Source organism: Scophthalmus maximus, chromosome 17 (genome assembly GCF_022379125.1).
Source record: "Scophthalmus maximus strain ysfricsl-2021 chromosome 17, ASM2237912v1, whole genome shotgun sequence".
NCBI lineage: Eukaryota > Metazoa > Chordata > Actinopteri > Pleuronectiformes > Scophthalmidae > Scophthalmus > Scophthalmus maximus.
The window spans coordinates 14,113,192-14,251,829 of record NC_061531.1 but is presented as its reverse complement, the minus strand read 5'-3'; the positions used below and the strand labels follow the sequence as shown (position 1 = coordinate 14,251,829).

General features: G+C 44.3%; 12 protein-coding genes and 1 long non-coding RNA gene across 23 annotated transcripts in view; 5 read left to right on the top strand and 8 right to left on the bottom strand.

The window, feature by feature from the left end:
* The window catches only part of tyk2 (tyrosine kinase 2), a 9,045-nt gene extending 7,240 nt beyond the window's left edge, over positions 1–1,805 (bottom strand). For all 3 annotated transcript variants that reach the window (XM_047328076.1, XM_035616485.2, XM_047328077.1), the window contains exons 1-6: positions 1,647–1,805; positions 887–1,084; positions 623–746; positions 400–532; positions 150–313; positions 1–15 (exon numbers count right to left, since the gene is read on the bottom strand). The exon at positions 1–15 is cut by the window's left edge and continues 364 nt beyond it. In XM_047328076.1, the coding sequence (XP_047184032.1) occupies positions 1–15; positions 150–313; positions 400–532; positions 623–746; positions 887–1,064 (614 nt within the window). In that variant the 5' untranslated portion in view covers positions 1,065–1,084; positions 1,647–1,805. The remainder of the gene's footprint in view (positions 16–149; positions 314–399; positions 533–622; positions 747–886; positions 1,085–1,646) is intronic.
* A 1,550-nt stretch (positions 1,806–3,355) lies between these two features.
* Positions 3,356–6,846, bottom strand: LOC118289050 (hsp90 co-chaperone Cdc37). Its single transcript, XM_035615709.2, has 8 exons — positions 6,470–6,846; positions 5,954–6,235; positions 5,703–5,808; positions 5,494–5,609; positions 5,239–5,361; positions 4,583–4,765; positions 4,416–4,487; positions 3,356–4,297 (listed from the first exon to the last, which is right to left on the bottom strand). The coding sequence occupies exons 1-8, from the start codon at positions 6,575–6,577 to the stop codon at positions 4,154–4,156; spliced, it is 1,134 nt and encodes a 377-aa protein (XP_035471602.1). The 5' UTR covers positions 6,578–6,846; the 3' UTR covers positions 3,356–4,153.
* A 1,584-nt stretch (positions 6,847–8,430) lies between these two features.
* cmc4 (C-x(9)-C motif containing 4 homolog (S. cerevisiae)) lies at positions 8,431–9,414 on the bottom strand. 2 transcript variants are annotated; one of them, XM_035614617.2, is made up of 3 exons: positions 8,946–9,414; positions 8,809–8,868; positions 8,431–8,725 (listed from the first exon to the last, which is right to left on the bottom strand). In XM_035614617.2, exons 2-3 carry the CDS (start codon positions 8,864–8,866, stop codon positions 8,583–8,585), a joined length of 201 nt encoding a protein of 66 aa, XP_035470510.1. In that variant the 5' UTR covers positions 8,867–8,868; positions 8,946–9,414; the 3' UTR covers positions 8,431–8,582. The 2 variants fall into 2 exon arrangements, with proteins under 2 accessions (XP_035470510.1, XP_035470511.1); XM_035614618.2 differs by having other exon boundaries at positions 8,809–9,414.
* A 531-nt stretch (positions 9,415–9,945) lies between these two features.
* On the bottom strand, positions 9,946–28,356 carry icam3 (intercellular adhesion molecule 3). Its single transcript, XM_047328178.1, has 22 exons — positions 28,173–28,356; positions 26,932–27,198; positions 26,529–26,855; positions 26,119–26,340; positions 25,584–25,811; positions 25,223–25,486; positions 22,986–23,258; positions 22,725–22,889; positions 21,816–22,034; positions 21,396–21,638; positions 20,497–20,698; positions 18,587–18,609; positions 17,795–17,986; positions 16,872–17,147; positions 16,457–16,783; positions 16,082–16,345; positions 15,615–15,770; positions 12,067–12,288; positions 10,970–11,236; positions 10,536–10,868; positions 10,194–10,448; positions 9,946–10,104 (listed from the first exon to the last, which is right to left on the bottom strand). Exons 1-22 carry the CDS (start codon positions 28,309–28,311, stop codon positions 10,097–10,099), a joined length of 4,872 nt encoding a protein of 1,623 aa, XP_047184134.1. The 5' UTR covers positions 28,312–28,356; the 3' UTR covers positions 9,946–10,096.
* Positions 28,357–30,463: 2,107 nt separating this feature from the next.
* Positions 30,464–33,227, bottom strand: LOC118288821. The gene is made up of 3 exons (XR_004785928.2): positions 32,970–33,227; positions 32,251–32,557; positions 30,464–31,001 (listed from the first exon to the last, which is right to left on the bottom strand). It is a non-coding gene; the product is annotated as an uncharacterized LOC118288821 (long non-coding RNA).
* An 11,397-nt stretch (positions 33,228–44,624) lies between these two features.
* Positions 44,625–67,575, top strand: s1pr2 (sphingosine-1-phosphate receptor 2). Of its 3 annotated transcripts, none has more exons than XM_035615330.2 (2): positions 44,625–44,734; positions 64,335–67,575. In XM_035615330.2, the coding sequence occupies exon 2, from the start codon at positions 64,463–64,465 to the stop codon at positions 65,576–65,578; it is 1,116 nt and encodes a 371-aa protein (XP_035471223.1). In that variant the 5' UTR covers positions 44,625–44,734; positions 64,335–64,462; the 3' UTR covers positions 65,579–67,575. The 3 variants fall into 3 exon arrangements, with proteins under 3 accessions (XP_035471223.1, XP_035471220.1, XP_035471221.1); XM_035615327.2 differs by lacking the exon at positions 44,625–44,734 and adding an exon at positions 50,683–50,948; XM_035615328.2 differs by lacking the exon at positions 44,625–44,734 and adding an exon at positions 59,266–59,596.
* A 2,965-nt stretch (positions 67,576–70,540) lies between these two features.
* On the top strand, positions 70,541–82,413 carry dnmt1 (DNA (cytosine-5-)-methyltransferase 1). The gene is made up of 34 exons (XM_035614594.2): positions 70,541–70,816; positions 71,349–71,385; positions 72,150–72,257; positions 72,355–72,598; positions 72,695–72,767; positions 72,883–72,973; positions 73,063–73,103; positions 73,187–73,238; positions 73,323–73,406; positions 73,495–73,604; positions 73,727–73,845; positions 73,948–74,040; positions 74,127–74,278; positions 74,476–74,663; positions 75,932–76,112; positions 76,208–76,305; positions 76,475–76,619; positions 76,736–76,851; positions 76,933–77,134; positions 77,220–77,353; positions 77,456–77,635; positions 77,734–77,958; positions 78,056–78,248; positions 78,510–78,600; positions 78,692–78,832; positions 78,939–79,221; positions 79,309–79,450; positions 80,006–80,172; positions 80,275–80,452; positions 80,576–80,771; positions 80,875–81,038; positions 81,271–81,387; positions 81,956–82,049; positions 82,138–82,413. Exons 1-34 carry the CDS (start codon positions 70,770–70,772, stop codon positions 82,167–82,169), a joined length of 4,518 nt encoding a protein of 1,505 aa, XP_035470487.2. The 5' UTR covers positions 70,541–70,769; the 3' UTR covers positions 82,170–82,413.
* Positions 82,414–83,674: 1,261 nt separating this feature from the next.
* Positions 83,675–87,036, bottom strand: eif3g (eukaryotic translation initiation factor 3, subunit G). 4 transcript variants are annotated; one of them, XM_035614600.2, is made up of 10 exons: positions 86,906–87,036; positions 86,770–86,816; positions 86,026–86,117; positions 85,191–85,250; positions 84,980–85,084; positions 84,704–84,899; positions 84,461–84,571; positions 84,216–84,352; positions 83,870–83,976; positions 83,675–83,784 (listed from the first exon to the last, which is right to left on the bottom strand). In XM_035614600.2, exons 1-10 carry the CDS (start codon positions 86,926–86,928, stop codon positions 83,769–83,771), a joined length of 894 nt encoding a protein of 297 aa, XP_035470493.1. In that variant the 5' UTR covers positions 86,929–87,036; the 3' UTR covers positions 83,675–83,768. The 4 variants fall into 4 exon arrangements, with proteins under 4 accessions (XP_035470493.1, XP_035470491.1, XP_035470494.1 ...); XM_035614598.2 differs by having other exon boundaries at positions 84,455–84,571; positions 86,906–87,034; XM_035614601.2 differs by having other exon boundaries at positions 84,461–84,568; positions 86,906–87,032.
* Positions 87,037–87,710: 674 nt separating this feature from the next.
* Positions 87,711–90,762, bottom strand: p2ry11 (purinergic receptor P2Y11). The gene is made up of 3 exons (XM_035614597.2): positions 90,594–90,762; positions 89,085–89,122; positions 87,711–88,881 (listed from the first exon to the last, which is right to left on the bottom strand). The coding sequence occupies exon 3, from the start codon at positions 88,845–88,847 to the stop codon at positions 87,909–87,911; it is 939 nt and encodes a 312-aa protein (XP_035470490.2). The 5' UTR covers positions 88,848–88,881; positions 89,085–89,122; positions 90,594–90,762; the 3' UTR covers positions 87,711–87,908.
* Positions 90,763–91,330: 568 nt separating this feature from the next.
* Positions 91,331–95,480, bottom strand: ppan (peter pan homolog). Its single transcript, XM_035614595.2, has 12 exons — positions 95,275–95,480; positions 94,781–94,951; positions 94,422–94,523; positions 94,257–94,307; positions 93,885–94,055; positions 93,605–93,681; positions 93,046–93,153; positions 92,820–92,943; positions 92,661–92,739; positions 92,336–92,465; positions 92,086–92,243; positions 91,331–92,001 (listed from the first exon to the last, which is right to left on the bottom strand). Exons 1-12 carry the CDS (start codon positions 95,287–95,289, stop codon positions 91,589–91,591), a joined length of 1,599 nt encoding a protein of 532 aa, XP_035470488.1. The 5' UTR covers positions 95,290–95,480; the 3' UTR covers positions 91,331–91,588.
* A 662-nt stretch (positions 95,481–96,142) lies between these two features.
* On the top strand, positions 96,143–100,706 carry angptl6 (angiopoietin-like 6). Its single transcript, XM_047328388.1, has 7 exons — positions 96,143–96,476; positions 97,101–97,597; positions 97,715–97,855; positions 97,948–98,155; positions 99,095–99,288; positions 99,903–100,173; positions 100,269–100,706. The coding sequence occupies exons 2-7, from the start codon at positions 97,127–97,129 to the stop codon at positions 100,451–100,453; spliced, it is 1,470 nt and encodes a 489-aa protein (XP_047184344.1). The 5' UTR covers positions 96,143–96,476; positions 97,101–97,126; the 3' UTR covers positions 100,454–100,706.
* A 162-nt stretch (positions 100,707–100,868) lies between these two features.
* On the top strand, positions 100,869–105,439 carry icam5 (intercellular adhesion molecule 5). Its single transcript, XM_035615103.2, has 10 exons — positions 100,869–101,111; positions 101,738–102,013; positions 102,117–102,440; positions 102,518–102,829; positions 102,943–103,197; positions 103,476–103,802; positions 103,885–104,121; positions 104,251–104,475; positions 104,570–104,833; positions 104,979–105,439. The coding sequence occupies exons 1-10, from the start codon at positions 101,060–101,062 to the stop codon at positions 105,170–105,172; spliced, it is 2,466 nt and encodes an 821-aa protein (XP_035470996.2). The 5' UTR covers positions 100,869–101,059; the 3' UTR covers positions 105,173–105,439.
* Positions 105,440–105,941: 502 nt separating this feature from the next.
* Positions 105,942–120,800, top strand: trip10a (thyroid hormone receptor interactor 10a). 3 transcript variants are annotated; one of them, XM_035615104.2, is made up of 15 exons: positions 105,942–106,260; positions 111,007–111,122; positions 111,677–111,733; positions 112,180–112,327; positions 113,018–113,080; positions 113,504–113,608; positions 113,860–113,988; positions 114,453–114,599; positions 114,718–114,906; positions 117,032–117,196; positions 118,117–118,226; positions 118,496–118,628; positions 118,767–118,855; positions 118,953–119,086; positions 119,216–120,800. In XM_035615104.2, the coding sequence occupies exons 1-15, from the start codon at positions 106,237–106,239 to the stop codon at positions 119,365–119,367; spliced, it is 1,761 nt and encodes a 586-aa protein (XP_035470997.2). In that variant the 5' UTR covers positions 105,942–106,236; the 3' UTR covers positions 119,368–120,800. The 3 variants fall into 3 exon arrangements, with proteins under 3 accessions (XP_035470997.2, XP_035470998.2, XP_035470999.2); XM_035615105.2 differs by lacking the exon at positions 117,032–117,196 and adding an exon at positions 117,494–117,517 and having other exon boundaries at positions 105,943–106,260; XM_035615106.2 differs by lacking the exon at positions 117,032–117,196 and having other exon boundaries at positions 105,944–106,260.
* Positions 120,801–138,638: the final 17,838 nt, after the last annotated feature.

Below are 138,638 nucleotides of genomic sequence, written 5' to 3'. Positions count from 1 at the left end.
ATGCAGTGTATGAAGCTGGGAAAGAAAAGGAAAAAGATAAGTTGATCTTACCTGGATCTAGTGATTGAATTATAATAGAAGATCATTTAGTGAACCAGCAGAGAAACAAAACAGGCCACATAAAACGAGACAAATAAATAGAAATGTACCTGACTTTCTCCGCCATCTCTTGTAAAGTGCAGCCTGTTTGTATCGCCTGGTGTGAGAGGTGAAGCACGGCCATCCCCAAGCTCTCATTTTTGAAGCGACTTAGCTCATCCTCTGACTGAATGTCTTCCATCTGCACCACTTCATTCACAAATTCATATTTAGCCTTTCGGAGGAACGGGAGGCAAAAAGTTTAGGTGCTGTAATCATTTTCATCACCACAAATACAGTATGTGCATACAACTAACAAACCTGAGCGAATAAATACTCCAAGGAGGTCATATCAAGCAGAGGGGAACTCCCCTGATCTGTCCCGGATCGGAGACGATAGCGAGATACAGTCGGCTCCTTCTCATTTAGTCCGTGCCAATTGTGAAAGTAAAATCTAGATACAAGGAGACCAGACAGCCGCTGTGAGTAGGCCCAGTATTTTCCATCTTCCCTGCTAACACAGTGTTACACAAACACGACTTACCTCATACAGTAGTGAAGTACGAGGCCCGAGTTCTCATCTGCACTGAAAACATGGTTTGGACTGTACCAGCAGCGTAATAGTGGATTGTACAGGGCGAACAACACATGGCACAGAGGTGCAATCCCTTAGGAGCAAACACAAGAGAGTAAACAGATTTGCCAAAGGCAGAAAAAAAAGATGCCAGAGGAACAGAGACGCATTTAGAAACGGCCTTTCATTTCATCAGTGTGTGGGTGCATTCGGTCAAGGTTTGTCCGCCCTCACCCACAGCCTCCGCTGCCAAGATGCACAGCTCCTCTGACGTGACCTCGCCTCCCGTGTGGGATAAGTATCTCTCCCCTTCTCTAGTCCAGAGGAGGAAAACGTGGACGCCTTGACCCTGGGTAGGGTCATCGTGACATGCCCCTGGCTTTGAACGCTTGGACCACCACTTTCTGGACATGGTGGGGAAGAGCGAAGTCACTGAGAGAGAGAGAGAGACACACACCCACCCACACACACACACACACACACACATACGGCAACATTGGTGTCAAAACAATAGGCTATTTGACTGTATGATGTAGTAATCAGCTGTTGTACTTGCTGGAATCACGTGCGTAAACACAAAAACTCAATTTTAAAAAGCAACACCTTGCGACTTATTTTCTGTAATAACATATTCAGTATTAATAATTATAACAATTATTAATAATTATTAATTAATATTAATAATTATTATTATATTAATAATAATCATTGTTATTATTAATATAATAATGCGACATTAGGTAATAATCATCAGCTCGTCAAAAGGCCTTCCGTCGCACTTATTATATACAATAAATACTATTCTACAACACCGCAAAAAACAACAACTCCAGTATTTTTTGAATAGAAATATATAAATGAGGAAATAACACGCACGCGCACTGACTGCGTCACCGAATGGCTCAGAAAAACTTGTTTCCTCATATTTTGACGTTATATCCGCAACAAAACCTCACCAACGTGTCTGTCACAAGCGAGTCTCTACACAACTCACCCGCGATCCTTTTGTCAGCCGGAATCCTGTCTCGGTGAAATAAACCCGTCAGCCGTCAAGACTCATAATCTCATCGTTTCGTGCGTCTTCTTCCGCCGTCGATACTCACTCTCTCTCTCTCCCCCTCCCTCCCTCTCTCGGGTTCTGACTTACTGCTGCTTCCGGAAACCGACGAGGCCCCGCCCCGCCCCGCCACGCCCCCTCCTCCTCTTCCTCCTCCTCCAGGCGAGGAGCGCGCGCACAGTCACGTGCGACGGAGCACAGCTTTCAAAATAAAAGAATACAAGTGATGACATTTGTTTTTAAAAGAGGATATTGTCAAGATTTTGTTTTTTTGTTTTCCGAGTGATGAGTAAAGCCATATCAGCTTTTAAATTTTACGACACCAATGTGATCCACAGTAAGTGACTACTGGGGGCTCGATCTTGTCCTTGTATTTCAGACAAAGCAAACCGGAAATAGTGGGATTCTCTGAGGACCCAGTACTTTCAAAAGACTGGCCGGCAGCAGTGGATTCTGACCCGGCTACAGTTTTTAGAGCCCCACACTTGAAAGAGGGAGTCCACTGTCAGGGCAAGTGGACTTTTAATTTGTCGAGTCAAAAGGGGAAACAAACTTTTCCTGACTTCTACTAGAGTATTGTTTACTTTTAAGATTGTATGGCACTACACACCACTCATTCTGATTAATTTTTTGTTGTGTTTTTTAGGAACCATCAGAGGCCTGATTCCAATTCACCTTCAGATGGCACCTGCAGTGAGAGCTGTGCCCCCTCCTCAGCAGAGGAGAGCCAACGCCCACCACTCCCCTCGCGGGGTCCACCGTCTGTACCGATGAGTCCACCATCTGTGCAGCACAGTCAGAAACAGCACCTATCACAGAGGAGACTTTGCTGAGAACCTCCAGCCAGTCTACCCCGAGGACGAAGCGTTGCAGGATTACGATGATTGAGGAGTCCTGTAGTGAGGAGTCAACAAAGTTAATGGGTACCATTGGTCAACTTTGGAAAGGTTGGCTTTCCAGGATGAGCGGGATGATCCCATCTCTGCCTACTGCAAAGTGTTTGAGCACAGACTGCGGCAGTTGCAGCACCTCCAACACAAGGTGGACAACACCTTCTACAAGTATATTCTGCTGCACCAGAGTAGTTTGCTCAGCTGTAACATTCATGTGAAAAAAAAGTATGTTTTGATGCCCTTTTTAATGTTTAATATGTTGAATATTATTTATTTTATTACGGTTTAATGCTCTTGTTAATGTTGGTTGATGCCTTTTAAGAATTATTCTGCACCTTTGATCATAAAACACATTGTTTTTGATAAAAAAGGTTCTTGCAATAGCACTTTTTTGGCAAAAGTGAACACCAGACAAGATGGTGGACTGCAAAACAGTTTGTTACTTTTGAACTTCACATATACTCTGTTTTATCTGCGCCCAATTCAACAAACTTGTAGAAACATCCCTCCATGTAAAGCAATCTAATTCAATACCACCACTACTTTACCAACACTGTCTAAAAAGTATAATATTAGTTGTTTTTTGCACGCCTGTAGTTCTGAGCTGAATTATGGCATATTTATCTATTTACCTTCTGTCAAAGTCTAGCAGATGGATTATTTTCTTAGATTCTCACATTTTTCATCCATTAACTGATGATTTGAAAAGCGGGTAAACCATATGGTCCTCAGACACAACCACAACACAACATATTGAATAGCTGGATACAAATCAACATTTAGTTATGCAAGTTGTAGAAAATGTTACAATTAGGCAAATGACCATCGCACTAGCCCGAAAGTCAAACAAAAAAATCAAATTTGGAAATGACAGAGAAAAAAAAAGGGAAAAGAAATGATATGCACAACCTGGGGCCTGTACTAAAAAGCAAGTCCAGGATATCTTTGGTCATCTGGCTTCACATTGGGACCTGGATCAACTTACCAGGTTAGTTATTTACTGGTTCAGGCAACGCTGGGTGAACTTTTGTGGATAGTTTTTCTACTGAAAGATATCAGATGGTTAAGATTTTAGTTCTCATATTCTGTAAGTGATAAAATAACTAAAACATTTAAGCCTTGAAGTCACCTCACTAACCACAAATCCTGCTTTGTAGTACAGGCCCCTGAAAATGCAAATAATGTTTTTTCCAACCATACACCAACACCATTGAAGCAGATAGGCATGTGTGCACATATGCACCCACATAAAATCAACAGGCATTTACAGATAAATGCAGGAATAATGCAGGAATATAACTTTAGTGATGTCCAAACAAATAAAAAGACCTAAACAACAAGCAGCAGTTTATTTTCCAAGCAGGAGTTACTGATGCAAGTATTTGTGCAGTTTATTGAACGCTAATCCCTTAAAACTGAGCTAAACATTTTTTGAGAAGTCAATTTCGTCAATGGTTCCTCAATTGGCAAACTAGTCATACACATAGTGGAGTTGCAATACAGTGGGTAAGAACATTAACACAAGCAGCAAAATCATGGGATGAACATTGGTCATTCCTTCTTAGCTTCTTCCTGCTCCTGTTTCACCTCCTCATAGGTGGCATCTTCCTCCTTTTCATCCCCATCCCCGTCTGTCTTGGAATTGGGGACCCAGAGCCCAGAGTCTATGCACCTCTTCATGTGAGCCTTCGCCTCCTAAATCGTGTGAAATCATCACATTTGTAAATTGACCAAGATGGGAGAAAAATATCTTCAAGTGAATCTAATGATAATTTAAAAAAAACAACTGTAGGCAGAAAACAAAGAAACTTACGGTTGGATCCATTTTGCTGATAACTTCTTGTAACAACTGGATGTCCTTGCCGTCAAAGCATTTCTGCATCTCCTGCAATTGAGAACGTACCGCGTGAGGCGTTTTACACCAACAAGGACGAAAAAAGGAGAAAAGAAAAAAAGTTTCTTGAAAACAGAAAAACTTACTTCTGGCAGGGACTCATACACTTCAACAGGATCTAACCCTCCTGGTCCAATGCGCTTCTGTCGCTCCTCTTCCTCGTACTCCTTCATGGCCTTCTCTATGCGGATCTTAGCCCTGCCGCGAACTCGCTCCTTAAAAGACTCCAGCTCATCGTTGAAAGCCTCCTGGTACTGCTGATCAGCCGTCTGTGAGTTGACACGTACACACAATTAGTATTTGCATGTATTATGATGTCTCTAACACTGGAACGATCCCCAAGAACCTTTGGAGGAACTCTGGTATTTTACTTTCCACTTTGCTTGTTCCTGATATAAGAAGTACCTGCTGCTGTGTTTTTACATTCTTACTACTGAGACAGGAGAGGGAGGGAGAGAGAGAATTGAACAGTGAAAGGAAGTTGAGGGACACAGGGTCTTTCAGTCTACACGTCTCATTTTCTTTCATTCATAATGGCCCACTAAAAAATAATTAGAGTCACAAAAAGATGACTTATTTACTCTATGAAAATTGCATCTCAAACATCATTTAAATAATAAACTTCACAGTTGAGTCACTGAGTCTAGCTCCTCTGGTTCCATTGTTCCTGTAATGTTTTGGTCTATAAGGGAGCTACACGTTATTCGATTAGATCGTGTAGCATCCAAACACCTTTAATCACCTTGATCTTGGCGAAAAATTGACGAAAGCACCCGCGGGGATCCACCTTGAGGCTTTTCGCCAACTCGAGAATGAACTGCATGACGATGGTCTGATGAGCCACTTGCTCCATCAATGCATGTTTCTACAAAAGGAGGGAACATTTTTTGAGCAATAATGTACACACTTAAGAAAATACCATCCATGTGTCCCGTGAGTTCATAAAACTCTTAAAAAACAACAGTGGGGAAAAAGGGAAGCATTTTTTTGTGTTTACCTCCTCGACTTCAAGGTCAATGCACATGATGACCAGGTAGTTGGCCGTCTCTTCACATACTAGATGAGGGTTGTCGGAGAGATACTTCTGGCTGTCATCCCAACGTCGCATCATGCCTGTAGTAAAGACAGCGGCGGCGGTGGGCCATCATTACTACATAATTACCACAATATGCAGTTAATGAAAATGAAAAAATGAAAAGTCCCTACCAAAATGTTTGATCTGCTTTTCATTTTTCTCCACAAAGGTTTTGTGCTTCTGCTCTTTCTCTTCTTCGGTCTCCTCGTTGGAGTCGGGTTTGACATTGACGACGCTCTGTGGATGGCAGACAATAATCACTGTGACGGATCGGGACAGATCATGTCTCCTAATACCTTTAGTATCCTCACATAAAAGTCAACTCACTAGCAACCGAAGTTCCCTTCCGAAGCCCACAGGCCCCCCGACAACTTCCCCTCACCTTGCTGAAACCCTCCTTGCTGAGCGTGTCCACGTTCCATGGCATCTTCTTCTCCTCCCGGTTGTGTTCGTCCCTCTTCTTCTCCCACTCGCGTTCCTCCTTCTTCAGCTTCTTCTCCTCGGCCAGCGCTTTGCTCAGCTCCGCTTTGGCGTCGTCCGTGGCGGAAATGTTCAGGTCCTGCACTTTCTTCTGTGCCTCCGACAGCTTGCGCCGACTGTCGGCGAGCGCCTTGTTCAAGTCTTCGGTTTTCTTCTCGAATTCCTCCATCCGCTCCACCCGCGCCTAGAGATCGTCATCGGGTCAGACACAACCAACAAAGGGACAAGATGATTACGTCCGCCATTGGCTTTTAACTATGGTACACACCCACCTTCTAGATCACACTGTCTGAAAAAGTGGGACATTTTCTAGGCTATTAACTCCTGACGAGTGAGAAGCGGAAACCAGCTAGCACCTCACAGCTAACAGTGTACGTGCAGCAACTTCCCCACAAGTAAAAGACCAGGCGCGGTGTACCTGGTGTCTCCATCTGAAGAGGCTGGGTGTGTCGATGTTTGGGTGGGTGTCATCCTCGTCGTCCGACACCTCAATGTGGTCCCACACACTGTAGTCGATCCTGGACATGATGCCAGCGAGAGCCTCACACACACTGAGTTAGCTCCTTCGGGTATGACTCGGCTAAGTTCGTGGCTACACCAAACTCACCCGGGATGTTTTCAAATCAAAAATACATACGACAAACGAAGGCTGCTGCTCTTTTTCAAAGGCGTGTAGTTGCGTTCAGCGCGGCGACGGACTGCGTGTAGCCAACACTTACGCAGATGAAAGCTGCCGAGCGAGTGACTGCTACACACTTCTAGAAAGACTCGGCCGCTGCTGACTTCCGGCTACGTCAGCGCGTCACTCCGCCACCGGTGTACGTCATCACGTATACAGCTTCCTTTGTTTATACCTTTATAACTTCTGGCAAACGTTTTTTTGTGCAAATTCAGTAATGAAATAATAAAATAAAATGAAATAAACTGTTGTTTTTTTTAATTAAAAATCATGAAAAGACAATTTGTGTTTGAATAAATGCATATATATTATATTTGTTATCGTTTATTTTTCTTCTTAAGTTGAGGGAGGCCAACCACTAACCACTTTACACCTCCTGTTTGCACTGCACTGTTTGCACCATTACATGTTGCACATCTTGTATATATATTTCAAAATATTGAAGTATTCTTATTTTATGCATATATTTTTCTTTTAGTTGTGTATATATTCTGGTTTCTCTTCCTTGTTTGGTTTTGTTTTTATATTGCTGCTAGTGTCTCAGAAAGCTACCACTCTATATTTCGTTGTTCACTTACAAGGACAATAAAGCCTCTTATGTCTTAAGGTCCCTTGTTTAAGCCTATGGTTTCTTGACCTTCCCGGACACAATCTTATGTTTTCATCATCTGTATTTTAATGCAGTCATGTGTGTGCAAATTAAAAATTAAAATTAAAAATAATCTTGTTAATTATTCAATATCTATTCCAATACTCTACCTTGTGTATATATAGTAATCTGTTTATCATCCATATTTATTCAAGCACCGTTGCCTCTTTCACAATTGCACTAGTGCCTTCCTTACAACTTAATTGCTCTCCTATTTTTATACATACATATTTATTTATACATATTTTTATATATGTATATTCTTTTTATATATGTTTGTATCTGTACATAGTAGCTAAATGTTTATGTTCATCTCATTCATTTAGGTTGTCCTTGTTTTTAGTTGTCGTACGTTTCTTCTGGGTGAATAAACCGGAGTCAAATCCCTTGTATGTTCACACATGCTTGGCCAAATAAGCTGATTCCAATTGAGAATTCGGATTCTAAAACTCATAACATATGTATTCCTCTGCAATATCTTTGTGTAACAAACCCCTGACTCCTCTGTTGTTGTTGTTGTTGTACTTTGTATACTGTCCGTGTATACTATGTTGTTGTTCCCTCTCTAATAACAAATTGAAAAAATAAAATCAATTAATTTAAAAATAAAAAAATCATACTTAAAGTTAACTCTCACACTAACAAGTTTCAATAAAACCTGCACATTATAACCGTATTACAGGAGTCCATTAGATTGCATTGGTTTTAGGTGTTCCTATTAAACTCAGTTCTGTCAAGCAAAATTAGATCTCTAGAGATTCAAAAAACAAACAAACATGGTGGTTGTTGACAAGTGTCCTTCATTCTTGATAACAGAAAAAGCTGTAGAAAGAAAGTCCGATGTCTCTTTAATAAATACATATACTATACAACAGACAGCTTATATCATATTATCCAGCTTTATGCGGCGACTGTGCATGAAGGACATGACATTATAACAAATGTAAATCAACACATAGGTTCATTAAGCAGTGGGTGTTCCGAGCTCCAGTGTCCAGTCATGTGCCTTTAATTCTGCAATGACGACATGTCAAAACCAATAATGCCCCCCCCCCCCCCCCCCCCCCTCATGTTCTTCCACATTATGCAACAAACAACTTTGTTGCCACAGTTGCAGTGTAGACGGAAGTTACTCAGTCGGTACAACACTGATACAGTGATATTACATTTTTATATTTTTAGTATACATATCGTCGAGGCTGCCTATGTTTGACCTCTCTTGTCATCCGTAGGTTTGGAGTCCTTGAACCCGGAGCAGCAGATGGAGTTTCCAGCAGCCTGCGTCTCGCAGCAGCGGAGCATCTCCCTGATCACAGCCTCACACATGCTCTCCACATATTTGTTAGCTGCAGGAGGAGAGAGAGAGGCCGTTAGCTGAAGAGTAAAGTCAGGATGTGTTTGACAACATACCATGGAATTAGTGTTGTACCTTGTAAACACGTTTGAATCGCACACGCTTGTTTTTGACACGGATCTTTCAGCGGCATGACTGGAGAAGAAACAGACGATGACAATTTACAAAAGTGTTGTAAACAAACACATATCAGGGTAAAGACTCACCCTCACCTCTGTCGGCTCAAGGAATTTAGTTTTAATTAGTTAGGGGTGAACACTCTTTAAGCTAATGTTAGCCTCTAGCAGCACTTCCTTCTTTGAGGCAACGTTTTAATCAGGTGACACGCCAATAGCCAATAGAAACTGATCTCTTAACAAGGTGCAACAGCGACACTTGGTGGTTAAGATAAGACAAGTCACCCGACCTGGTTCACTTCTGAACAAAAAAACAGCTGAAACCTTAGTTAATGTACACACTGTGTGTTATTTTAATGACGAATTTATGCAATTTCTTAATATAATTGTTCATACTTACATCTGTTGCATATTGAGTTGTGTAATATTAGTTAGGAGTTAAGCTTATTGCATGACTATTTCAACGTTAAATGGAAAGTATGTCATGGTATATCATATATTTGGATTACTGTGGGAAATTATTGGAAAGGCAACAGTTGCTTTTGAACATGGGCTGTTGGATGTCCTATTTCATACAGAAATTGTTAGTGGTAGTTTTCTTTGGTTATATGGAAATATTTTTTATTATAACCCCCCCAGCAGTAAGATACTAATACAAATAGTAGTGCTGCTAATAACATAGTATAATTGATGAAATATTGATAACAATGTGAATAACAACGTTTTTCATTTATATTTTATTCATAAAGATAAGCAAATTAAGAAACAGTTCATATTTACAGTAATGGCCTGCTGATCTTTAACGTTCGGGAATTAAAGTTGCAGTATTACATTTACAGCCTACATTAACAATAATGTAGTCATCATTGTTATATTATGTGGAGCTAATCTTTAGCTACAGTTACAAGATAACTATATTGATAGGAAAATATGTCTAGCAAAAATATAAATTAGCTACAGGATATCATGTAGGAAGCGTTAACAGTGGACTACGTTCTAAAAAATCTACCACAAAGAATAAACTCATGTTAAAATGCTTACAAATTAAATGGCAGTTACAAGATACAATATATCCAGGTCTTTTTCTTTATGAGATCTAATGATAGCAAGATCTTCATAAATATCTGTTGAGTTATAAACGCATTGTCGTATTCTGTCTCCAAAGCAGCAAAAGCAAAATCCCAGCTGCTGAATTCTCCTCACGTGTCCCAATGTTGTCGCCCAATCCCATCTCAAGATCACTTGTTTCAAACACCTGAGTAAAAAACAAAAGAAAACGCAGGTTAGGATGCAGGACGGTGGAGACAACTTTGCTTATATATGCTCCTCAGAGTTGCCGTCTACCTTTGGTCTTGGCCTTGACGATGAACTGCTTGCTCTTCTTCTCCAGCGCATTGGAGGCAGTGCAGGTGTAGGTCCCTGGGAGCAGCGAGGAAGAGGTAAGAACTGCTTCATTCTCCATCGTCTCCTGCGTCGGATGGGGGGACTGCCAGCTGTACACAGGAGTGGGATTTCCTGCGGCCCTGCAGTTCAAGGAGATTTCTGCACCCACAGTGAGGTCCACAACTTCGGGTTCAGGACTGAGGAACGTTGGGGGAACTATGGATGAGATCATAGGGATTAGGTCTGCCAGCACTCACATAAGAAAACTTTTTTTTAGGAGAGGGGATCAGCTTCATGACTCACAGTAGACGGACGCATTGAGGGGCTCTGAGGCCACAGTAGGAGGTGGTTGTGGTCCCTCTGGTCCGAGCTCCAGCTCCGCGACACACCTGTACTGCGCTCCATTCTCGGCTTTGGTCGGCGTGACGAGGAGGATAGAGGACACTTGGACAGGCGATGAGGATGTGAGGTCAGAGAAGGAGTGGTTGTAAACCTCGGTCTTCTCTCTGTACCACCTCAGGGTGAGATACTGGACAGGAGCGATATTTTGCACCTCACAGAGGAGCTGGTACTCTTTTCCTTCCACCATGGGGCCAGTGTGGTTCACGGGCCGGATGGAGACACTGTCCGGGGTTTCTAAATGAATGACACACATGGGTTCAGGTCAATCCCAAAAAAGAGGTTCATGCGAGCCACCCAATTTCTACACTGTGCATCAAAGCAAGAGCTTGACTCACTGTAGAGGACAAGGTTGAGTTTCTCCTCACACTGTCTGGGAGCTGTGAAGAACACCCCGTAGCAGATGGGCTCCTCTATCCAGTCGATGAGGCTGTCCACCTTCCACTGGACAGACAGGTCCTGCTGAGTGTGCGAGGCGCTGATGGCCGACTCCCAGCCCAGGACACGCACCGGGCGAGCGGCCTCACAGCTGACCGACACCGGCTCCCCGAAGCCCACCACGACCCTGGAGGGCTTCAGGATGAGCGAGCAGCCTTCACCGGACACTGACACATCCAGGAGCAGCAGCAAACAAGCGTCATTATAGCCTCCGACTCCCCAATGTGTTTGTATTGACTGTGACTAACAGGCTGCATTATGCAACTCAGTTATATAGGGCTGCAACTAACGATTCTTCTCATAATCGATTGATTTGTCGATTATTTTCTCGATAAATCGATTCGTTGCTTGGTCCATAAAATGGTGAAAAATGTCAATCCAAAACTCCAAGACGATGTTTTCTTTTTTTCCACACACCAAATATATTCAGTTTACTGTCACAGAGGAGCAAAGACAATATTCACATTTTAGAAGCTGAAATAAGTGAATTTTTACTTTTTTTTCATAAAAACTACTTGAATCGATTATCAAAATAGTAAGCGCTTAATTGAGTAATCGATTACTAATGGATTAATTGTTGCAGCTCTACTGTTATAACACTTGAGAAGCCCAATTATTTAACCAACAACAGAAGACTGTACAAGGCATGCACATTTAAAAAATATATTTTTATTTTTTCCGAACTGTTAATCCGTCATAATTAGTTGCGGGATATGGTGAAGCCACCGAAACACACACACGGAAAAAACATAGACACAAAGACGTGTTTACACATCGTGCAAATTATGCGAGGAATGTTCTACATAAAAGAAACAATGCTTTAGCTTTGTGTTGCACCTATAGTCGTTATCACATTCATATTTTCACCAACTAGTTCCTTCTTTGCCTTTTCGTTCATTACAACAACTTTATTTTTTGCAGCAAACGATCATCTATACGGCCTGAGCCAAACAAGTGAGGGAGAATAGAAAAAAACATCTCGGCCGCAACCTCTTACCTGAGGAAAACATGCAAAGCGTCAGAATCCATCTGCGAAAGTCGTTTGCCATGTTACTTTTTTCCTGCACAAGAGCCGTCGAATTAAAAGGAAGCGAGCGAGAAGGAAAAATTCCAACTTGAACAAGCCTGGCAACTCTGCAGGGGAGCGATGTTTGAACAAAAGGGCCCCGGTCATCCCAGCTGACTTTGTGGGTGGGGGGCAAAAAGGGAAAGAGGGAAATTTAACAGGTGGCAGTGGCCTCTGAAAAAGAAAAAAAGGAAAAAAAGAAGAAGAAAAAAAAACCCCCCACAGCACAGTGATCTTATAAGTATTTCAGCACCAAAGTATAGACCCCACAATTACTACAGCATCTGTTGCAGTAGGGACGATTCAGACAGTAACACCCACATAAGATTAACACCTATTTTCCATTTTCAATATCTGGAATATTACAGTCTAACCAGAGCAAAATGTGGAAGACAAAAGGTAATAGTTGTCCCATTTGAAGAATAATACATCTCTCAACATCTTTACTATGTAAAGTACCTTAAGATAATGTATGCTGTGATTTGGCGCCATACAAATAAAATTGAATTGGACACAACAATTGGGATGCATTACATTTATGTTATGATCAAGCTGAAGTCATAAAACTACCTCTGAAGCCCAAACTTTGTTTTTCCTCTAAAATCTCTGACCCATGAAAAATCTTCTTGAGGTGTAACTCACATAAATCTAAGTTACACTGGACCATTGACCAAATCTTTTCATATTCCTCCCTAATACTCTTAGGTGTGGATTGGGCCTGAGCATGTCTCCTTGTCGTCACACCGTGACCGTCCGCGGAGAAGAGAGTCTGTTTTCAGTTTTGTACGCCTGCACGTCTCCTGTTGCCTCTGAGCCCCGGTGCCTTGTGAAATCCCAGCGGGCAGAGGACAGCGGTGTTGTGCAGCATGTTGCCTGTAAGACTCACACTGTGACCAGAATGCTGCACTGGATATCAGCTGTGACCGCAACTGCAGTGCGAGCGAGCGAGCAAAGTAATCGGATGCTTTTTGGTGTATTTCTGGGCGAGCACAGCTGGGAATTTTGGACGCACAGATTACAGTACACGCTTGTTTCACTTTGCATACGCTGTCGCTTCCTCCTCGGGCTCAACAGAAATGTGGCTTATGATAGAACTGAAAAAAAGAAAAAGAAAACTCCATGACAAATTGAGCCATATCCAGTGCCAGGTTGTTATAGCAACGCAGTGCATACACAAACAGTGCTTTCTGGCAAAAAAAAAAAATAACAACCTTTAGTGTGGAACGACAGCAGCTGAACATAAAGAACGTGGTTTCACAAAAACAAAATTGGTTCATATGGGGCAGCCAAAAGGCAGGATAACAAATGGTCTCCTTTACATTCACTTTGTTCAGTGCTAATTAGTATGGCAGTCTCAGCGCTGTATAATGTAAGCCAGTTTGAATGAGAGAGGGGGGGATTGACAAAAGGTGGCAGGGAACCATAATAGTCATGAAAGACACTGGTTTGACTTTGCCTCAATCAGTATTCTGCCAAAGGATGTCACGAACAGAGCAGTCGGCTTTATTTAGCATCTGATGTACAAGCACACGTAACGTGTAAAAAAAACTCTTACTTTCCCCCTTTTCAACAGATTCAGCCGTGACAATAATGAGCTTCACGAATGAAAATCACTTTTTAGTTAGAACAGTAGTTTTTACTGGTAAAACTGTAGGATTTAGTGGCTCATATTCGGGGTCATTTCAATAAAAAGCATTACATGAAATTGTAGGCACAACACAGAAAATGGCATGGTCAGTCTCCTCAGTGCAAAAAACGATATACTGTATATTTCAATATTCTAGCGCTTTACCATTGTGTGTGTGTGTGTGTGTGTGTGTGTAAAAAAATAAAATCATATGGTAAAAAATTTTACAGAACACAAAAGTAGCACAACTTGTTCTCATCATATACACCAAAAATGAATAAAATAATCATGATAAGAAAAAGTGTTATTCAAAGCACCATCAAGCAGCTACTGTAGCTGTAGTGTAGGTTATGTTAAGTATGAAGTAAAAAAATTATATTAAAAAAAGGAGAAACAAAATGTACCTGAGTTCATAAAAACATCCATTTGTACTAATGATCTTAGTCTTACGTGCAAAGAATCAACTTTTTGAACCCTTGGGACAGATTTTACAACAATGTGGGTACAGAATATACATCTCATATATAATCTTCTTTCGGATTTGTTTACGTCTCCACCATACAATCCATAATCTATACCAAAACAAAGTGTCTTACACATGTCAAAATTTCATCAACGCCTGGTCGCCAAAGCGCTGGACTCGACTTTAGCATGAAGAGCTTTTCTGCGCTGGAAACAACTTCCTGCAGCTGATGGACACAAGAGGAGTTAGAGCGGCTCGGACTGAGGCTGCATCCACATTACTAGGTTTTAAAACGCATCAATGTTGCCGCGCTTACGCCATGCCGTCCACACACACTCCCGAGTTTCAGTTCCCCTGAAACAGAACGCTGCTCGCTCCGATTTTATTTTGAAAACTCCGGGACTGCGTTGGAGTGTGGACGGGCGAAGAAACGTTTTGGAAACGATGACGCGGTCATCCAGCATTTGCTTCCCGATTGGTTCGTACCGGTCATGATTCGACTTCCAGTGAACAAGGCTAAAAGTTTTATTGTTGTATTTATCGTAGTATTTCCTCTAAGGAAGCATCTCAGTAGACAATCTGCTTCCTGTTTGCACCGGCACGCGCATGCCCAGCGTAACGCGAATGGTCACGTGATACATACGTTTTCAGCTGCGTTAGTGTGGACGGGGATTAAAACGCAGAGTTTATAAATCGAAAACGTAGTAGTTGTGGATGTAGTCTGAACCATACAGTAAAATGTGCAGGCCATGAAACCAAAACAACGGTCTAAAAGAAGCTAGAGTTGGGGCGTTTGATTTGATTCTGTCAGTGTGTTCACATGCGCCCAGGTCAACAGGTTAAAGTCAGACTTTTACTTTTTCGGACAGGAGTGGGAGGGTGGAGGGGAAGATGATCGGATGTGCCGATGATGATGCCCACTGAAGTTAGAACGAAACTGAAACTAGAATTCCAAATTTCCATTGTGGAAAATGTGTCTCACTGTCTGCTGTTAGAAAGAAACTCAGGACGTAACATCGTCTAGAAGAGGTATGGTCATGGTTCATTGGAGGAGAAATCTTACAGATTACCGCCCAGGTTACCTCAGTGCATGCGAACTCACCGATTGACGATCTCCGTACCCGCTTTTCTTGAGTGCGTGATAAAGTAATCTTTGTTAATGCAACCATATTGATTAGGGGAGCTTTGAAAACAGCTGATTAGGTTTTCTTGAATCTACGGCGGCAGTGCAATAGCAGAAGTCCACCAACAGAACATGCAGAAGAGACCATGCCCCAAGCACTTTAAGATACATGTCACTGACCTGTTCACATACACATTAGAAAGTACAGTCATGGTTGAAAAGCCATGCAAAATTTCATTCAAAAAAATTAATACAAAGTCGGCTTCATACAGGTCCAGATGAGGTAGGTTGTCCTCTGAGGTAGTTGCCTTTGTTGGGTGAAAATGTGCCTTCGGGTGACACAAAAAACATACCAGCAAGGAGGAAGGCGACTCCCAGGAACGCAATCACTCCAACTATGGCCGCAAAGGTCGATCGATCCCCTGTAGGAGATGGAAGTTGTTGTTGTTGTTGTTGTTTTTTTTCAATTACTTTCTGTCTCGGCTCATGTGTTCTGACTTTCTGGACTCGCGACCGGAGAGCTGCTGTGTTTGTGATAAACCACACATCCCAAAATGAAAACTAAGACAAAGAAAACAGCTAGTAAAATCCCAGCCGTGGTTCCCGGGCGGCTACCTGATGGAGAACAACAGCATGGAGAAATTATAGAACAATTTCTTGAACCGCAAGACAAATACTGGAGGGAGAAAAAAACCAAAGTGAGAAATGTCATGACTTAGTAACACTATCTTACTTGGTGCCTCGACGACAGTGAAATATTTGGTGGTGTTGCCCTGGGTGTTGGACGCTGTGCAGGTGTAGGTCCCTGGTAACTGAAGCAACCGGGTCAAGATGAGTTGATTCTCACTTTCCTGCTTGACCATCTGTTGTACGGGTTGTGGGCAACGCCAGCTGTACGCCGGCATAGGGTTTCCCGTCGCGTTGCAATTCAAAATCACTTCACCATCGGCGGGAACTTTCAGCGTCTCATTTTCAAGCTCGTCGAAGGTCGGCGGGTCTGAGGACGTGCACATGAGATTAAAGACACGTGAAAATGCACTCAGAGAGAGAGGCGAAGCTCGGCAAATATTGGTTTACGGTTTCTTCGGAGACGGTGTTAAGAACTCACACAGCACAATCACTTCATGGGACTTCGATTGCATCGGGGGAAGCTGGGGTCCCGCTGGCAAAAAGTTGAGCATTGCCTCACACCAGATCCGAGTCCCACTGTCATCTCTGTGGGCGGTCAGCTCACGAACAGATGACACGTTGAGCGGTGACACGCTGGAAACGTTAAATTCGTCAACGGAGAATATCTCATCTCCTTTGTGCCACTGGACGACGAGGTGTCTCGCTGGCGCAACCTCCGCAACGGCACACTGCACGCGATACTTTTGGCCCTCCACCATTGGGCCCGTTGGACTCGGCTGAGGCATCGACACACTGTCGGGTGTTTCTGTGTCACACAAAAAAAAAGTTAAAACCCAAGATCAGCGGCACTAAATGATTAAAAACGACAAGTGACAACGTGAAGAGCTACTTACTATAGACGGTGACTGGCAGGCGTTCTGTGCACTGTTGCCCGTCTGAGAGAGTGACGTAGCACTGTGCATTGATGCTCCAGAGTGCAATAGAGTCCACGTCCAAGGGGAGAGAGGAGACGCCGTTCATAAACCCCGTGCCGCCTTCCGGAGACTCCCAGCCCATTCCCTCGATGTGGTCGGACGATGAGCTGCAGTTGACGGAGAAGGGGTCCCCGTATTCCACCACAACCTTCGGGGGGCTCAGCTCAATTTGACAGCGGGCGCTCACGGGTGATCCTGCGAGCACACGGAATGAATGGGTTATAGGCCACACTGCCAAAACGGTGAAAGAGTACAGACCAGTGTTTTCCACAGCTCCACATAGCTCCGACTGTATTCTGGCCATGTTGTGCAACAGGGGCTACAGTACTTGACTTCAGGTCAAATGAGACGTTCACAGACAGGAAGATAAAACAGACCTTTTAGGTTTTACGCAATAAAACAGCATCCGAACTAACAATAAGGAGGTGCTCTGTCTTTCTTGTACTTCAAACACAAACACACATGACATCTGGAACTTGGAAAAAAACCACCCCGTGTCTGCGGTGACAGCAACAACCGAGCTGCATATGAGATTATATATTCTGGTCACTACAACTCCCTTTCTCTTGTGCCGCTGCTCTTTTACAAACGCGGGATTTGGGATAAATGAATCAGTTACTAAGTTAAAGTCAAACTTAAGTTAGTTGAAGTAAGTAGATGATCTGCAAGTTGCTCAAACGTTATTAAAGCAAAGTCTACGGGGGGGGGGACGAAAGAAATGCGACCATCAGATAAACGAGCAGAGGGACATTGGACAATGGGCGTAGGCCGAAGCGTCGCCGACGCTGTAACGTTCACTGTCCGGACTTGTCACGTTATAGATACAATAAACACTAACTCACCTGTACTCGCTATCAAGCCGCCGAGCACGAAGAGCCACATCATTGTTTCCTCGTCCGTGTGAAAACCACCAGCGATCAAATTAAATATATATATATATATATATTTTTCAAAAAGGACCGCGAGTTGAGGAGGACACTTGTTTTCCAGATCCGTGTCGCTCCCGGTTTCACTTTCACCTGGTGACTCGGATCACATCAGAAAGTCCCGACTGTAAAAACAAAAAAACAAAAAAAGTCTCGTGCTGCAGTTAGGTGCTCCTCGTAAATTCCTGTTTTCGCTCTGGGTCGCTCTGTCGCGTCGCAAGCGAACAGCTCCTGGGCCGTTTCGTGGATGGGGTGGTGGACTTGAACAAGGGTGACTCAAAAACATAGATAATAATTATCTTAGCTTAGTTTAGTTTAACTTAGCATAGAATTAAACTAAACCAGTTTAAGATGGTGGGGGGGGGGGGGGGGGACTCGTAGTCAGAGACAACTGGAAGTGAATCGTCTCGTCTTGTCATTCTTCAAACGTCTTCACTGCCTGGTAAAAACAGATCGGACAGTGATGTTAATGACACAGACTAAGACTGTACATTTCAACACATTCCCCATTCCGGGAAAAAAAAAGTCACTACAGTGACAGTCAAGCTGAAAAACACAAATCAAATCAGCCCCCACGTTGTTTTGAGTTGCGTGTATATACTAAGCATTACGGTAACCGCGCGTAAAAACGTATTTCGGAATAAAAGAGGCGTAATCGTTAATGTATTTGTGTGTTTCTTCTTGGGCGTGTTTCTTCTCCCTTCACACCTGCTATTTCGGTTTGGTCTAAACTGAAAAGTCGGACGGTCAGAGCAGACAGCGCCCTTTACGTGTTTTTTAAGTTGTCCTTTGTCATCTAAATCCAGAAAAGTTAAAAAGTTTGAGTTGTGCTTTATGTAAAAAAATCCTCATCCCCAACCCCCCCCCCCCCCCCCCCCCCCCCCCCCCCCCCCTCCAACAATGGCTGTTCCCCAATCCTCACTTAATTAAAAAAATATTTTGGAGGGAAAGTTGACTTAACCATGACGCTCATGCAACGTTCAAATCAAACTGTTTGTCATCTGGGAACACAGGAATTGCAGTATGAAGCAGCATTCATGTTGCAACAATTGTTTTCAAATGGGGAGCGGGTCACAGGGGAGAAGGAAGTCAAGGGTCAGCATCTTCGGAAAGTGAGGTCTGTTTCCTGTAAGGTAAAAAAAACAACCACAGTGAAGATCTGCAGAATAATGAATATGTTGATATTAGATGTTTATGTTTGTTATCCTTTATCTAATGTCTGTGCTCTGATATTATTGGGCAGCTTCTGATTATAACATTGATGATAATATTATTATTTCAAGACAAGTCTTACTGGTTACTGTCAAATATAGCTTTGCTCGTTACAGCAACCATTACAATATTATATAACAAAGCAATTTGTCTGAAAAGGCACATTTTAATAATAAAATACAGTTTTAACACAAGTCACAAATATTTACAGCAGTATTCACAAATGACATCTCGCAACATACAAATTTCCAAGTCCCCTTTCTTCAATACTTCTTTTTTCCAACTTTACTGTCTCTCATAAATAAATATAAAGGTTTTTGCATTTACATAAAAAATATCCGGAATATACAGTTCAGATAGGCATTAGGCCAAAAGTGCCCACAGTCATTTCATACAAAAGCACAAGTGTGGAAACAAGACAATTTCTCCCTTGGGGCCGGAGCCTGACACGGATTGGCACATCTCCGGGTCAGGCACAGGCACAGGCACGGGGACGGGGACGGGGACGGGGATGGGGACGGGGACGGGCACTACAAACAGAACAGAGAAGTGCAGAGTGAAGGGGCAATGGGCTCAATGATATGCAAACAATGTCTACACATTCAGGAAACCTGGTCTAACATTCACACCTCCAGTATCACACCTTCAGAGGGGCCGACAGTACAGCAGTGCACTTCCTGTCGCAGTCTCTATACACAGAGATCTGAGCTTAATTGTTTACCGGAGCAGAATTCTTTTTAGGATTAGCAAAATCAAGGTAAATGAAAACATTCATAATCATATTAGGCTTAATTTGTACATGTGAAAAACATTAAAAACCAGACGGGGGTCTGTGAAAAATCACAGCCAAATGTTTCTCAGCCCCTTGGCTCCTCCAGTTATTCCTTTCCAGTTAAAAACAGGTAAAAATCCAGTGGTAAAATCAGAAAATGTACATCTCAAGCCGAGGTTGCTCTTTTGCTAATTAGACAATTTCATGAAGGGCGAGATGTTGATTGAATGAATGCAGTAAACAAACGTGAGGATAACAGTGTGTGAAGTTTTGGGGTTATCGAAAAAGACTTTCAGTTCAGTTCAGTCAAGTCCACTCCAATCCAGTCCAGTCCAGTCCAATCCAGTCCAGTCCAGTCCAGTCCAGTCCAGTCCGGTCCGGTCCAGTCCAGTCTAATCCAGTCCAGTCCAGTCCAGTCCAGTCAAGTCAAGTCCAGTCCAGTCCAGTCCAGTCAAATCCAGTCCAGTCCAATCCAGTCCAGTCCAGTCCAGTTCACTCCAGTCCAGTGTGAGGCTGCTGGCTGAGTGTTATTCAGGCTTATAGACACTGTCGATAGATTGTGGTGGCAGAGAGATGCAGCTCATTCAAGAGTGGTCGGCTATTCCCGTCTGTGTCGGGCAACAGACAACACCGCTAAGACAGTTTAGTCATCGGAAACTGCATGTCCCAGCCGTTGTGAGCCACGTTGCCCGTGTGGTTGTTGGGTTTGGGGTTCTTAAGGCTGTAGCGGCGCATCCTGGTGTTCTTGTAGTAAATTGAGTAAATGAAGAGGAAGACGATGGAGATGGCAACGACCGTGACTGCAACAAATCCAGCTATGAGGGGCAGGTAGTCCTCTGCAACAAAAGCAATCAAATAAGCGACGTGTTAATGTTTAAAAAATTCTAATATAATCTTCTCTCTATTTCTGACGAGCAACAATTAACAAGAGAATCCCCCCCCCCCCCCCCTTCATTTCCAGTTGCGCTACTTCTTGCATGCATGTTCACAGATCAAAATTATGAACATAGAAAAAGAGTCAAAAATTTTAACAGAACTTGTGTAACCATCGCAAACAAATCAAACGCTGCCATTTTGAAATACATTTCTATGTCTGGATGGAATCCTTTCTGACTGGCTTTTGATATGCATATCAAAGATGTATTATTATTTTTTATAAATTTATGCTGTCCAGAGCACAATTATATCTACTGGTTATAGCTCAGGAGTGACCATTTTCATTGAAAAGTTGCACTGGTGCTACTTAAAGTAATTTATTAATTTGTGCTACATGACGTTTTTTAAATTAGTCACAGTAAAAATTGTGTGTGTGTGTGTGGGGGGGGGGGGGGCGGGCTACTAAATAATAATTTTCAGATGTTTAATTTATGTAGAGGGGAGAAGAGTTGAATATATTTTAATTGGCCTTCAACCCTCTTCCACTAATCTAGTTTCCCTACTGGGACACTTTAAACAGTACTTCCAGGAATAAGATAGAAGAGGTGCACATCTTATTCTAAAAAAAAAGTGCAGAATGAGAGTTTTAATTGTTACCCTTTAAAATCACTTCGACCACGTAAAAGACGGAGTCCACTTCGTTGGTTGCAGTGCAGTTGTAGATGCCCGCCTCAGACACGGTGAGCGTGTCTTCGGACACCCGGGGCAATTTGTCTGGGCTGTAGAGCCACTGGATCTTCGGAGGCGGCTGACCGTCGGCTTCACAGGTCAGCTCCTCCGGATAACCTCGGAACACCGGGATCCTCTTTGGAAGCTTTTTGCTGTTGATGGCGGGCTTATCTGAGGAGACCAATGAGGGATTACGGTATGTTTTTACAGAAGTGAAATGAAGTGCGAATGTGTTAGTTGGGTGAAGAGTCACTAATTGAGTTGGTGTGCTGACGTTGATAGAACGTCCTTCATCACCCCTCATCTTATCCCAGGACTGCGGAGCAGCAAATGTAAACGTGAACTCACAGTGGACGGTGACGTTGAAGGGGCCGGACATCACGTTCGGAGGGGGCTGCGGTCCCTCGGCTCCCAGGTCCATCTGGGCCACGCAACTGAACTCGGCTCCGCTGTGCGTCCTGTTCAGAGGGATGCTGATGGTGGACGACACATTGAGCGGAGATCTGATCTCACCGATGTCGCAGTTGGTGCCGTTCTCAGGCAGACAGCCGGTCACTCGCAGTGGGCCTGATGGACAAATGAACATTAAAAGTAAGAAAAAAAGGTAGACGGCGTTTCATTCTTGCTGCCTTGTGTTTTGCATCTGTGCTACATCACCATAAAGTGTCCCCTGACGGTTGCTCAGTTGGTTGCGGTTTGCAAATTTACCACCAGATGCCGCCCGGAAAATTACAAAAAGTACACACTGGGGCTTTAAAGGAACGTGTGTGCCAAGCCTTTTATGCAACACACTAATTTTAAATCAAGGTGCAGCGCATTTCTTGTCCTCTCTGAGTGCCGATGAGGTAAAACAAAGTGCGAAAACACTAATGCAAATCAGAGAAACCTTGGTGACGTGTCACGTCAGACTGGTGACAAACACATTATCATTTCCATAAACTTCTCCAACAACACACAGTACAAGTGCAAATGCTTTTTAAATGAATCATACTGGTTGTTTACTGAGCAACATCTGCTTAATAAGGGGAAATGAAACATAACATGAGGAATAAGTTGACATTTCAGTCAGCCATTTAAAATAATCCTCAGCTTCTCATCTCATGAGTCTGTGTGGTGTCTTGCAGCCGTTACGTCTGCGTCGCTGTTTTTATTTCAGCGTATCATCTGCTTCATCCGCTTTTGAAATGCACCGGTTGACTTTTTTTTCTTGACCTCACAGCGACGGCAAAGAGTAAGTGTAAACAGAGATACCCCCACCTCCGATAAGATGTTCCAGGGTGTCATTTCCTTGATACCACCGCACGACGAGGTTCTGCGCAGGGGCAACACTGATAATGTCACACCGCAGCTGGAGCACACTGCCCTCCACCAATTGGCTCACAGCGTCATGGACAGGACGGATAAGGATGTTGTCTGGTGTTTCTACAGTGGTCATGGAAAAACCCCAAAAAACAGGATTAAATCGGGATTCAAAGTTGATGACGAGGAAAGGGCCATGAATAAATTATGAGTACATACTGTAGAGGGTGAAGTCTAAAGATTTGTTGCACTCTCCCATTCCCCAAAATGTCGCCGTGCAAACGGGCCTCGCGTCCCAGTCTTCACGGGTGTCAGCGCTCCAGCTTTCATTGAAAGTCACGAAGCCCCGCACATCCCACCCGTGTGTTTTTTCTTTGACGTTCCCGGCGGCGGCGGCGGACGTCAGTCTGCAGGCTGCATTCTGGCTCGGCCCGCGGTAGCGGAGCACCATCCGGTCCGGGGTTATTTCGATAGGGCATTCTTGCTTGGCACCTGGAGCGATGGGAGGGGGGGGGATAAAATGTTATTCCAAGTCCAAGTCTGTACACCCATCCATTCTCTTAACACAACATTTCCACGGCCAGTACTGTGGTTCAATAGGGTTGAAAGGGCCACAGATCTGTAAAACAAAAGAAGGCAGATTGAGCTCAGGAAGGATATACCCCTCCCTTAGGAAACTGCACTTTGCTGCCCAGCATTCTTTGTCCTGGACATTTTGCATCACACAACTCCTTCCCAACAATCAAACACACAACCAGTAGCCTCTATGCTATTTTTTTCAGAACTCAAGTATAATCGAGAGAGAGATGGTCAGGATGTGAGGGGGGTTTCAGATTAGATTAGACTCCCTGTGCAAACACAGAAGACACACTGTAATCCACCAAATAGGGAACGCGTATTTATAAGTTTGTTCCACATTCAGAGCACATATACAACATGAATATGACTCATTACATTGTGATTTGGGAGTTACAGCTCCTATGCAGCCTGGACACATGAACAAGGCCAACAACAACAAACAACAACGACAACAACAACAACAACAACAACAACAACAACACTTTTTGTTATACATCTATTAAAGTCCCCATCGAAATCCGAAACCGACGGTCTGTAACTCTTCCAGCTTCCCCACTCACTCGTGTCGATCCCGTGCGAGAGCGACAGCAGCGCCAGGACGAGCGAGAGACGCAGGCGACGAGAGTTGAAATCCTTCATTGGAATAAAGGCTCAAGAGGATTCACCCCCCTCGACAGCTTCCCGTCGTCTTCGTCGTCTTCTTCTTCTTCGTCTTCTTCTTCTTCTTCTTCCTCGTCTTCTTCTTCTTCTTCTTCTTCTCGGCTCCTCGGCCACTTGTTGACTTGTTGGGAACAATGGGGGCTAAGCTAAAAAAAAAAAAAAGTTATGGCTTCTCTCGCTGCACGGACTCAGCGTGTTGCTCTGCTGCCCACCGCCGGCTCCGCATCACCGGGGAGGGACCTGGGGAGGAGCCCCCCCCCACCCCGGCTCGCACACGCGCACGCGCACACACACCATTTGTAACTGTAAAAGTATCTAGATATGCAAAGTTAGCAACAATGTAAAAATTTGGCCCCAGGACACTTATTTGTAATAAAAATATAAACCCAACAGACTGATAGATACATTTGACAAGAGTTTAAGTATATTTTTGGGGCATAAGGTTGTAATATTGTAATATTTCCTTTTGCTTTTTAAAAAATATTCTGCTATCCACTTTGCTGCTGTGACACCCAACTGTTCCCAGTTGGGGTCACATATAAAGGATTATCTGATTTTATCTTATTACAGAAATAACATTTTAGTAATTTAATAGGAAAAAAAAAAAGATGTTTCGAAGATTTTTTTTTTTTACTGGAAATTCCCTCCTCCACAAAAGAGTCGCTTGTAGGATCACACATTGCACACACGAAATCCTCAAGTGCTTTTTTCAGTCATAAAGTCTGAACGACATGAATGGCTCCACGAAATTCCACAGCAATCCATCCAACGGTTGTTGAGATGTTGTACTGGAGGTCTGACAGAAATATTATGCTATGGTATTATACTATACATACGGATCCACAGCACCGTGATTATCTTTCTAATGCAGAGCTGCGACAGTTAATCAAATTAATCGATTAGTTATCGATGACTAAATTGATCTACAACCGTTTTGATATGATTTATCGGTTTGTCAAGTAGTTTTTATGGGAAAAAAATCGATATTCTCCGATTTCAGCTTCTTAAATGTGAATATTTTCTGGTTTTTCAGTCGACTAAATGTTTTTTGGTACGTGGACAAAACAAAACATCATCTTGGTGGTTTGGGAAAACACGATTTTCACCATTTTATGGACCAAACAACTAATCGATTAAACAAGAAAACAATCGACAGATTAATCGATTGTGAAAATAATCAGCCCGTCGCTTTAATGCAAAAGATGCATTGGCCTTACCTTTTACGGTGACCCTGGCCGTTTTGTGGACACCTCCCACATGATTGGAGGCGTGACACCTGTAGGAGCCCATGTTGTCCGCAGTAGCGTTGTGGATGAGCAGCCTGGTCACTCCGTCTTCATTTTCCTCTGCCACATTGGCCGTCTGGTAATACTCCCAGAAATATGTTGGTCGCGGTTTGCCCCCGGAGGAGCACTTCAGCAACACAGAGGAACCAACCTCGACCTCAGAGTCTTCCAGCTCAACTATCGGTGACGGTGCGTCTGCGGACAATTTGATCCAATACGGGGTCAGAGAGAAAGCACAGAATGACCAATGCTGAACATAAGTATTTAAGATTTTTGTATCTATAAAACTTACATAGGACATCAAACTCCACCGTCACGTTGACACTGGACACGTTGTTCGAAGCTGTGACCACGTACTCCCCCGCATCACCTCTGTCCGGGTTCTTTGGAAGGTCCACCTCCTCACCGTCTTTGTACCACGTCGTCTCGGGTTTGGGAAAACCCTCGACAGTGCAGGTCAGGTTGTTGGGTGTGTTCTCCAGCGCCGTGTACCAGCTTGGACAACTCAGCTCTGGTCCATCTGAAAGCAAAAATTAATTCCCCCACTGATAAATTATGATACTTTCTACTTGTAAATGTATCTGACAGTTATAGTTACTTTCTGAAGATGTTGCATGCAAAAGACGTACGTGTGATATTATCATACATCACTGAGTATCTAGCACCCTAATTGTAGCTATAGGCCCATGATTTACTAGTGCAAAAGTATAAACTCTAGTAGGAGTTATGACCAAAACGAAAAAGAGTCTTTACAACAAAAGTTACACTCAAGCTGAATTGAACTTTTGATTATATAGTAGTAGAACTGCCATAAACGTGGCACTCACACATCACAAAAACCTGGAGTTTCCGTTTGACCGAGGAAGCGCCTTCAGCTTCGACGACGTACTGCCCTGTGTCGTTCCGGCTCAGGGGGATGCTCGGGTCTATCCGCCGTCCATCTTTCATCCATTTGACCGAGGGGGTGGGATTTCCTTCCACCAGATAATGACTCTTCAAAGTTCCCCCTTCCAGCAAGTTAAGGGCTACGCTTTTTATGTCTGGCCCATCTATACAGAAGCAAAAAAAAAAATCATCTTTATACTATTTCACGTTAGAGAAAATCGTGGCTTGGGAACTGACTGGAATATTGGTGTTTTAGAAATGCGTGGTGCTTATTATAGTCAAGTGAGAATCAATCAATTCATTGTTTGGTCTGTGGAGCATCAAATACCAGTTAGAAACACAAAATACTTACAGTGAACTGTGACACTATGCTCTGCCGACGACACATTGAGTCGCGGCCCCTCTGGCCCCAGGTCCATTTGTGCCTCGCACCTGAACGTGGCTCCGTTGTCTCGTCTGGTTGGTGTCAAGCTGTAGACCGACGGCTGGTCCGTGGGTTTCTTACTGCCATTGTCAAAAGTGTCTCTACTGATCGGTGAATCTCCTTTGTACCACGTGACGGTGAGATGTTGCACAGGTGCGACGTTGTGGACGAGACACGTGATGTTGTACTCGTGGCCTTCTCTCATCACACCGTCGGGGCCGCTGCTGGAGCCGATGCTGATGTTCTCCGGGAACGCTGGTGGAGGAAGTGGAAGTTACGAGACAAGGTCACAGTAGCGGCCCATCCTTGTGCTGCGTAAAGCGAGACTTACTGTAAAGGACGACTTTGGGTTTCCTGGAGCACTGTTCATTTGGCATGTTTAGGAAGCAAGAGGGGGAGATGGGCCAGTCCGTTAGATTCTCCACAGTCCAAGTCAAATGTTGGACATTGTACTCCAGGCTGCGGCCGCCCTGCGTGGCCTCCCAGCCCATTCCGCCGTGCTGGATCTCCGACGTGCTGCAGTTCACCGACACCGGGTCTCCATATCGCACCACAACACTGGGGGGGCTCAACTCAATGGGACAGGAGGCGTGCACACCTACAGCGTGGCAGTGCAGGTACACGTGTGTTATATTTGCATACTTGAAACATTTCACTGTTTCCTAGTCAGCGCTAGTTATCAAATCAAAGAGGTTGAGAAATTCTGTCTTTAATCAAACTATTTTAACTCATTTTTAAAAATATTTTTTCAATTTTTTCAATCAATATTATTTCCCTTACTTACTATAATGCCCGTCTTACTCAAGGGTCAGTGAATTGACAGCATTTTGTCTACACAATATTTTCTATTCACAGGAAATATCTATGTTATTTTTTTTCTAAAGGGAAACAAGTTGTTCTTCCAGTGTCAGTTGAGATAACAACAGCCAAATCACCCAAAAGTCTCTCTGTCTAATTCAGTAAGAAATACGGTAAAGTGTTCCATGATCTCATATGGTCAGTTACTTTCACTGATGTCTTGCACTACCAACGCTCACACGATGCCAAAGCAAAGCTGGTCAACTGTGACCGCCTGCTGGCAAAAATAACAACATCCACTGTAGTTTAAAGAGCTGCTACGAGACTGGTCACTTTATCTGTGCTGTCCAATTTGGTACTTTCCCCCAATTATATAAAAACTAGCTTTTAGAGAATCCCCACGATGAGATAATTACACACAACCTTTCTTAGGAGACCAGTTTGCTCTGGATCTCTCTCTCTCTCTCTCTCTCTCGACATATGATACTACTCCCTTCTGGTTAAAACTAAGTTCTGTTCCTTTGGCATCCAACAAACCTATTGTTGTTCATGCTGATAATCTCACGCTTCTTGCATCGAGGACGAAGAAGAAGAAGAATATAAAGACAATACATATATATGTAAATATATATATATATGCGATTTTATATTTATGCCCTTTTATCAATTGCCCAGTTAATCCTTAACATATGTCCCCTGGGGGAGGGGGGATGAATGAGAGGAACACATGCATCAGGACAATGTTCATTCCGACAGAAAGCAGATCAAGCCTACCTGTCGCAGTGAGAACGAGCCCCACGAGAAGTCGGACGAAGGGTCTACTCTCACTCATTTGACTGGAACAATGTCTCCTCTGTCGTTTGTTCCAGCTCCGCTCGGCTCCTCTCCTCCTCTGGTAGCCGATGACGCGCATCAAGAGGAGAGAGAGGGAGATATACTGTCCAAGCAACACACTGACACCTATGCTCTCTCTCTCTCTCTCTCTCTCTCTCTCCCTCTCACACACACACACTCCCACATGGTGGTTGGTGTGTGGGGCACATTCATGAGTCAGGCGCTGTTACACATAGCCTGGCAGTTACAGTGTTAATACACAGAGATACTGTAGATTGGTTTGAGATTGAAACCACCATGTAAGGGCTACATCATCACGTTGAGCCACTTTACACTTTCTCAATTACATAAAGTCTTTTTAAATATGTCTTTCTTTTTTTTTGTGTAATGACCACATGGATGTGAGGAAAAAGCTATGACTATAAGCCATCATTCATTAATGGTTTTCAACTGATCTATTTCACGACTGCGTTTACATATATTACTTATAATGTCACGTTACTCACTAACAAACCTAGTAATCAAACAAATATTGTGACATTGCCAATCAGACCAATATATCTGAGACATATTACACTGTATGGAATGGTTCTGAAATGTAAGGAAACAGAACACGTTTTATGGCTCAGCTGAAGCATAATGTGAATCTTAACTATGAAAGATTCAATTCACGATTCAAGTCCATTTTACTGCAAAAGTACGTACGCACTTCAAATCTAAATGTACATTTGTTGAAACAGATATTTACACAAAGCAATGCTTCTTTTAAAAGAGATGACAGTGACAGTATCGAGTTCCTTTTCTCAAACTGACTGAACTGTTTGCTGTGCTAGAAGGCTCCAATGTGCCCACACTTTAAGGTCACCAGGGAATAGATTCACTCCCACACACACACACGCACATTTCGAGATAGATTGTGTGTTTTCAGCTCCACCAGGTCCGTGCTTGCATATTTTAGACAGAATATTCGTGGAAATCAGTTTTTCTATCACTTCTGGGTCATTGGTATAGTTTTATTGTAAAATAAACATGTTGGCTCATTGCCTGAGAACATTCCTGTGTCAACAAAGCACTCTGACTCTCAGGAAGACGCCTGTTTAAACCCTGGAATTTCCACTCTACACAGCAGCCTGTCACATCCTGCTTTTGGTTTCAGATTTCACAAGTACAGGATATGCATGATTTTAATGAAAGGAAAAAGGGTTATTTGAAATCGGGATGCATTTACCCTGAAACACTGATGCGATGGATGCAGGAATATGAACGACGAGTCGCTTCAGGGGGGAGAATTTGAGCGGTACGCGTCTCCAGCGATGAATAACACATCTGGAGGCCGAAACACTGACACCACTTTCACACCAAAATTACCCGTGTAGACCCGGGGTTTTTAAACGCAGGTCGGCCCGCCACCCGGGTGTGACGTTCACATCAATGCCGATCGGAGGTGAGTCCAATGATTACCTGGGTCTATTCTAGAGTCATTTGACCCGCGGCTGAATGCCGATTAAACGTTTTCACACTGCAGAAAACGCCGTGTGTCAGCGGGTTTGATCAGGTTTTTTGGCCAGTGTTAAGGGGGCTTGAGTTTGCAGGAAGGCAGAGATAGTGCTGGGACATCCCCCCCCTGTGCTCCTGTGACCCAGAGAAACGGTGAAGAGGAACAGAATGAGGGTTTTGTTGCTGAGAGAATAAACAGCTGCACACAGCAAGTTGCCTTTAATCCAGCCGGGGTCAGAGGTTATTTGAACAGTCCATCAGGTGGGAGCAGAAGGAGGAGATAGAAGACGACGCGGAACAAGGGAGGCCCTGAAATACAAACAGGGGGCTTTGGTTAGGAAAACAAGCATTGAGATTCCAGTCATGTTGCTGAAACACTCCCTATTCAAAAAAAAAAATAAAAATAACAGAGGGGAGTACACAAGCGCCACTCTCCATTCTCAAGCCAAGAGGTTTTTTAAACAGTGTCAGCGTTTCACAGTAACAAAGAAAATTAAAATTATACAAAGCGCCGTTCGAACTGAACTGAAACCACACGTGTGTGGCGACACTTCCCGCTGACGACCTCCGAGAGCCTCGTCAGCCGCCTCCAAAGCATTTCCTGATCACTTGGATTCAACGTGCTCAGGTGATTAGACGAGTAAAGATACTGTGAGTGTGGTGATAATGTGACAGTGTTGTAGTCACTTTTAAGTTTTTACTTTGTTTATACAGAAGAGTCGCCAACACAGAGGAATCTCAAAGACAATGGACACGACTCCATTCACCTTTAATAAACATGTCTCCGTCCTCTTAAATAAAAAGATTCATTAATCTTGCCGCAGTAGACAGTTACAGTTAGAAAAATCCCCTTGACAAGAAAGAGGAAATAAAACCACAAAATGATGAGAAACTGAGCGAATGTCATTGAACTGATTCTTGGTAAACAGCGCTGGCTGCTCACGAGGATGTTCCACGGACACGACAGGATACACAGACGCCTGTTGACATGAATGAGCTAACTGGACAAATAATCTCAGGGACTCAAGGTGCCAAGGAACATCGACACTTTAAACCGTTTCCTTTAGGAAACGACTGTGGATGTAGGACAGTTGCAAAAGACGAGGGTTGAACATTCGGCCCTATGTAATGGAATGAGCCCAGACCCGGTACAGTCCAGTGACTCATGACTCGTCAGGGACGCTGATAGAGTGACCTTGTACTGTCAAGGGGGGGGGGGGGAAACCCCACATCAGCTGTGGTGTCCAGATGCTGTTTCTCACCCACTGCGTCCTGAAACAGAGAGGGCATTTAATGTTCAACCAGTAGAATGATATAAGAGACGTTCACTTTGAGACAATATGAGTGTTTTCCGTTTTCTGTGATGTGATCATGAAAAAATGCATGGGTCGAAACAGAGATCCCTCTGTGCCCACAGACTCTTCCAGGCTCTGCTGGCATTTGAAGCCATTTTCTTTATCGCGAGAAACGATCCCCACTGGCCGGCCAGACAATTCGGCCCCTAGTTTGATGTAACCAGCTCCGAGAAGTGCAAGATGAGTCCGACAGCTCATCTTCAGCTTGCTGCGAAAGAGGATCTCTTGCTCAGCAGATTAAGACAATTCACTTTCCCGACTTTGGCAGAAGTTCTTAAGAATTTCAGAGTAAAACCAGATCCAGCATGCTGTTACGCAAAGGAATCCATTTGTCTTCATATCCTAATGTAGTCGGACTTTGGTTTCAACACACTTTCCTTCATTTCTGTGCGGACCCCGCACTGCACAGCCTCCCCTCCGAGAGTCAACACTCTGCATACCACAATGTTGAGAGAGAAGATGAATTCCCCTGCCAAGGACTGCATTCTTCCCTCGATCATTAAACTCAGCACAGTTCATTTTTGGAACGCATGTTTGCTTTTGCAAAGGGGACTGCAAACATCGACGGTATCTCTGTTCCTCCTTTGATAGGATTCCAGAACATTTGCAAACTTCCGGACGCTCCCTTGTGTGAACCTTTTGTGTGGGAGCATGTAATGATTTCATTACTGCAGTAAAAAACACAACCTCACTTATTTGTGGTCAAATGTACTTACAATCTATAGTAGCGATGTGCAAAATTTGTACATGAGCAAATATTTCCTCTGCCAGGGTAGACCAGGTACACCCTTTCACAGGTCACCAGCCCATCACAGCCATTGTACAGAGAGAAAACAATATTAATACAAATATACTTTACCATGCCAGTGGCTCTGTGAGGCTGCACAGACGCCAAAACACTGAAAATCGATCGACGATTACCATGTTCACCATCCCAGTTTAGTCTGTTACTATCTCAAGTACAGTTGACACAGACCTGTGAGTCATTTGTTTTATAAGTATTCAATCATAGTTTTGGACAAAATTGCACATTTTTGACCGGGTGATAATGGTCTATAGAAAGTCAAGGGGTCAGAACAACAATTCCAAGAATGTTTGAAACGAAATTTGTTCCACTCCATCCAGTAAATGTTTATGTACTTCACGTGATGAGTGAGTATTCTGACCTGGCGACTGTACAGGAAGTCAAGGTGTAATTCCAGGATTTGTCCTCTATAGGCACCGTGCATGACAGTGCCAAATATTACCCTCCAGTGCAGGGTTGGAGGGTGTCCAGCCTCCAATGGGCCCTGTGAGACAAATTCAATAAATTAATCAACCAACCAACCAATCAATCAATCAATCAGGAGAAGCAGTTTCGCCATCACAATAGAGGGATGAGTGTCATAGGTGTTCAGCTATTCAGCGTGGGCCTCGAAGGATGTTATAAAGATTTGCCAGGAAGAAGGTTTCTCCTGCTCCAGAGCATGGTACCTGAAGGAACCAGATAACAGACAGGAAATATATGATTTACTTTGGACAATTGGAAGGGGTCCACAAATAAACAGGACGAGTGTTAAAAATCAGAGCGAGAGGCAGGAGTCGTGCCAAAGACTTTCACAGAATGGAAAACTCATTTCCCCGATCCCATCTGTTCTGCTTACTGGAACCCCTGTGCAATTCTCCCACCAGATTAAAAATCCAGGTCCCTTCGCTTTCGGTTTCTGACTGCACTGCATCAGTTTACTTGAAATGATCCACTAATTCAACTTCTTCTTCACCTTTTCTCACTGACAAATACATCCTGTGTATGTGTTAAGTAGATTTTGATCTGTGCCTTCCATTGTAAAGTTAGCACGAAAGTTGCTGGCCCGAATCCCTCTCTGTCTGTTATAATTCACCCCACCTTTTCCCGTCCACTGCTCCCAGTAACCCCCGTCTTCTTTTAAATGCAACGGCTCTCTTCAGTTGGAAATGAAGTCCTGCTGGCCATTGAGAGGCGCCTTTCACAGTAATTGCATTGTTTTGTCATGTTGTTTCATACGGGGAGGCTCACTCCTGCAGAGCTGCGTCGTCGCCAAGAACAATCTCCCCCGGCCCCTTTGCTCGCCTGTCTACCAAAAACAATTACATCCAGCCAGAAATTCCCAGTTGTTGGGGGAGGATGAATAGCCCCCTGAAGTCTTTACAAAACAGGACACATTTTTGATGTGCCAGAGAAGTGACTCATTTTATTTTGGAAATCAGTATTTTTTTTAACTTCTTTTTTAAAGGACACCCCCATGCCTGGTTTAGGGGTCTGCATGGTGGGTGGGGGGGGGACAAAGACCTCAGACAGAAGCTCATTTAGTGTCTTTTAACTAATTGTTTGTTTTAACTGTCGAAGAAAACAAAAAAGAGACAAGAAATATATAACCAATAAGCGTTCTTTCGAACTTGCAACTTGTTTTATCCTGGGAGAAAAAACGGGGTTTAGGAGGGGCGTGTTCCGAGTGGAGAGGTGAGAGATGATGTCATGCATTCTGAGAGTAATAAACTGCAAATGTTTTTTCCAGTTGAATGAGAAGACACTCCTACATCATCTGGGTCAGACGTCCCCCCCAAACTGTTTGCAGGAAATCCTCCAAACTAGCAACTGCTCACGAGGTCAAATGCATCTGCATCACGTGTGAATGTTTTATCTTCTGGCTCTTTCAGGAGAATCTTTTTGTCCTGTTGTATCTTAAGCTGCAGGAGCCACGGCCTGGCAGTCACAAAGGAAGTCATTGATCTCTGGCTCCCCCGCGTGTCGACTTCAACAAAGTGATCCTTCATAAAATCACCGCCCACCATTTCAAATGTGGGCACATCTGAAATGTACAATAACACATAGTGACAATTAATAAAGGGATCACACGATAATGCCCATAATCGTTTGATGTATCAATACTTGTAGTTTTCTTTTAAGGACTGAACACGGAGGCTGCACCCCATCATGGTCAGTCACCACTAGATAGCAGCATAGTGTCAAATCATCAATTTCATCTCCTCTGGCTGTGCAAAGATTTGTTGGGCGGACAAGTTTCTTTTTTTTCTTTTGGTAGAGCTGGAGGTGGGGGCTTCTGCAAACAGTCGGATATCATATGGATATGGGAAACCTCAGCAGTGGCAACCACAGCGACCACATACGCTCACTCTGAGGCCATAACAAAGCCTGTGGGAAAACCCAATTAGAAAAGGTCAAAGTCAACTGTTTGGAAATGTGGAATTCCCTGTTACTCATATTTAATTTGAATCAATCAATGCATGAGGCGGGGTTGAAGAGAGAAGCTCACCGAGGCTCACAGGCCCAAGCTTGTCCTTTTCACCGCGATCATAAGGAGAAGGCGCATAAAAACACTGTTGACACGTAAACGGCAGATGTTGCAAGTCAACCTTCTGGCATACGTTTGGCAGGAAATGTGATTCAAAGGCTGATTGTGTGATGCATCACGTACGGCAGCCCCGTGAACTCTGGTAACATTTTAGTTTGGTTTGGTCTGACTTTTTGTGGTCGTGTTGTATAGATACAGGGACAGATAAATAGTTTTTTTTCCCCCCTTTAGTAACTTCACGAGTTTGTCATTAAATTTTATCACCTTGTAGAATATAGTGGTGGGTGAACGTCACATTTGAAACGTCGTATTTTAGTGTTTCAGAAGAGGCTTTTATGATTTCATTGAGAATGTTTGGCATGCCATAACACAAGTAATGTTACAGCTTTTAGAAAAAATGAATGTGAAAGATTCTTTCGAGCCCAACGAGGCACCTGTGAGACTTTCAAGGCGCCTCTCTTTCAAACGTGCACGCGCCATCGTCCTCCATTATGTGGCGAGCGGCTGGGGCTCGGCCAGCGGTGGAGCTGTTACAGAGATTATTGGTTTTTAATGTAGGCAGATAAACCACAAAACTGACAATTTCTCGGACCTTTCAAATGGTAACAGGGTAATCCCCTGTTTGTACGAGACTTTAAACACTGAGCTTCGCTGTCTTTCTGTGGTTTAATTTTAACTTGTTTGTTTTGGGCCATCTCCAATATGTGCTGCAGATGGACACTTTCTCACAGAGCTCCGCAGCCTGGAGCTTTTCCCTACCCTCTCCAGCTCGCTCTCCCGTCTCTGTTGTTGTACCGTCTCGCTTAAAATGTCCCTTTGCCCCGGCAATGCTGGTGCATGTCAGACGGCCCTGTCCGTGCTACCCTGTAAGTCGCCCAGAGAAACACCCTTAAAAAAACCATCTCTTTGGAAATGTGTCACTGACAGTTGCATTTCATCACAACAGCCGCCGCAAAACTCCAGAGCAAATAAGTATTAGTAAGCAGTCTTTACAGCAGCCAGATGAGCTGCAGCGCTGGTTTTAAAGAGGACATTAGCATTTTAAGAAACATCGCCCGAGGGATTTGGGCTGTCTACCATGTCCTGAGGCATTTTAGTGTCTACACGGAGAAACAGATAAGGCCCTGATGATTGGCCTTTTACAGATTGATAGAGCACAGCTTGGGACATAGTAGAAAAAAATAAATCTGAGACTGTGACACAAGATCATTTAGTGAGGGTCACCGAGAGGGAAGGGGGGGTGACGGTAACACTAGCCATCTCTTGAGAGTATAGCCATTGATTTTATTCACACTGGAACATCAGAGAACAAGAAATACTTAGGGGAAAGAAGAGAAACTCTGGCTGGATCGCAAATAAACAGATGAAGAACAACCTCTGGGGGCAGCTGACATGAGATACCCAAAGGCCCAACCCAGGGATGTAGACAAATGAAACCTAATAGTATTTACCACCACTGCCCATCTGGACAGAGAGCAGCTGCGGAGGACTTTGTTCTCCTGTTTTGCGAGCGCACCTTCTTTTCTCAAATGCTAGCAGGCCGTCTTTCCAAACCACACCCATGCTCCAGTCCCCGCGCAGCTTTTCGCTTGAGACCCTGCTGATCAGCGCAAAGAGAGGACGGATCAGCGATTACCCCATGAAAGGGAAAGGATGCCGAGGTGCTTTTTGTAGGCTCAGTAGGAGCTTGAAAGGTCTTATGACCCCACAACCCCTCAAACCCCCCCCCCCCCCCCACTTCTCCCCCCTCAGCGGCCTCCTGATCACCATTAACACTATGCGAGAGGGGTACCGGCATCCAAGGTTTGAGCAGGAGAGTACAGCATCTTGACATCTGGAAGGCATTAAACGCTGTTGCTGCCTGAGGGTGAAACACAGGGAGAAGATGACTGTGGAGTGAGTGTGTGTGTGCGTGTGTTTTGACCAAGCTGTGTGTGTGTGTGTTTTATGGAGAGCGAGTTAATTGCATTGTTGTGTGAGAGTTAGGGTATGAAAGCGTGACCTCTTGAGAAATACGCAGAGTTGAACGGGGGTGACATTGGGAACCACAGAACCACAGATGAAGGGAGATAGTGAATTACAGTGTACTCTGTCCTGGTGTATGGGTGCTGCATGCACACAGCTGTATGGCTCTTTGTTCCGTGCACCTCCCTTTGAAGACTGGGTCTTTGACTGGGCGGCAGGATGTAGGGATCTGGACCCTTGGCAGCAGAGCAGCTCCATCTGAGCCTGGCCTAAAACAAGATGGCTTTGTATGTGCGATCGCCATCCTGCCCCTCCCTTCCTTCCCCTAACCCCTACCTACAGTATGGGGCTGCGGCCCCAGGCACTATACGCGCCAGGTGCTCCCCCTTGCTAGCCTCACAGCAGCTCGGGTCCCGTCACTAACAGGGACCAGAAGTTACCTCAGAGCAACCTGATCTTCAACTGGGGCCGCTCTTTAATCAAGAGGGCTCCTGACATCAGCCAGGAGCCAGGGGGAGGCCGGCCAGCTGACAGGGAGCAGCATGTGATACCACGGGTTACACATTTCTGATGCCATATGTGAGACTCTTCCCTTTTGTGCAAGAGTACTTTATTGTGACAGAATGGAAGTTGTAAAAGCTCAGCAGACAGTCATCTGACTGGTCGAAGACGTTATTTTGTTGGTCACAAACGAGGCCGGCCTCGGGGGCGAAGCAGAGCATTCTGCCATACGTGTCCTGATCCTGATCTGAACCCATAGATTAGTGGATAAAAGTGGGATTTCTAGGTCCGCGAACTGACTTTTACAGCAATTACTTACTGACATGTGTATGATTAATGAAAAACAGAGAGTTTTGTCAGACAGGAACATTCTCAGCCATTTTGTGAGATTTTCCTGGCCGTGTAGCTTTCGCACCCCCACCCCTTTTGACAATTTTTTTTTTTAAGAGAGCTTGAGTCCTCTCCATAACATGGCCACATGCTGTGCTCCGCCAAATGCCTCAGGCTCGCAAGAGACAGACACTGTACGGCGTTCCCCCGCCCCTCCTCCTCCTCCACCTCCTCCACCTCCTCCACCCCCCCACACAACCTGTCATCCACTCTTCTGGCCCCACTGCAGGTCCCACTCCTCTCTTTTTTTTCATGCCTCCTCCCTCTCCCGGATTGCCCTGCCATCAGTCGGCTGTTATTGAGCAGGCATTTCACAGACACTCCCACTGAGACCAATGACCTCATCAGCGGGCAGGAAGTCAGAGGGTTCAAGTTCCTCCTGTGAGAGTAATCCCACACATCTCTGCGCATTTGATTCAGCAGAGGGGCCGTGGGGGTGTGGAGGCCCCACGCTCACTAGTTTCTCACTATCAGCCCATGCCACATCATCATCACTGTCATCACATGACCATAGACTTTGGCTTGAGCTATTTTGGAGGGGAGAAGATTTTTTTGTGGAAAACTAGCTGGATCCAGGTGTCCCTACTTCCCCGTCCCCGAGCAGTTGCAACGTGGCAGTGGAACAATGTGAAGGAAGGGATGGAATTAGAAAAGAAAGGAGAGAAAAAGGAAGGAGCTTTTGACAAATGACAAAAGAGGTGGTGTATATTTAACCATTAATGGACAAAGTTGTGGTGTTTCCCTGTCCGTTGTCCTACTGCATCAGGGAATAATCATTATTTTGAAACATCAGGGACATCCAAAGTGATCGGTGGCCCTTTTTCCCTGAAGTGGGTCAATGACCTTGACTGTTTGTCAGTCCCTTCCTGCCAAAGTTCTGTTGCCTCAACAAATGACATCAGTGGGAATATAAACCAACTCTGATTCAACTGCTAGCTGGACACACCCTCCTGGCCGTGTCATGGACAGCATATCATTTATCATTTCTTCGTGGTCATGGTGCAACGTTTAAATATGTTTTATTGAGGCGGACAAAGTCATCTCTCTCATCGAGCTGCTGGATATTTTATGTTGCTGTCATATTGATCCATTTCCACACAATCCATGAAAGCGTGGCATGTGAGCACATGTTTACAGCGGATCATTGGAGCACCAAATGAATGCATCCCGGAGCGATATCAAATGGGCGCGCTACCAAACCCAAATGCAGATTATATGTGAATTAGTCCAAAATAACCAAGCACCCGGAGTGGTAAACAAATTATTTCTCTGACACGCCTCCCACACCTAACCTCGTTCAAGGAGCCAAAAAGTTGCAACACGTTTGTTGCCGGCAGGTCTTGCCTTGCGCTGACTGTGCAGGAAGGGCAGTTCAGTTCCAGAGGGTTGCGTCTGGGCTTGGCCACTCCCGGCTTGCACGGCACGAAGATAGAGAAAGAAATACAGACAAAGAAATACAGAGAGCCCTACAGGAGCTCACAAGACCGGGCAAAAAAAGAAAGATCTAATGGAGGGTGTGTGTGTGTGTGTGTGCGTGTGTGTGTGTGTGTGAGCTGGGCAGCAACTCAGCTCAGCTCAGCTCATCACGGATCTTTGCCAACGGGAACATTGACGGGTTTGTGCCCAGATGTGTGGGAGGGCGGCAGAGCCGAACAGTCATATCCAGTGTTTGTGAATGTGTTCCAACTCTTCAGTCACGGTCCATTCGCCTCCATAAATCTGCCGTACTTCCAGGCACTCGGCATCAGCGACGCGATCTCTGATCCTTTGCACGAATAAATAATGAGCCTCTCCGGGGCAGTGTTACGAGGTAAATGCACAAAGCTTTACAGTAAGGGGGGGGGGGGGGTTATGTAGGTTTAACTCAGACTTATCATTCAGGAGAAAGGAATGCAGTGATAACGTGATGCAATTTAAGCAGCACCGAATGTCTGTGAGGCCCCACTGTCACAAGCCATATCACAATCAGCCTTCTCTGCGTCGGACGTCCAAGTCAATGTGGAGGCCCAGTGTGTTTCTTCAGAGCCTTCCCTCCCCTCTGCCGGACTCCGAGCCAATATTCATACTTTAGTGAAACAGAACATTCAGATTCAGAGACGGCAGAGAGACTGGGAGGACATTCACTGATAAACTTTGAACCCTCACAATGAGAACATTCAGACTTCGTAGCGAGGGATGGGCTCCTCTCAGTCAACACCCAGCAGGTCCCCACGGTGCCTCCGGACTCAGACCACATATTAAGGATTCTTTCGTCATCCAGCAGGCGATTAATAATGCAGTTACTTGTTCAGATAATGTACCTCAGTGTCATGTGAAACCAGCACCACCGAAATTATAATTTGTAACGGAGCGTGTCGAAGAGTTAGAGGAATATGGATTCGATTGGAGAAGGAAATGGTCAATGGAGTGGAAAGGAAAGCTCTTTGTGTAGGCGTGTGATATGATGAAGGAAAACGGTGCGGGGAGAGACAAGGAGTGAGAGAGAAAGCACGTGATAGTGAGAGAAAGTGTGTCCGTGGAGATAAGAGCAGGTCACTGGAGTCTGGCAGCTCCAGGGTCAAGAGGGTCAGCCATGATGTAGAAACGTGGGACGTCATGAGCCAATGCTGTGTGGGAACATTGGGGAAAAGGAACGGGGAATATTTTCAGGTCTGTTTGGGATAATTGAAGTGCGTCCTTCAGCTGGAGTGTGTGTCAGCGGAGCGTTGGTCCAATAGAGGGGGGGGGGAGACGAGGATGGAAGGAGGGAGAAGGGATTTGGTCCTTGAGCAGGTCTGGTTCCCATTAGACCAGAGGCCTGGGGTCGGTTTGTTTGTACAGGCAGAATGTCCCGAAGGAGAGCTGAGGCAGTCTGATGTTGCTCCTCCCAACTGGGTCGCCATGGAGAGAATATCAGCTGCAGTGCTTCCCGCTCTCACCCCTCCTTGTCCCCGTCCCCTGTATTTTTTTGCATCCCTCCTTCCCACCCACCCACCCACCCTTCTGGAACAAAGTCCAAACGGCTCTTCTAAACTGTTTACGGATGTTCTCTGTTTATGTGTTACTCATGAGAGCTGTGTCGAGAGTTCCTGTCAGTGCCCTCGGACCCGCTTGTCCCAGAAAACCGAGTCATGTGATGGATATGTCAATCATATGTGAACCTAACCCAGTGTATTAATCTGCTCGCCTGAGTCTAACGGGCATGCAGGGACAGGTCTATCGCTCACATGGGTTGGGCTACAGCGCTGCAGTCGCACGCTCATTTTAGGCCTAAACACAGGCCAATCAATAAAAAGCTTTTCCACTCATACTGTATTACAATGCTTGTGTAACCTTTTTTTTTTCCATTAGACTGTGTTGTGTCATGGAACATTTTCATGCTATAAATTTTGCAGCTCTGTCCTTGTCAGATTTTGTGTATGTGTTTGTGTGTGTGTGTGTGTGTGTGTGTGTGTGTGTGTGTGTGTGTGTAAGTTTTGCAACACGAGCCGTCCAGCAATCCCCCCTGCATGAGTGATCGTCAGGGTTTTTTAGTTGTTTGCCGCTGAGCTCACTATAAAAAAACACAGCTCGGAGATAGTAGTCAGTCAGACTTGACTGGCACCGCTGTTGAGAATTGCGGGTAATAAAGACCTAACAACACCAGGACCGCAGGCAGAAACACTAACAGGTCAAAAAAAAAGAAGGTAGACTGATTGAAGCAGCATGACTTTGACGCCACTGTGGTGCGACAGACAAGATCGTAAAGATCTTAGCACCCAGCGAGTGACTCGTTGAGGTTGTGGTAAAACGGTGAGGAAGTTGTCATTTGCTGCATTAAGAAAAAAAGAGAGAACGGGGGGTTGAAGCTAGAGGGGCTCAGGGAAAGGGAAGAGGATGATGTTTCTCCCTCAGTACTCTGCAGGGAGCGGCTCCAGAGTCGAACTGTGATTTATGGAAGGCAGAACTTTGCTGCAACTTTTCCCGGACGTCCTGGTTGTTCTGAGGGAGCAGTGGGATGGGGAGGGGGGCGACCGGCTGAGGAAGAGGTCAAGGGGCAAGAGTGGTCGGGATAAGAGCAATATTTCACCGGGGCCCCCGTTAAATCAATTCACCTCCAGAAGGAGCCGAGCGAGAAGAGCTCTGAACATTCTGTCTTTGTCCAGGTCCCCGGAGGCTACAGGCCTGTTTCTCTTGGGTGGAAACCCACAATTTAGCCCTGTTATTGGAACTGGCTCAGGTCAGCGGCGCAAATCTTTAGGTGACACGCACTCACCTGAGGTACAAAGTTAAAGAAGAAAGCTGAAACTGTTTGGAGTGTGTCAAAACAGTAATAAAAAGTCCCACAGCTAGTACAGGGGTCCCCCTGCTCTTTTTACACTGGGAGCAGTGTGAATGTATTCGAGCAGAGTCAGTGAAAAACGAGATAATCGTAATTTTAAAATGTGGCACCTCGACTGGCTGAATATAAAGTACCACAAAATGAAAACGGAGCATTTTTTAAAGGTTTATAAATAACTGACAGTCTTGGTTTATCGTACGCGCAATTTTAGTATGAAAGAATACACGGTGGTCCTGTTGCTGCTTCACCAATAAGGGAGAATCTCCAATTCAGTCTGTTTTGGGTTAGCGCGATCACTGCCAGTCACAGAAGAATTTTCGCGTGAGCTGTTAATTAAAGCCACATTTCTTTTTCGTTATCCAGCAGTGATTTTCACCCGTTTTATGGAGCGTTCTCTGTGGCAGCTGCGCTGTTGCCAAATATCTGTATTTCAGGGGTTGAATGCTTGAACACCCAGCTACACACATACTCACATATACAGTGCATGGCCACCTCTGACTTTGCATTTCCAATCACCGACCCCAACTCCCCGTGGGGCTGAACGTTTATGGGTTTGTCGCGGCGGATGATGCCGCTATCAAACCTGCAGTCTGATGAGATGATTATGCCGCATTCTTCATTCAACCGTGCAGACTTGTTTTTTTTCTAACGACGTGACTCACAAATCTCTGGGCAGAACCAGCCCAGCTGGCAAGCAGCAGCATGAGCAAACAGTCATTGTTGTGTGAAAAACCTCGCTCACAGATGTGCGTATCCAGGGCCGACGGATCCAATGACGCGAGGGCTCCTCGGTGAGGAGTCCAGCAGAGGCCGCCGCGCTTTAGTCATTATGGCTCAGTGTGGACTCTGGCGGGGAAAAAGTGACAGCCGCATGTCATTGGCACAAGTGTAGTGATTATTCAGCGATGGGATATTGTACACGGCGGAGGGGGTTGCCAGTTCTTGAGCAAGTCTGCGAACTCTGGTGCTGTTGTTAATTATCTTTTAGAGTATTGTTTATATTGTGTTTCCACAAGTGGTGCTTTTAATGTGTATGAAGGGATTAACTTGCAATTCGGGTTCTCTCCCTCTGCGGTATCTGCTAAGTTTCCTTTCATTGCCGAGGTCATTAAAGTTTTTGGCTGTGGGCGATGAAATATTTTGAACTTGATTGGATGTGGCCAGTGAGGTCATCGTGCAATCGGAGCGAGGCCGTATCAATATCACCAATCTCTTTGCCCGGAAATGTAATTTTCGTGTCTCCACCTTCTCCGCCTGATCCTGCCTGCTCAAAGCGTTTCAAAAACTAATTAACGCCCCAGCAACACAGTTTAAACAACTCCTTTTCAGAAACAATGTCACATATCAACAAAAAAAAAACATGGATAAAATAAACCTCTATTTGGACACTTGGCAGCTTTATAGCACCTTTCAAACCTTGATTATATGCAGGGCTTTTAATCTGACAATGCAGTGCTAGTCATGTTTATGATTAAGCACATGAGTGTATATCCATTGTCCATTTCCTTCTTTCTTTTTGAAACGCTTGAAAGGCGAAAAACCTGTATGCCATGGATGTTTACGAACCAAAGTTACGTAATATGTTTGATTAATCGGCCTAGCAGAGAGGTGACGCTGCTCACTTTCACACTGGAGCCTTATCGCCGTTCTCTTCCACACACAGGGGTCGGAGGTCAGGTAAAAACGGAAAAGAGTGGCGGCACGACAGCTGCTCAAAAAACAGAACAGCTGGACAAAGAGTTATTTAACAGAAGGGGGGGGGGGTTGGAAAGGTGAAGAAATAACCTCCCAGAGATGATCACTCAGACATAGACAACGACCAACGCGGGGACATGATGACACGTTTGATCTGAACCTGAACAGAAACTTTCCCTTCACCCCTCAGTTGAGTATATAAAGTCAAACAGAGGTGGGCTGTTCCGAACTGCGTGGAGTGGAAGTCTGTCAGCGCGACCTTGGTGGAGTGAGGCCTGAGCGGCTGGAGGTGTTCCAGCTGCGGCCAATAATAAACAGTGGGGGGGGGGGGGGGAGGATGATGAGAAGAATGTGTGCAGAGTGCTGATCAAAGCGCCACTTCCTGGGTGGCGTGTGGAGCTTGACCAAGGGGAAGGCAACAATGTGCAGTCAATAAACCTGGGAGGGTTTCTATCCGGTTCAGAGGGGTGACTCAGAATGACACAATGAAATATTATTGCGAATGACTTTTCTTTGTTCTTATTAATGACTTACAGAAATAACCTTCTTTATCAACCTGTCAGATGGAAAATAGTTTCATATAGCATCACTGTAGAAGTAAGTTTTGGTTGTTTTTCTTGTCTTTTGTCTGTTGGAAAATTACCCAGCTGCTTCATCGCGGCAGGGTCTGGTGTGGTTCGTGCACAGTGTGTGTGTGTGTGTGTGTGTGTGTGTGTGTGTGTGTGTGTGTGTGCGTTTGTGCGTGTGATCAGCTTTGAAGAAGTGCTTCAGGCTGTATCAGGAGTGTGTGACATTTAGACGCCTGCTTCCCTCCGGCCATCTCCTCCCACTCTTTGTCTCCCTTTTTTTATTTTTTATTATATATTTTACTACTTCGACTACATGCCGATTCTTCACGTCACGTCACCACCTAACTGAGGGCACGGAGAGCGGTTCGGGGTCATGCAGCTGGATTAGAGTAATGGCCTGACCCTGATCCTTCTTATCTGATGACCCCCAACATTGACCCCTGGGCAGCCAAGTGCCGAACTTCCTTTGGGGAAAAAAAGGAGAGACGTTCTGCTCGAGGAGAGAGACGTTCCTCTTTTGACGCATGTGTTAGCACAGACAGTCTTTTGTCAACACACATCTACAAACAAACACTGGCGCTGGTTGCCTCGAGCAAAAAATACTCACAGATCAACTCAGTGAGTACTGATCTGCTCTGTCTCAGCCGCCGCGACATACAAGCTTCTCCGGGCAAGATTCCAATAGGTGCACGCTTGACCTGGTTACAGAAAGCTTATTTTACCCTCTATTGACCAACTTCATTTCACTTCCTTCCCTCCTCCGCTTACAAACACATGTCCCGTTTTCTATTTCCTTTGTCAACTCCTTTACTTTGCCGCTCCGTCGGCTCCTTCTCCCTCTCGTTCTCCATGTAAAATCTTCAGAAACTTTCTACGCGAGCGGACAAACCAAGAACAGGTCTGTTTTTCTTGTTGTGATTCCCGTGCAACATCTGCGCGCGATTTTTTTTTTCTCCCTTGGCAAGCACGTAGCCGCCTGAAACTCTGCGCCGTCGACAGCTGGTCAAAGAGTAAAGAGCAGTGCGGTATATAGTTATTACAGATGTGACAGAATAGCACACAGCTTCTCATGACTATTTCTTATACAAACTATAAGAATATAGAACTGCGACGGCCGCTCTCTGTGTTAGTGTAGGTAACGGAAAGTAAGCAGTTAATGTAAACTTTAAAAAAAACCAACTGACTGATTCTTAGATATAAGTTTTGGTTGCTCTGCAATGTCACTTACTCACTCACACATACACACACAAGCGCGCGCGTGCACACACACACACACGCTCTTGCAAACCTCTGACTAACCTTTTGAACTTACTTTCTGGTCAATGAATTAGCAAGGAAATGTCCGGGTTGGGTTTCTTTGCCAGCGCAGGAGGAATCACTGATGGCTGCCATATGGTTTCCAGTCAACAAGCAACAGATTTTTGCCGGTGCACTTTGTGATGCCGCTGCAGATTAAGTGACAGGCGTCCTCTCTGTGGCTCTGTACGGTGCTTTCATACATGCGCTGAAGTCCAGAAAATTTTCCCGAACTTTCCAGTGAAATCGCGAATGTCCGCGAATGTTGCTCCAGACATTTTTTTTGTCCTGCCTGCCTCCAAGAAAAAATCGCAGTCTGAGTGAGCCCACGTGCAACATACAGCGGGAAAATCTCTGAAGGTTTCACAGCGAGCGGGTAGGCGCTCTACCCAGGCACCACGCCTCGCCTGAACGTCCCGGAACTTGTGGTGAACGTGCTTGACCCGGACAACCTCCTGCTGCTTGCTTCATATGTAGACAGCGAACTGTGTGATTATGAGAAATATCCGGGAAAAAATTGGGTCCGAACCCGTCTGAAAACACCTTTTTTTTCTCAGACAAGACATCTCAAATGACAATTCGACCACAGACCTGATCAGAGTTGCGTCACCTCTCTGATGACTGCTCCTGCCAGAGTGTAACAAAAACACACACTTTGAGTTATAATGTGGAAAACACTATAATAATGGACACGTGGATTTGAACGTGTTTTGCTAAGGGTACTTCAGCAAGGCTCAATAAACACGGTCTAATCTGCAGGAAGCCACAAGAGTCATGACTCCCCCCCCCCTCCCCACAACCTGCGGGCCCCCTCACTTTACTATCCACCAACACTCCTCAGAGGACTAGAGGACAGTGAACAGCAGAGAGACACCCAATACTAAAACTCGAGCATGGCAACCAACACAGACCAGTGCAGAAGTGGACCATGGGAACAGCCTTTTCAGGCCTGACTGTAAAAATAAGGTAACTCTATCCTCCTGTGAGAGTACAGGGGTGGAGCGATGGATTATTGTGAAAGCACCATAAAGAAAATTCTGTGAGGGAAAACATATAAATATGTTTCTTTCTTGCAAACTGCCTCACAGGAAGACGCAAGCAATGGAAGTTAAATCACAAATGGCCAATGTTTTTTGATCACACACACACACACACACACACACGCATTAGCTATCATCAGTGGCGCTTGGCGCCCATATTTCCTTTGTGTGTGAAGTAGATAATATGACCCTGAAAAAAAACAGACAGTGACTCCGACTTTATTCCTGCACAGTGAGCAGATCAAATGTAAAAAGAATGTGCGTTCTTTTGTGCCGGAGGGGGAAAAAAGAAGAAGAAGAAGAAGAAGAAGAAAAGGAGGGCTGCTAGATTGGTCTAGAGATAAGCAGTAAGATAACACTGCAGGTCTCAGGGGAGTGAGTTAAGGATGGACGGATTTCTTCTAAACCTGTGAACAGCGGACACATGTGGCACAGCCATGCAGCACTTAAGCCTACTGTTTTGAGTGCAGGGAGAGATAAGCCAGTCTGTCTCCGAGCAGACCCCTTGTGCTGTTAGGCGTCGAGACGAAACCAAAGTCTCTTCCGCCACAAGCTCTTACAGATCATGATTACACCAAAAAGTGATTTTTACAGAGCAGTATAGAAACATTTTTTTGTGTCAGCATTACATCAGGTCCCGCTGGTCAACAAGTTAAGCCTTTTCCAATGTGTGTCATCCTCCGATTTTGCAAACGCAAGAGCTGATTTCAGTCGCAGCTGCGGCAAAGTCATCCACACCTGGTGCCAAAAAACTGTGTGTGGTTTAAACCAGGCGAGGCGTAGAAAGGACTGTCGCATGCACACATCTGGTCATGCGGCCCAGGAGAGTGGTGACAACCGTTTCCTCAGTATATAGTGCACATTTCCTATATAGATCACATTCACAGTGCTGTACATACACACCGAACTTTAGTCAGAGCATCCGTGTGCAAAAGAGAAGAGTTTTCACAGACACTTCTGTTTGACATGGGGGCTTCTTTTTTCTTTGGAGGAAGTGATGGGACACAACCCCCCCCCCCCCCCCCCCAAAGAACACACCAATGGTTGATTACATGAAAGCATTAGTTAAACGTCGGGGTCCACGGTGGTTTCCTTTATGTCCTGCATGCTACACGTTGATGGGTGCATCTGTGGCTTAGTAGCATTTGTGAAAAAAAAAAAAAACAACGGCAATGGGAAGTCCCCGCATCTCACAGAACGCAGAACACAGCAGAGCCTGAGAACAGTTAGAGTTTACTGTTAATGACTTCCCCAGTGTAATCCTGTGTCTAAAAGTAGGATCGAAGAATATTCAGCCGGTCTTATAGCCTTTTTTGGATCTTGGGATCTTTGAGCAAAAGATCTTCAGAGACGATTAATATGAAAGGATGAATGAATGATCCCCTTTGTGGGTCTGAAGCGCTATACCTACAGTACTTTCTGTTGTTGCTCTCTTCTCAATCTCTGACTTCAAAACCTTCTTCTTTTTTTTTCCGTCACAGTTCTGGTAAGTTCAAGTCAAGGTCAGGACACCGCAGCACCCCTGAATGCATTTTGTAAGTGTGTCAGTTTCTGCCTGGTATATTTAAATGTGCCAAACAAAGTGAGATGTAAGGAGCTCATGAGTTCGCTTTCGAGGAGCTGGTATGCATGAGCCAGACTGTCTGTTTCCCCCTGTGTTCAGTCTCTATGCTTAGCTGACTGGTTGTGGTGTCACACAGTGTACTTTGCAAAGGTTTTAGGCCTTGGACGTAAAGTGAGAACGCATTTGAAAAATAAATCCATGAACTTCCGGAGGGTTTATCAAGGTCCTTGGCAGATAGGTTGCGTCATTAGCTATTTTCGGACATAAGGACAAAATGTCCAGAAAATTGGGTCCGCAAATTTTTCTGGGTTTTGCTTTTCACATACGACAAGGTAAGAAGATGATTCGTCCCGCAACGGGGACAAACGCAGCAGGAGATTGTCCAAGTCAAACGAGGGTCACAGTTTTCGGGGACATCGTGGCGAGGGGCACGTGGTGCCTGGGCGGGAGCGCCAAATCTCGTTTTTTCGTGAGATTTTCCAGCTGTATGCTCACGCGGGCTCACTTTGACCTTTTGCTGGACATTTTTACTGGGGGCTGGCACGAAAAGTTCTGGAAAATGTCAGGAGCAATATTTGTGAACATTTGCACTCTTACATATATATACAGCCTCTCCGGAAATGTTCAGGAAAATGTCCAGACTTCGGAGAACATTTTGTCTTCTATCTCTTCCGGTAAAACACCACAATGTTGAGATCAGGGTTCTGTGTGTGGGGGCCAGAAAATCTGCTGCAGGACTCCTCGCTCCTCTTGTCACTGAAGACAGTTCCTCATGAGTCAGAGTGTCCGTATATCTTGAAGTGGCTGTCAGATGCTGCAGAATGAATAGTGTTGATCAGACACCTCCGTGAGGGACAGTGCCAAGGATAAGAATCTAAACAACGTTTAGTGTGTTAAAAATATGTCCAATTCTTGCTTATTCCTAAAAACACAACCGTCGGGTAAAAAAAAATACAAGCAACATTCATTCTATGCAAGTTGTGGCAACACAACAATGGCTCATGAAAATGTACCATCCCAGAGTTTATTTTGAGGTACGTTCTCGGGAGCACATCCACCATCACATAATGTGGTGGTGGTGGTGGTGGTGGTGGGGAGGTTTGCGCAGGAGGTTGCTAATAACAGCTGCCAGATGTGCAGAGTCCCCCGGGTCCATGCACATTCTCACAGACAATGGAATGCTTGTGAGGAGCCCCAACAGGAAGTGAGGTCAGGGCTCTTGACCCCTCCCCTAAAAGCTCAGTGAGGGACACAGCGGTGGGGTAGCTTTTTTGTGGAGCAGCTCCTCAAAGTGTCCCATCATAAACCCGCTGACAGTGAGCGGTGAGTCCATAAAGCTCGTCTGCCCCGCAACCATTACACACACACACACACACACACACACACCGCCCACTCAACCTGCCGGCACTTTAGCCGAGAGGACAGACAGTGGAAAAACAGAAGCTTTGAAGATGAACAGTTGAACCGTTAAAAGTTGCCTCCATCTCCTGATATTGCAGGTCCAAAGATTTTGGCAACCTCAACAGAAGTAGGCTTTTTTTCCCTACGAGTTGTTCTTCTTTTTCTTGACGGTGAGTAATTTCCACACAGCAGCGGCTGCGGGGGCAGCAGGGATGAGTGCAGCGAGGGTGTGTGTTGCACAACCCCCCCCCCCCCCCCCCCCCCCCCCACACACACACACACACACACACACTGTAAACCATCAGCAGACGTGACATGAGTCAAAAAGTCATTAAATCTGTTTGGTGGAGACCAGACACAACACGACTCGTTTGATTCCACCTTCGTGGCAGCGAGGTGCTCTCCCTGGTGCGAATGCTCTGATGTCATTCAGGCTTGTTCGCCTGTAGATTGTGGTCTTCTTTTTGAGTGGAAAAAGTTCCCCACTGAATCGTCACACGGAGGAGTTTCCAAATTCACTCTTAAACCACTTCCATTTTCTTTTTGTGACATTTAAGAAATGTTACTGCCGCGGCCACCATTTATCATGAAGCTCCACGTTTCTGAAAAGACGGATAGATACCGCCATTTTACGCACGCCCCTTCATCCCATCACAGACACATGACATCATACAGCCACTTTGGGATGACTTTGGCTTTCAGCGTAATGGCTGTGAAGAGATTATTACCTCCTCTGGGGGTTTGGACAGAGGCTCTTTCACTGGATCCAGCACCTGCCCCGCTGTAATGTCTACGCACAGCCCTGGTGACTAACAAGCCCTGACTTACCTTCAGCTCATCTGTACACACACGCACACATGGAAATCACAGCGATGACTCATCGGAAACAACCAATACCAGACATCATTTATTGTTGATAACCTGAAAAAAAGAAGAAAGAGAATATGTCACAGAAAGCATCGAGCAGGTCGAGACTAAGTAACTCCATGTTAATTCCATGACATTGTCACGGGGCCATTTGCATCTGCAGATGGCCACTGCTCTGGGGGGGGGGGGCTGAGCCAGGATGAGTTGAGAAGTGTGGACTCTGCTTCATGCTGGGATCTGCTCGGAAAGAGGAAGTGGGGAGGTGGAACATCTGGACTTCATTTCGTGAGCTTGCAGGGCGAGGAGAACGTCCAGAAATAGGCTCGCAGGGGCTGTCTCTTCCATATTAATTGCAATACGCGTCGACACCGAAGCTCGCCGCTCTCTTTATGGGCATATGACGTTTTCATATGCTCCTCGTCTCTCCTCTGTGTGCTTGTGTGTGTGTGCGTCCGCGTATTGGGTGCGCGCGCGCGCGCGCCTCCCCGACGCTGCTCCAGCCCCGTGGAGCTGTTGTTCCCAGAGCGCAGAAGGGACAATCAGACGAGCTGCTGGATGAGCGCGACAAAAGAGAAAGCGCGATCTCTACTTCCATTCATCGCACCTCACGGTTTTCTTTTTGTTTTGGAGGGGGGGGTGGGGGGGTGGTGGTGGTGGGGGGGGGGGGGGGGGGGGGGGGGAGAGAGAGAGAAGATCCGTGGCGCTTTCGACTGATATACTCGTAGTGCCTTCCGCGGTCGGCGCACGGACCGATATGGATTTACCACCGTCCAGACGAGACGCGCCGCCGTGCCCTCCGCGAAACTTCTGATTGTTGACCCCCGGAGCACCGAGAGAGAGAGGGAGAGGGAGAGGGAGCTGAAGTTTGACCCTGCTTGTTGAGTGGACACCGGTGGTCACATGCGAGGAGACATTTCGCTGCACTCTACTAGATCTCTCATGGGGTGAGTAGCTCGTCTCGGGTGTTTTTTTTTAAATTTTATTTATCTCTGTCTGCACAACAAAAGGATCTCTTAACTGTATCTGAGGCCAAGTCAGTTTAAGAGCAAACGACCTCATTTAGTGGGACCGACTCATCTCCACTGGTAAACTCCATGCGTGGTTCCCCCCTCGTGACATCAACGACCCGTGAAGCGCGCTGGCCGTGGAGATGGGGGTTGACAGCGCGGCCCCTCCGCGCACTGCTGCTGCACTTTTACTTCCAGCGAGCGGGATCAACACTCCGGTGCTGCAGCCTGCAGCCACGGCCAGTGTTGGGATTCCTGTGTGACAGCTGCGTTAGTTAAACTTTGTGCGCGCGTGCGCGCGCGCGCGCGCGTGTGTGTGTGTGTGTTTAAAAGAATATCATTGTGTGGCGTTAAATATTAACACGCGGGCCTACAGCTGTCGATCATACATGCAGGGGATCAATGCAGTCTGCGGCATCATATGTAGGACACACACGCACACACACGCAGATCCTTGGAGCCGTTGCGCAGCCTGCTGTGCGCCCCCTCCCCTCCCCTCCCCTCCCCACCCCTCTCTGACCCCTCCGATGTTGTTGGGGCTTGTTCATCCGTCACCCTAAAGAAGGCATTGTATTGAAAGGATGTATTAATAAGACAAAAGCCCCCATTATCCCCATGTACGGGAGTTAATCTGGTGGGGCTGGAGATGTGCTGCCCGCAGCACAGAGCTTTAACTCGCAATTTGTCAGAGATTCGACAGAATACACTAGGCCATATTGTTTTTCAGAGATGTCAAGTGAGATAAAGATCGTAAGAATTTGAAACCAGGGTGTGACAAAAGCACAGATATGTATCGCGGACGAGCTGATTTTTAGTTGGAATGGTATTCAAAGTTGCTCGAATCATCCGTCTGTGCCGTCTTTTGTAAAGCCTGGTAGCTGCGTGTCCTTATCACCGTTCTCAGGCAACAGTAACCAAACCGTCTGCAGATCGTGTCCGAGGGAGTCAAACATGCAGAGAGGGATACATAGGTGTCAGCACTCCACTCCTGAGGCATCCTGTTGTGGCAGAAACCTGAAATCTCAGTGAGATAAGGTGATAAGGTGGAGGAACTAATGTTTATTGCCCAGATAAAAGCCCCCATCCATCACCCTCTATCCTGTGGTTGGTCTGGTTCAGTCGGCACAGTGTGGCTCCCATTAGCAGGCCTTGCCTGAAACTGAGGGAGGCTTGCGCCGACGCTATCTCAAGCCCCAGTCGGAGTAACAGGGCGAGAAAACAAACTCTCGAATGCACACAGATGCTACAAAGTCTGTTGAATTAAGCCTAGCAAACATCTCACTGTGATAACATCAGGAGAGGAGGGTGAAGAGGAAGCGCGGTCAGCAGTGCCCGGAGAGGACTATCAAGTGTCGACGGTCCTGTCAGCAGGTTCGTTGATGCTGGTTTTGTGTGCGAGCCCCTCGCTTTGTTTGTGGCATGCAAGGCCACTTACGAACTCAGGTGCCTCTCCCAGCATGCCTTGGAACGGCAGGAGACGGGGCATGATGAGGCCTGCTTCGTCGTATGCTCATTGCACCAGAACAACACCCACATCCCCACCGGGCCTGACATCAGCGCCAGGCTTCTTCACGCAAGCATTCACACATCCACCATCCTTGGCCTTGACCAGAGCGTCAACTGATTGGCCAGAAACTCCAATGCTACAGGCGCAAGACAGCCTTTCACATGGGAACACACATGGTATTAGTCTTACCAGTCTATAAAGAGGGAACTCTAAAATCTCTTATGTGAGAGCGAAGGACGACTGCAGCAGCGCATGACATCATGGGTTGAGGATGTGTATGTTGCTGACCCAGCTCGCTCTGCACACTGGCCGCTTTTCACTCCTCAAGAAGACTTGCGAAATCTGACCCTCCTCAACAAGGACAGCCCGGGATAGCGTGAGAAGTGAGGACAAATAAATACATGTATAGATAAATAAATTAATGGTAATTCATCGGTGGGAACTGGATTTGCAGGGTTGTTCTTTTTAATGGAATGGGTCACTAGGGGGTGGAAGGCGGGGATGGGTGTCGGGTGGGTGGTGTCCATCCCTAAAGGATGCTCGGGTTTCACTTCAACCCTGGGAGCGATCCGCTAATGGGAAGCAGCGAGATGGGCTTTTCTTTCGGGAGACTGTCTTCTCTTTTGTTGTCTTTACTCACCACTTTATTCCGTCACAGTGGAAGAGTAACAACACAACAAGATCAGAGGAGCAACATGCCAGGGGCACCCTGGTCCCTTTACCTGGTTAAATGAAACCAGCCAAAAGTCTCTGTGTAACTTTCACCACTTTTGGGCTTTTCGCTGCGATATTAATAGTGTTCTGCGGACAGCCATCTGGGTTCTGCAGGCTCGGAGTTGGACCCTTTTGCCTGAAAAACACTTTCTCTGGGTGTGGCAGCTGGAGAAAAAATAAACGCCTTCTGTTCACAAGCTGCCGGAGCGCAAGTCACAACACACACAGCTGACAGCATGTAGTTTGCTGATTCACGGCCAAGAGCTGGGAGTGTCTCAGATCAGAGAAATTAATACGGCACCCTCTTGCTTTTTAGCCATTTTGCAAACACGTTTGAAAAAAGGGGGATGTCACTAAAGACATTTTTTTGGGCAGGTAAAGAAATGCGCGTGCAAACTTACTTGCCCGCGTGTCTCCTTTTCAAAACAAGCCTCCCGGGGTTGCAAGGAGATGCAGCCAGTGCTGTTCTGATTATTATACAAACATTTACATAAGCTGACAAAAAAAATGGATCTGACTATTTTAGGAGAGTGTTTAGCCCAATGAAAGAGTCCATTAGCTTTAAAGTCTCCTGTTACATTCCTTTTCCACTCGAGGGACAAAATGAAAGACCCCCCATGAACAGGCACTGATGCTTGTAGCAGCATGCCAGGATTTCCTGATGAGTTCAAGAGAGGGGGTACGGCTGTTCCAAAATGCGGTCAGTTGCAAGTAATGCAGAAAATGGTTTTCGGGGGCTCCGACTGGCATTTTTCTTTGTGCAATTTTGCTCCACAGACAGGAACATTATACATCTTTCGGAGATAATGACATGTAGATTTTGAGTACAAGGTTTCTTGTTACTGCCGTGGCTTTGGACGCGATCGGCACCACTTTGCAACCTCTCTTTAGGTTATACAGTGTGATTTATGAACTGGATGGGAGCAACCTCATGCTGTCTGTTCTTGTGGCAGCCGTAATCAGTGTGGTCATGTTGTGGTTTCCTGATTTCTGGTCATTCTCAGCGCTCGCTCTCCGGAGCCATCTTGGAGCAGGTACACACGAAGATGCCGTGGTTTTTCGGAGACCTCCTGCCTCTTTCTCCTTCCCTCTTGGAAGCCTTTGTTATCCAGTCAGCTTTGTTTGTGCAGCTGGAAATCTCAGCAGGATTACTTCCAACACCCATCCTCCCTAGATCCAGAAGACAGTTTTCCTGGATTTTGAATTGCCCCATGCAGCCAGAGAGAGCCCGTTGAAGCCATTCATTTTGTTTGTCCTCTCCCCCTGACGGACTCTCTCAGATTTTCTATTGACTGACGGACTTAAAAAACTGTGAGGGCCTGTTTTGTCAGAAGGAGCTGTTTATCCTATAAAGGCCTGAGCTTCAGTCTTCCCAGTCTTAAAGACACGATGGAATTAACCTTCAGCCAAACACAAGCCGGGTCATGATAGAGGTCAGACTGCTCCACTGCAATAGACAGATTGAGTGGAAGTGGACGCTGTTTACTTTAAACTAATATGACGGCAATTCCAACATGTCCGTTTTATATTAGCCTCGTCTATGTCAAAGTGAAGTAGCTGTTGTCTCGTACTCTCCGATGACATACACCACAGCAACACTCGCTTTTTGACCTGTTTGATATTTTTTGCTAAATATTCCTTGGCAATCCACTCCACCCAAACCTTGCGTGAGGCCGAGTTACGCTGCACAAAAAGCCAAGTTATTCACTGTGGTGCCTTGTCTTTTTAAAATGCACTCGTGCAATGTTGCCAGGAAATAAAGCAGACATAGTATCCCTCCGAAATTGTGTAACTCTAAATACCCGCTAGTCTCTTTCCAGGCCCACAGTCACATAGTCTTTAAATGCAGGTTGTAACTTTGGCTCTACACAATATCTTTATATAAACATATACACATGTATGTATGTAAGATACAATAATGCAAGTGAGAGTAAGGAAAGTTGACATTATCACTAGATTTTTCAAGAAAAGAAATACTTTATAAAATTGTAGAAAGTACAGAGATTTTTCATGAAAATAAATACTTTTTAAAATTGTATAAAGTACAGAGGAACACTGTGGACTGTGTGGACACAACACTGTTCCCTCTCCAGGCAACAGTGTTTTTCTCTGACTTCTCTGCTGTGTTTAATGGATTTGTGTTTGCCAGAGGAGTCTGAAGTTGTTTTCCTATGCTGGACCATGAAGGGAGATGGAGGGCCTCCATCAGGTCGTCATCTTATCAGCTGGCCACTAGGCAGAAGCAATCAGGGTGGCTTTGTGCCCTGTGTGCTAGCCTCGGCAGATGGTATCATTGTCCCCTTGTGCACTGCTTTGCTTTCTCGCCAGCACACTCTCCATCGCTGTGTCTTCCCCGACTGTCTCTGGCGATGTTCACTGCACTGAAAAATCACGTCGGTGGAACAAACACATCTGTCACAGTCACAGCAACCCTCCACGCCACTAACACACACACACACACACACACACGTAGAATGGATATAGTGTATGCTGTCGCTTCTCGTGTTCACTGGCACGCCAAACAACAAGTAATCACAAACCCCGTCACGGCAACCGCACTGTTTCCCAACGAGGCAAGAGAACATGAGAAGGGGTGGAGTTCATGGTCTAGCAACAGGGCAGAATAGAAGCAGGGATCCAGGACAAAAGAGATCTCAAAGCCAGGGTTCAAAGCCATTCATTAGGGCCAGACCTCATTGTAAAGACAAGGACATTGGAAGGTGTTGGAAGGTGTGAGAGGGGCCCAGAGTGGCTGAAACTTGAATCAAGCACACCTCTCCCCTCAGACCTGAGGTTTCTGACAGATCAGCCAGACCTGACCTAACCGCTTCACCCTCTCCACCAGCATAGCGTGTGTGTGTGTGTGTGGGGGGGGGGGGGGTAACAGCATGCCTGCCTGCTGAGAACTGTCTGCTTGGTTGGTGAAAGTTGTATCCACAGAGAATTTGCTGAATCCTGCCTACCTGCCGAGGACGGCAACATAAAAACTCTAAGGATGTTTTATAGAGCCCCGACTGATATTACTGGCCAACAGATATGCGCCTTTAAATGTGCATTTGTGTTTACATTTTAGGTCACGTAAATGTTTATTTTTCTCAACTCAACTTCTATTTATTTGGTTGTATGTGTAATTTTTTTTCTTCAATTTAAACTTATCTAAGATAAAGTTTATGGTTCAACTAAAATATCAAGCCTCAATTACATTTCTTTGTCATATAGGTTTGATAACGACATCTAAGGAATCATTGAAAGATTAAAAAAAAAAAGAGAGAGACAGAGAGAGAGCTGGGAACCAGAGCTGCACACCTCTACAATTGTGCAACTGTCACCCTAACTGTGCAAAAGTCATGCATGTGTACCAAAGGCGCCATGTGGTTAACACTATTTTACCTTTGTACACGCAAATCAGACAAATTCATGGCTGAGAATGTGTACACGTGGTTTACCACTGTTCCATTTCAAACTTTAGCTCAGAGAATGTTTTTCTATCTTTTTTTTTTTGCTTTTTTTGATCAAATCTTGGGACAGCACGACATCAGTTACACATCCGATGTGCTGTAGTGTGCACAAATGTGTGGGAAGCAGCGAGATGGGCACACTTTTGTCTCTCTCTTTAAGTGCAGAGCTCCGTTTTCCTGAATCGAGAGCTGATTGCGCCGCGTGTGACGCAATGACATCTTTAATAGGGGCGCTATAAGAGCATGTCTGCTCCAGATGTGTGCTAAATAAATCCCTCTTGATGTGCATTTAATCACCTCTTTGTGGCCTTGTCTTTTGATCTCTGTGGTGAAGTTTAGAACACACGCGGAGGGGAGGGGGGTGTCAGAGTGAGGATGATGTGGCCTCTGTAAATCAGGGAGCTGCGTGATAACAGGCGATATGCAGAAGCAGAGCGATGTAAAGACGTGAATAATTTGGGAGCCAGTGGCTTAGGTTGACAGGAACGGTACAAGGGTGAAGGTATTACACTAATTGCCTCTCAGGCGCCACCCTTGGAGATCCCCCACCCCCCAATGGGGCAGACTGAGGGGGGGGGGGGGGGGGGGGGGGGGGTCTCTGCCGGTCATGTGGGTTATGGCTCCTGAGGCTGTATGATGTCCTTCTTTAGGCAGCCCTTTGTCTCCAGCTCAGCTCACTGCCACTCGGAGAGCCCCACAGCACACGAACAGCTGCCATGAATAAAGCATTGAAAAGTTGCAGCGACAAGCTGACCAAGGAGAGGGACAGAAAACAAGACAGGCCACTCTGAAACATACACATATATATATATATATATATATATATATATAATATAATATATATGTAAATGTTGTTCTTGACTGAGCGGTGTTGACAGACTGAACCCCTCACAAGACCCCAAACTGTCAAACTGTCTGACGAGCGAAAGGGTAATCCCTAATTATGTGATGTATTGGGGACAACCACGTCACTAATGTCTCGCAGCTTATACATGTTTTTTTAATGAAGCACGAGTGTGTTAGCATAATAATGGACAAAGAGACAGGAAGGTTTTCTCTCGGAGCTAAAATTAAACCTCCAACGCAGTGAAAACACAAGAAGGAACCGTGTCATCTGCCTGTAAAGAGGAACAGTTTGGTTCTTGTTCTGTTTGTCTGCTCATATGACGCCGGTTTGTCGGGGCACTGATGCAAACTTGAAATAAACACTTCTGTATTTTTTCTTTCTATAGTCACATGTGCTCTGTGTATGCCTGCGGCATAGTTTGACAGGCTACAGACGTCCCTTTGCGAAATTCTTTTTCTCTGCTCAATTTGTTCCCCACGTTGAGTTCCTCTCCAAGTTTGAAACTGTGAGATGTTGCAGGCCCCCGGTCTCATATCTCTCCGGCTGCTCTGCCTCTCGACTGTGCAAGTCACGGCGCGCCACCGAAAAAGGCTCTTTTTCTCTCTCGTTTGCATTTCCTCTGTAAGAAACAGCTCTATTTTTCATTTGTCTGGTGATGCATTGAGTCGTCGGTGTTTCAAAAACAACAGACACAGCAGACGTATTTGCTCCAGCCCACGCTGTCGTTACTGGAGCAGCCTACAGTGTGTGAAATAACTGTCAGAATGTGCGAGCCTCTCTGGTTTTGATTTCCGGTGTTTAGGAAATATCAGTAAAAAAATCTGAAGATATCAGAAGATGCGTAAGAACTAAGGAACTTAGGAAACCGTGCAAATGCATTTAATCTTGTCGCAGTCCTGATGACTCCAAGTTAATACATTTTGTCTTTTACTTTACATATTATAAAGTTTTTGCTGCTGATGCTTCGGCACATGTGTTTTTTTTTTAAATGTTGTCTTCCAGTCAGCTGTGCTTCTTTATCGCCACTGTTTTCGGCATCAGTTTTTACCAGTGAACCTTGTCGGCAGCGGGACATTGAACAGAGATAAGAGCAGCTGCTCGAGATAAGCTCAGAGAGTCATAACTAAGGATGCAACAATTGTTCTTGTTTGCCTTTTCACATCACAGAAGCGACGCTGCCAAATAATGCGAGCGTAAATTGCGCGTGACTGTTTAGTCTAGCCTGTGACTAAGGTCATCTGAAGGACCAGGGCACGGATTTCAGTCACAGCAGGAGCACGAATCCTCCCCATCCCTGTTACAGTGCTACAGGAAACATGGATGCTTTTTTTTCCTTTTTTTTTCTTCCTCCCCCTGGAAATTGAGGGCGATCAATAGTGTCGCTGTGCAAGGGTGAAAAGGATTCACATGCACAGAGCCCCGGGGCTCTTTGATGGGTAGAGCGGCAGGCCGGCACTGCAGCCACCTGCCAGCGGACACAGTCCACCCCTGTGTTTTCTGTGGTTTCGCAGTAGTGCGACTGCATGGAGCAACTCGGTGCAGAATAGAAGGCCGGCCTTAACGGAGCCCATGTGTGGAGGACAGCTTAGAGGAGCACTGAGCTATCGGCGTAAAGACAAGGATCGCACAGCATGTGATCGCTGATAATGTTGAAGAAAACGGAAGAAGAGTAGAGAACGACTGTGTGGGATGTCATGCAGATCCACATCTTTCACGCTAGTCATTTCCTCAGTGCTGAAGCTCCTGTGGTAGCAGTGGTGAAACCTTGTGGTGGTAATAGTTGTGTTTTCTCCCCATTGTGTCTGACATGTCAACACTTGACTGGGGGAACTTTCTGACTACAATGCTGCACTTTTCGCGCCGTATGTTCCTCGTCAGGGATTTTTTTCCCTTGAAATGCTCGTATTTCTTTCTAAAATGAGTAGCGATCGTAGTAATACTAACAATATTTATGAATGCCTTTCAAGACACCCCAAGGACACTTTCCAAATCCGTCAAAAAGAAGACAACCAAGGAAATAATAACGTAGCCTTCGTGTAGCCCCGGTAAATCTAAATGGGTGAGTTTTAAACTGTGTCTGAGCGATATGGTTGCAGCACACACAGACTATGCTGGAGAACAGTAGAGAGGCATAGACCGATCTCGCCTACATTTTCAGTGAAGCACTCTCACAGACAAGTTATTCATTGATACCACCCGTTAATGGCTGTGAAACAGGAACGAAAAAATAACAGCAGCAGATGCTCTTTGCGTATCTTTGTGATGGATTACCTTGTGACTGTTCTCAAATCGGAGGAGAGATTAAGTCTGTGTGAGAAGAAAAAGGCCCAGTGTCTTTTAGACGGAGCAGGAAGTCATTAAACTTAAAATGGAAAATGTTACATGATTGATGCATTAAGATTTTTGTCCTCAAAAAGAAGACCTTCCTCCTACAGTCTCCGTCTCCTGCCTTCATGGAGTACACTCCGTGAATGCACACACCGCCGTGAAATGACGAAAGACGCAGAATTTGGTGCTGTGTTGCCATTACAGCGACTTATGTGCAGGCAGTGGCGATGGGCAGATGGAGGAAGATGTGTCAGAGGATGATTCAGACCACAAACAGCTCAACAGAGAGACAAATAGTCAACACGTTTCCATGCAGACAAGATAAGCTACATATGTAAACACAAGGTCCGCCGCTGCTCTTATCTGGACCATAATGTTTGTGGGACGGATGAAAAAGGGGCCTGTGGACTTTGTTAAGGTTTAGGAGCTGTGTTTTTCAGAAACAGAGTGTGACAGGTAGCAGGTGGCGTAATGGGGGCGGCGTAGCCTCTTTTTTTTTTGCTGAGCAGACGGACAGTCTGCTAATTGGGGCTTATCAGGTGTTTCTGGGAAAAACTGAGGCTTTTGTGCTCTTGTCAGTCCCACGATGGAGAGGGAAACTCAGGCTTGTTAGGATTAGGAGAAAACAAGGGTCACCTTACAGCGGTTCATTTTGAATCATCCATTGGATGTTTAGAAAAGAAGAAAAAAAACATGCTGTATATGCAGCTATTTGCAACAGCGGTTTAGTGGTTGACATGCACACATATAGCACCAACAAACCCAATGTATTTATTGAGCATTTTAAATACATCAGGTTTTTAGTAGGATTAGTACTTTAAGTATAAAAAGCACTTTTACTTACAGCTTTTATTAGTTTCCTTATGTTAAAACTGTTATTTAAAACATATTATTTAAATACATAATTCTTAAATATTAGACAGATTTCTTTTTTTAAGTGGTGTGGTTGCAAAAAGTAGGTGTGCAAATGTTAAAATCTTAAATACAATTTGGCAGCATGTCTGTTCTCTACATGAACGTGCACCCCAAGAGCATCTCTGCATGATTTTTTTAATGGATTAAATAAACGTTCTTGCAGGATTTCCTGTCTTTTGTTAGGCTTCTTTTGTGCCTTCGACCCTCCTTGTCTGTTCTTTCATCACCTTGTCGAGCCGCTTCTGAAATCCAGACAGGATATTGTGTTATTTCTGTAACCGTTGCACCTTCACCTGCATCTTAGTACTTTGACATTTATTTATAAAGATTTCACATCATCTCTGTTCTCAAGACATTTGTCTTATTGAACAGTTAAAATATATATTAACTCTTATATAACATCTACATGCTAATGTATGTGCCCAACTCTTAGTTGCAAATTTAGTTGTATTCGTCATAATGGTCATAATGGAGTAACTTGTGAACAAGCTACATAAGTAGCCCTCACATGTCCCAAACTAATGTACCGCTAAAGGTCTATATTTACAAATTAGCAATGCAATCTAAATATGGAACAAATTATAGTTGAGCTGCATGCAAATATATCTATAATGTACACGTGTCAAATGCAAAATATAGTTGCATTGGTACAAGATACATGTGTATATTGTCTTTGTTTGTATTATATATAATACTGAAGTATTGTTGATATACTGAAGTATTGTTCTTTTTGCTGATCCTTTGCCATCGCAAAATTTTAACAGTATCTCATGTATTGTGTTGGCTGTGTACACAATGCACTACATAGTGCATTGTGTACATAGCCTGTGACAGTGATGTCTCCACTCCCGTCAACCAATCCCGGTGGAAACGTCTGAATGGCGCGCGACAGCCAGAGGGGCAGGGCTGTGGCGAGACAGTGCTGTAGGCAAACCAGCCCGTCAGGTTTCCCCACACACAGTGAAATCCCCTGATGACAGACGACGGAGGACTCCGTGTTGTCAGGCGGACCTCGCGTTGTCTACACAACAGACGGAAAGAGAACCGTGCTGAGAAAACCCGGCAGAGCTGAGTGAAAGAGACGAGACGAAACTAGAGGGCGCCTTTGGGATGGGATCAGCGACCTTGACGTCCGTCAACATGTTCCGACCCATGAGTAGTACGGGCCGGACCACACCCATCTTTGAACTCCACATCCATAATTTGATCATAGCTACACACCTGTTGCCTTTCTTGAATGCATTTTGCACAGCTCTGACACTATTGTGTTGGCAAAATCTTTGCACAGACGTACAAACACCCAAACCACCTCTGTGGAAGTTCCTGCTGCAGTAGGTGTAGGGCTGGGCGATATGACTGAAAACTGTATCAGTGTTTCATATCGGTCGATATCGATAATTATTGATCATTTCATGACTTAAGAAACACAAACACCAACCAACAAGATGGCGGAACCAAATACTACTGTAACATGATTGGCTACTAGGCCTGTCACTCCATACGCTAGCGGCCGGCAGCGTAGCTAGACTCTTTGCTCCGGTTATTTCCAACGAGGAAAAAAACATTATCGAAACGTTCTATCGAACGCATTTTCTACTGATACTGATTACGTGTCTATCGCGATACATATCGTTATCGTTTTATCGCCCAGCCCTAAGTAGGTGTCTCCCGGACCACATTTTGTCTCGATGACACACACGCAGCCGCTCTCGTGGCTGGTAACAAAGGGAAGCCAGTGCCAGTTTTCTCCAAGCAGACGTGAGGCCGCGGAGACACAGAGCTGGTCTATATCAACTGACTTTTCCATTAAATAAAATAGGCTGCTATAATATAACCTAATGTAATTACGCCGGCGCAGCTGGCACATGTGCTCTACCTCAAGTTTCCTATTTGTGTGTATTAGTGGAGCTAAAAAGGAAGGGGAGGGGGGCTGGGGGGCAAGCAGTCCTGCTATAGCTGCTCTGACAAGGGAGTGCTCAACTGTAAATACATTTCTGCTATGATACGGTCGCCGCAGCCAAATGGAAGTGTGCCGTCTCATTATTGAGGCTGAAGGGCAATGCTCTTCACATTGAAGGAGACTATTGTTCTTTGTTCATGCCTGAGGAAACAGTGCACTGGGTAAAACTGGAAACCAATAACAGCTGTGTGCTGAAAATGCTTGTTTTCGCTGCACTATTCGGCGCCTGGGTTCCGTGGCTGCAACGCATCACATCGACGAGTTTGTGTGTCTATGTGCTCATCACAGTGACGTCTCAGATTCCTGCCTTTGTGTCCAGATGCCGTTCCACATGCATGCTCTCTGTCGGGTCTTTGTCTCCATCTTTCTGTCGCTCAGGTTTTGAGTTATAAAGCCTGGCAGAACAGAAAGGAGGCTCAGCCCATGCATTTTCCACTGAAGGTTTCCAGTTATGAGCTGCTGCTGCTGCCGTCCAGGCCAGTTGTGAAGACAAGCGTCAGTGTTGAATTACCTCTGGCATTGGCCCTGCAGAGGGATCCTGTTACTTTTGACAGGTTTAAGACACCAGCTCCACCTCTAATTAGATTTCCAGAGCCTCTAACTATTGTTTTTAGCCCTGTAAGCTGCATCCCCCTTTAATTTTGGTTTGGTTTGTCTATAGGTTTTTTCCTTGAAAATTACTAATTTCATACACAACCATGCGACATCTTAAGAGCATAGAATAATTAAAATGGCAACAATGGCATTAGGGAGGCTTTAAAGGCCCACCCTCACTTCTCGGGTATCTGTTTGATTTGTCTGTTAGCTTTTCTGAACTGGTCGGAAGGGGTCGGCCAGGATGAAGAGGTCTGGCTGATCCGCAAGCTATGCTGAAGTTTCAAGAGGTAGCTCACTGAGGTGGAATGGTTCGCTCCCCAAAACAATGCCGTGTGTTGACAGCCGAGTGCTCGGACAGGGTTAGTGGAATGTCCCCTTCAGACTGTGAGCGTGGCCCTTTGTCTAAGTGCCAGCACTCACAGATCCCCACAGAGAATGTATTCTTCTACCTGAAGATGATCACTGCTCGCTCAGGTTCACCATCCCCAACAAAGGATCTTTGATTGTTGATTTTACCTCAGAGTAAATTTCCCCACAGAGTACAATTCACTTGTGTGCCACTGGATTATTACTTTACATTTGTTTTGGATTGCGACAGGCTGCAACGGTTGGAGATGTAACACATGGATGCAGTATGTTCACTGAGTGGACATAGATTTGTGTGATTTGAGTGTTGGTTTTTACACTAAATCTGAATTCTAACTCTCATGATAATAATAATAGTTTTGTTTTTCTTATTTTAAAGCTCTGGCCTATTGCTGTGTCTTCCTACTTTGATGTTTGGTTACTAGAATTGAGTCTACCTGAAGCGGAAATGATCTGTTCCACTCTGGAGGCACAGGTTGTTGCCTAGATACTTTGTTTTGCTAGAGGAGTTTGAGTTTGGCGAGTGCATTGCGTGGGGGAAATGTATGTTTCCTTTTTTTCAATTTCATTGATGCAACAAAACTTTCCGCTGTGAGTAACGCAGGCCTTCTCTTTCTTCCTGTGTCTGCAGGTGACCCACATAGAGCTCCTGATACGTGACTGTGGGACAGGCGGTCTCCCTCCCAGCCTGGGCCCGCTTCCTGTCCTTAGAAGGCGATGATAATCAGCGCAGACGCTCTGCACAACTCCACTGTGTGAATGAATCTTTGCCGTAAAGCCACCGTGCTCTGCCAGCCCGTCACCATGAGGAGCAAGTATTCCCAGTACTACAACCAGAGCCTGATCCACGCCTACTATGCCGTTGCTAAGAACATGACCACCCAGGAGCTGGATAAGCTCATTGAGAATAAAAAACATCTCACCACCCTCAACCTTGTCATTGTGGTCCTCTGCACCATCATCATCCTGGAGAATCTGCTGGTCCTCATCGCTGTCTGCCGGAACAAGAAGTTCCACTCTGCCATGTTTTTCTTCATCGGCAACCTGGCATTCTCTGACCTGCTGGCAGGCTCGGCCTACATAGCCAACATTTTTCTATCGGGGTCAAGGACTTTTGAGCTGGTGCCGGTGCAGTGGTTTATCCGAGAGGGCACCGCGTTTATCGCCCTGGCAGCCTCAGTTTTCAGTTTGCTGGCGATAGCTATAGAGCGATACACAGCTATTACCAAGGTTAAGGTGTACGGCTCCACCAAAACGTGCCGCATGTTCCTCCTGATCGGAGCATGTTGGGTCACCTCCATCCTGCTCGGAGGCCTTCCCATCATCGGCTGGAACTGCATCAACAACCTCCCGGAGTGCTCCGCCGTATTGCCACTCTACTCCAAGAAATACATTGTCTTTGTGGTCACCATTTTCAGCCTCATATTACTCTCTATTGTCATCCTTTATGTGAGGATCTACTTGATTGTACGCTCCAGCCACCAGGAAGCCACCAACTCACCAGCCTATGCCCTTTTGAAAACAGTCACCATAGTGCTGGGTGTCTTCATCATGTGCTGGCTGCCTGCTTTTATCATCCTCCTCCTAGACTCATCCTGTGGCATACAATTCTGCCACATCCTCTCCAAAGCAGACATCTTTTTTGGCTTTGCCACGTTGAACTCAGCTCTTAACCCAGTGATCTACACGCTGCGCAGCAAGGACATGAGAAAGGAGTTCCTGCGCGTGTTGTGCTGCTGGGGGGTGCTGCAAAGCGGGCGGCCCTCTGACCGTTGTCTGGTCCCTCTAAAGAGCTCCAGCTCTCTGGAACACTGCACGATCAAACACGAACACCAGACCACACCCATCATGCAAGACTGTACCACCTGTGTCTAATATGGTGCAAAACACATCAGCGTGCTTGTGTGTGCCTATGTGCGTGTATGAATGTGAGCGAGAGCGAGAGAGTATGTCTGTATATGACATCAAGTGGAGAGGCAGTGTTGGGACAGAAAGCTGTAAAGAAGCAAGCAGACCGTGGTCTGAGATGCCAAGGCGAGGCTGAGACACAACAGTCTGTGGTGACACATTCTACAATGCAGACTTTCTTATTACAATCAAACTTGTGTGAATTCACAATCAACATTCAATCAATTCACCCGTGCAGTGGGTGTAGAAAACACACAAATGTTTCAAGAGGGACTTAATTTAAAAGGTGAGAACTTTCTGAAATGTGAAAAAAGCTTTTTTCTAATGGGTACTCCCATTAGTTAATATGGAGTTGCATACCATGTAAATGTATACGCCTGTCATCTTGTTTCTTGTTTTTCTTTCTGAACATTTAAACCCCTATTAAAAGCCAAAAATGGAACAATAGCGTGCATAATATCGCCAATACGGTGAGTTGTTTTTTGGGCCTTTCAGGAACTGCATCAATGCAAAGGTTGCAAAATTGCACTTTGTAGATTGCTTAAGTGATTGTTATCCTGTGTAAGGTTTAACCACATTACTCTCCTTCTCTGATATATGTAAACATTAGGGCCTAGAGATTTCATCACTCATTTACAGAAGTGAAGGCAGTGCTCAGCTCCGCTCAGCACTGCGCTCCACGGAGCCAAACCACCACGACCGTTCCCTCAACAAAACCAGGGCTATATATCGCCTATATAACCTTGCATCGGATAAATCTGCTTACATTTAATGCATGAAATCCTAACTCATTTTGTAAGCACTAACGTGTATGATATATTCCAGCTCCGGCTTCCATCACTAACACCCCTTCCCTCATTTGTCTTCATAATCTGTCCCCTCTTGCTTTTACTGTTGTCTTTTGTATCTTAACAGTTTCCGTGCAGGAAGGCCTAATCAGAAAGCACATTTCCTGAAGTGAGTTGGCACTGATGAATTTTACTCATTGACAGCTGTCCAGCAGCTTTGACTCACTGGACCAATTATGTCCTGACAGTGTTGTAGCAACGTAGCAGCAATGTGCCGCCTCTGTTTGTGCCTTCCTCTCGGGGAATTCGGCTGAATGTATGTATGAAGTGTTTGGGGCCGGTGCTCCACTGTTGACAGTATTATGTATGATCATCTTTTTTTTGGATAACCAAGTCACTGACGATCGGGGAGTGGGATGAATAGAGTAGGTCACTCTCACTGTGAATTCTTAAACGGCACCATGAACAAAAACAAAAAAAAATGTTGTGAACATCCTGGTTTAATTTGCTAGCCATATGCCACGTGTAACTTAACATATGAACACGTTCATCGTCTTTCCGAAGACCCCTCGTCTCCCATACGAAATAAGAAGTGCTTGTCTTGAATGCACAGGGGGGTGTGTGTGTCTTGGGGGGGGGGGGGTCATCCTTAATTTCTGACATCCTATAACACGCAACTTCCTTCAGCCATAGGAAGTCCTGTTTTTCATTGTCCGGTTCCTGTTGTTCAGGGTTACACTAACCTTCTTCCTGTAGACACACATTTCACAGTTCTTCTCTCCCTCAGTTTTTGTTTATATTGACTTTTACATTTAGATGGCCAAGTAGAAATGGTGAAAAGCACTTTGGCAGCTTCAGTGATGTTTGCGTTCCCCCAGTTTTTTTTCTTCTTTCAGATGGAGAGTTGTTTTATCTTTGTACCTATCACTTCATTGTGTTGCCTGATTCTGTTTGTTTTTTTACGATAAATATATGAAAAACTATGTATGTTTGTAAGTATGTATCTTTGTACAGTATGTATGATTCGTGTTGTATGAAATGTCTCTTGTGCAATAGCCTTGTGTGTCCAGTAGCACGCTGCCTGTGTTAAACCGGTACAATCTGAAACACTAATATTGGTACATAAACATTTTGTAATTGCATTCCCTTTTTATAAAATAAATGAAAAATAATCAATTTTTGTTGTCGAGTTTCATTCTCAGCTGTAAACAAATTTGATTGCGGCTGCGGCTTTTCTTCACGTCCTGAGATGTCTCCCTACTGTGCCCACAAAACAGCAGCATTTAATCCAAACATGCTCTAACAAAGTCGGAACATCCCTTGCATCGTCATGAAAGTACAAATTTGTACATGCAAATGCTGCTCGGCCATTAATCATTGCTCTCTTACCTAAAACAATGTTTTTTTCAATTGCTTTAAGGCTAAAGCAAGACAGTGCTACGATGGGAAGCTGGGCAGAGGGCAGGGAGCGTGAAAATGGGGTTTGATAAAGAAGAATGTCTATTTGTAAAATTGTTTGTCTGAGAGAAGCATAAGGAACGGCCCTGGGAGAGGTTTTTCTGGTGAGGGGGAGACATGGGGTGAGGGGAGAGGCTGACTTATTGTGGCCTTGAGAGAGTTGGGGCTGTTTCCTGTCAGACGTCCAGGATTCCTGGGTGGGAACTCTGGCTGAATCAGCCCCAGGAGGGTGCGCTGCTGGGAAGTCAGCCAAGGCTTTCCAGTGCCCTGGAGGATATGACATCAAACTCAGAAACCTAAAGGTGAAGTTGTATACACAAAAGTATCTAAGTCCGCACACAAGACTGATGTGCGTTTATCCCTACAAAGTAGTTTGAAATAATACTTCACGAATCATCTGTTTTAGATTATGTATATAAACACATGTTGACACAGGTCACTTTTTGGAACATTACATAGACTTGCATTCTTTTCCTGGAGACACTAACCATAACCACTATTTGGATAACCTTAACTTAACCCTAACTTTAACCTTTGACCCCCAAATCAGCTTTACTCTACATACGGAGAGTGGTCTATTGTTGAAATATTGTCAATAAGATGATTCACAGCCAAACTCAACAAGCCTCAGAAGCATGCTCAGAAGCCCATTTTCAGACTACCTATGACATAGCGCCACCTTGTGGTAAAGTAGGCGCATAGCGAGCCATAAATGAAAGACGTTCCTCCATATAAAATACTTTTAATTTATTTAACTTCACAGTCGCTCAAATGTATACCTGATTAATCGTTTTGTCTCTAAAATGACAAAAAATTGTGAGAAATGCTTATTATGCCTCTCAGAGTCGAAGGGGACAGTCCAAACTCCCGACAATATTAAATTCACTGTGGATTTATTCAGAGAAATTCAGAAAAATTTCGCACAGATTAAGCTTTAAAAATTACTAAAACATTCAATATAGTTCTGATAGATGCTCGATATTTTCTGTCGATCGGCTAATCAATTAATTGAGGAACTTTTGGAGCTATAATCAACATTTAACTCTGATAGGCTAATTCTGCGTTCCATTATACCTCGGAACTCAGACCCCGGAAGTTGGGTTGGTGATAAACCGGACTTCTGAGGTATAATGGAACGCAGCATAAAGATTATGAATTGTAAGAAGAAACCACCTATTATTTTCTCGAGATAACGTTATCACGAGAAAACAAGAGCTTTGTTATCTCGAAGATAACGAAAATAATAACTCGCTATCTCAAGATAGCGGCATTTAAACAAAATTGGAAGCATTGAATCATCATCAACAAACAGTCACCATGCACTAAAACGACTACTTTGTTGTTACCTGCAACTAAGTCTAGTTAATTATTCTTAATTTAAAAGTGCAGATACACGGGCACCATCTCTTCTTCATCTTTTTTCTTTTTTTTTCAAGGTGCATTACCGCCACCTACTATGTTGGAGTGTGAGTTATTTACCCAATTCATGGACCAAAGTAAACAAAACAAAAAAAATAAATAAAAATAAAATCAATTATTTAATGAATAAATAAACAAATTGTTATTTGTACGAGTTTCCTTCAAATAATGGAATAGACCTACTATCCCAATTGAAAATATATATTTTTAAAGTAATTATCTCTTTGACTCCAAGTTTCCTGATTCGCCTCCTTAAAGTTTCTCGCTCTTGTGTATATTTATGGCAGTGTAAATGTTTATGCTCCCCTGATTCCTCTGTTTGACAGTTATCACATGAAGGATGTTTGCCAATTAAGTGCAGGGTTTTGTTTTGCTTGGTGTGTCCCACCCCGGCCTTGTTAGTATGTTCTTCTACTTTGGTGCTCCCCCTTTTTACTAAACTCTCTGTGGCCACTTCTCGCTGCACTGCACAGAGCAGAGGTGTCGTCCTGTGGTCCCTTTATCCCTCTTTGATGATATATTTCTCTTCCTCTTCCTCTTCTCTTCCCTTTTCTTCTTCTTCTGCTTCTTCTTTTCACTTTTTATGGCGGTTGGCAAACAACTTTTAAGTGTGCTTTACCGCCACCTTCTGATGTAGAGTGTGGATCAGAATGGCCTAATCTAGTGGATGAGAAAAAAACAACAACAGAAAAAGGGGGGAAAAGATTTTTTTTAAATTAAACAAATTAAAATAACTAGTCATATATGCATCTAATAAGGCCAGATCTTTTCCAAAAAGACAAATACTGCTCTATACTCCACATGCCCTGAGTTAATTTGTATTTTCCAATTATATTAAACGCACTTTTTAATCCAGGATGCCCACATCTCATTCTCGAAATGATGTCCTCTTCCCTTTTTATTTCTACTTATTTCTCTCATTACTCCGACCTCCTTTTTTAGATACTGTACAACCATCTTCCTTTATGTGTTTTCTATTATTGCTCATTAGTCAATAAATACACATCGCTTCCGCTTGGTCCGTTGTCAACAACATCTGGCAGACAGCGCGGGGGGGGGGGGGGTCGAGTTAGTTGTCCATTCAGAGGGAATTATACATTTTGAAATACAACAACGAGGCGACCGTGGTTTTGTTCTGTGAAGGAAAATGTCAGATGAAAAAATGTGTTTCGCGACACAGACGCTGCCCTCGGCGGGGCCACGTGACGTCGCGCGGCGGGAGTGTTTCCCCCGCGGACCACCGCAGTGGTACAGTCCACGACACCCGGGTTTCCGCGCGAAAAGACGGGCCCGCGCGCCCGAAAGTGCTTATAGCGTCCATTGCAAGCTCCTGCACGCGCCACGGACGGTCACACGGTGGAGCCGCGCTGTCGTCGACACTGGCGGGTTTTAAACACGCTTTTAAACTGGGTTTTTAAAAAAACAAAAAAAACAACGCGGATTCATTTTGTGATCTTTCCCTGTCCTAAGCGCTTTAGCTAGCTCGTTTCGCCATGCCTGCCAGGACCTCCCCGTCTCTGCCGGAGGATGTCAGGAAGAGGTTAGTAACCCGAACGATAATAAATCACAGTTATGTAGCATGTTGTCATCGTGCAGCCGCCGCAGCAGCATCAACAGCAGCGGCAGCAGTGGAACCGGAATAACGACGTTAGCTCGCTCCGGTTGTCACGAGCGGCGCCGCCGCTTCACCTTTGTGTGTGATACAAGCCGCAGCCGCAGCTAGCGTTAGCTCGACGCCACCGACAGAGTGGACAGTGATGGGCTGATGCGGCACACAACACAGTTAGCATCCCCCTCCTCCATAACGTTAGCTAGCCAGCCAGCTAGCATCTTAGCCTGTCAATGGATGGAGCAGCGTGTGAGATTTGGCGCCACTCGGGAAGTTTTGCTACCTGTGTGTCTTTTCCCACTGCTAGCTCGCTGTCACGTCGGGGTTTAATCGCGACATCCTTGTCATGGACCGTTTTGCTCCCCGGTGGATTATTTGTCCCGTCTGACTGTTGCACGTTCGTCCACTAACCGTGACGTTGTTTTTTTTGTGTTTTTTTTGTCGTGTTTTTCTTTGTTCACAGGCTGCAGGTGCTGGATGAGGACGGTTCCTCAGGCGAGGTGGGTTCCGTGTTTCACTCACTGCACCTGAACGCATCCGTGCCTCCCAGCTGCTCACTAATTTGTTTGTGGCTCAAGGAGACGATCGTACAGGGGCTGCAGATCCTCCTCAGTAAAGAGCAAATGGATTTGACTTATCTGAAATCTGTGCCGTTGCTTTGTCCAATTATAACGCGTGTAATTGAACGAGTCTCTCTATAAACGTAGTTGCAAATAGATAATGAGGTGCTCAGGTGAGGCCTTGTTGCAACAAGTCTGTTGCAGCATCATGGACTCCCTGCTCATCTTTAAAAAACACATTTGGGTTTAATGAACCCAAGTCAGTTTGCGATGCTATGCTGTCCTGTTGAAATGACTACCTCTGATTTCAAACTTTAATTTGTCACGAATATAGATGAAAAAACACGTCACCAAGGATTTATTTGATGAACAATCAGCCAATAATAATTATAATATATAATTTTTATACAGTATAACAAAAAAGTGCTTTACAGAATAAAATTGGTTAAACACAATATTTCCCATTTGCACACGAGTAAATATTAACAGCAACTGAGGAAACTACTTTGAAAAAAACAATTTTGTGGCCTCTGATGCGTTTGAGGATAATAGCCAGCACAACACTCAAAATTCCAGCCATATATTGTACATTAGTATATTTAAATCTATATCATGATTTTACTGTACTTATTGTTTAAAAAATTAAAGTTAAACTCACTTTAAAAATGTTTAGAGTTTAACCCTTTCTTAAAATGCCTTTTCAGGACCATGTGAAAGAGAAGCTCAAGTTGGTGCAGGACTTCCTGCATGTTGATGCTCAGGATCAGCTGAGCAGCCTGGAGGAGAAGATGAAAAGTTCTGAGATCTCAAAGGTTGGTGACTCTCTGATATCTGAATCATTACCAAATCCCAGAACTTAAAATGCGAATTTCCCCTATAACGTGATGCCATGTGATGTGCTTTCCTCAGGAGGTTTACATCTCCAAAGTAAAGGCCTTGCTGGGAAAAGAGCTCAATGTTGAAAATGGTTCACACGGCGCTGACGGTGCGGAGCAGAACGGAAAGACAAATGGTTTCACAAACGGTTCCCACAAAGAGGAGGACGGAGAGGACGCAACCATGGACGTGCAGGAGGAAGAGGAGGCCGTCAAGTCACCAACTGCTCCCAAGGGGAAGGGTGGACGCAGAAGCAAGGCGAATTCTGACTCCAAAAGTGAGTTTGAGAATATCATCTAAAGGCTGCATTCAAAGAGATGACAGTTATAAATGTTTCAAAATAACTAAAGGAGAATTTAATCTTTCTTTGTAGAGTCTCCGGCCAGCACCAGGGTTACAAGAAATGCTGGGAAACAGCCAACCATCATGTCAATGTTCTCTAAAGTGTGCGTATATCCTTTATCTTCTGCTACATTCGTAGTCTTTTTACAATTAAAAAAAATTCTAACTTTTAATATGAAAAGTGTTTGCATTTTGTTTAATAGTAAATCTGTCTTGCAGTCAAAAGCGCAAGTCTGAAGACTTGAATGGAGAATCTACTAATGGGCCCAATGAACCGAAGAAGGAGGAGGAGGAAGATGATGCCGAAGAGGTGAAGCACTTTTATGTACGAGTTTGGTTTAATCGTCAACAGTTTGTGTCTCGTGTGTAACACTGCACATCCTTTCAAATCTATCCTAGTCTCGGGAGGAGAAACGTCTCAAAGTGGAATCCAATGAAACGTAAGTATTTTGTCCTCTGAAACATAAATGATGGCGATGGAGCTCTAACAAACTAAGGTACTAACACTTTTTTCTTCATGCAGTGCTGCTCCAGAGGAAACAAAGAGTGAAAATATTAAGACGGTTTCTGCAAAGGTAATGACTTATGTCAGTCAGTTAATGTCGCATCTCCAAACATTTTTGTACTTTTCTAATTTATTTAATTTAATCATTTTTTAGACACCACCACCAAAATGTCCAGACTGCAGACAATACCTGGATGATTCAGATCTGAAATTTTTTCAAGGGGATCCTGATAATGCGGTGAGAATTGTCACAATGGTTTTTTAAAATATCATTACCTGTATTGAATAGATGAACGTTAAACCTGAAACTACTCTTCCGCCTTCAGCTGGATGAACCTGAGATGTTAACAGACGAGCGCCTCTCCTTGTTCGACTCGAACGAGGATGGATTTGAGAGTTATGAGGATCTGCCACAGCACAAGATTACGAACTTCAGGTCAGTGATCGTTGGCCTTCTTCAGGCGACCAAACGTGATCTGCAATGCTAAGATTCAATGCTTTTGTAAAGCAGAACCTGGGGGGTTTGTCATTTATTGTATTGACTGTTTTGTCTCGCAGTGTGTATGACAAGCGTGGCCACCTTTGTCCATTTGACGCTGGACTGATTGAGAAAAACGTAGAGCTCTACTTCAGCTGTGTTGTCAAACCCATCTATGATGACAACCCTTGCTTGGATGGTATGAAAACATTTCAACAAATCAAATCTTATTGTTTTTGCTCGTACATTATTGTCTCCTAGCCCCTACAACCGTGTACGTTTGTTTTTCCTTCCTTCCCAGGTGGTGTTCCTGCAAAGAAGCTCGGCCCCATCAATGCCTGGTGGATCACTGGTTTTGATGGAGGAGAAAAGGCTTTAATTGGATTCACTACAGGTAGCGATGTTTTTAGTTTTCTACTCTGGATTTCAATTTTCTCTTTCCACGACCCACTAATGGTTGATATCGATCTCTATGTCCAGCTTTTGCCGATTACATCCTAATGCACTCGAGTGAGGAGTACGCGCCCATCTTTGCACTGATGCAAGAGAAGATCTACATGAGCAAGATAGTGGTGGAATACCTCCAGAAGAATCCCGACGCGAGCTATGAGGACCTTCTCAACAAGATCGAGGTGATGATGGAACACATAATTTTGGAGACATGGGGTTGGGCCACTTAACTTTTTTTTTATATATATATATTTTTTGTTGAGATAAACATACTGAAACCTACAATAATTTTCAGATTCCAATTAGTCAATCAATTCAGTGAATAAGATTATTAAATTTTGTTGAACTCTGACCTTGATTTGTTTCTGTTTCCCCTCAGACAACCGTGCCTCCCGCGGGGCTGAACTTCAACTGCTTCACGGAGGACACACTCCTGCGCCACGCCCAGTTTGTGGTGGAGCAGGTGGAGAGCTACGACGAGGCTGGCGACTCTGACGAGCAGCCCATCATTGTCACACCGTGTATGAGAGACCTGATCAAGCTCGCCGGAGTCACACTAGGGAAGAGGTATGGCGAAGCGATGATGTAGAAAACTTGGGTTGGATTTTCCTCCACAGAGTTTTTAAACTGACTTTGAGTGATGAAGCTTTTAAAGGAGCGGGACACAGTTTATACCTTTTTTTTGAGGGTCAATTTCCTTGTTTGGAAAAAGAATGTTACCTTTGAGAAAATATTGTGCTGTAAACTTTTATTTTTTAAACAAACTTAAGCACTGTCCATGCTGTTTATTTAATTTAAGTAAACTCTTCATTCTCACCTTCACACCGATTTTTTTTAAAGCAGTTCCTTTCGCTCACAAATTCCTGAGTTTGAACTTTATCTATTTTATTTTTGCTTATATTTCCTGTTTTTCTGCACCTCGCTCCTTGTTCTCCCTGATGTCTAACACACCTTTGACATTTCCTAATGCAGCATGCTGCTGTACTGGTAGGTAGGCCTTGTTGCGACTGCATCCTTTAGCTTGTATGTTGGTGTGTTTGTTAGTGTTAAGCATTTAGAAGCTATATGGGCATAACAAAAGGGCATTCTACCAGAGTTCACGCTAGAACTGTATTTCCAGTTTTTAATATTTTTGTGGTTTAATTGAGCCTTTGTGTGGCCTATTAAATTCTGGTCATTTAACACTTGGGTGAGTGGACCAGCATCCCTTGATTTATCTGTTTGTTATACAAATTTCATAACATTCTGGTAGGATTTTAGAATCTAGAATCTTAAAAAACTTTTAAGTAAAGTGTCTCTATATTTTGTCTTTTAACAGACTAACACCAAAGTAACTGATAAAAATTACAAAACTACTTTTCCCTTTTGAGTTTAATGTACTGTGAAGATATTAATGCTAACTGACAATCTCATTTGTACATTCTTTGATCTTACTGTATTAAGTTGTAAGTTAATAAGGTAAATACAAAATATATAACAAGGTTAAATTACTTTGTGTCTTATCCTGTCCTCATGGTGGCATTAAGTGAGGCGAACACTCAACAGTAACATATGTCAAAGTCAAGCTCTCATTGATATAATTGATAATTCAAAAGGGAGGCTGTCAGATGAGCTCACAGCACAATCACTCAATTGCCAGCCGTGTCTAGCGGGAACTCTGCCTTGTACATCTTGTCTGTTTGGTTTGGTTTGCTCGTTTCATGTGTTGCATGGCCTGATGCTGTGGTGTGTCGAAGGCCAGGGGGCTTCGTGATGCCATCGCTCCACATCCCATCAGGTATTTGTGGCAAACCAAGTGGACGTCTCCTCTGAACGCAAACTCTTTATTCTGACAGGAGAGCTGCCAGACGACAGGCCATTCGTCACCCAACAAAGATAGAGAAGGACAGCAAGGGGCCGACGAAGGCGACCACGACCAAGCTGGTCTACCAGATCTTTGATACCTTCTTCTCCGATCAGATAGAGATGACCGACAAAGAGGCCGGGGCCAAAAGACAGCGCTGTGGTGTCTGTGAGGTGAGTGACTCAAGAGGGAAGCCCCGCTGTTGAAATGGGGCTCAATTAAGACCATCTTTAATTCGTTAAATAATAATTTCTTTCTACATCGTTAGGTGTGCCAGTCTCCTGATTGTGGCAAGTGTCCAGCCTGCAAGGACATGATCAAATTCGGAGGTGGCGGCAAAAGCAAGCAAGCTTGCAAGCAGAGGAGGTGAGCATGTCTCAGCAGTCGGCTGTTCTTTTATCTGTGGCCTATAAATGCCTCTGAATCTGTTCTCAAAGGAATTATGGTCGAAAATCCAACGTTTCGATCCGCATGATCTTCCTTAGTTCCTCTTCTTCTTAATTCCTGGTTTGCCGATATACATCCCTCTGTTTAGATGCCCAAACCTTGCAGTGAAGGAGGCTGAAGATGATGAGATTGTTGAAGAGGATGTTCCAGTGGAGAAGCCAAAAAAGGTTTCTCAAGCCAAGAGGAAGAGGCAGAACCAGTGCAAACTGTCCTGGATTGGAGAGCCGGTGCAGGTATTTCTTTCCCCCTAAATTAATTTTTTTTTGTTTTCCAAAATGAATGTTATCCTGTTGAGCATTGTAATCCAGCAGTGTGTATATAAAGCGCACCTGTGTCCTACCCCCTTTAGACTGAAGGAAAGAAGCGGTACTACAAGAAGGTGACTGTGAATGATGAAGTGCTGGAGGTGGGAGACTGCGTCTCGGTTTCATCAGAAGATCCATCAACTCCTCTGTATCTGGCAAGGTGTGACATTTTTATGAGGCAGTCCTCTGCGACGTTCGAGTGAGTGGCTTTGTATGAACCCGATGGTGTTCTCCTCCTCAGGATCACATCGCTGTGGGAGGACTCCAATGCAAAGATGTTCCACGCCCATTGGTTCCTTCGCGGGGCTCACACGGTGCTGGGAGAGTCGTCCGATCCGCTGGAGCTGTTCATTGTGGACGAGTGCGAAGACATGCAGCTCAATTATGTCCAAGGCAAAGTGGACGTCATGTATAAGGCCCCGTCTGACAACTGGTTTATGGAGGTACGTTGTCTTGACAGCGGATTAATTTGCGTGTTTGTTTCAGTGTTAATGTTTCTTGATGCCATTGTGTGCGTTTGTGTTTTAGGGTGGCATGGACAGTGAAATCAAGGTTATCGAAGATGATGGGAAGAGCTTTTTCTATCAGTTCTGTTACGACACAGATTTCGCCCGCTTCGAGACGCCTCCCAAGACCACGCCATCTGAAGACTGCAAGTTCAAGTAAGCACTATTCACATGTATTTTTTACTACATACTTGATCTTTTCTTTGTGTCTTTTCCGTTGTCCTGACCTTGTGGATATGTTCTCTTTTTTACTTTCAGGTTCTGTGCCAGCTGTGAGAGGATTAAAGAGCGTGAGGAGCGGGAAACTCCTCGTCCATTCGAGCCCCTGGAGAGGGAAGACAACGACTCCAAGGCTCTCTACGCTCTGGCCTGCTTTAAGGGGGAGCAGTTCAAAGTCGGAGACGGCGTCTACTTGCCTCCTGAGGCTTTTAATTTCAGGTGTGTAAAGTGATTTTTTTTAAAAAGTGGAATTTACCTCAAATTGTACAGTGCTGAAAATGTATATCAGACTCTCTTCCCATGTTACCGGCCCTCAGTGTGAAGCCAGCTAGTCCAGTGAAGCGCTCCCATAGGAAGGAGGACGTGGATGAGGATTTGTATCCAGAGTACTACAGGAAGTCCTCAGACTACATCAAGGGCTCAAACCAGGATGCTCCGTCACCCTTCCGCATCGGGCGCATCAAGGAGATCTTCTGTCACCGGCGTAGCAATGGGAAACCCGATTCGGCCGAGGTCAAACTGCGACTCTACAAGTTCTACAGGTATGAGGAATTACAATGAAATGGGGTTCTCTTTCAGAGTTTACTCTGTGACTCATGTCTGTTGGTTATTAACTGGCTTTTACCTCGTCTCTCCCAGGCCTGAGAACACGCACAAAGGCGTCAAATCCAGTTACCACACGGATATTAATCAGCTGTACTGGAGCGATGAGGAAGTGACCGTCAGCATGACCGAGGTGCTCGGCCGCTGTCAAGTAGAATATGCAGAAGACCTGAATGAGTCCGTCCAGGACTTTTCCAGTGGTGCACCCGACCGCTTCTATTTCCTCGAGGTACTGTTTGTTAATAATGGAAGAATCTGTTATTGGTTTAAAATGTTGGAATTGTGTAAAACATCTACAGGTCACTGAACAGACATCAGAACAACACCCTGCTAATTGTCTAACATGAAAATCTATAGTTATAATGTGGAGATCAAATGTTTTAAAATGAAAGGGGTGCTTTGAATTTTGAAAGGATATGCTATGTCCATATCTGAACATATCTTCAGTGCAGTGTACACCTTTGATCTCATACATCCTCGTGTCTCTCAGGCCTACAATGCAAAATCAAAAAGCTTTGAAGACCCTCCAAACCATGCTCGCTCAGCTGTGCATAAAGGCAAGGGAAAGGGAAAAGGAAAAGGTAAGAGAAAAAAATTCCGACACAAACACTTATTTTTTTTACTTTGCTTATTTGAAATCCAAAACCAATGATCCTTATTATTCTCTACAAGGTAAAGGCAAAGGAAAGTCATCCACTGCACAGGAGCCGCAGGACTCTCAGAATGAGCCACAAGCTCCTAAAGTGCCTAAATATCGCACACTGGACGTGTTCTCTGGCTGCGGTGGACTTTCCGAAGGCTTCCACCAGGCTGGTAAATGCTTTGTTCTGTGCATTTCATTACCGTCACGAGGAACAGTTAGCCGTTATGTTATTTTTTCAGTGCATTGCTGAAAGTGTGATTGTTGGTTCCCTTGTAGACATCTCCGAGACTCTGTGGGCCATCGAGATGTGGGAGCCCGCGGCGCAGGCTTTTAGGCTCAACAACCCCGGCACCACGGTTTTCACAGAGGACTGCAACGTCCTGCTGAAGCTGGTCATGTCCGGAGAGAAGACGAACTCCCTCGGCCAGAAGCTGCCTCAGAAGGGGGACGTGGAGATGCTGTGTGGAGGACCTCCCTGCCAAGGGTTCAGCGGGATGAACCGCTTCAACTCTCGCACTTATTCCAAATTCAAGAACTCACTTGTGGTCTCCTATCTCAGGTCAGTTATCATGCCTCTTAAAATACATATTACACCATACAATCCTTAGGTGCACATTTTGAAATGAGTTTTCCCCTTTCGTTGCAGTTACTGTGATTACTACAGACCCAAGTTTTTCCTGCTTGAGAATGTGAGGAACTTCGTGTCATTCAAAAGTTCCATGGTCCTGAAGCTGACTCTGCGCTGTCTTGTGCGCATGGGCTACCAGTGTACCTTCGGTGTCCTTCAGGTGAGTCTGACTAACTGGAAATGTTTACTCCAAATTGGCATCAACCTCTTCCTGTGTGAAGCCCTCCTGGTGAAGACAGATCCATTGAGACACTTAGCTATAAAGTGTGTGTGACACGTCCCAGATCCACCAGTAGCGGTTGGCAATGGGATGGATCACAGAATTGAATTGGATATTTTGAAAATGGGGGAAACTGGGGAAATGCAAAAAAGAATAAAATGTATTCATGACAATTTTAAATACTTTAAGAAAGAGCTTTACAAGATAGAAATGAATTAAAGCCAAACAATTGAAAATGATTAACATGACAGAAATTTAAGAGGTTAAAAGGTCACAAATGAGAAGTGTAAAAAATAATAACATTCAAAAGTTATACTCTGATCAGAACCTGGATTCAAAAACCTGAAAGTTGAAAGTGAATTCAGACCCCTTAGAAAGTGCACTTGTCTTTGAGTAGGATTTAATAGAGTATAATTAGCCATACATGCCAATATGTTTATGACCAATTCAACTTAGCTACACAACCAACATGCTCAATGCTCCCGTCCTCAACAGGCTGGTCAGTACGGCGTCGCCCAGACCCGTCGCAGGGCGATCATCCTGGCTGCAGCTCCCGGAGAGAAGCTTCCTCGCTATCCTGAGCCTCTGCACGTGTTTGCTCCCAGAGCTTGCTCTCTGAACGTGGTGGTGGACGAGAAGAAATACGTCAGCAATGTCACACGGTAATCTAAACTTCTTCCTCTTTTCTTTTTATGGATTTGTACGATGGATAATGATTCCCCTGTGTGAGTGCCAACAGACTAAATTTCTCTGTCCCACAACAGAGGCAATGGAGGAATCTACAGAACCATCACTGTCCGAGACACCATGTCCGACCTGCCAGAGATCCGCAACGGTGCAGCTTCGCTGGAGATCTCCTACAACGGGGAGCCTCAGTCCTGGTTCCAGAGGCAGATCAGGGGGACGCAGTATCAGCCGATCCTCAGAGATCATATCTGCAAGGTGAGCTGTCTCTCACTTGTGTACTTTTTTTGTCTTTGTAGTTACATTCACACGATGTAGCTGTGCTGTAGTAAGCAAATCTAGCTCGATAACAAAACCTGGGTGTGATCGTTGTGTTCTTAGGACATGAGTGCTCTGGTTGAGGCTCGGATGCGTCACATTCCATTGGCTCCAGGCTCCGATTGGAGGGATCTGCCCAACATGGAGGTTCGGCTGAAAGACGGCACCATGACCAAGAAGCTGCGTTACTCACACCCCGACAAAAAGAACGGGCGCAGCAGCACCGGTGCACTCAGAGGCGTTTGCACTTGTGCTGGAGGTATGAAAAGTCTAGTTTCCTACTTGGATTAATTGACATTACAGAGCTTTATATTTCTAGAGTGGACGCATCTCTCTAATCTGTATGTTCATGTGTTGTTTAGGGACGCCATGCGACCCTGCAGACCGGCAGTTTAACACTCTGATTCCCTGGTGTCTGCCCCACACTGGTAACCGTCACAACCACTGGGCCGGACTATACGGCAGACTGGAGTGGGACGGCTTCTTCAGCACAACCGTCACCAACCCTGAACCCATGGGCAAGCAGGTACGTCGACTGATCGTGAAGAGTTTAAATACAACCATTTTCAGCCTCTTGTTTAGAGACCATTCTTGCGACTATACTGTGAAATGTCCCTTATCTAATTGAAAAACTTTATAATAGGGAGAAATATCTCACATGGGGTTTTAAAAAAAAATCATGAGTGAAAAAAATTGTTTTCCAATAGGAATGCAATAGAGTTGAGGCCTCTAACAGATTTTAACTTCTTTAATTCCAGGGCCGTGTTCTGCATGCTGAGCAGCACAGAGTGGTCAGTGTGAGGGAGTGTGCTCGCTCTCAGGGATTCCCCGACACCTACCGCTTCTTTGGAAACATCCTGGACAAACACAGACAGGTAACACCATGACTTCTTACAAAGCTGATTTGAAACGCAGGCAAAGCAAAGGGGGATTTTTTTTCTTTTTTCTTTTATCCTTTGAATCCAGATTACATGGAATCATGTGTCCAAACCCTGTAATCACAGTGTCACTATTTTGTTGGTTGGTTAAAGGCAGCTGTGTTTTTTAGAAAAGCCACTGTCATTACCTACCCCACATGAAATGGGAAATGTATTAACTAGCTTGTACATAAAGTGGAGCATATAGCAGTTCAAGATGTTTCCCAAAGGTATAAAAAAGACCCAAAAAAGACTTTATAAATTGTGAATGTTGGACTGGGATTCATCAAGTGGCCTAAAAATTTTCTGTCAAGTTTCTGTCAGATGTATAAAGAGGCAGCTTTTTGTCATCTCAAAGTGTAAATATTGCAAGGTTAAAAAGTTTATACTGAAAATACAAGCAATTCAAAAGTAGTTTCCCTATAAAATTCCGAAGGACATTAAAATTGAGATGACATTTGTAAACTCCATCAGCTGTGTGTTGTCACAAGTCATATAATGTCTCATTTCTGTTGCTGTGTCCCAGGTTGGCAATGCAGTGCCACCTCCACTCTCCAGGGCCATCGGCCTAGAGATCAAGAAGTGTGTCCTGGAGAGAATTAAGGAAGAACAAGCATCAGGTAAAACACTTGCCTCAATTGTATATTCCTGATGGGACTTCTGATTTTTTAAATTTGCTGAAATCTTTGTATTTATTTCCCTGCACAGAGAACATCAAACAGGAGAAGATGGAAGATTAGCCCCCTCGTCACCTTCCCAGCAAGAATCTGTTCCACAAACCCTGACGCTGTGACGCGTCCGGCTGTCATTTCCTTTTAAATAAGCTTTCAACTGTGTCACCAAGTGGCCACCATGGACATTATGTGCAGTGCCGTTCCATGTTTTAAATGTGCTTTTAATCATTGTTGGGAAATGTTCACCTAATACAGGATAAATTGTATGTAGTTTTTATATGTAATATTTCAAATAAAGCTCTTAAATCGACCACTTGTTAATTTTGATCCAGTATTAACGAGGTTGGTAACATTGTTCTTCTCGGACATGTTCAGACCAGCGGAAAGAAAATGGTTTTCTGAATTATGTGGCATAAGATTTGTTGATTTGAAGTTTGGACAAATGATGACCTTAACATAATAATATGCAAATTATATTTGGTGTCTTTTACACTGCTGATGGGCAAATACAATAAGTGAATATTTTGGATTAATAATTCTTTTGGCAGCAGTAATCAGAAGTAAGAAACTTCGGTAGCTGCAGATCAGACCTGCACGACTCTTTCTTGATAAAATTAATAATGTCTTGTCACCATGATGAAGTCAAGCTGTCCAGGCCCCAATTCATGATGTTCCACTGCTGTGATGTTTTCATGTTGCTATTCAGCGCCTATTTTGTTTCACACGTGTAATTGTTTGGGATTCCCAAACAATTCAAACCGTTTCATCAGTGTATCCTGACTCCAGTAAGCATTTCATGTCATCGGCCTCATGGTTTTCACTTTTTTTTTTTCCAACAAACTGTTCCGAATGAACAATTTGTTCAGACGGGTAAGTAAGCTTGGGATCTTACCATTTTATTTAAATTTACAATATTTATTTCAATTACATTTTCACCTGTTTGTTGATAACGTAGATTTTTATACCAAGACGAAATAGTTCCAGAATAAATTAACTGATTTATATCCATATGCAGTTAAGTGATCACTTGAGACAGCATTTCAGTAATCTTGTTTGATTTTGTGGGAAAAAAACTGCACCTTATGGTGACACAAATTAGACTGTGTACTGAGACCAAGGAGATCTGTCAGCCACAATATTTACCAAGGGCTGCTATCATGGCTATTGTATTGGGCCAATTAAGGCAAATCAATGAGCAGGATTGCTTAATATCAATACTGGATTGTATTTTAAGAATTTGCATCAGTGGAACAACTACCTTAATTTGTTGACTTTCCAGGCATTCATCCAATAGATTCTCAATATCTAAGTTAATAAAAATGTACTGATGTTCATTTATGCTCAAAAATACATGTGAAGACTAGTACATAAAGTGGTTTCAGTGATGAAAATTAAACGCTGCTCTTGCATCTGTACACAAATTTCTGATCTGACCTTAAGAGGACTTTGTCTAGCTTTGATGTCATGACTGTATTACTTACATAAAATATAAGAACTGAAGGTTTAAAACCTGAATAAAAGCTGGACATTTGAAATCTCTGCCAACTATGAGGAAAATAATAACAAGGAAATTGTGACAAGTATTTATTCGTACTGGGTTACAGCCATATTTTACTGCAACAATAAAATCTGGCATCATCTCGGAATATTATTCTGATGGACTCCTCAGTTGTTTGAAGGTCTGTAAAGAGAGGTCAGTAAGGTTAGCAGGGAGAATAACAAGCAAGATTTTTACATTTATTCAACAAAACTGAAACTTTACTTACTTGGCCCATTCGACATTGAGAATAAGATGATCATATCCAAATCCTGACACTCCTGCAATGGCTCTGGCTGCATCCTCCCGACGATGGAAACTGATAAAGGCAAAGCCCTGTAGGAAACAAAGGGGTTCAGGGATGAGACAGCTGGACCATGTTTCTTTTTATTGTAACAATTACAATGAAAAACAAACAACAAACAAACACTATCGTCAATATATCATCTACATCAAGTTCCACTTTTTAGAATTATAAATGATGCAGAATATCTGCTTCAATAATTCCTCTCCTCTTTGTTTTTCCTTAGAACATTAAATGGGCACATCTTTGTATTGTTGAGATGAGCACTGACCTTCGATTGTCCAGTGTTCTTGTCCTTGGCAAGATAGATCCTGGAGATGGAGCCGAACGGTCTGAAGAGCTCCTGCAAGTCCGTCTCGCGGGTGTCCTCCGACAGGTTGGTCACACGGATGGTGGCGTTGTCATCGGCTGTGGGGTGATGACACAGTTGTCTATACCGGGAACTACTCTTGTTGATGTATTATAATTAAATGGGTGGCTGCAAAAATATAGAAGGGCGCACGAACGTACACTCACCTCTGCGGTTCGGCTGCATGGACTCCCCTCTCCGTGTCCCCCCATCCCGCAGACTGGGGGGTACATACTTCCCGGTTTTGCTCTGCGCCGGCTGTGCAGGTTCTGGTTCTGCTGGTTGAAGAGAGGAGAAGCAGGCCACATTTGGCATGTCAACTTTAACAACAACCAGCTGCCGAGTCTTAAACAGCAGGCCATTAAAAACAAATCAAAACTTTATGATTGTGGATGGTAAAGTGATCGTACCAGAGCCAGCGGGCTTGTCCTTGTCTGCAGTGGAAAGTCCAAGCTGCTCAGCCAGCTCCTTCTGCATGGGGCCCAGGGTGTCCTTGTACGGACAGCGGGTGGTCCAATGGTCTCCTTTACAAATACGGCAAGACACGATCTTCTGTCCCTTCAGTTTGTTCATAGGATCCTCGTCCTGGTCTTGGGCGTTCAGGTCCTGCAAGAGGCGAAACACTGTGCTCAGACACAGGCAACAGCAAGTTGTGTGGAAGGCACCAGATCTAACAGCATCCTCACCTCTTTGCTGGAAATGAATGTCATGAAGACATCGTCACTGACTGTTGTGGTGGCGACGTTGGGACCAGGCGCATCAAACTCAGAGTTACCAAATTTCTTCCAGTTCTGAAAAGAGAGAACGATATTATGACATGGCACCAGACTTTTGCCCGATGTCATGTTCATTTTCAAGCGGAACTCCGCTTCAGCTACATTCAACTTGAAGGCAGACCTTTCTCCTGGCCACGGCTTTTGAGGCTTTTCTTGTCTCGATCTTGAAGGTCCGCACGATCTACAGAGGCAAAAACACATGTTGCTTTCTGTTGTCAAAACATTTATTACACTTAAAAACACATTCAACACATAGAAATACCATGACGCACACGTCTATTCAAACCCCTAGCGGCGGGAAAGTGCTATGATCATTAAAAAATATGTTTGGTAGTTTAAATATAAACACCAAACTTAACTTCAAAAGTGGGAGAGAACCTGTGGTGTACAAACCGATGAATGATTAAATCTGCTGCTTGCGCAGGTCAATTCATAAAGATCGGTCGTTTCTTAGATTATAAAAATGTTAATCAATGCAAAAAAATGCATTAAGGATTAAGACTAGAGTATTGGTTTTAGGAAGATAAGCAAATAATAACTTGTGTTGTTCTGTTAGTCTAGTAGTACGGGCACAGCAACAAACACTGTGATGATCTGCATTAACAGATGCAGCATAGACCTCAATAAGTCACATTTGGCTGTGCAACCAACAATTATTTTCTCGATTCATCGATTAGTCGTTTGGTCAATAAAATGGTGAAAAGTGACGATTGTCTTTCCCAAACCCCAAGATGATGTTTTGTTTTGTCCACACACCAAAGATATTTAGTTTACTGTCATAGAGGAGCAAAGAAACCAGAAAATATTCACATTCATGAAGCTGAAATCATAGAAGTTTGACTTTTTCCCCTGATGAAAACTACTTGAACCGATAAATCGATTATCAAAATGATTTTGGCGATTCATTTAGTAGTCGATTACAAATCGATTAACCATTGCCTTTCTATATATATTACCTTGTACTTCTTTCCATCATCCTCATCTATTTTATAGTCCGTAATAGTTTTTATATTTCCTTTGATGGTTTCCTTGGCGGCTGGTAGTGTGCCTGTGGAAAAGAAGCATCCAGTTCAGTCAGATGTTACAAGGCAAATCAAACTAGAATATAAAAGGAACAGACATCCACAGTTAATGTCCCACCAACGTAAACAACGGTGACAACAAGGGACACGTTAAGGTCCAATAGGTTTAACAGAAATTAGCTAATTTGGCCAACAAACTAGTCTATGCTGGCCAGGCTGCTTCTCTCCTCTCAAAATACATCTACAGATCTGAAATGGATTGGGACTCACAACGTGCACGCGTGTGAACAGAAAAACATTTGAACCCCAAGCCAGACTGTGAACGTAGCCGCACACTGCTCTAGTGAAAGGGCAGGGACAGTGCTGAACTGGCTAACGCCAGGCGCGCTAACTCCTAGCTGTCACACTGACGCGTCACTGTCCACCGCGACAATCGCGCCACACAATCGAAAGATCGTCAGTCGCGGTCCAGTCACGCTAACGTTCATAAAAAGGAGTTGGAACGCGAAACACACGACGGTAGGTCAGTTTTCGCTGGAGTTTTAATGTCCGGCAACCACGTGGAAGTCGAAGCCGCCTAGCCGGACGGCCTCCTCATCCGGGCTCCAGGCTACAAGAAGATGCGCTAGCACCGGCTAACTAAGCTAATGAGCTAACTAAGCTAACTTAGCTCTTTACCTTCATCGCCCTCCTCCTCGACTTGGTCTGCCCAGCTGGGCTTGGAGCTGTGGGAAAGATGTTGATATGAAACTTTAGATCGACTTGTTTTAAAACTTTGTGCAGATATTATTAAAATATGTCTGATAACACTCACTCGTCGTATTCCATCGACGGCATCCTCTCCGCTAGCTTAGCTTCAGGACCGGAAAGAGCAGTAGGAGCCGAGCCGAGCCGCCAACTACACGCTTCCGGGACTTTTAATTTCGCAATAAATGTACAAATTCTGTTTAACTACCCGTTACTTCACAATAAGAGTCCTGAGTCCAAAACACCCAAAGACTCATAATAATAAAAGTCAAATAGCATTTCATTGGTGGGGCTGATAGTATGATGTCAATGTGTGTATTGTGTACTTTTAAATGTCCTCTATGGATTAATTTCATTTGATTTTGATTTTGATATGTTAAGTTTAAGTAAGTGCAGTTTATATCTTGTTGAGTACTTTTTTTAGTAGCTTTATATATAAAATATCATCATCATCATCATCCTCATCAGAGAGTTTCAGTGATGGATACAGGATTACGGTTGGATTACCAACCACCCAAAGAAGCCCCCAGAAACTCAGGGCCCCCAAGTCCCCCCCCCATCATTTGGTTCTACGTGATTTGATTAATTGCACGTTTGTAAGAAATTTGTACCAATAAACAACAAAATCATCCAGGTGACATCGAGTGATAATAGGTCCTCCATCTAATATTCAAGGAGAAAAAGAAAACGTACCTTCCCTGCACAAAATTAATCATCTTTACAGAACTTTCTCTATTTTTGCATTTTGTTGTTTATGACTGAATACTTTCACACCTTTAGGCTTCCTAAAACTCACTAGAAAAAACTGTTTGTTTATTCTTATTTAATAAGGATATAAATATATACGGGTCAGACAGAGTTTACACAGATGATGATAATCAAAGGTGGGGTTTTTTTTATTACAAAAGGTTATGTTTCAAAGTGGATAATACAGGGAAATGGTAATAAGAAAAATGTTGTCAAGCATTAAGCGCAAGATCTTCTGTGGAAATAATTTCTTTGCAGAATACAAAATTTCTCAAAAATGAAACAAGGATGTGCATCACAGAAAAGCTGGCGGGCAGCAGCTCTTACTTTCTCATCACCACACCGCCGTTGTCCTCTGAGCTCTTCCCACAACACGCCACTCTTATACTGTCAAACAAAGCCATGTACAGGATTGGGTGGATGCACATGTTGAGGATTGCCAGGCCCTTGGACACTTGGTACATGGTGTAGACCCAACAGACAAAGCTGTCTGGATAGCGGACCCTCAGGTACAAGTGGTAGGTCTGAAAGACGTGGTACGGCACAAAGGAAACGGCGTACAGCACGAGCACCGATGTGACCAACAGAGCCACCTTGCGCTTCTCCAGCGAGGTAATACTGACATTTTTCCACACCACCCAAATCACCACGCAATAGGAAGCGAAAGTAACCACGAAGGGAACCAGACAGCCAAACACTGCCAGAAACACTTTGTAAGTGAAGTGAGGGATCTCATCCGCAGGATTCTGGTCACAGAAGGACACGCACAGAGTCTTATCAGTATGCACATTGTGGCAAACAGTTGCAAATTTCAACACGGGGCCGGAAATGCCTCCCACGACGACCCAGATGATGACGCTGGCGGCTTTGGCGTGGGCAGGCCGCACATGGGAGCGGGTGAAGAAGGGACACGCGAGGGCCACGCACCGGTTCATGCTTATCGCCATGATGAAGAAAATGCTCACGTAGAGGTTGCAGGTGAAGAGAAACCTCTCGATTATACACGCGGCGTCGCCGAACACCCAGTGTTTCCCCAGCGAATAGTAGACGATCAGCAGAGGCAGGGTGAGGATGTAGAGCAGGTCGCTGATGGCCAGGTTACAGGACAAGACGACGCCGGTGTGCCAGTTCCTTCTCTCTCTGACCACCAGCAGCCACAGGGCAAACAGGTTTCCTGTCAGGGCCACGATGAACTCAACCCCGTACACCGAGGGCAGCAGGGCAATTTGGAACCGCTCACAGTCGGAGAAATTGTGCACCATCGTGCTCTCGGTTGAGGGTTATTTAGTGATCAATCTGCTTGCAAAAATCCGGAAATGGAAGTATGTAACATTAATCTTGACATGTTCAAGAACAGATTATATTTGATTTCTATGTTTATTTAGTTAGAAAAAACGTTTTAAACATTGCCTGTTCAGTGCTGGTATAATGTTAACTGTTAGAGACATTTTACATTTAGAAAAAAAAAATCACAAATTCAAATGTAAACCTGTACTCACAGAAAGGCAGATTTTTGCAGTTCACCGTGCCGTGATATCTGAAAAAAGAAAACGTGAAGAAAACTCTCTCATCTCAACAATTACACTTGCCTCAGCCGAGGAATGTGAGTGAGACGTGCATGAACCCAGGGTTCCTCTTATCCCTTTACCAGCATTTCGCAATTTGAAGAAGTAAAACTGTCACGACACCAGTGCATTGGTGAAAAACAGATCAAGCTATAAACAGCGCACCATTTTGGTGCTGCTAGTCATAGGGCAGATGCATGATTCATTATAGCGTGTGTTCACGTGTTAGTGGTCTTATCAGCATTGTGTTGCTACAGCAGCTCAGACAGCACTGACAGGTCAGAGGAAGCGAAGAGGAGAAGCGTCTTAACCTCAATCAATATGCGATACAGTAAAAATGCACAGGCTTTTATCCTACTTCTGCACTTATGAACATGTATTATCTTTGATTCTATACAGTTTGGAAGGAAATTCTTTTTTCAGCGATGCTCCTCATAATTAGGAGTTAAGCAAAAGAGAAAACAAATGTTGACCTAGGTTCATGTGTTTATTCTTCAGTCAAAACCATGCAGCTTCCGGCTTTCACCTCCCTTTCTGCTTTGACTAATCATTCTAATGTATTGAATATACAATAGAATATATTTTCTCGTGGTGAAAATGTATAAAGACAGGCCTAACTTATGGATGTGATAGTTCAGTTCATATCAGACCATAGTAAGTTGTTATGAAATTCTGTGAGAAGTTATGTTCAGGACTGCTGCATTGTCAAAACCAACAGAGAAAAGACATGGGCGGAGAACAGAGTAGGGGAACGAGTGAAAATAGAACACTGAGTGGGGTTAAAGTTTCTGTCTCTCTGAAGACTCTTGTTGATCCAAAATGCTACAGACAAGAACCAGCAAAATAAGACAGTGGCGGTTTTAGTGATTTGGAGGCCCAGGGCAAAGAACAAATTGAGGCCCACCCCCATGCCCCAAAAAAGAAAAAATATGTCGATATGAAAATGGCAAATTAAAAAAAAAAACACTTGTTGCTGGGAAGTGATCTATGTGACAGTTATGAATGAAAAAATTACGTAACAATACCAGCGACTGTTGGATCAGTCTACCTTCCTTCATTGCAATATTATACAATATGCAGCATGTTTACAATTATTATTACTATTACTAAAATTGAGGTGTGGAGCAGTTTCCCCCTCAAGGCTCATCCACCTGCCCATGACGTCACCAACTGTGCGCTTTAACGCGGTACCAGTGCGCATATGACGCATGTCGCGCGGTCAATCATCGCACAGTGAAAGATATTGACAGATTCGGACTTTTCGGTTCAATAACTTACGAACGAAACATTCTATGAACACAAGCGTAGCCTCTTCCCAATCAGACTTGTGTACTCAATGAGCTACAGCGACATTTTATATAATAATAACGTCTCCATGTGCAGCGGCAGCGAGTGCCCAGGGATGACAGACACAGACAAACACACACTTCGCCGTCCACTCACTCTGGATTTGCCGGTTTTCTGCGTCGACTTTTCGTTTTGTTAAAGTAGAAAGGGGCATTGTGTCGATGACTGGCTGCGCGCGGCGTGTGAACTGGACTGGCGCTGCCCTGCTGCTGACACTCGTCATGCAAACGAGCGACCTGCGACCTGCGCTCGGCGACGGAAGATGAGGAAGAAGAAGTGAGAGGTCTCACTCCTGCCCCGTTCCCCGATTAACTCGTAGGCTGCTAGGCTGAAGTGCTTTTAAAAAAAATAAATCACTAGGCCCCTGTCAACTGCTCCACTGGTAAAAACCCCATTGAAAATAAAAAATATTCCTCATGAGATTCTCTGCATTGGCTCCTGCTAAAACCAGGAATATAATTTAACCTCCCCCCATCCTCACCTACAACCCCCTGAAAGGTCAGACACCATCATATCCTGGGGGTTTATCACCCATCATCTGCTCACTTGAGCCTACAGAAGTAGAAAGAGGACGATGAACCTTCCGCTGTCAGGCCCTGAGGAGCCGTGAGGCCAACACCATGTACATTTCAGAGTTGGCTGGAAACGTTGATTTCTGGTAAAGTGCATTATGACGTGGCTCAGGTTGGCCCCTGAGGAATTCTTCCTCATTAGTTTTATTATTAGTCACATTACTAGTTTTATTTGTCTCATCAAACAACTTCACGTGGAACCAGTATTTTGCCCTATTTTTTTTTTACACCAGCTCACTCATCCACCAAGTTGGCAAGAACTTTTTTTTTTTTTTTTTTTTTTAAACACAATTTATTGAACAAGTACATTTTCAATATTAATTCAGACAGTGTGGAAAATATATCACTTTCTTTATCACTACTGTGCCTCTGCTGATTTTCAGCAATAAACAGTCCCACCAACCATCACTCATGGCCAAGGCCCTTCACAGGCAGTGATGGCGAGTGGATTTCTTGCTGCCACCTGGTGCTTCAGCGTGATAACGCATTCAATGTCCGAGTCCAGGAAGAAGGGAGGGTTCAACCTTTCCCCTTCCTCTGTTTGAATCCTTGCTTCGCTCCTGCACCCTTCTTCTTGAAGCCGGGCTTGCCTTTAGGTTTGAATTGGTTGTCCTTATTTTTCTTCCCACCAAATGTTTTTTTGTTTCCATCAAATTTTTTCTTCCCACCAAATTTATCTTCTCTATCACCGTATTTCTTGGACCCAAACGCCTTTCCTCCAGGCTTCATTTTCTTTCCAAATGCTTTCTCCCTGTCCCCAAACTTCTTCAGTCCTTTTCCCGTTCTGTCTCTGTTCTGTCCTCCAGGACCATTTCTCTTTGGAGATTTGACATCTCCGTCTCTTCTCTGTGATTTACCAAAGGGCGGCTTCCTCCTATTAGCAGGTCCATGTGACCTTTCTGGGTCCCGCCTCTTCTTGGCAGGGAACATGTCTACCAAAAAAAGTCCAGTATCAATAAAAATACATTAAAAACAACACCGAGTGGCAAATGTATTTAAAGTACACCATAATTCACCTTCATCTGGCTCCTCTCCTACAGCCTGTCTGTAGTACTCCACCTCGTCATCAGATTCGACAGCAGCTGGCCGATCATCCTGCCTCCCAGGATCCTCCACCTCACCGTCTTCTTCGGTTTCAGCGTGTTTCCTTTTGATGCCCGCCAGGCTCTTTTTCCTGTTGAAAGAGGAGAAAAACGATTAAACACCCAGGGCAAGTGGGAAATTAATAAATGGCAAGAGTTTTAATTTTCTTCAAGACCAGCTCACTTGTTCTCTTCTTGTTTCTCCTTTTTCTGAGCAACATTCTGCGACTGCTTTTTCCTCCGACCCTCCTTCTCCTTTAGCTGGGCTTCCTTCCTGTCCAGGATCTCCTGTATTTCCTCCTCTGTCTTGGAGACTGCAGAGGTAGTAGTATAAAGCAAAATCTTCACTGAAGACCCGTTTGTGCCAGGTGTAGATTAATCTAAGTACGCTCCCAAGTGTATCAGTAAGCGTTTACTTTTGGAGAGGAATCATAAAATTCATATTTATTTTGTCATCATGTACACCAGAACAGCAAGTAAAAATGACGACTTAATGCTAAATGACTCACTTATGGAGTGATACATCACATTCCCCTCTCCCATCCCTTCTTGGATCTTCGTCAGCTGCAGAGTCATGCGAGGACCGATCTGAGGAGAACAAAATGCAGCTTCCATTCCAGCAGCATTATAATATTGTTTTTAAAAACTTCACTCCCTCTCGCATTTACCTCAGTCAAACGCACAGCACTCTGTTGGGATGCCATGTTGCCTCTTCCAGAGTAGACCTGTGGCAGTTCAGTAATGTTGTGCTCCCCGTCTTGTTCGGCTTCACTTTCTGAAAGGTTCGCTCCCCTGAGTGGTCAGAAAAGTACAAAATGGTTAGAATACAAGACCACGTCAACAAATCCACAGATGTGATGTAGTTCCCCGTGACCTCAGTAATAATAATCTTACTTCATCAGCAGCTCACTAATGTCCTCAAACTTGCCCATGTTGGGGAACCTCTCCTGCATCAGCTTCTTGACTCCTCGGCTCATGCCGACGGGGACGACCTTCAGGCTGCTGCAGGTTGGGAACAACACCATTTGGGTCACTTTGACATCTCATCAATAAATGCCAGGAATATGGGCCAAGTCTGTGGAGGCTCATCAGTGCGTTTACTTTGAACATACATCACTGAACAGTCAAGTCATGATTGTCATCATCTGAGCCGTCGACACGAGATTGTTTCTGAGATATTATAAATCTAATAATCATTTCTTCAATTTCATGGATCACTTAGCTTTGTTTTTCCTTTAGAAATTACTTAATACCGTGACACAATGCTAACATTTTCAGGCATTCTTTTTTGAATTTATCAGTATCATTTGGTTTAACTGCGAGCATTACAACACAGAGCTGACAAAACCCAAAATGCAACTTGTGAAGCTCTCTGCATTTCCCTCTCAGACACCAGCAAATACTGAGAAAACAGCGACCATCTTAATATTTATGACAAAAAATTGTTACTTACTAGTGTCGAAATTCTATTTGCTGAGACTCTGGGTTGTAATTCACCATCACACATCTCTTGATGTTGTTGAGGCTGACCTGAAAACATAAAATACACATTTATCACCAGAATCAAGACTAGACTTTGACAGCAAACAAATTGTTTTAGCCTTACAAATGTCAGAAAGCGTTTACTTTTGAAAATTCTTCAGGTGAAATCAGAAGACTATACATTCATCATGCTAGCAAGGCTGTTAACCTGTGGTTTCTTTAATGCAACAGTCAGGTTGGGCGAAACAAACCTTGTGCACGTTAATGGAAGGAAACATGTTCTGGAACATGGTGGCCATGAGTTTGATGTGCATGCCGTCTGTTCCAAAGTTATTGAGGATGAGTAGAGGATGGTGTGTGAACTGCTGATCGTGCATCCTGTGCTTCTTCAGAGATGAAACCACATCTTTGATAAGAGAGTACTGGAGAAAAAAAAGAAAAAAGCTAAGAGTCTTTATCAAGGAAAAACGGCAACAGTTTAAAATGACATACAGTTTTGGGCAAATCAGTGCGTTTACTTTGAAAAACATCATTCAACAGTCAAATCTTAAATTGTCATCATATAGGCCCAATTATGTATTTATATTTCATATCCTTTTTATGGGTTAATTCACAGTATTTACCTTGAGCACTCTGAAATGAAGCGTGGGACCTTTGGGAAGTCGTGCAAGTCTCTGAAAGAACAAGAAATGCTTAGTTACATAAGTGAAAGCTTAACAAGGAAACTATACTTTTTTTTTTTTTTAATCCTCCAAGAACCATTTGTTTGTGGTGTGAAGTGATCTCACCATGTTGACGCTGCTGGGGGTCTTGCTGAAGATCATGAAGTGCGTCACCCCGAGTGGTCCTGCGATGGACACAAAGTCTTTCAGCACGTTCTTTTTCTTAACCTGGCAGAAAGAAAAAACACAAGTGAGCGTGCAGCAATGTGAAAAGACCTATTTGATATTACAACTAAACGGACAGCAGGCTTAAAATTAAACCTGCCCTATAAAAAGCTCTAGTTTTTCAGCATCATTAAGAGGAACCACATACATTCTCCAATCAAACTTTCTACTTAAATCGCAGCACCGTGGCCTTTTACAGCAGCTACACGGGGCGGTGAACTCAGTCATAAACTGGGTGCAGCTGTAACAGGCGGACCGACCTTCAGCGACTCGGCGGTGTAGGGCTCCATGACCCTCCGCACGTCCAGGATGAGCTGACCCACGTTCTTCCCCACCTGGCCCCGGTGAAACACGAAGGAGTGGGGGACGGCTCCGTAGGTGTGCTCGGCCACATGGTTGGCGGTTGCTCGGGATTTCTTCTGGTTCTTGGTCTGAAATAACAACATCCACATATTAAATGGAATATCAAAATTTGAGAGAAATACAAATGTCTGCGTGAATCAAAAAAAAAAAATGGTGAGAGAAAAAACCCACGACATATACCCAAGAGCTAACTTGGCTAACAACATGTGGCTAATGTTAAGGGAACGTAATCACTTTCATACCGTTATCAAACAGCCACCACCAAGTACAGCCAGATAAACAATAGATTCCTTAATATCGTAAACTATTTTTTCCAACTAAGAACAATAATTAAACAGCCTCTTGAGTGTTATCAGCTAATGCTAACCTGTTAGCACAGGCCGTGACGTACCTTCGCTTTCCCCATAGTTCAGCCGCGCGTCGAGCAGCCAGGTGAACAAAGTCACGTTAAATGTGGTTTAAAGTGTTTTTCTGCTGCAGAAACAAACTACATTCATTCTGACAGCAAACACTTTCCGACGACTACTTCACTGAAGACTCCGCACGACGTCCTGCACATGGCTCTGCTCGCGTGTGTCACACTTAATACGTCCGTACTTCCGGCGTGCCTGGTTAAAAAAAAAAAAAAAAGAAGAGTTCCTACCTTAACCGGATATGGGCTATGGCAACATTATAATGCACAAAAAAGGAAAGAAAAAAACATTCAATGGAATATCAGTAATAAAACAAAACTCTTTATTCATTTTGGTGATAATACTGTTGTACTCATAATTCATTTTAGATTTTGAATGCAGTATCTTTACCTGAAACAGGGTTTTTGCGGAGTGACACTGCAACTTTTACTTAAGTAAAAACTTTGAATACATCTCCACTGCTTTAGTCAGACAAAAGACTGAGCTCTTGCGTGTTGTCCAAAGGTGCCTGCAGAATATTAGTTCCAATATATGTAAGGATGATGTAATATTGCTTGTAATCTGTCCATTTTCCCTGTCTATTTTTCTAAAATTGAGTGAAATGACAGTCCACATGACCATGGACAATACTTTAACTGCAAACAAAGAAAAGCTATGAATCAAACTAAAGATTTTTCAATAATAACGTTAAAGTGGAAACCACTGTGTTAGTATCCCACATACATTTGAGGTCTTCATGTGATAGTTTGTGTCAGAGTAGCAGGTTGATGGCAGAGGGAGGAGACTTCTGCACTGAACACACAGCTAAAGAAGAACTGGGGGCGGCACCATTTGGACAGTTAGTAATTAGTTGTCTCCTTCTTCAGAGATCCTGGGACAGAATCCCCAGGGAAGGAATGTAGCTACCGAAAAAACTTGGGTATTATTCTGTTTTCGGTTGTTTTTTTCCCCTTAATATTAATTGCAAAATTTTTCAGCATTCTGCTTCGCTCAAACATTAACAGAACACTTCAGACGACTTTTGATTTGGAAGAAGCGGCTCATTTATGTGACTCTTAACGATTCTTTGAACATGTGATTTTTAAAATGTGTCGGCCTTGATTTTACATCAGTGTGTGCTGGAAGCTATTGCCACTCTCTGGAACAGAGCAAACTAGTCCAACACTTTCCAGCTGCCACGGTAAGTGATGAATGGTCTTTTTCTAATATCATCTCTTTTAGGTAGACTGAAATATACTTGCACTGGTTATGACATTCAGGTTAAATCATTATACTACATATTGTTATTTATGTACCAGAAAAAAGCTGTCCTTTTCCTGGTTTGTTTTACAAAAGAATATTGTTTGACAAGCGGATTACTACCATTGGTACTCGTGAGGTTTTTTCGATGAGAAAGTTGCATTGTATTGAAGATGTTTGTGTAAGATGTAAATATTGGCTTGATTTGATTCATGTGTTTATGGGGTTGACCGTGGTGGTTGTGGTTGGATGTAGAGCTGACCTGTCTGTTGACTGTGAGATGGAGGTGTGTTGATTCTGGCTGGATTGTGTTGACTGTTCAGTGTTGACCTGCTAATAAATTCCAGGCAGGGGGAAATGTGTGTACTTTGACTTTGCAAGGAAACATCTGGTCAACAGTCAAGACCCACACAACGCTGTTTTCCTTGAAGACAATGTTTATGTTGTGTGTCAAAGTGTCAGAAATGTATCTGACTGATTAATGTTCAGTCAAATATTACAAGGTGATATTGATGTGTTCTCACTGCCTTGATTATTCTCATTATGTCTTCTCCTGCACGACCAGGGTGTCCTCAGAAGCTGGGCAGATCCATGGAGAAGACACTGACAATAGGTCTGACTCTTTTTCTAACCCTCTGTGTGGACATACCTGAAGTTGGAGGACTGAAGGAGGGTGCCAATGGAGAAAACAATCAGAAACGTTCATCACGATCTTCAGATACAAATGGAAGTCGCTGCTCCTACACCTTCATTGTGCCACAGCAAAAACTGACAGGGGCTCTGTGTTTGAACACACAATCTGCCACCAACAACCACTCTGAGGTGGCATTGCTACGGGCGGAGCTCAAACAACAGCTGGAACAGCTGGAGAAACTCCGGGGCCAACTGGACCAGGAGGGGGCCCTTGCCATGGAGGTAAGAGCCCTGCGCAAAGAGAGTAGCAGCATGAATTCCCGCATTGCCCAGCTCTATGCCCAGCTGCTACATGAAGTCATAAACAAAAAAGACCAGGCTTTGGAGCAGCGAAGGGTGGAGAACCTGCTGCTAAATGCTACAACACAGGTGAGCAGAGAACTGCAGTCCCTGTTGGTGTTTGATTCATCTCACTGCAAAGCTACATCTTGTCATAATCATCATCAAACTCATCCTATATCTGTTGTGGCTGCTGGAACATCTCAGGCACTGCAGGTGTCCAGTAATTACAGGGAGCTGGAGAAGAAATATGGAGCCCTCACCTCCATGATGAGCTCCCAGAACCAGCTTATTGCTCGTCTGGAGAAGCAGTGCCAGTGCAGGGACTCCACCCACCAGCCTTCTGTGGTAGGGAACGAGAATGCACGTGTTGGAAATTCATACTGGATTTGTTCACAGGAACTGAGAATGGTGTGTGGTTTTTGTGTTGGTCTTGACAGGCGATGACTGAGCCACCAAAAAGCCAGTCAAACGTGCATCCTAATTACAGCTCCGAAGCCAAAGAAATGACCAATGATGTTCAAAGGGACCAAAGTGCTCCTCCACCACAGCAGGAAAAATCAGAGGGAGTCCAGTCCCTCCCCAGCACTACAGCTAACACTCCTACAGACCCCCCTTTCATTAGTTTCCCTGTCACAAAGACTCCAGGTACATATATGTCAAAATGTTATCTCGCAAAAGTGCTTGATTTGAATTAAACCTGTGTGTATAATAGTGCCAATCTTCTGTCAGAGTTATTTAACTGCTCAGATAAGCAGCAGAAGCTGATGGAGTCAGTGACCTGCTGGTAAGAGCCCTATCTCACTGGGAATGCCTAAACAATGTCAAAAACAGCTCAGCGCTCTTATCAGGGCCTTATAATAAGAACACACACATGGAGGACACCATTTGTTGGAGCTTTTAAGTGACACTTACTGTAAACTTGCACAACAGGAATGTTTGAAATGACAAAGTAAAGGATTAGAACAGTCCTTCCATCAAGTCAGCAGAGCCATGGTGTGTGACTCAACGCCACCTAAAAGGTCTGATGAAACGGGATGTGGCGTTGCCACATCCCGTACATGTGAATATAACTGAGTGTCGAGTACTGACACTTTTCAGGTCAGACTAATTAGACATTATCACTTGAGATTTTCCTCTATGTATACATTCTTTCTCTCTGTTCAGATTCCTATGTTCATTTTATCACGGTGACACGAGACACTGAACATGTGTCTGGAATTCCTCAGCTTTAAACAGATAAGCTGAAGCCACATTGAGATGATGAGATCTTTCTGACACTTAAACAAAATTCCATAACTCTCTGCAATTGGCACTGGTTTGTGTCCAAATTGCCAGTTCTTGGTTAAAGTCTGTATAAATGCAATGTCTGGCACAACATGAGGTGACTTCATGTCAAAGGTTTTACTGTCTTGGATCAACTACTAATGACATTGTTTACATGACTATTCAAAACTAAAACGCAATATTACTTAACAATAAAATAAGATAATCATATATATTTTAATATAACATATCTGCAAGTTAATTTTTTTAAATTATTTCTCTTACACCCTGACTGGGTGGCATATTTTTTTCTCGACTCAGGGCCATGGCGGGACTGCCAGCATGTGTTGGAATCAGGTGAGACCACCAGCGGGATATACCTGCTCCGCCCGCAGAGCGCTAACCGCCTGATGCAGGCTTGGTGTGAGCAGAGTCGGGCTCAGGGAGGGTGGACGGTCATCCAGAGGAGACAGGACGGGTCGGTCAACTTCTTCAGGACTTGGGAGCAGTATAAGGTGATTTGATACATCCCGGGGCTCGTTATCTGTAGAAACAACAGTCTGCTCACATTTGCTAATTAGCACTAAATAATAGCTTAGGATAAGGGCAATGTCATTTGTTGTGAACGTATGGCCATAAATCAAAGAATTGAACATGTTTAAATCTGTATCTAAAGATGCTGCCAAATGAAAAGCTGAAGGATCATCAACGTTTATCCCGAGACCGACATGAATGTTGACTCCAACATTCTTGGCAATCTGTCTGATAGTTGTCGATTCAGGATCACTAAAGTCAGGAGGATTCATCCACTGGGGAACAAAAAATGTCCACAAAATACTGTACCTATCCATCCAATTGATGTTGAAGTGTTTCACAGGATAACTGTGAAACACTTCATCAAATAAATAAACCGCTGATTGTGCAAGAGTGAAACATGAATCACCAAATGTTGAGGTATTTCAGACTGGACCAAAGTGGTGGACCGACCGACCAACCGGCGGACCATAACAACCTCAGAGCCATACTGCTTTGCTTGCATGGCTAAAATTGAGGAATTAATACAAATGAGCAACACAAAGGACTGAAAAAAAATGCCCTCAGATTAATCTGGGCTGTTGGTGCATTACAGCAAGGCTTTGGGAACCTAGATGGAGAGTATTGGCTCGGCCTGGAACACCTCTACTGGCTGACTAAACAGGCTCATTATAAGCTACGGGTGGCTCTGGAGGACTGGCAGGGCCGGCAGGTGTTTGCAGAGTACGACAGTTTCCTCCTGGAGCCGGAGAGTGACTGGTACCGACTGCGGTTGGGGCAATACCAGGGCAATGCAGGGGACTCACTCTCGTGGCACAACAACAAGGCCTTCACCACTCTGGATCGAGACAAGGACGGCTATACAGGTCTGCTCTCCACCTGCTCCTGTTTGTGAATCTCTCTGTTGGCATTGTGATTTTCTCTTCTCATAACTTTTTCGGCTCTTCTCTTGTGTTATCAGGTAATTGTGCTCATTTCCAGAAAGGAGGCTGGTGGTACCACATGTGTGCCCACTCCAATCTGAACGGTGTGTGGTATCGGGGTGGACACTATCGCAGCCGCTACCAGGACGGGGTCTACTGGGCAGAGTTCCACGGAGGGTCCTACTCCCTGAAACGAGTTACCATGATGATCAAACCCACGTAGCATGGAAATATGATAAACCAGTGTGAAAGATTCTCTGACGTGTGTAAAGGGAATTCAACAATGTCTAAGAGGCTGTTGAATAAAATCTGTCTTCACAGGTTTATTAGAAGCCATTCAGTGAAAGATGTTTAGACCGTGAATCATTGGGTGATGACTAACATGTTTTTAGTCCTATCTCTGTGTTGCAATTTCCTGACAAGGTTTGATGTTATCCAATTTGCTATGTACTTTTCAATAAAATTGCGCCAAATCAGCTTTTGTGTGGAAGTTTTTAAAACACAGTTTTTGGAAATATACACAATTTGATTGTCACAAAATGTGGGAGGAGGGGACTATGGCTTCAACGGTTGCTGCTCCAAAAGTTGTGGTCGTGACGATATATTTCCGTTTTACAGGCGGTTTCCTGTTCACTGGGGCGTAGACTTCCGCTTGTATTCCTTCATTCAGGTCGGTTAACTGTCAGCAGAAAGTTATCATCATCATCATTACCATCCTCCGAGCCACAATTAAACTAGTTCCACTCCTGAAGCTGGAAATCGTCTGGACCATCCTGAGGCGCACTTCTCCTCTTCCATCCACCTCCTTCCTCCCGCATGCTGATCTAACATGCTGCCTCTCAGGATGTCGCATATCCTCATGCTCATGTTTTCACTTTGCGGTGAGTGATAACAATGCTCTACACACATGATGTACGTCTGCAGGAGCCTCTTAGAATACTGGGGTGCTTTCTTACTTGCTCATAGTTTTGGTAGCTGCACGTGTGCCCGGTGATGCAACTACTGAAGTAAGTTATAGAAATATCATAGGATAATTTGGAGGGAACCAGAGAAATGAAAACTGTCGTGTGTGTAGTCTTTGGCTTTTTAACAGAATAAAGAGAAATTAAAAACTCTTTCTTAAAATAAAACTTTTTTTTGTGGGAGTGGTAGGTGTGATAATGTTTGTGGTGCAAATATCCGCTGCACTCTCTTTGACATTTGACTCTATGGCTTTACAAAATGTAGCCGGTCAACTCCAGTCTTAGTACAAAGTGGTTTACAGTACAGTTTATACAAAAGCTGAAATGAAACTGAATTTCTACACATGAAAGGCGCTGCCGATATTTAATTATTCAGGCTCATTGAACAGTGGTAATGTTCAGATGACTATAGGTCCCAGCATGCTGCGAGCTAATACTCAGCCTCGCAGTTAACTTTGACATGCGTTGGTGACATGAGCCACCAGAGTGCAGCAAAGTCAACCTTTAAAGTCCAAAAAGAACATTACTGTTTTGTCTACCAACAGATGCGGATGTTACCTGCCCAGCTGACCAATTCATCCTGAATCCCCCTGAGGTTATAGCAGAATATGGACAGGAGGTCGTGGTAAACTGCACCAGCACAGACGATGATTTTGACGAGATATACTGGAGGGATGGAACCAGACAGTCTGAAAAGAACACTGACGGTTCTTCTATTTCCTGGACCCTGCACCTGTCAGACTGGAACATAAAGCCCAAGTGCATAATAAAGCTGAATGAGTCATTTGAATGCAGTAAAGACCTTGGAATGACCATATTCAGTAAGTGTAACTTCAAATAAATATTATGTAGTGAAGGAAAAAACGATCAGAAGCACTACAGTTACTCAACTATCTCATTTTGTGTTTTGGTTTTTTTGGACAGAGAATCCAGACACGGTTGTCCTGTATCCTATAAAGCATGTAAAAACTACGGTGGAAGGGACACAGTATGAGCTGCAGTGTGATGTCATCGATGTGGCTCCTGTTCAGAACCTCACTTTGACGTGGTACAGAGACAATCAAGCGATCAAGACAGAGTCTTTCACCAACACAAGCACAACACCAGTGAGCGAGTCGTCTATTTTGACAGTCAGCGTCAACAGAGAAGACAACAAAGCTCAGTTTAGATGTGAGGCTAAGTTGGACTTTACACCACGTGGACCAAAACTTCTCGCCTTTTTCGACACACACAGTCTTTTTGTGCATTGTGAGTAAACAGAACTCATTTTCCTTTTCCTTTCCTAAACGTTTCAAAGTTTAAAAAGACTAAATTTGCTTCTTTAGATGCTCCTGAGCTCAACAGCAACACCAGTAATGTTTTCTACGTGGGAGTGGGTGACAGTGTCGCCCTGAGCTGTGGCGCTGAGGGTAACCCTGCTCCTCAGTTTCACTGGACCCGTGATGGGGTGAACATGACGGAGCTCACGGGCAATCTCAACGTCACGCACGTAAACACCACCGCAACCTACACCTGCACAGCTACCAATGACCTGGGAAGAATAACTAGGCACATCAGTGTTCATGTGATAAAAGATGTCATGGCAGCGCCTGCTGTGGCCACGCCCACGCCCAGGCCCACGCCCGAGGCACGAAAGGGTATGCTCCTCTCGTTTACATTAGCTTCGATAAAGAATGTGTATCACTGGTGTCTTTGTTCATCTAATTCTACTTAAACTACTGATGAATATGTTTTTACTTCTGAATGGCAGTTTGCCCCCCAACACTGACGCCTGCTGAAGTCGTGGTGAGATTTGGAGATCCGGCCTCCGTTAATTGCAGCACATCAGCTACAGATGTTTTAGGGATGGGCTGGGAGGCTCCGATTGGAGGCACTGGGTTTGTAGACCCACCAACTGTCACCTGGACCGTGGAAAGACTACAAGACTGGAGCATAAATCCCAAATGCTACATTACTCTGAAAAATAATCATCAGTGTGATGCAATGCCAGCCATCACGCTTTATAGTGAGTATAAGTCTACAAACTGTTCTGTACATTATCTTATCTTTATCTCAAGGTCATTACCACACATAATGTTTGACATATGTAAATTAATGACCTATTGCTTACAGAAACTCTATGTGCCATGTAACTTCAAAAGAAAAGGAAATATGGAGGATACGTTCAATAGCCTGGAATAGCACTGATTAAAATGTGGTTTTTAAAATTGTGGTTACAATGTTAGGAATGTCATTATGTTCCTTTTTTTCCTAATCAGTTATCTCCCTGTGCTTTATTCACAGAGACGCCAGACATTGTGTCGGTCTCTGCGTTGGCTCGTGGGCCGATGGTTGAGGGCATCGAGCACCTGCTCCAATGTGACATCATCAACGTGGCTCCCGTGCAGAAGCTCACAGTGACGTGGTACCGAGGCCACGAAAACGTGAGCACACAAAGGTTCAATGACACCCTTGTGACCCCAGGCAATGTGTCGTCCACCTTGAGAGTGACTCCTGAGAGAGAGCACAACGGTGCACTGTACAGATGCAAAACTGAGCTTCACCTCGGACCCAAAGGACCAGAACCCATGCCGACGAAATCCTCAGAGCCTTACACCGCTGTTGTGCACTGTGAGTTCTCCATACATTGGATAAATAGATATTTATCCTCCTGCTAATCTCAATTTTAATCTATATTCATGTTCATTCATAGATAAGCCAATGATGCAAGATTGTCCAACTCATTACACTGGCGAGGAGCACAAATTCAGGATGGACATGTTGCCCTGTAAAGCTGATGGGAACCCTCCACCCACTGTTCACTGGTACTATGAGGGCAAACTGATCAATGCATCTGAGCCTCTCACCAAGGGTCAATCGGGCAAATACACAGCAGAAGTCTTTAATAGCCTCTCCATGAGCAACAACTCCATTGATATCACCATCGAATGTGAGTACATCAAACCTGCTTGAGTGCAGATATTGATTCATTCAAAAATTCCTGTGAGCACCGTACCAAAGTTTACATATTCTTTTGGCAATATTTATTCTGAAAACTATGTTGACACTATGTTCACAGACAGCCCTTCATTTGCCTGTGATGATCACTATGAAGTTGAAGAGAAAGGTAAGGTGGGAGTCGAATGTGAACCAGAGGGAAAGCCTCCTCCCGTCATCGCCTGGTTTAAAGATGGAATAGAGATTTCTCCACGACACTGGAGACAGCAAGATAGTGGAAAATACGTACTAAAAGCGACCAACAAACACGGAACAGCAAACCACACACTACATCTGGAAGTTCTCTGTGAGTTTTAATGTTTGGCAGCACGAAAATAACGTGATTTGGGATTCAGAGATGAATGTCCTCTTCTCCGATCTGACCTTGTTTTTCTCCACAGTTGCACCTGAGTTCAAGGAGGGAAATAACAGCAAGGAGGTGACCCCGGGCGAAAATGTGACCATGGACTGCAGTGCTGACGGAAACCCTGAGCCTGAGGTCCTGTGGAGCTACAACGGTGCCGTGAATGTGAGGGAGACCGCCGGGAGGCGCCAGAGGAGCATCATTGTCACAGGAGCCACGTCGACCAATGCTGGTGTTTACGTCTGTGTTGCCACGAATAAAGTTGGGAGGGTGTCAAGATCTGTGACACTGACGATGACAGGTCGCTATTATTGATTCTGTGGACGACACGTATAGAAAATGCATACAAAGAAGTGATGTTGCAGAAAAAGAAAAAAATTCTTATGGCATCAGAAGTGAGACGCACACGTTCAATTCATGTTATTTTATCTTGTTTTGTCTTGCAGAGTTGAGAGGACGAGGCCTGCTGTCAGTCATTTGGTGGTTGCTGATTCTGATTTTCATCATCATCTTCCTTGTCCTTGTGGTCATTCTTTCCAGATGTTGGAGAAAACATGGACAATACAGCTTTATCCCTAACAATGCCATGGAAGGTTCAGATATTCCCTTGACTACAAAGTCTGATGGGACCAAAATTTAAGGATGTTTACTTCTTGCTGAATAGGTAAGATTAAACCAGCCCGGGGGCAAGAATGGCATGTAAATACTGTTGTGTTTTTTTGTACTTGGTACCTGGTACTGTCCTGGGCTGTAGATTAATACAGATCCTCTTGGCAGAGGTATTAAATTAGACCACTTGTTTTCCAAGCAATGCTGCAGACACTGCAGGTGCATTATACGATTGTTTTTTTTAACCTGTAAGGTTTGTATCTTGGTTTGTTCCCAGTAAAGTTATGCCTGTGTCAAAGTGGTTTGGAAACTCATTTTTTCTTCTTCTTACTGCACGTCCACATTTCAATGAGAGCAAAAACCTTTGGGCATCCTACGGGGCTTCGCATTCTTTGCTTTCCAGCCTCGATTTATTTTCACTGAACAACAGAACAGAAACATTTGGATGAAGTAGGTTTCCCTAATTGTGCTATTTCTGGATTCCTGATGTCATTTAACGTGGATTGTTGTGGGGGGGCGACTCCAAGTCTTAATTATGAGTCATTCATGACACGAATAGCTCAATGTGAACTGGTAAATCTGGCAGCACCAGTCAGCTCCGTGCTGGGGGACTTTGAGATGCTCTGTCGGAGGGGGGTGGGGGCTTGATCAAGGGCACCATGTTTTAACAAAAAAACCCAACAACAACACTGTTATTGCAAAAAGAGGAGAAAAATAAATGATTAGAAGCAACACAGAGCCTGGCGTGGCACAGACCCCCGGCCAGTGTCGTGGTGCGGTTCGGTGCGCTGGCCCTTTAAGACTTAGGATTTGGGAGTGACGCGGATATGAAAGCTACTTTATCCCTCTTTGCTTCGCTATGAAAAAATATTTGGACCAGCGACTGCCAGCGCCTAATTAATTAGCTAATCATGACGCCGGTTGACACGATCTAGCCCGAATGAGCCACACGCACGGGAATGCGCAGGGGTTACGAGTGATTTACCACCTCGGGACCGTTGGAGCCGCGGGCCGTCCTCCGAGCTGCGGGGAGAACTTTGGAGAACTTCTTTGTATTCTCGGGGTCGTCGGACCGCTTCGGCCCGCAAGCTGAACATGGACTGGGGCACCGAGCTTTGGGTGAGTCGCTCGCTTCGACGTTCCCATCGTCCCGGAGGGTAATGACGACGATGCCCGCGTTCGGAAGTAGGTGACCGCCAAAGTTTTGCGTGTTGGTGGAATGCATTTAAAGAAAGAGCGGCGAAACGGTCGCGGTCGCTCCGCTGGAAGCTCGCTGGTGTTTGCACAGCGGTGCATTCAGGAACACGGTTCCATTTTCGGACAGTTTCTTCCGTCGGCCGAAACAAAAGAGTGTGTTGACACACTAGTGTGTTCGTCCGCGTGTTGCACTTGGAAGGAATGTGCAGCGCATTCACGGTTCATGTGGGATCCACGTTTGTTTGTTTGTTTGTTTGTTGTTGTTTTTAACTATATTTGACAGGAAATGGGTAACGTTGTGTTGCGGGATTTCTGCAGTGCCCGAGGCAAAGTTGGAAATAAGATTCAAAATTGTGTGATTGCATTGTGAAAGAAGAAAAAACTTGTGAATATGTAATGTCCGACTGAAAATGGTGTCAGAATATAATAATAATAATAATAATAATAATAATAATAATAATAATAATGATGATGATAATAATAATAGTCTTTATTTACACCGTTAACAAACATGGTTTACAAAGTGCTTTGGCAGACACAGTATACTCAAAAATGCATTCACACTAATAAAACGAATAAGAATTAAAGGCATACACAGTGAACACAAATAAAAAAAGAAGACTAGTATATAGACTTGTGTATAGACTAGAAAATATAGCTTAGTCTGTATAGAAATACACATATAATCAAAGACAGTTCAAGTGCACTGAGGTGTGTTGAGGAGCGAGTGGGATGTTTCATTGTTTACACTGTGGCACACCTTGTTCCCATGGAGATGAAATCAGACGCTGTCATGATGAAGAGCCAGTGACAAGATTATTCATTCAACTGACTTTGATTTTCCAATAAGGTGTGAAGGAGTCAAGTGTAGGAAATGTAATTGCCAGGACATTATGTTTTTATTAGGCTCAGGTGACCTATATATTAATTATATCATATCATTTTTGAAGAGGGGGCCTTTTAAAACAAGTCAAGGTGCTACAGTTTGATAAGTAGTAAACCGTTGGATGCAACGGCGACAGATAGTGACATCTAAACTAATCCTTTTGAAAAAAATCCCACCTTGTAAACACGCTGCCCTTGTTGACTGCCACGGTTTATGCGCCAGCTCACTGTAGCTGCGCTGACCGGAGCCACACATTTGCAAACACGTGCACATTTCCAGGGAAACCTGAATATGTAAAAAAAAATGGAGCGCTGCGAGGGTGAGGACAGGGAGGTTGTGACCTAATTACAGACGCTCCCCCTGGGCCTCTCCCCCCTGTCCCTTTTCCATCGTACGTGCTGGTGCAACTGCGTAATTAGTTTTGCCCTACTTCGATTGAGCCAGAGGAACCTCCGTACACCTCGGTATGAATCACAAGCTCTGTCTGTGTGAAGAAGCCTCTCCTGAAACCAAACAAAAGACAATATTATATAGACAAAGCCATCGCGGGCATTGTTGGTTCTGTTAGTTTTTGGTCAAAGAGTCATCCCCTGGGCCAAGTCAGCCCGATGGCATCTGTCCACTGATTGTTGTTAATCCATAGGCTATTTTAAGGCACAAGTTTGCAGGGTGCAAGATCAGTGTCTAGGCATTAGCTGTGATAGTGAGCGCGACCAGGCCACTCCTGAAAACCATTGTGGCAAGTCTGGCCGGGCCCAGGCTACTACTTTTCTAGAAGACAGGATAACTCAGGGCTCAAATATCCACCCCACCCTTGTAGGCCGGTGACTTTCTGGGTGACTCCTGTCGAAGTTATGTTAAGCCAGTTTTGTCTCTTGTAGTTCTGGAAGGATTGGGCCACATTTGCATCCGTGCTAGGTTTAGATCAGACCCGTGAAACCCCAATTTTGAAGCGTGCTGTAGCCTATTAGTCTTTTATTGCGCCCCCTTGCCTAAATCTGTGCCGTAAAAAGTAAGTTATGACTCTCCTTGTTGGAAGGTCTGTCGTTTTTCAGGACAGAGGTACAGCATTAGGTGTGCCCATCAAGACGGAGGGAATGAATGGAAGAAAGGAAAGCTGCTACTGATGCCACCGCAGTTTCTACGTAATGACTCAAACGGTCTAAACTCTACGTGAGGACACGGTGGGAGCGCTGAGCTTATAATCAAATAGTCCGAATGCAAGCCACAAAAGTAGCAAAAACAACAGGGCAGCTGCTGTTCAAACGAAAGCTTGACCCCTTTACAGCTTTCAGGAGCAGTTTCATTTACAACCGTTTTATGATTAATGAAAATCAGTTCAGCGCCAGCCCTGTCTACGACCTATGACAGTTATTTCAACTGTGGCTTGGGGTGGTGATGAATTGAGAGCCGCTGGTGTTTGACGAGACTCCGACTGTGTCCTGTAAAAGCTATTTTTACATATTTGAAGAGAGTTTTAATGAGGCTGGCTTTTCTAATTGGGGCACTCTCGCTTTGAACGAAGCAGTTAATTTATAGATGATTGGATTCTGCTTTTTGCGACTTTTACAATCCAGCAATTCTGCCTCCAACCTGAAAAAAACAACTGATGTGTTTTTGTATGTGAAAGGAGAAAAAAACACTGGACATACAATAAGGCCCAGAATTTTTAGACCACACCGTACGAGCAGACAACATCAGAATGAGATTCAACCCATGATATTTTGGAATTTGAAAGTTAAATTTGAATTCACGTCATGAGCTGGAATTGAATAATTTGTGTCAGTATATTGTGGTCACCAGTGGTTGATCTTTTGCAAGTTGCAACCATTTCCCTTCTTTAGCAGTGTTGTCCGCTGCTGCTCAGATCACTTACTCTTCATATACTCTTCTTATCAAACTGCTGCTTCCTGGGTAAAATGAACGGTCCCCCGTTTGCACAGATGATGTGTGTAATAGATACAATGACGTGTTGCCTTAACATCTTACAAGGTCTAATAAAATAAGATCACATATCAATGTTATGTTGTTTTTCTCAAGGTAAGCTGTTTTTACACAGCCGCAGTAGTTAACCTGGCAGTTCAGAAACTGAATATGCAAATAATAGACTCGTATGCAAAAAAGGTCTGAAGCGAGAGCTGCGAAAATATAACATTTTTCCATTTATGTTGTCATAGCTCTGTGATATGATGGATAAACTTCTCTTAGTCCTGCAATTGACAAAAATCCAGATATGTCAGCCCTGCTCATTACCTTGATGCACGATAACGCTCATACTCTCTTACACTTCCACATGTCATGCCGTGACTCTCCAGTTGTGCTGTGGGCCGGTATTTTAATGCGTCTAAAGTTTCCTCTTTCATATTCCTCATCTATCATCGCTCGCCGTGTCACAGTGGGTTGTGTAAAAGTCTCCTGTGATTTTTTTTTTTGTGAATACAATCACCTTTTTACGCTTCGGTCAAAAGGTGATGTGTGTTTCCAGCCGTGCTTCTGTACGCTCACACAGTCAGTCACTCTTACTCACTCCTCACTGGCCCAATTGTGTTTTGACCCCTGCTGTCTTCGACGCTTCAGTGCTGAGTTATTACGTACTTCAGGTTGCGGAGTTAGTTTTCGGTCGAAGTGGCAGCCCATCAAATTTTTTCCCCCGGTAACGAATCCAGTGTGTTTTATGGTCGGCATAAATAACTGCGGCCTCAGGGTTCGGCTCTGTTGATTGTGGTGAGATCGTATTGGATTCAGCCGGTCACTCTTCCTCGGGTCTAAATCGTTCATCAGTAGACAATTTGTCACGAAGAAGTGAACAAGAAGAAAATCTGCTGTTAACACAAGCACTGTTGGACATGGGGAAAATCCATAGTTGTAATTTGGCCGTAGTGACTATCGTTACTTCTGTTCTGTAGTTAATGACACCGACTGAATTAAACCCCCAGTGCTTCCTATCGGTTAGATGTTATTGTGTAGATGGATTGCAGGCCTGTTTTAACCTTTTTAACTGTGTCCTGTAATTAGTCCAGACACCGTCCCATTCATTTGGGTCTTGTCTCCTTTGTCTTACCTGCAGGGCTGGAGGGGTACAGAACAACATGGCCCAGCTTGTTAGGAATCCCCCTTTGTAATTGCCCCCCCCCTCCTCCTCAATACTTAAGTCAGCAGCAAAGAAAACTTGGGGGAATAGCTCTGAGAGTAGAGTGAGAGAAGATCGACTTAAATATCATCTCTCACACTATTAGCCGACCTGTCTCAGCTTGTAGGTGTCATGAAGTGCTCCGCCAAGTAAGAGGAAGTGAATCACGATATACCTCCTTCATACTGAAAAATGTTACAGGAAAAAGTCAGTAAAGTTAGCTGTACATGAAACGGACATAAGAAATGGGTCAAAGATCTACATTAATGAAGATGATATCAGACGAGCACCACCTTTTTCCTGCCTGAGAGTCGTGACCCCTGTTGTTGACCCCGTGTCCTTGGACTGTACTCTCTCTCTCTCTCTCTCTCTCTCTCTCTCTCTAACGACGTGAGTGCCCCATGATTTAAAGCTGAGCGGAAGTGTAGAGACCGTTGCCAGGCTTTTGAGCACATGTGGAGAGCATTCGTGGAATCCGACGTGCAGCAACAAACCTTGATGTGTTCACTTTATTGCCCTGCATTCACCGGTCTTCTCGCTGACCTCCGACTCAACCGGAGGAACATCCCAGCTATTTCACCCCAGAAGTCAAGACGTGTTCCAAAATCCAATGTGCCTTTCGCTAACTTGTGTCTCACGCGCCTCTCCCCAGGACCAGTGTGACATCATTGAGAAGCACACACAGTCCGGCCTGGAGCTGGTGGAGAAGTATGTGAAATTTGTGAAGGAGCGGACGGAGGTTGAGCAAAACTACGCCAAACAACTGAGGTATGCGTCGCGTGATGTCTCAGTGTGTTGCGCCAAGTAGCTCATGCGGTGTGTGTGTGTGTGTGTGTGTGTGTATGTCTACTTTTGTGTTTTTGCATGGGTGCATGGTAAAAGGCTGCTTACAAAATGTTTGTGGGGTCTTATGACTACTCTGGGACAGAATCCAACTTGTCTCTGAAACACTGGACTCATTCTCCAGCTGCAGCGTGGTCTCCCTCTCCCTCCCTCTCCCTCTCTTCATCCATGGTTCCCAGTTGTCTCCCAGTGTGCAGGCCCACATCTGGTGTAGTGCTGAGCTTTGCTGGAGAGGAGAGGAAGTGGGAGCAGACTGGCACATGATAGACAGGATGTGGTCAGAGGGAGAGTGAAAGAAGGAAGAACAGCTATTGTAATATGTTTATAAGTGGATTGTTTTTCTTTCATTCTTTTGTATAAGAACCAGCCAGTGGGTGTATTAAGAACATTTGAATTTCCGCCATCTTTTCAGCCACTAGAGAATTTGTAGTATTAAGGAGTTGTCGACCGATTGTTTGACTCACTTTCACTTTTCACAGGAACCTTTCAAAGAAATATAACCTAAAACGAAGCAGCAAAGATGAGCCAGAGTGCAGGTGAGCCATTGTTCTCATAAAGAAAAACTTGGAGACACATGACCGAAACAGTTTGAGGTTAAATTTGTGTGACTAGCAAATTGCATGAATAAGCAGTTGTACAGTTGTTCCTCTGTAAGTATACACTGAGCTGCAAGGGGAAATTGGGCAAGATTCAATTTGGATTACAACCTCTCCAGTTTCCTAACAAATGAAAACAAAACTCAAATAGTATTGGGTTTCAAGCTGTAAGGCCTTGTTGTGTCATCAGAGTTAGCCACGCTGTTGTGTGGTTCTGCTGTTGGAGCCATTTAAATGCCCCCAGAAGGAAGCAGGAATCAGGGTGTCAGGGGTTTCTTATCAGGACTTGGCCCAACGTTGACCTCTCTCCGAGTCCTCTCTCATATCTGTGCTCTCCATCACTGTCCTGATTTCCTCCACCCTTTCCTCCCTCCTCTCATTGGCAGATTATCCAGCTACCAGTCTTTTTTGGACATCCTGAACGAGACGAACGACTACGCCGGGCAGAGAGAGCTGATCGCGGAGAACATGATGATGAACATTTGCATCGATCTCACCAAGTACCTGCAGGAGCTGAAGCAGGAGCGGAAGACGGTGAGTTTCATATGGAGAGGCCCGGGAGTGTACTGGTGTGGGCAGGTAAAGTTCCATCACTGCAGCAACCGGTATACATGGAATTTGTGTTTTTACAGGTACATTTATGTGTTTCAAAGTAAATATGTTGCTTCCAACATTCCTTAAAGTAACTTATCGACTATGTTGTGGGTTTTTGGGCCATTGTCACTTTGCTTACTGATACTAAAACTAATATAGTTTCATTGTTTCCTTCTTGATTTGAGCCTTATCCCATTGCAAACTCCTTTATCTGATGTGTACAACATGAACAGAAAAACACCTAGATTTGTACATAAAGCGGAGTATAAAGCGTACACCGCTGAGGTGGAGTGTGAAGAGTGAGAGGAGTTGTGGCGGGGGGGAAGCCTTGTTTAGTGTTTCTGGAGGGGAGGCATGGTTCGGGCGGTAGTGTGCCATTACTGCATGAGGAATGCTTTGTCTTTGTGTCTTGCTGAATTGCAGAAACACTGCAACATCCATGGAAAGACTCCAGTTGAAGACGTTATGTCTCAAACAGACACACTGGTATTTGTCTTCTTGTCCGTTAGGTTGTGCGACTTTAAGAGGTCATTGTTTATTCTGTGTCTGTCCCTACACATGATCGTTCTCTCTCGCTGTCTGTCATCTGACCCCTTCTCACACCCTGTCTATTTTTATGAATGTCTGCAGTATCTGATGGAGGCTAAGAAGGCCCAGCAGAGTTTGGAGAGCACCTTCAAGCAACTTGACAATGTAAGTCTAGTTGTGTAATTCCCGAAAAGGCATCCACCATGCTTGAAAACAACATATTATATTGCAAGAAGAAAGGGAATTATGATATATTACTTTTACGTAATTTTCCTCTTTGTTTATTTATTAGGAAAGATATTAAAAGCATGGTTGGCTTCAGATTGGTCAGTCAGATAGCGATAGCTTTGGTAAGTTGGACAGCAGTTCCCAATTTTAGACTAGTATCATCAATCCAAGTGATGATTGGAAATCTCACGGTGCCACAGCCTGAAACCTCCCAATCCATCTCTAAGAAAGACAGTAAAAAAGATTATTTACTCAAAAAACCCCTCGTCATTCTTCATTGAGGCAATGGCTTCACTCTGCTGGATGAACTGACAACGGTCTTTCTCTTTTTTGTCTCTTTCATTTCTTTCCGCACACCAGAGTAAGAAGCGCTTCGAGAGGGAGTGGAGGGAAGCAGAGCGTGCAGCACAGTATGCAGAGAAGACCGATCAAGACATCAATGCCACAAAAGCCGACGTTGAAAAAGTAACAAGGGGGGAATTTTAAATCAACATAACGGGGACAATTTCACACAATTAATGTAGAATCTAATGCTGCTGTTTAACGTGTGTGTGTGTGTGTGTGTGTGTGTGTGTGTGTGTGTGTGTGTGTGTGTGTGTGTGTGTGTGTGTGTGTGTGTGTGTGTGTGTGTGTGTGTGTGTGTGTGTGTGTGTGTGTGTGTGTGTGTGTGTGTGTGTGTGTGTGTGTGTGTGTGTGTGTGTGTGTGTGTGTTGTAGGCCAAACAGCAGGCTCACATGAGAGCACACGTCGCGGAGGAGTGTAAGAACGACTACGCTGCTCAGCTTCAGAAGTACAACAAGGAGCAGAGCCAGTTTTATTTTAATGATATGCCACTTATTTTCAATGTAAGTGAACATGACAACATTCCTCCCCTCAACATTTTTTGGAGTTGTTATCGTATGGTACAATAATGGTTAACAAGAAAATTGTTAAAGAGAGTTTTTGTGGTATAAAAACAACGTATAATACTAACGTTCTGAATTTTCCAATAAAAACAGTTGAACCCACTGAAATAAAGCCATTTAAGTTAAACTCTTCAGTTAAATAAGTCAATTTTGTTTCACCTTTTCACATGCTTGAGTTTTGTCTTTGAATATTTCATCAGCGTCTCAGATCCCATTTGCATTAGCAAATATACTGTATTATTTAATCAGAAATTACCAAACTTGTTCAGTTACTAACTGTATATTGAATGTTATCTCAAAGGAGGCCCTGCACCATAGAAACATCATATCATGAACTTGATGTATGTTTTGTCTAAAACAAAATAATGGCAGCGTCTGAGCAACTGTTGTTGTGTTTTCCTTAGAAATTGCAGGATCTGGATGAGAGGCGAGTACGGAAGTTGGCCCAGGGCTACATTTTGTTCTCGGACACAGAAAAGCATGTGATGCCCATCATTGGCAAGTGCCTGGAAGGCATTACTAAAGCCGGCACTAATGTTAATGAGAAGAATGTGAGTTGGTCTCAAAAAAATGCTAAATGGATTTTAACGTGTAGCATTGCTTTAACGCTGCCCGTCTGTATGAAAATAACCATTTGATTGTTCTTATCCATAATTGCATCTGATTCAGGACTCCATGGTTGTAATAGAGCAGAACAAGTCGGGCTTTGAGCGTCCTGGGGATGTGGAGTTCGAGGACTACAGTCAGGGCATCAACCGAACCTCATCCGACAGTAGCCTGGGCACACCCAAAGGCCCCATGGACCTTCTGGGGAAGAACAGGAACAAAAACTTTTGGCTTTTCAGCAAAAAGAGCAAGGTAGGACACTATTCACGCTAGCAGAGCACAATAGGCATATTTATCCTAATGACGTGGCCTCACACTTTGTGGAAATTGCGCAATGAAATGAGTTTGCATCAATGATCAACGACAGCAGTTTTTAGAAAATCTGCTTGGCGGCAGCCGCAATCAGATCAGTGGGTGACTCCTTGCGTGGCAAAGTTTGAGTCAAAGAGCCAGCAGGCAGAGTCAGGAAATCCCCCTCCACAGAGAGCACTCATGATGGACCTGTGGTTGTAGCTAAACACACATGCAGCACACACACACAAACACACACACACACACACACACACACACACACACACACACACACACACACACAACCCTCTCATCTCTAAAATTCAGCATAATAACGCATGAACCTCTTTCATTATGTTATACACAAACTCACACGTTGCCCCGACACTTCTAGAAAAGGTCCTTTGCATGACTCTGGCTGTGAGTGAATAAAACTTGCCCCCCCCCACAACCCCCCAACATCCTCCCTCTCTCTGCAATGTGGTTTTCAATAGGTCAACTGGCAGTCAGCATTCTGCTGTGCTTGTGCTTTCACCAGCACAGGGCCCGAACAACACTGAATTTTCCGGGATCCACAAACAGACTGCTGCCATTATATTGCCGCAGACCCTCGAATCATGACTTTTTATCACAGTATAATCGTTGTACCAACGCCGAGATGACACAACGTTGCCAGCTCAGAAAATCTGGATCAAACCAACGTTAAATATCGACATTTTTCTATTTACTCTTGAGTATCTACTTCCGTAAGGAGGGTTTTTCAATACATTGTAAATCATTGAGTGCTCTTGCTGAGCTCCCAATTTATAGTGGTGATATGAGTGGCTGACCACTAACCAGCTGATGGTCCCCCCTCCTTCAGTCCCAGCACTTAACGCTCCCCTCTTCCCTTGAATTTGTTTGCCTGTTCAGCGCCTCTCTTCTACTCTGCATGTCTCACTGGCTGTGCTGCTCTGCTATGCACTCGTCCTGCGCTTGTGTATGCGTGTGGCACACTGCTCCGTGTCATCAGTCATGCTCTCCCAATTAGGCCTGCAGCAGTGCGAATAGGAGGCTGACTGTATCGGCTCGGCCGAGCTTTTTGGTTTACGTCTGGACCCCTATACATTTCCATTCTCAGCTGCCCTACCGTATTTAGATCCCCATAACTCTGGAGAAAACTAGCACCTACCCAGTAGATGTTCACATAATAATAGTGCTACACTTACAACTCTCCGTATTTACACAAGGGGCCTTGTCGCAGGGCTGTTGCAGACCTTCACTATAGACGAGGAGGTATCAGCTTCCTATGTAATTTCACTAATAGAGCCCACCACCACCTTCCCACTCAGACCTACAGCTGAAACGGATTTTACTGTAGTTCACTCCAGGCATGTTTTCAAGTAAACCTCTTTTCTAAGAGGTCATACAGAAAAAAAAATCTATAAGCACTATTCCACTATGTTTATTGAGCAGGCTAATTATAACAACTGCACTCATATATGAAATAAGATTTCCTCTTGATAGGTCAGACTGGGAGAATAAACTTTGAGAACATTATTTTTCACATTGAATTCTAGTGATTGTGCTGGCAAATTTGCAAATCTTACCTTTGATACAAGTCATTTTTACCTGAACCAAGAAGTAAAAGTAAAGTTCATGTTTACAGGAGACAGTTTGTATACTGTAATAAGACCAAGTTCAAATCCTGTGTAGTCCATCTGGCCTACAGTGAGTGAGTTGAACTACAGGCTGCTGTGGCTCGGGTTGGGAGTTGTTGTCGGTTGCTTTCAGTGTGTTTTTTGTGAATTAAAAGAAAAAAAAAGTGTGTCAATGAGAGCCAAAGAGACAGATGTGTGTTCGGGCTGGTGTGCTGGGTTTGCTCCAGTGTTGTCTTCCTGGCTTTGTGGTGTGCTTTAAGGTGTTGACTGTGTCTTTTTCTTTCCCTTGTCACCCTTGTTTGTTTTTTGTCTTCCCCATCCTCCCTCTTCTTTTTTTTTCTTTTTTTCTATCCTTCCATCCCCCTCTCCCCCATCCGGTACACAACCCTATGCCTGCATATCTCATGCTCGGGTGCTGGTACTTTTGGTCTCGCCCCAACCCCCAGCTCTCTCCCTCCACGCTCCCACCTTTCTCTACACCCCCCGCCCCCTCGCCTGCTAACGGACCCTCTTCCCCCAAGTTTGGCCGGGACCCCCTGTCGTACTGTTTGAAGGAGATCAATAAGACAGTCAAACCCAGAATCTCTTCCTTCCGGACACTCAGGAGATCGGTGAGTCCCCAGAGGAGAAGGCTCGGGTGCCGTGAGACCTCCACCCTTCTGGGCTTGCACACCATCAGCCTGTGTTTCTGCCTCTGCGATAGTGACTGATTTCCCTTAGCTGAATCAGACTATTAACACACTTGCAAATGTGGCAAATCTCATTCTCCTCGCAATGGCTTTACCACTATTTTTTTTAACATTAATTACATCATGAAATTAACACAATTTTTTGGGGTGGAAAACAAGAATCAATTTTTAGGATATTTTGAGATTTTTCTATACACATACTGTTTCTTTTTTCCTCAGAGGTTTACTCCAGACAGGATCACGGTAATATGGACAACAAAGCTGGTGTGGAGGTCTCTCAGCTGTGTGACACATAAAAATGACCACCTTTTCATTACAACAACCCTTTATGGCTCATTGTAATGATATTTTCCTTCCACAAAGCTCTGCTGGAGTGTCTGAGTTCAGATGACTCGACATTTAGTAAAAAAAAAAAAGAGGCTTGTTTGTATTGAAGAGGTGGCCACCTGGTGGTGGAGCGAGGGAGGAATGCTTGGTAGCACAAGAGGAAACTGAGCAATTAAAAACACATTTTTGAAAAAGCCTTAATTGCTTCTGTACATTCGTCTTTTCCACCCAGTACTTAATTTCTTGGAAAAAGAAAATGCAAAGTAATTGGAGTCTAATACTCTAAAAAGTATTTGTTGGTCCATGGGTGATGGTTTTGGGTCCAGCTCACTGGTTTTACATTAATTTGAAACATAACATGTGTAACTAAGAGATTTGATACTAATGTTTTGTCAACATAACAACTTGAGCTGAACTCAAACTGCAGGCTGCGGTGTTCCTCCTGTGATGTTTGTTTCTGTTACCATGGTTACAGTATCATGGTGTTAATCCACACTTCCTGTTCTCTCTTGTAGCCCACGGTGACGGAGGACTTCTCACATCTTCCTCCAGAGCAACGCAGGAAGAGGTTACAACAGAAACTAGAGGAGATTTGCAAGGAATTGCAAAAGGAAGTAGATCAGAGGTGTGTGTGTGTGTGTGTGTGTGTGTGTGTGTGTTTCTGTGTAAATGTGGGTATCCTTCTGCATATTAATAACTATCTCTATTAGAACCACTCTGCCGGGGTTGAGAATATGATATTCATGCGGTGCACATCAGTGTGTATAACTTCCGTGGTGCCTGCGTGAGCGTTTGAATCGCTTACCCAGCCCCACAGCACTGCCGGGAAGCCGACTTCTACTCAAAGTCACCCCGCCTCCATTGCTCCTCTCTCACTCTGTCCCCTCTCTTCAGTGAGGCCCTGGGGAAGATGAAAGATGTGTATGAGAAAAATCCTCAAATGGGAGACCCAGCTAGTCTGGCATCCCAAATCAGCCAGACGTCCCAGAATATAGAGCGACTGAGGGGAGAGCTCAACAAGTATGAGGTAATCATGAACTAGGTTGTTTAGTCATAATATGGGGGCACAGTGTCAGTGGCATGACTTGTTATATCTAGCAGCAGATGCTTTATCTCACACTAAACATAATTAATGATAGTTACTGTCCTGTCTTCTCCCGTGTAGACCTGGCTGGCTGAAGCAGGAGGTCGAGGGGAGACATTGCGCTATAAACCTCAGACATTCAATAATAATGGAGCTCACGACGTACAAAGGTAACTTAACACTAAACCCTACTAATAAACATTATGTTTGACACAATGAGGTGTTGTCTCTGCTGTACAGGAAACCTGTGTTGTGTTTTCTCCCAAGCCCTGACGGAGCTCAGTCTGATGAAAGCACTCCCGATTCCTCCCAAGCCATCTACGCAGAGTTCGACGACGACTTTGAGGATGACGAACTAACTGCTCCTATTGGGAAATGCACAGCCATGTACAACTTCCCCGGTATGTAACCTACATAGGGAGCGAGCTTACAACAGTTCGGTCTCGCCTCTAACATGGTTTGCGTGGTGCTGTATCTTTAAACAAGCCCAGGGATATTTTCCACCATCGCGTCTGTCCTCTCCTTCTCAGGTGCCAGTGAAGGGACCATCGCTATGCAGGAGGGGGAGGTGCTGGCTGTGATAGAGGAGGACAAGGGGGATGGCTGGACCCGTGTGCGTAGGAACAACGGGGACGAAGGCTACATACCTTCGTCTTATGTCTCTATCAGCCTAAACAAATGACAGACACACCGGATGGAACAACAAAAGTAGAAATGAACACTTCAAAAAAACTGTTTATGCAGTTTTTATCCCATGGGACCAGTCATAAAGAAGCAACAGCACTCTGGACGAGACCAGGAAAGGATCGACACAAGGTGTTGTGATTTCTTGCAAGAGGTGCCCCATATGAGCAGACGGACGGTGCTAACATTATGTTCCTCATGGCTCACTTTACATTATTGTAATCGCAGTTAGCCAAAACCACCTGAATCACAAAGTTATTTTAATTTTGATTGCATGTCTCAAATTTTTTTTTCTGGTTTTGGTTAAAAATTGTGCATGGATATTAGGCACCATCATGGCACAAGTGCTTGCCTCGTACCGCGGCCTAATAAGGCACACGCTTCCTGAATATGACAGGAAGAGGAAGGCTTGTGCTGCTGCCATCTTGACACTGAGTGTTGATATCAGTAATACATAGGGGGAAGTTACCTCACCTGTTTACCTATTTCAGAACTGACCTGCTCTGACCATGACAGTCGGCTGCTGAATGGAGAATATAATCTGTTGCAATTTTTTGGTGTAAAGCGTGCCACTGTCTAGTTTTAGTAGCACTTTGCGAATATGCATGGCACCGCCACTTTGCTCACGTTTGGAGATCTGCAGTGTCCCGAGGGGATGAGTGAGGTTTCGGGGAGCGTGACTCACATTTTGGTCGCGTCCAAAGGTGTGGGCAGCTCTCCTGTCGTGGTGAATCGCATGTACACAACAGTACAAACACTTTTTTTTAACGTTCTGACAATCACAGCCATATCATAATGTAAGTTGAGTCAATAGCAGTAACAAGGATATACAGTAGCTGTTATAGTTACAACCTGAAAATTGTACTAAAATAATTTATTACAAATGTTCTATGAATAATATTTTCAAGTTTGACAGAAGTTGTACTTTTGTATCAAGGATGTTCTCACATGGTTCTCTTCCCCTTGCACACATAGTGGACAGTCTGTAGCCACAAAAGGGAGTAAAATGCACACATAGAATGTGCTACATTAAGACTATTGTATTTATGTAATAAATAATATATATTTTAGTTATCACAACACCACTATTGTCTTATTAGTTTTTTTAACCATTCAATTAAAAAGATAGTTACATTGCGAGAAAGCAAAAAAAGTCTCTCATTATGTTGCTAGTAATGTTTTTGTTTGGATTTACTTCACACTTTTTCAAGCTGATCCACGTCATGTTTTTACGTCGTTATTGAGCCAGCAGGAAGCAGTAACTGCTCACGTGTCTTTGGTGCCTTTCTGGTTAAAAGCATTGTGTATAAACCGTTTTTTCTTTTGCATATTTCTTCTTCTTTTTTCAAGACACTTTTTTGAAGACATTTCAAAGTTAGAAATGGTCATGTCATTTCTGGACTAAACATAAATAAATATTTGGAACAAACAGACGTGTCTGTTGGTCCAGTGAATTTGTGAATGATTTTGTGAATGTGAGGTCTCTGAAGTCATTCAAAAGTTTCTGTCCCCCTGAATAACTCGGTCAATAAATCTCTACCCCGGGACAGTTTAGTCAGTACTTGATAACATGCATCCCTGAAAACTGGAGAACTTGAATTTGTAGCCTCACTGCAATGATAATATAAAGTGAATGAGTTAGTGGGTGCATGCAACATCTTAGGTCACCTAAAAATTAATTAATTAATTAATTAATTAAAAAGAGGATCAGAGCAGATTTCTTTCAGTTTACCAACAATTCATTGCTCTGAATCAGAGCGCATGCAGCTCATGCACAGTAGGTGGCACTGTTGCATCATTTGTTAGGGAAGTGGCATAGCGTTTCCATCTACTTTCCCCCTCAGCATAATTATGTTTTCAATATAGGCCATGCTGTTGCATACCTGATTAAATTGCATTGGCTTTAAGACACCACTGTTTATAATGACTAATTAATAAACCCCCAAATTGGCATGTGGACTCGCTTTTGTGTTCTCCTTGTTCTCAGACGCTGAAGAGTGAGGACGAAGACAACGAGCGTGAACTCAAAACGTCAGAAAACTATGTTCAGATTTACTCACTCTTTCATATTTGTGGGAATATTTCAAATCGCTGACGAGAAATGTTGGAGCTCTGTTCAGCCAATGGTGGATCCAGCTGTGGCATTGACCGGTCAGATGGCCGAGGAATCGCAACCACCATTTGTATGCAAAGCCTCTCGTCTCGAGATGCGTTAAAGGTCAGCTTTTCTACAAGGCTACTGGATCCAACCGACGTCCAGCACCTGTCTGCAGCCGCAGGGGACGGCAGCACTGCATCCCGGCACCGCAGCCCAGCCTGGTGAGGACATTTACAGGGCAATCCACGCTAAATAGCATTTGCTGCTGTAACATCTTCGGTTGTAGAGAGAGGCGCAACACGCTTGGAGGCTCGAAACCAACACAGAGAGGTTGCGCCGGGCGTTTTGTGTCCTCCGTGAATCATTAAAGATTTACCCTTTCTGAACAGTCTACAGAGACGGTGTAATGTCACCTCGGCAGTCACTGTCTACCATAACTGTTAACAACATCTACTATCTCTCACCCAGTGACGGGGATTAGACTGGAGCTGCTCCAGTGGTTCGGAACGAACGTACGTCCCGGAGAAATATCAGGGAAGGCGCTTTGGCAAGAAGACATGTTTACCATGGCTGTGCAAGACGGCATTAATAAGATAGCATATCTCTTACTGTATCTCATGTAATTTGCATCACCTCTTACATGGGACAAAGACATTAAACATGACCAGGGTATTAATCTGGGTTTCACTTATCCATTAGACAGGGCCATTCAAAGAAAGTAGTTAGCATGAACATTCAAAATGAGAACAGAAACAAGATGAAACAAGCAACGCAAAATTCTATTTGGTGACAACATTTCTACACATATATATATGCTATAAGGTTTTCATCACTATCAGAAGGTTGAGTCAGAGGTTGACTGTGATTTCACTATAGAAATGTGAGGCAGAGCTTATTGGTTCTTCCGCGAGAGCATGTGGTGACGGTAAATGTGTTTGACATGCTTCCAGTACCAAAGATTAACCTGGCCGTTGGACCCACGGCTGTGTGTGGTGCCATGATTCCAGGATACGTCTTCGTTTAGTCTGTTTTGGTTTCGTAGAAAAGTAAGCGCCCTCCTACTTCACTGATCTAATTTCAAGACTGCTCAAAACTCTCACTAATGCTGATCGACTAAAGCAACAGCCGGATGATCATTTGGAATACCTTTGGCACAATTGTGATACGCTGCACCGTAAACAGCCGTCCTCTGCTAAAAATTCAGTGTATGTATTCTGTGTCAGCCCCCATGAGAGTCTAAGTGATGTATCATATCCTTTTTATTACAGTGGATGCCGTTACAAAATAAGCAATTATTTCTCTGCCTGCTCCACCGCAGGTGATTAAAGATTTAAGAACTCGATCTTCCAGCAGTTGCTGCAGGGAAACAGACAGAGATGGGGGGGGAACCTTTAAGGTTTCCAGCAGCGGCTTGCGGTCTAAAAGTGTGTGTCTCACTATGCCATTGAACCTTTTGAAAAGACAAGATTGGCACGACAATAACTGAATAATTAGGTTCAGGTTTGGAGTTTGCGTCGCAAGAACTCCGCTGCTTTGTGATATGTCCAATGAAATTCCTGAATAAACAAGAAAATATTGGACATGCTTTGTAAAGGCCTTTACTGTAGATGTTCCACTACAAGGCCCTCAGATGAATCACTGCCTGACATTCACTCCTGCGGCACAGCTCAAGGCCAGTGTTCTCGCTGTCTAATACTTCTGTCTTCTCACAGCCATTCTGTCGGAGCTTGCTCTCACCACAATAGTGGCATTCTGCATATATGAATCCACGGGGCCTGTAATAAGCTCCACCAATCAGAAGTGTTTGGATGCCACCATCAAGCTTATTTCAGCGCCAGTCGCGCCAGGAGTAATGCAACACTCAGTGGTCATCTTCATCAGTTACACATTAATCATTGACTTAAGATCAGTGGGATAATAAGATATCTAAGTCTTGGCTACATAAAACCCCAATTTGAATTTTCAGATTATATTCAAACTTAAAAAAAAAGAAGTGATTTCCTTTTTTCTTAATCGTTAAAGTTTCATCTTTACTACAGAAATCCCCTTCTTTGTTGGTATTTGGCTTTGCAGGCAAATAAAAAAAATCAGTTTAGGACTCGACAAGAGAGAATGAGGAATAAAAATGAGAAATGAACAGAAGCACTGGTTTTAGGAAGATATTTAAAAGGGGGTTTGTTTTTAATTTCCTTTCTCTGTCTGTAAAAACAAAGGAGTCAACCATGTTTGTCATGTTTACAATAGACAACTTTACAGTAATTTACAAGAACAAAAATATGTTGGTTCAGCTACTATCTGTATGGCAGACTTCAGTAACTAACCTGAAAGTTTGATAGAGGTGTACCACAAGGAACACAATTAGGTGCCCTGCAGTTAACTCGAGGGTTACTGAATCTGACTTTATGATGACCTGCACCTTAAAAAATTCTAAGTATTTTTCTTATACAGAAAAAAGTGGGGAAAGCCCAAAGTCTATATGCTGCTGCAATGATACCCAGGAGCTTTTTATTCATCACTAACTTTGACAGTCACCATCGGGAGTTACATGAAAAGGTTGGATGATCATCGCAGTCTAAGATGGCAGCAGCATATCCGAATAATGCCATAGTATATTTCCATTATATCTAACATCCTTCTTTGAATTCAGTGGCACCTGATCACAGCATTTGCTTTAAAAACTCCCTGCACCAACAAAAAGCAATGTTTTTTCCACAAGTTTATTTTAGCAAGCATTGCTGAATAAATACAGATTAACAAATGTTGTCAAAATATGATGTTCCAGACACATGGGAGGTGGTTTGATGTCAATTCATTCATAAATGAGTGAGCTAATGAAAATGCAAACCTTGAAATAAGCACATTAAAGCAAAATGCTCACTGATAAGGATGCTAATGGATTTGCCGAGGCCCTTTTTCACAAACTGACAGCTGTGAAAGCCGCGAGAGGATGTCCCGGACACATGAGAGGTGGTTTGATGTCAATACATTCATTAATGAGTGAGCTATTGAAAATGCAAAACTTTCATTTTTAAAATTTCAAATTAAACACTTTTTCCAACTCTCAGGTGTGGAATACTAAATGGCTGCCATTCTGTATAATGACAGTGGTTTGACATTCCCATGTCTGAAATGGGTCGTCCCTGACAACGCCTACAGTGACATGCGCAGTGGGCGGAGACACTCTCCGCTGCATCGTCGTCTTCGGTGATTGTGATTTGATCCAAATCTGTGAGACATCTTCCTGAATGAGCTCTGACTCCAACATATCCCAAAAACTGGGACAGATCGAGGTTTAGACGCGGAAACTGACGAATGTCAAATGTGACCCCCCCCCATCCCTCCGGTTGCATGCCTGTCAGGTGACGGTCCGGGGGGAAAAACACACCTGTGAAGCTGACATCATGGCCGACAAGCATCGTGGCGGCGACGAAGACAAATCCAGTCGTGTGTAGTTTGTAGTCTTCATTCTCAAGCACCATCACACCTGGATAACATATTGGAATGAACCGGATGAGCTGCAGTGACCGGCGCGTAAAGTCTGCGCTCCTCAGTGGAGTTGGTTGCCCCAACTGGCGCGCGCAGCTTCCCTGGAGACACCAGGCCGACAGAGGCAAATGTTACACAGACACGTGTGTGTGTGTGTGTGTGTGTGTGTGTGTGTGTGTGTGTGTGTGTGTGTGTGGTAGAAGCTGTCACTTCATTCAGAACAGCAGGACTGGTGAAGGAGCCTTGTTGTTGCTGCTGCTGCTGTGGTGGAGCTGCTGCTGGACCCAGACGAGGTCGATCCAAAGAGGTTCAGTTTGTCTGGTAAAGAACCGACACAGAGCGGATTACTACTCGTGGCCTACCGAACAAAAATACTGATAAAACACATTTCCAGTGTTTCCTCTCTGGCCTGAGACGAAACAACAGACAGGATGTTCCCGTCTGTTCATGGGATCACTGCAGAGTTTGGTTTTCCGGCGCCATGCATGGAATTCAACCAAAGTTGTGGATTTGTATGAACAAGTTGTTTTGGCTGAAACCAGCTGTGAGCACCACCACCACCACCACAACCATCATCATCATCATCATCATCGCCAAAGAGAAGCAGTTCCCAGTCATCACATCAGAGAGGTTAGTAGTGTAATATATATCTTCAATAATTTAGTATATTAGTCCCCGAGGATGTTATAAAAATTGAAATGGCCTCTTGATGTGAAAAAAGGTTCCCCTGCTCTATTCGTACTCATGATATCATCATCAGATTACAATTCGGGGTTTGTTTGTCAATGGTTGTAAGAAGAAAGCGAGGGGATGTTAAACCTTTTTACTCTTCTGCCACAAAGTCAGCTTCCTAATTAAAGGGTTCAGAGTAGATGGTTGAAATCGTCCATGTGGGAAAGGCTCAGATTCAAATGTGTCCTAACGTGTTCAAGCAGCCACTGTTGGTGTTCATGTTGTGTTAAGAGGATGTTATTCTCTTAAGTCCTCACATAGGGGGCACTGAATCATGCAGAATGGTAGTAATGGCTGGCAGCACACTTATTTTCTTCTAGATGATTTGTTCCAACGGGAAGACGGCATTAATGTTTGTATCTTTATATATATCGTTCTCCTCAAGCACTTATGACTGTAGTGCTGGACATTTTGCTCTTAAGCCATTGCTGTTGTGATTTCTCTCAGATGGAGATGAGCGTCTGTTTCCAGAAGAGTAAACTACCTCAACTTGATTTGCTGGTCTCAATGTAGTGACGGTACAAACGGAATGTGTCACCTGATTTTCACATGGAGGTGATGCAAGTTTAATAATTCAGCTCCGTCACAAAGCCAGGTACTGAAGTTCAAATTTGATATGCAAATAGGAGTGATTCACTGAGAGAGAGGCAATTCGGCTGCTGCCAGAGACACACATTGTTGTGTTTAAAAAAAACCAACTGCTTTATAGTTGGAATTTCGTGTCTGTATTTTCTGCTTGTTGATATGCCGCCTGCGTGGTTTGCAAACGAGAGCAGCAGTCCTAACCCAAACATTATGGAGACCTCACTCTCACTAGTATTCACTGTCCAATGTGTCCCTCTACGAACCAGCGTCATTTGGTGCACAGTTTTTTGGACGGTTTTGGTGTAAACATGGCCCAACACTCTCAGTGCAATGGGACTTGTGACTGTTTCTCTGGCCGAGCGCGCATCTTGTGGTTTGGAAAGCAGACGACCACACCAACAATCTGCAGCAGCAGCAGTTTCTGAGGGATGTTGCACAAACTGTGGGAGAGCGTTTTGGTCGTCACCGGCTTTGTGGCCCTGAGTTTAAAGGGAGTGAAAAAAAACATTTTCATTTAGAGCAGACTTCTTCGCTGAATTGTTCCCCCGAGGTACTAGGATTGTCTCCAGGCCGTGCACTTATTTGATTTAGGTTGGAGATGGTTTGGTTGTTGGGATTTGCATTCAACTTGAGAGGAGAGTCTGCGAGGCTCAATCGAGTGCGAGAGAAACTAATGAGCTCTTTTACAGGGAGAAAATACAGGCTGCCAAAAACTGCTCCCTCCCTCTAAGTTTGGACTATTATGAAACACTTTTGCGGGTTTCGGGATTCTGACAGAGATACAATATTTTGCATGACACCATCCACGTATGTACATGTACAACCTGACATTTAGATAAATAAAAATGTCTTTAACATCAGCTGATGATAACGGTGATGACTAAATAATATTTTGAGTAGAAATTGCTTCTTGAGAATCTCTGTTAAAATCACACACTATTATTTTTACTATTTTTTTATTGTTTGATCGTTAATGTGAAGCGTAGTTTGGCCATTTACAGACATACAACTTTTTCTATTCCACATTGATTTGTGTCAAACCTCGGTCCGTCCCATTAAATATGAATAGATGACAGAAAATACTGTGTATGTGCGCAAAAAAGAGAATGGATGTTCTTTACCAGTCACATGCAGTTATCCCTCATGTTGTAACCGTGTGAAGATTGTGACACAGCTGTGCAACGTGAGCGGCGGTGCCGAGGGGCAGCGCCGAGAAAAAAGTAGGTAAAGCAAAGAGGAGCAGTTCATCTTTTCTCTCGTTGGCGCTCTTCCTCGCCATCGGCGATGAATGGGCTTCTTTAAATAGCTCTGATTAATTCGACGTTTTAATTGGAACGGGGGGGGGGGGCAGCCGCCATCTCTCTCTCCTCTCAACCAGTCGTTCAGGGGAGGGGTGCCCGTGTCAAACGGACACCAGGCACCTGGGCGACTCGGCGCCGCCCGCCGCTTAGCGCAGCCCCTGCTACATCGATGTGACAAAAGCCTTGACCGCGACTTCATCCTCTCGGTGCAGGTGTCCGTGACATGCAGCACTGCTTGCTGTAGGTGCCTGCATCCCGCCTCTCAAACACTAACTCCGCTTTTATTCCCTTTTTCTCCCTTTTTTAAAATTTATTTTGCTCTTTCTTCTCCGTTGCATCACTGCCCCTCTCTACAGAGTGAGTTATTAACGCCCCACGCAATTTTCCCATCTCCCTTGGGTCCGTCTCATTGTTTCTTGCATTGTTTTGCGTCACCGTGGTTCCCCCCCCTCACAATGCCTCTGTTCCAGATTCATGTATTTATTTCTTAAATGAAACGCAAACAGATTTCACTGAGTGGGTTAACGTAGACAAATTTTTCATTGTTCTGGAAGTACATACTTGGCCTGGTGCGTGACATTGCTTGGCCTTTCCCACTATCGGTGGGCCTGCTTAGGTATTCACAGTAGCCCCTGGTGATTGATGAGTGGGCAAGGGGAGAGGAAATCTATCCCCAGGTTACGGCGTGGCCCCGGTGATGGATGGTCCTTTAGAGGTCTTAGCAGAACGGATGGGTCATGGGCCTCGGAGTGCCCAGGGCTGGGAGTAAAAAAGACGGAGCAGGGAGGGAAGGAATTAGGGAAGGGGGGAAAGTGCAATGTGTAACACAACCTGTGTATTTCTGTCTGCAAATACATCGCGATAAACAATTTTTTGAGTTGTATGGTAATCACTGTGAACTTCACAGGTTTACGGCTCGCTCCACATACAGTAGAGACACAAAACAAAAATAGCTGTAGCTTACGCTCCGGTAACTAAAATCCTTCAAGTTGAGTCTTCCAGGCAAAACTTTCTCTCAAGCGGCAGAAAAATATTCGTCGTCTACAAGGGTTTGTTGAACATAAACCCAAACCAAGGTCTAACTCTACCACTGAAAACCTTCATTGGTGGAGATTAGAAGCCTGATCGATGTTGGCCGATAAGAGCCTTTCACAGACATATTAGTATTGGTGTTTATAATATAATTAGGTTTGTGGTTAAACTGTAAGATGTCAAGACCCGATTACATTTCTATGTCAGGTTGAGGAGTCATCATTATTGATGACTGGTCGATATATATATATTGATCGATAAATTTTTTTCTCCCTAATATTGTTGTTGGCATCAGCCCCCAAAGATCCATATTGATCAGGGTCTAGTGGAGCTGCAGTACACAGATTGAGGGATTCTTGGGAGGCTCAACTGGGGGGGGGGGGATATTACAGTCAAACATGAATGACGTTCTCTTCCGTGTGGAAGAGAACCAAGTTACATGTCACCACGTGATGGTGGCACACTGAAGTTGAATGCGGACAGACAGGTCGGCTTCCACTTTTGTTCCTCTCCGCTGTTTTCGCATTCGTCCCAGTTAGCAGTCACATCATTGAAGATAAAGTCAATGTGCTTTATTTTCCGGTGCGTGACAGCTTGAATGTCAACATCACCCTGATAAAAGGTATTGTATGGGAAACAGACTGGCGCTCTTATGATCTGTTGGTGTGCCACCTTCCTGGGACACATATTTGATCATCCTCCTGCAGCGAATTAACTGAAAATCAATCAACATGATGCACAGGGAGCGCGGGGGGAACTGACAGAAAATAATATAATCTGTGTTTTTATTATCTCGGGAGACGCTCCTGAGGGCCAGTGATGATTGGGAGAAAATATCATGTCTGACAGGTTTTGCCCTGTGAACATGGACGGCTCATATTAGGCCCGGCTCCCCGGCTTGCGCACATTTCATAAACGAATAATGAATACTTCGACATTGGCCTTATGCACTTAACGCGAAAAAGGTGATCATCAATTATTCTCTCAGTGTAGCAAATATGGTAATGAATTGCTCACGAAATTTTGTGGATGCTCTTTTGCTCCCTGGGCTATTGAAGAGATTCATTACTGTATCACTGCACAACAGCAAACTTGGCCACCTTCCATGCAAACATTAAAGTGGCAAACAATGGCTGTCTTTGACAATTTTTTATTTAAATATGAACAAGGCCATCTCTGAACCCGATGCAACACATCTGGCCTTCCCTCCAGACGCACACACACGCGCACACACACACACACACACACACACACACACACACACACACACACACACACACACACACACGTGCACACACACACACACACACACACACAAGAACACCTGTCATTTACTCTGTGCCAGAAGTCCACTCTGAAGCAATGTGCCACCCAGTAGTATCCACCGTGGTGGGATGCAGTAGTGATGAATTGGCATGGATTAAATGTCCACCCTGGAGCAGATTCACCATCACTTGAGCTATATGAGAACAAGTCAGATAACTCATCTTAATATATGTGAATACAACTGCCCGGACGGACGGACGGACAGCCAGAGGCACAACTCACACAGATGGACTTGTTACGTAAGCCTGGCTTGATGCACTTGGTCTATCAGTTAAGAGCAGTTTTAAACCATTGTGTGTGTTTCAGTATTGACTACCAAATACGCTCCCAGTTGGGAATTCATTTCACCGCTGAGAGACGTGAAGTTCCAGGCAGTGTAGCGGCAGTCCACGTCCGAGCTCAACAGTTCGGTGAATTGCGGAGGTGTGGACCTCTGCTGTCAGCCTCTTGTTGTCTCCTAATCCGAGCGCCCGCTCTCGGACTTGTCTCTGGCTTGATGCACGTTTCACAACATTTCCCCATGTAGACATCTTCCTCCGCTCTCCGCAACATCTCAATCGTGTCCTCGGACTGGCAGGGAGCGCAGTGCAGGGATGGCGTTAAAAAAATACGGACCAATTTGACAATTAAGGCCTCTTTGGATCACGGGGAATGCCGTTCCTCCTGGGCTATGATTCAACCAAATCAGAAAGCTCAGTGAGAGCTGGATAGCTCCCCAGCACGAGGGTGTGAATACGTGTGTTCTTGTGTGTGTGTGTCTGCAGGATCTTGAGAGCACTGTTCCCCGTTCATTGGCCCGAGGGCTGAGCGATCTCCCATGTGAACAGCAATTAAACGAGTCTCTCGTGAAGAAATCTGACGAAGCCCCGGCGACGCGAGAACCTAAATCATGCCGTTGCATCCTCGGGCCAGGGCTGTACAGTAGGTGTCTCTTGAGGAGGACTCGGCCTTCCCCTCGCTTTTTCGGAAAGAAACCTTTTTGAAACGCGTCTCTGTGCCTTTTTTCTTCCGTCTCATTTGCCCAAAGTGGCTGTGATATGATTTGCGAACGCTCCGGCCCCCCTTTCGGCGAGGTTTAATTTAACAGGGACCTCTGCACCGTGCCGGTTCGGCAAGCAACTGCTGAAATAGCTAATTGGCTGCTCTGTTAGTATATACCATGTTCTCCCAGCTCGGGCCAGACCCCCGGACATGCCGCTCTTCCATCATCGTGCTCGTGCGTGGCCACGCGGGGACGCAGCACACATACGGAGAGCACAAGACCCATTACTGCGCGGCTCAAAAGAACATTAAAACCAACTTAGCATGAATATGTGAGAGGTGAGGCCATCAATCATTTACCTCCCTGCACGGTTCCAACTGTCTCATACGTCACGGATTTTTTTAATATCTTCATTGGACCTCTCTTTTGGACTCCATCGAAGGGTCGTTGCAGTGGCAAAATGTCCTAAGGCTGATGCAGGTTTGCGGCTGTGATGAAACAGAAAACGGGTGGTGCAGACCAAAAAAATAAAAAATAAAATGGAATCGCTGAAGAGGATAGAGCAGCGCCAAGTGTCGTGGGATAGCTGGTTTGCCTGGCAGGCAACCAGGCAAGAGATGGAGGCTGGGGATGTGGCAAGCTGGACAAAATGGGCTGTACTCTCTCTCTCTCTCTCTCTCTCCCTCTCTGTCTCTGTCTCTGTCTCTGTCTCTGTCTCTCTCTCTCTCTGTCTCTCTCTCTCTCTCTCTCTCTCTCTCTCTCTCTCTCTCTCTCTCTCTGTCTCTCTCTCTCTCTCTCTCTCTCTCTCTCTCTCCCTCTCTGTCTCTGTCTCTGTCTCTGTCTCTCTCTCTCTCTCTCTCTGTCTCTCTCTCTCTCTTTCTCTCTCTCTCTCTCTCTCTCTCTGTCTCTCTCTCTCTCTCTCTCTGTCTCTGTCTCTGTCTCTGTCTCTGTCTCTCTCTCTCTCTCTCTCTCTCTGTCTCTGTCTCTCTCTCTCTCTCTCTCTCTCTGTCTCTCTCTCTCTCTCTCTCTCTCTCTCTCTCTCTCTCTCTCTCTGTCTCTCTCTCTCTCTCTCTCTCTCTCTCTCTCTCTCTCTGTCTCTGTCTCTGTCTCTGTGCCTGGATGTTGATGGACGACTGCCCAGGACTGAGTTGTTTCTAGGAATGGGAGTAAGAGCGCGACACTTGTCGAGGGTGGCCTTTTTTTTCTTCTAATGAACACGGAGAGCAATCATAAAAACACACCCTTCTTGGCAAGCGGGGCCCCGAAATGCCTCAAAACCTAATCGTTACTTTTTTTTTAAGAAAAGGCAGAATGTGAAATCAGCGCGCTGCGTCACACTCTGGTTCCGCAGACCTTTCTTGTGTCAGCTTTCTCTCTCTCTCTCTCTCTCGCCACTTGAGATGCCACCGGCACCTGTCGGCAGCTACTTAGTTCCTTTGGGTGGGCAGCACATTTATATTACACCTGCCTCCTCGGTGTTTTGCCCGCCTGACTTGTGCGATGAGGACTATGCGCAGCAGTCATTTGGCACCAAACCAGGAAAAAAGGTACCGCAGTGGCAGAGATGTTCCGTAGAGCTGGTCGGGTAATTGATGTATGGCTTCAGCCATGTTAGGGCTGTGTAGTGGAGAAGAGGGAAGCAATTTGTGACTCGGCTAGGGGCCCTCTCAGCAGCTTCAGTAAGCACTCCAATTTCCCTTTCAATCTGCCCGGGCTTTTGTCTGAGGATAAACGACAAGCTGTGAATTTCCACTGATCACATGGGCTCTCGGTTACTCACACACACTCGCGGATGGATTGGGCGTCTTGGATGGGTTGGTGTCTTAAAAAGAATGTTCTCAAGGCAGAGTGCATTTGAGCGGATTCCTTACTCTGTGTGTGTGCGTGTGTGTGTTTGTGTGTGTGAGACGGACACACAATGTACAGTACACACAGCGGAGGAAGAAAAGGGTATGTTTGGGTTTTTAGCAGAAAATTGATTGAGGGGCTGTTCGGGCCGACAGAGGAAGGGGGAGGAGAGAGAGATGGTTACTTTTCCGTGTGAAGTGTTCCCATGTGTGCCTCTATATAAATATTCAAAAGCTGATACACTTTGATCTATCTACAGTTGCAGTAGACCACTCTTGGGCTGTGAGCGTTGTAATAGTTTTAGCGGGATTGTGTTTGTTTTGGATCAACTCTGAAACGCTTATTATTCATAGAGGAGTCAAGACACATGCCACTGTTTATTGAAAGCAAATCCAGGGAGGGGTACAGGATGGATGACGGGATTAACTGCATTTTATAGAGGTGTCGTTCGACAAAATGCCATGTTTGTGTACATAGCGTCAGGCAGCATTCAAAAGAGGATTGGAATTCAAGCGGCCTAAGTTTTTATCTTCATTAAATACATTTTTAAAATGCAGCCTAAATAAAAATTGAAATGTCTGCCTGTGCTTTTAGCTGTTTATTTTGCCGCCAAGGGGACTCTGTCGGAGGTTAATGCAACAGGACCCGTTTGCCTTGAGGTGACAAATTAGTATAATGGTTCGGTGGGGATGGTAGAGGAATACTTAAAAGTCTCCCCGCAGGAAGTGCAGCACTCCGACATATTGGTACACATGTGGTAAGCGACTGACTGAACACTGAATGCCAGAAAAAAAGGGAACGGATCAAGATAAATATGTACAACTGAAAACAAATATTACATAATCATATGATGATTAAAAAAAAAAGTTGATGAAGTTTATCATACATACAGTGCAAACACAAATGTATTTTCAAATGTGGATTAAAAAAAATATGATAATGAATTTGATTAATGAGTAATTTCTACATCCATGCATTTTGCATTGTTCTGGTGAAATATACTCTACACATTTCAGTATGTATATAAGCGAGTATTTTCTTTGTACGCGACATGAAATGTAGGCTAATGTTTTTTACTGCATCTGATGTGTCATCATGAGCACGTACTATTGATGAAAATCTGCATACTGTATGTGTTTATCTACTACATTAAATTTTCAGTTATTGCAAGGAAATTAAACACGCCTGTCAGATTCTGTTTCCAATGACGTCCGTCATGTTCCAACAAACAGTGTTGGGGCATTTTTCTCTTCCATGCTCTGTATTTATCTCACAAAAACACACAAACGGCCACAGTCCTACCCTCACACACACGCGCACACACACACACACACACACACACACACACACACACACACACACACACACACACACACACACACACACACACATACTAGCAGTACATTCCTGTTTCTTTTCTTCATGCAATTATTAATTTTCTTCCTCACTACATACATCAATTCCCCCAGACTATTCCTTGTTCCTCGTGAATTTCAAAAAGGAACAACAATCATCATCATAATAATAATAATAGTAAATTGAATGACTGAAATACAAAAAAACCAAAAAAAAAACATGCCTAGAACTCGGGTCTTACCAAATCTATCAAATCTTCTTGCAATTTCCTGTTTATGTCGTCTGCTGTGTGATTATTTAGTTTTTGCTCCTGTGCTAAATTGTGGTTTCCGCCGTGATGCTGCTCTTACACCAGCTCATGTTGAGTTCAGTAAGAAAGGGGGCCCTGAAGCCCCCGGGGGAGTGGGACTGCTGTCTAAATAGTCCAACTGAAATTACGTGAATTACTGTACCACAACTTAAAATCCTCTTGACATTAATTAAACAGCCCTCTGCTGAAAGTAACTCCTGATTATCCCATAACTTTATCCATAAACCCAAATTAATCTGCCCATGCCTTCAATTTGAAAAAAAAACCTGTTACTGCTTTTGCAGTCGCCCTCCTCTGCATCGTTCTTTATGCATGAGCTAGATCATATCGGTCGGTGATCAAAATTGCTATTTTTTCACGCTCTCTTCCTTCAAGCTCCATATTTTCTTCTGTTATTTTCATTTATTCTCCAAAGGGACACACGCACAGGCCTTTTTCCTTGGAACAGATCAAATACAGCATATGTTTTTGAGTTTTTTACCAGGAGGTTTTTACAAAACTCTGTGTTTGTGACAATCTTCTTTTGAATTGGACATAATGACAGGATTCAAGAAGGGCTTCAGAGAGCATCATTTTCATTGTTCAGATAACAAAACAATATACCATGCGCTCCATTTTCTTTTATGGATTAATGGTTGTTATTAAGATGAATAGCTTATATATGTATTAAAGATGAATAGTTATAGTAGTGAGTTGTACAATTAAGAGTGATTGTTGATTTCTGAGTAGGCAAACCTGCACATGCATTAAATGAATGTATGTTACTGTTATTTATGTTATTTATTCAGTCAAATCGAATGTAATGTCACATAGGCAACTGATGAGTCAAGATAAACTCTGTACTGCAGGATTTAGTGTGCAGGCATCAAATCAGGCTGTGCCTTTTTTGAAATTGAATTGTCACGAAAAGATAATGTACCTTTTTGGAGAAAAATAAATGGATACAAGCCGGTGGTGAAATGGATAACTTCTCTCCAGCGAGGTTGGCGTCTCTGCAGCTAAATGATTGGAAACCAATGCCTGTGTGGAAGGAAAATAAAACACACGAGAAAAATATGATAAATAGTGACGTGCCTCAGGGAAACGACCCGCAGCCATGTGGAGTACATCTCATAGTTGTGTGCTATATAAATACAATCTGATTGATTGCTTGATCTGTATCACATTGGACAAACATGTAAAAACACTGGTCGTTTTATTTCTACTTTTTTTTTCATGGTTTGACTCGGTTAACAGAGATTCTGAGCAACAGCGTACTTCAACTCGCAGCATGCCTTCAACTCTAAGATTTGCCCACCCACTGTGTGGTTGCTCGTGCCCCTCCTTTGTTATGGGTCTTCTGAATATGCATATAGGCTGTTAAGAAGACATATACCTATTGTAACCACACCGCCCGAGAGCTGCTCAGGGAGCCATAAAGGGAGCCGTGTGTGTGTGTGTGTGTGTGTGTGTGTGTGTGTGTGTGTGTGTGTGTGTGTGTGTGTGTGTGTGTGTGTGTGTGTGTGTGTGTGTGTGTGTGTGTGTGTGTGTGTGTGTGTGTGTGTGTGTGTGTGTGTGTGTGTGTGTGTGTGTGTGTGTGTGTGTGTGTGTGTGTGTGTGTGTGTGTGTACTATTGTGATGTGAATAATAACTCTTTCTGCTCACCACTGGCCCTGGGTGCCTGAGAAGTCATCGCAAATCCTCATTTTTGCAGACAGCGCACAATGCCAACGGGGAAGAAAATGAGTTTTATTTTAAAGCTTTGTCTCATTCAACAGATTACACTCCCCTCCATCTTCCAGCAGGTGACTGCACATGGCTCGGTTATCTCGCCACATTGACAATATGTGTGGAGACTCGTCTCCCAGTTTCACAGGCTGACTGATGATGCAGCGTTGTTACAGTGGCAGTTAACTCAGGGTTATTGTGTAAATATGTTCCTGGACCAAAGTGGCTCTGTATTCTTTTCTATACTTTTATAAACTTTGGAATAGACATTCTATGTACCTTAAATACAAATATATTATTCCGATAACACTAAATCCCACTCTTTTTTTTACTTCATGTTCTCTTCCACAAGACCCTTGTGTGTTGCTTAGAGTCGGTGCTAAGTGAGATTTATTTTTAGGTTGCAATTCATAGAGTTATTTATATGCATGCACAGACTTGTTTACCCTGCAGTTTTAGTGAAACGATGGAAGGACAAATGAAATGCATGCGCTTCTTCCGATCAGTGATTTCTCCCAATGTTCAAATTTCCCCTGTAGAGAATAGCTCAGTCCTTTCTTTCTTGCCGTAAATTAATTCATTTCACTGGTCCTTGAGAGGAGGAAATGAGGTCTACAGGACACTTGTGAATTGGTGGAAAACATTGAGGGGCAAAACAACGAGTAAGCATGAACTTGGTTACTACTTTGTTTGAAATTGGATAACTGAGAGTTTGCGGGGCAGGTTATTGCTCCCTCTGCACCTGCGTTAGTTGCTTTAGGAACATTAAAAATCCTCAAAATGACAAATTTGCGTGAGAAGCCTCAACAGCAGCTCAATCACGAGGGGGTTGCCAGGCTTTCCTGGGGTGCGACTGGGAGCCGACGCGAGTCAGCAAGTTGACTGGCTCTCATAGCTCACAATTTACAGCAGCTCCTCTCTGCTGGCCCTCGGTTTCTCCTCGTCCACGCATGTACGCCCTAACCAACGCCGAACAAATGAGACGCACATATGCAGTGTGCATAATTCATTCTGGCTCACCTAGGAGAGACTCACAACGCCCATTAGGAAAATGCATGTTTCTGTTTTTGCTGCTGTGGCCGGCCTCCATAATGGCACGACTCACTTCCGCAGAGAAAATAAATAAATAAATCAATCCTCCCTTTTCCCCTCCTCATCCTTTAAGACAAAACCTTGGAGGGGCAGAGCTTTGCCGGCTCCAGGGAGACGGAATTCTCCCTGTTGCCTCTCCATCCCGTGTTTACCTGAAATGTGTTCACATTGTGCTCGGGTACAGACTGAAATGACAGGGGGAAGCGGAGATTTCAGGCTTTGAGTAACTTTGACAGCTCTTGTGTGCGATCCAAAGTGGCTCGGTTGGCGCCTTTCTGACGTGACCGCTTGTCACGAGCTGTCATTTCGCCGTGACACGGTCAGAGATGCAATCCTGGGCTCGCGCGACACACTTGAACAGTTCTGGGGTCTGTGATAAAATCCCCGCAGTGTCTCTCGCTTGGTCGCTCGCTTTTCTATCACACCAATGTAAATGAGAAGGGGAACACTTGCTCGGGCTTTCAGCACGAGAATTTAGCAGTGGAGAGCGAGTGCATATGCCACGGTAGACCATTAGTCTTTTAGTCTAGTATGATAAGGATTGGTACCTTTCTTGCTGAGGCTTTTTGGGAGAACAGTTTATTCATTGTCTGCTCCCTCGATGTGGTGTGAAGCGAAAATGAATCGATGCTTGCTCTGCTTCTAAGCGAATAGTTAAAGAATAATTGAATGAGTGCCCCTCAGACTGAGACAAATGACTCTCATCTATGAGTGATTGGACTTGTTGCTGCCTCGCCCTCCGATTGCCTCACATGTCTCCCGCCCGTCTTCTCGTTGCCCCGCTCCACGCCAAATTGAAGGTCAAATGAGCCTAAGGTGGCTCGACAAAAACAAAGCAATATTTGTTTCTGCCAAATCCTTTTCGTGGACACTCCTGCACCCAACATGATAATAGTTAAGATGAGATAAGATGAAGGTTTAACGTCACATATCCACGTTGGTCCGGCCGGAGGTTCTCGTTCTGGTGCGTTTCTGCTTCATTAGAAGTCTTATTCCCTGTTGACATCACAGCTGACGCTGGCACAAGGAGAGTCTGGCAGTCCGGTGTTTTTTTACCACTGGGAGAGAGAAATGGATACACAGCCCAATTATAGATATAGATGTCTGTTCTTTTTTTACAATATACCTTGAAAACTGGATGGTTTATAGTGGTTATATGCTCTTCTTCATTTGCCAAGAAAAGTATGGTATTCCATTATTAATTCATATTTTATCCATGTATGTTCTGGTTTTATGGCCAATGTGAGAAACAATCACGTTATAGGAGGTAGAGCTTGTTCTTTGTTGACGGGTATGAAGAGTCTTATTGCACCGTTATTTGCATCCATTTCAGTTACATCATGTATCAAACACAAAAGAAGCTTTTCAAAGTTCTGTTTCATTTTATTATTCATAACTACATTTAATTAAAGAG

Excerpts from the sequence above, each read along its gene's own strand:
- eif3g (XM_035614598.2), bottom strand. The coding sequence starts at position 86,928 with ATGCCGTCGATGGAATACGACGA. Across the intron at positions 86,118-86,769 it reads CGAGGAGGAGGGCGATGAAG|GCACACTACCAGCCGCCAAG; the intron begins GTAAAGAGCTAA and ends TCTTTTCCACAG. Across the intron at positions 85,251-86,025 it reads ATGATGGAAAGAAGTACAAG|ATCGTGCGGACCTTCAAGAT; the intron begins GTAATATATATA and ends TTGCCTCTGTAG.
- p2ry11 (XM_035614597.2), bottom strand. The coding sequence starts at position 88,847 with ATGGTGCACAATTTCTCCGACTGTGAGCGGTTCCAAATTGCCCTGCTG.
- trip10a (XM_035615104.2), top strand. The coding sequence starts at position 106,237 with ATGGACTGGGGCACCGAGCTTTGG. Across the intron at positions 111,123-111,676 it reads AACTACGCCAAACAACTGAG|GAACCTTTCAAAGAAATATA; the intron begins GTATGCGTCGCG and ends CACTTTTCACAG. Across the intron at positions 113,609-113,859 it reads CAAAAGCCGACGTTGAAAAA|GCCAAACAGCAGGCTCACAT; the intron begins GTAACAAGGGGG and ends TGTGTGTTGTAG.
- s1pr2 (XM_035615330.2), top strand. The coding sequence starts at position 64,463 with ATGAATCTTTGCCGTAAAGCCACCGTGCTCTGCCAGCCCGTCACCATG.
- dnmt1 (XM_035614594.2), top strand. The coding sequence starts at position 70,770 with ATGCCTGCCAGGACCTCCCCGTCTCTGCCGGAGGATGTCAGGAAGAG. Across the intron at positions 79,222-79,308 it reads CTTGTGGTCTCCTATCTCAG|TTACTGTGATTACTACAGAC; the intron begins GTCAGTTATCAT and ends CTTTCGTTGCAG. Across the intron at positions 81,039-81,270 it reads CTGAACCCATGGGCAAGCAG|GGCCGTGTTCTGCATGCTGA; the intron begins GTACGTCGACTG and ends CTTTAATTCCAG.
- angptl6 (XM_047328388.1), top strand. The coding sequence starts at position 97,127 with ATGGAGAAGACACTGACAATAGGTCTGACTCTTTTTCTAACCCTCTGT. Across the intron at positions 97,598-97,714 it reads TGCTAAATGCTACAACACAG|GCACTGCAGGTGTCCAGTAA; the intron begins GTGAGCAGAGAA and ends GGAACATCTCAG. Across the intron at positions 97,856-97,947 it reads CCACCCACCAGCCTTCTGTG|GCGATGACTGAGCCACCAAA; the intron begins GTAGGGAACGAG and ends TGGTCTTGACAG.
- ppan (XM_035614595.2), bottom strand. Across the intron at positions 94,308-94,421 it reads CCCCCAGCAGCGTCAACATG|AGACTTGCACGACTTCCCAA; the intron begins GTGAGATCACTT and ends TTGTTCTTTCAG. Across the intron at positions 92,740-92,819 it reads GTGCTGTGCGTTTGACTGAG|ATCGGTCCTCGCATGACTCT; the intron begins GTAAATGCGAGA and ends TGTTCTCCTCAG.
- LOC118289050 (XM_035615709.2), bottom strand. The coding sequence starts at position 6,577 with ATGTCCAGGATCGACTACAGTGTGTGGGACCACATTGAGGTGTCGGAC. Across the intron at positions 5,809-5,953 it reads GCAAGGAGGGTTTCAGCAAG|AGCGTCGTCAATGTCAAACC; the intron begins GTGAGGGGAAGT and ends TGCCATCCACAG. Across the intron at positions 4,488-4,582 it reads TGTATGAGTCCCTGCCAGAA|GAGATGCAGAAATGCTTTGA; the intron begins GTAAGTTTTTCT and ends TCTCAATTGCAG.
- icam3 (XM_047328178.1), bottom strand. The coding sequence starts at position 28,311 with ATGCGCGTCATCGGCTACCAGAGGAGGAGAGGAGCCGAGCGGAGCTGG. Across the intron at positions 21,639-21,815 it reads CTTCAACGTCACCGTCCACT|ATAAGCCCGCCATCAACAGC; the intron begins GTGAGTTCACGT and ends TGGTCTCCTCAG. Across the intron at positions 20,699-21,395 it reads GGTCGAAGTGATTTTAAAGG|AGGACTACCTGCCCCTCATA; the intron begins GTAACAATTAAA and ends CTTTTGTTGCAG.
- icam5 (XM_035615103.2), top strand. The coding sequence starts at position 101,060 with ATGCTGCCTCTCAGGATGTCGCATATCCTCATGCTCATGTTTTCACTT. Across the intron at positions 104,122-104,250 it reads CATTGATATCACCATCGAAT|ACAGCCCTTCATTTGCCTGT; the intron begins GTGAGTACATCA and ends CTATGTTCACAG. Across the intron at positions 104,476-104,569 it reads ACTACATCTGGAAGTTCTCT|TTGCACCTGAGTTCAAGGAG; the intron begins GTGAGTTTTAAT and ends TTTTCTCCACAG.
- cmc4 (XM_035614618.2), bottom strand. The coding sequence starts at position 8,866 with ATGCCGCTGAAAGATCCGTGTCAAAAACAAGCGTGTGCGATTCAAACG. Across the intron at positions 8,726-8,808 it reads GATTCAAACGTGTTTACAAG|CTAACAAATATGTGGAGAGC; the intron begins GTACAACACTAA and ends CTCCTCCTGCAG.